The sequence below is a fragment of the Cyprinus carpio genome, chromosome A21 (assembly GCF_018340385.1).
Source record: "Cyprinus carpio isolate SPL01 chromosome A21, ASM1834038v1, whole genome shotgun sequence".
In the NCBI taxonomy this organism is placed as follows: Eukaryota; Metazoa; Chordata; class Actinopteri; order Cypriniformes; family Cyprinidae; genus Cyprinus; species Cyprinus carpio.
This window is the reverse complement of record NC_056592.1, coordinates 13,840,172-13,962,067: the sequence shown is the minus strand read 5'-3', so window position 1 is coordinate 13,962,067 and position 121,896 is coordinate 13,840,172. Positions and strand designations below refer to the sequence as shown.

Genomic DNA, 121,896 nt, shown 5'->3' with positions numbered 1-121,896 from the left:
CACACAAATGATACTAAACATAATATTATGTCATAGTTTGTTATTTTAAAGTTAATTGGAAATTTTAACTTATATTCTGTTTTATATGATTTCATCTCACAAATGTTGTTATTATTATGAAATGACAATATTAAGAAGAGCATATTTATTCATCAAAAGTTCGGAGATGAGATTTTGTGCTGTCTCTGGTCAAAAGAAAAAAATATGGTGGATGGGTCATCTTACCCCATACATTTGACTAATACACATGCAATATTTCTGACAGACATGTAACTCTCTATCTGAAAATCTCAGAGCTCCACTTGTTTCCTTGGTGCAGGGGATGCAGATTGGCCTGTTGAGACATACATGCTATGCCTTAATTCAAAACATTTTTAGTAGCATAAAACGATGCATGTCATGTTGAGGAGCTGTATTCCTCACCAAAGACCGATTCCCATAATTACAGATTCCTCCAACTGAATAAGAGCAATGTTAAATTCATAATATTCAGGTATTTCCAATTTATTTTTTGCTGCAACATCATAGCGAGGCCGAGGTATGTATTCTTTCATTTTTATTCCTAAGAAGACAAAAAGAAACACCACTGATGAGATTTATACCATTACATGTAAAAAAAAGGGGGGGGGGGCGTATTATAAATCACTTAAAATTACCTTTAATATCTGAACCCAAATCAACAGTTATTCTATCAGGTGTGTTCTCAAACCTGAAGCAGTGATCCGCTGTCAGGATAAAGCTTGAGGTGACTAATGACCCCATGCAATTTGAATTTTTTCCATTGTTGCTCTACAAAAACATCAGAGAAAGGACTAATTCAACAAGTTATAAGATAAAATGTTCAAAGAATGAGCATGATGATGCTAAGCTATTAATTTGTCCACTTTTTAACAAGAAATAAGACCAAGATAGAGATACCCACAGTCACACTGATTTTTGCCAACCAGCAGTATTGATGACATTTGTGGGATTCAGTGCCATTGTCATAATCTCTGTAAGTGTAAACTCCACATAATGCTACACTGGTGCCCTCATCTGTTCAGGCAAGGAGAACAGGAGAACTGCTTATTTCCCCTGTCAGTCCTCAAATCATTAATGTCCTCAGCATTCAGATCATCTCCCAACACAAACACATACAGTTCTGTACAAAATAAATAAATAAATAAAAGTGAGCTGTATTTGAATTTTTGCTTAGTCTTGAAGATCATGATTTTTCCTCACCAAGTTTTCCTCCATTTTATGCTCTATCTGCTCTATTTTCATACTCTCTAAAATCCTCTCATAGGTCTGGACGATATTAGTTCCTGATCGATCACCTTTACCTGTTTGTCACAAAAATATCACAATATTAAAATACGTATGTCTTTAAAGACAATGTCCATGCTTTTAAACATTTTACTCTCAGGCTGACCAACACCAAACAAATGCATTCCATTTTTGCTGTAAGAATGATCCTTAAATCTGATTTAAATAAGCTCCAAACAATACTTACTGTCATATTCATAATCTTCCAGTCTTATTTTTTATTTTTTTACCTCTTGAAGTCCCTCATGGAGACTATCCATGTAACGTCTGTGGCAAAAATTTAGGATCTCATAGTTTGGGGAGACCTCGTAATAACAATAGGTCAAATTTTCATCAGGAATATCACATTACATTAAGAGAAGTATAAAAACTTTTGTGTGTGTGTGTGTGTGAGATTCTAATTGGACACATAATTAATAGTGTAGTATTGGTGAGAAATAATTAGGCAGAAATATCAAAGAATAGCTACCTAAGGAATAGATAGCTAAAAGGGGTCAGTCAGTTGTAAGGGTGTGACAGCATTATCAACGTACTATTTATTTCATATACCTTTTCTATAAGTGTTTTAATTACACCTTTTGCCTTTTCAAAGTCCTCTTCTTCTATGCTGTCAGATGTAAAAAAAAAAAAAAGAAAGAAAGTGAAGTGACATGTGGCCAAGTATGGTGACCCATACTCGGAATTTGTGCTCTGCATTTAATCCATCCAAGTGCACAGACACAGTAGTGAACACACACAAACCATTAACACACACCCGGAGCAGTGGGCATCCATATTGTTGCGCCGCCCAGGAAGCTTTATATTGAGCATGTGGCATGTTCTTGTACAGCCAGCAGGAATCTCAAGATCAGGACAGAGATTAGCTGTTTGTAAAAAGGAATAGACAATGAAAAGGAATGAGAAATTATGAAAAGTGAATTGTGACTAAATCTTTACTTATTCTTCTAAAAGGGCTGAAGTACTTTATTTAATCTGTAGAGTAATCATGATCCAGGAAACTTTTTTGTTGCACTATACTAAAGATTATATAAGAGACTTTGACTATACAGCATAGAGAAAGTGAAAGTGACGTGTGGCCAAGTATGCTGTCCTATACTCAGAATTTGTGCTCTGCATTTAACAGATCCAAGTGCACACACACCCACCCACTGTGAACACACACCCGGAGCAGTGGGCAGCCATTTTTGCTGCAGCAGAGCAGTTGGAGGTCGGGTGCCTTCTCAAGGGTCTCAACTCGGTCATGGTATTGAGGGTGAAAGAGAGCACTGGTCATTCACTCCCCCGACCTAAAATCCCTGCTGGCACCAAGACTCGAACCCTTGGTTCTCTAACAATTTGGCCATGACTGCCCCACTTCTCACTTACAGTTTCTGTTGTGCCTCCGCTCCATTTCATATTCACCTGGCAAACACGAGTTCCCGAGCCATGGAAGTCACCATGACATTGGTAGTGGTTTGAGTCGTTCACAAAATGCTGCCTCTGATTTGGATACATCTCTTCATTTTCAAAACCATGAGGATCAGGACATGTGATTTCTGAGATAACGGATTTTTGCATGTGTGTGTGTGTGTGTGAGTAACCTTGAAATCTCAGATGGAAAATGTGTTGTGTTTTCAATTATGAATAAGTGTAAGATCATGTTTGTCTGATAAGGTTTTGCTTACTGTTGCACTCTGAGGGTTTTAATTTGGGCAATGGGTTCAACGGATTGTAACGGCTGGTTAATAGCCTTCTTAGGAATTTTGGGTTTTCATGAGCTGTATGCCAAAATCATCAGTATTAAAACAATAAAAGACCTGAAATATTTCAGTTGGTGTGCAATGAATCTAAAATATATGAAAGTTTAATTTTTATCATTACATTATGGAAAATAATGAACTTTTTCACAATATGCTAATTTTTTGAGAAGGACCTGTACTTGTTCTACAGATCTCTGTACTAGTGTTGTATACTACTGTTCCCTTTCAGTCGGTCACTCTCGACGCCACGTCGGTGACCGACTAAAATGGGATATCGCTTCTATAGACCAATCTACTTCGAGTGTAAACTAAACGAGCCAATGCACATTGGCATGCAATTATTGCATCCAGTTGCTGCTGATCATAGCGTGAGTATAATAAGGCAGCAGGTGCAATGCATACCAGCTTTTCGCTTCGGAGCCGAGCGTTAGTATCGTTCTGCTCAACTGTGTCTGTTGTGAACTATGAGTTCAGCACACTTTCGGAAGCTTCGTGTGTTGGCGAGACAGCGCTTCAGCGGTGGTCGTTCCAGCGTCGAGTGGATTGCACAGTTCAGGCTGCACTACCCCCTGTCGTGTTGCAAGCGGCCAATTCCCCTGTGCGCCTCAGCACTAAAAGAGCATTTCCTAAAAGAGCAAATTTCTCTAAAAGAGCTTCATGGGTGCGTCCTTGTAAAGACGACGGATCGTCCTTATAAGGATGCCGTTTCACCCGTGCGTTTCTGGGTGCCGTCGTTACCTGGCAACGGGTGATGGTCACGATCGCTGCCTCACGTGTCTGGGCAAACACGTTGAGGTAGCTTTCGTGGATGAGTCATGTTCCCTCTGCGGGAAGATGACCATCTCGGAGCTGCGAACCAGGCTCCGCTTCCTTCAAAAAAGGGGGCGGAGTTCCGTTGCCGCTACTGCGATCTGGGGCTCGTTCTGGCCGCCCACAGACGAGAACCACTTCCAGCAGTAGCATGGGCGGTTTGAGGATTACAGTGGTGGCAAACCCCACAGGGAACCAACCCTCTGGGGACCATCACTCCTCTTGCATCTCCGATCCAGAGGAGTAACCCACGGAACGCGCTGGGCCCTCTTCAAAGAGCGTACCAATGGTATCCAGTGGGCCTCCCCCCAACCAGATGTTGATCTCAGCATTGGAGGGAGAGCTGTCAGATGAAGATTCAGCTGCGCTGCTGCCCTCTGGGACGGTGGCAAAGCCTGAATTGGATCCAGAGATGACAGCTATGCTTTCCCGGGCCGCCAAGAGGGTAGGGCTCGAGTGGAAATCTCCACGGCGTCCCGAGCCCTCGAGGCAGGATGATTGGTTTCTCAAGGTGGTTCTCAGCGCCCCACCCTGGTGCCTTTCTTCCCGGAAGTGCATGACGAGCTCACCAGGTCGTGGATGGCACCTTTTACTGCCAGAAACCAGCTGGTGGGCTCCTCCTTCCCCTCCCACCCTCGATGGCGGTGCAGCAAAGGGGTATTCGGTGATTTTCCCAGTTGGAGCGGGCGGTAGCGATGTGTCCTAAGTCTGCCTCCTGCTGGCGGGGAGACCCGGTGCTTCCTTCCCGGGCCTATAGGGATTCGTCTGGTCTAACCGGTGGTGCCTATATGGCTTGCGGGGAAGCTGCTTCCGCCTTACACGCTGTGGCGTTACTGCAGTTGCACCAGGCCAAGGCACTGAAGGACCTGCACGAGGGTGGTCACGATCCAGAAGTTCTGAAAGAACTCAGAACCGCCACTGCGCTCCGAGCAACGAGGGTCACCGCCCGTTCTCTGGGTCGTGGGATGTCCACGCTTGTGGTCCAGGAGCGCCATCTCTGGCTGAGTCTGGTTGAAATGAGGGATGCCGACAAAGATCAGTTCCTTAATGTCCCTGTGTCCCAGACCAATCTCTTCGGCGACACGGCCGAGACCCTGGCCCAGCAGTTCTCGGCTGCATGGGAGCAGACTGAGGCGGTCCAACCTTCTGCCCGGCGGGCAGCTGCTGCCTCCACCCATTCGCCGGTTGCAGCGCCCCAGCCTGCTCGTCGTCGAGGGCGGCCCCCTGCGTCCACCCCGCTCCCACGCAGCATCCACAGCAGCCTCCAGCAAGTGGCGCCATAGAGCTGGGCGTAGGCAGGCCGCCCCACCCCGGGACGGGTGGCCCAGAGAGAGGTAGCCGCTTTCTGGGGATGGTGAAAGCACCTCTCCCTCCCCTGGAGGAGGACCGGGGGAGAATCTGGAAATCTTGAAGAGAAAGCGGTTTTCTCTGTCTCTGGGTCCCAGGAGGGCACGGAGAGTTGCAGACTGCCAAACTCCGGACCTCACTTATCCTCCTCCTTCGCCAGATGGCAGCAGCGGGCGGTTCGAGAGCGTCAACAAAGGCCCTACTCACGCACCTTCTGGCAACCCGTGGAACCAGGTGAGCCCTGCACCCCACACTCGCACCACACATAGGCCTGCTCACAAGCAGCCCGAGATGGGTCCCTGTGCTCCACCTCGCTGCCCCACTGCGGGTACGGCTGTGGTTCCGCTGGTCCCGCTTGTACGGTTTCTAAGCGCCTGGTCAGCGCTACCAAGCCCGTCTCGCTGGCTCCTGCGGACTATCAGCCTCGGCTCTGCGATTCAGTTCGCCCGGAGTCCCCCAAGTTCAGCGGTATCCGCTTCACTACAGTGAAAGCGTCCGATGCCCCTGTTCTGCGGGAAAAGATCACAGTCCTACTGGCGAAGGACACGATGGAGCGGGTCCCTCCAGCCGATATGAGGATGGGGTTTTACAGCCCTTACTTCATTGTACCCAAGAAAGGTGGTGGGTTACGACCGATCTTGGATCTGCGAGTTTTGAACCGGGCCCTTCATCGGCTACCGTTCAAGATGTTGACGCAGATACGCATCTTCGGGTGCGTCCGTCCCCGAGATTGGTTTGCAGCGATCGACCTGAAGGACGCGTACTTTCATGTGTCGATCCTTCCGCGCCACAGACCTTTTCTGCGGTTTGCGTTCGAAGGACGGGCATATCAGTACAAGGTCCTGCCCTTCTGGCTGTCCCTGCCTCCCCCGTGTCTTCACGAAAGTCGCGGAGGTGGCTCTTGTTCTCAGAGAGCAGGGTGTTCGCATTCTCAACTATCTAGATGATTGGCTGATACTAGCACAATCTCGGGATCAGTTGTGCAAGCACAGGGACCTGGTGCTCCGGCACCTCAGCCTGTTGGGCCTTCGGGTCAATTGGGAAAAGAGCAAACTCTCGCCAATGCAGAGGATCTCTTCTCTTGGTATGGAGTTGGATTCGGTCGAACAGACAGCACGCCTCACAGAGGAATGTGCTCGGTCGGTGCTAGCCTGCTTGAATACATTCAAGGGCAGGACAGCGGTCCCACTGAAACTTTTTCATAGGCTCCTTGGGGATATGGCGGCCGCAGCGGCACTTACTCATAGGCTCCTGTTACATATGAGGCGAGTACCGAGGTGGGCATGGAAGCGCGGCACTCACTGGGTCCAAACGCCAAAACACCCTGTGGTCAGATCTTGCATTTCTCAGGGCAGGGGTGCCCCTAGAGCAGATCTCCAGACATGCTGTGGTTTACACGAATGCCTCCACCACCGGCTGGGGGGCCACGTACAACGGGCATGCAGTCTCAGGGGTTTGGACAGGCCCGCAGCTGCAGTGGCGCATCAGTTGCCTAGAGTTGTTAGCAGTGCACCTTGTCTTGAACCGTCTCAGAGGTCACTTACCAGGCAAGCATGTGCTGGTCCGAACGGACAACACGGCGACCATTGCGTACACCAAGGTGGTCTGCGCTCCCGTCGCATGTCACAACTCGCCCGCCACCTCCTCCTTTGGAGTGGGAAGGTTCTGAGGTCATTTCGTGGCGTTCACATTCCGGGCCTGCTCAACCGTACAGCCGACGAGCTGTCTCGAGCAATGCTCCTGGGAGAATGGCGACTCCATCCCCTGATGGTCCAGCTGATTTGGAGACGCTTCGGAGCTGCTCAGGTAGACCTGTTTGCTTCTCCAGAGACCGCTCACAGGCACACAGCTGGCCGCGGGGCCCACGCAAGTATGTATATCCCCCAGTGATCCTTCTTGCACAGACACTGTGCAAAGTCCGGGAGGACGAGGAGCAAGTCTTGCTAGTGGCGCCGTATTGGCCCACTCGGACCTGGTTCCTCGAACAAGTGCTCCTCACGACAGCCCCTCCTTGGCTGATTCCTCTGAGGAAGGATCTACTGACTCAGAGACGGGGCACCATTTGGCACCCGCATCCAGACCTTTGGAAACTCCATGTCTGGTCCCTGGACGGGACGCGGAGGTTCTAGGTGACCTTCCCCAGGAGGTAGTGAACACCATCACTTCGGCAAGAGCACCGTCTACGAGACACGCTTACGCCTTGAAGTGGAACCTGTTCATCGAGTGGTGTTCTTCTACCCCCGAAGATGCCCGTGCTTTCCTTTCTGCAGCAAGGGCTGGAGCGAGGGCTGTCTCCCTCCACCCTCAAAGTCCAGGTTGCCGCTATTGCTGCGTACCATGACCGCGTGAATAGGAAGTCTTTAGGTAAGCATGACCTCGTCATTAGGTTCCTTAGAGGGGCCAGGTGGTTAAATCCTTCCCGGCCCCCCTCCATACCCTCTTGGGACCTGACTCTGGTGCTGAAATCACTACAGCAGGGCCCATTCGAGCCTTTGCATTCAGTCGAGCCAAAGTTTCTTTCATTGAAAAACTCTGCTCCTGCTTGCACATGGCCTCTATCAAAGGGGGTAGGGGACCTGCACGCATTTTCGGTTGACTCCCAAGTAATCCTGAGGCCCCGTCCCGGCTACGTGCCCAAGGTTCCCACTACACCATTCAAAGACCAAGTGGTGAACCTGCAAGCGCTGCCCCTGGAGGAGGCAGACCCAGCCCTAGCTTTGCTCTGTCCCGTCTGAGCAGTGAGATGCTACGTAGATAATAACACAAAGCGGACACAAAGCTTCAGGACCTCAGATCAGCTCTTTGTCTGTTACGGAGGCCGGCAGAAGGGGAATGCCATCTCTAAGCAGAGGATGGCCCACTGGATTGTGGATGCCATAGCCCTGGCTTATCAGGCACAGGGGGTGCGCTGCCCGTTCATGTTGCGAGCTCACTCAACTAGAAGTGTTGCATCCTCCTGGGCGCTGGCTCGTGGTGCCTCGCTGACAAATATTTGTAGAGCTGTGGGCTGGGCGACCCCTAACACGTTTGCTGGGTTCTATAGCCTTCGTGTAGAGCCGGTATCCTCCTGTGTTCTCACCTCAAATGGGTAGTGGCACCGAGAGGCCCCGGTTAGTGTCGGCTTGTTAAAACTGCTCCAGAGTGTCTGTACTATAGACACTGTTGAGATCCTCCATCACCCTAGGCAGCTGGACGCGGAGCGGAACATCCGGCGCCAGGCCTTCATGATGAATCCATGAGAACCATGGAAGGCTGGGTTCCATATTGAGACCCAAGCGGTACTCGTATGCGTATAGTCCACGGTATAGGCTTAGAGCCTGTGTTTCCCCGGCAGACTTCTGCCTTTCCAAGAGGGTTTGAATCACCTCAAATTTCTCCATATACACCCTAAACGGATGCTATATGTGTATTTGCTCCCAAGACCTCATTCGGGAAGGATGGGGGCCTCTGCAGCGTCCCTGTTCCAAGTGGAATGGGTACGTTTTCCCAGTGTTATCCAATTTCACCCAGTGAGGTAGTGCTTTAACAATGGTGAGTGGAACTACTTGTTCCGAGCCCCGGCCTACACCTAATAGGGGCGGCAGGCGGCTCGCACAGGGCACTGGAAGGGGCAGCACCCATGGCGCTTTGGTAGGGATCCCATTTTCGTCGGTGACCGACATGGCTTTTAGTTTGACCGACTGAAAGGGAACGTCTCGGTTACGTATGGTAACCCTCGTTCCCTGAAGGAGGGAACGGAGACGCCACGTCCCGTCGCCATGGTTGCTGTATCACCGCTGAGCCGCCGGGTCTCTGGCTCGGCTCCTCAGCGAAAACCTGGTATGCATTGCACCTGCTGCCTTTTTATACTTCACGCTGTGATCAGCACAGGCAACTGGATGCAATAATTGCATGCCAATGTGCATTGGCTTGTTTAGTTTACAGTCGAAGTAGATTGGTCCTATCGAAGCGATATCCCATTTTCGTCTGTCACTGACGTGGCATCTCCGTTCCCTCCTTCGGGGAACGAGGGTTACCATACGTAACCGAGACGTTTTAATAGCATTGATAACGTTTCTGACAGATAACATCAAGGTTTTTTTTTGGTTTGTTTTTTTGCGTTTGCCTTACCGTATGTTGCCTGTCAGCAATAACATGTCTGTGGGATCTTTTGATTACTATCAGTTTAAGTTCTGGCAGTGTTGACAGATATTGCTATGAAAACAAATAAAAATAAATGAATAAAAATATCTTTCCACCTATAGTCACTAATGGACAACAAACTCTGTTTAGTCTGTTCTTAAGAAGGCTACAACTTTTCAACATATTGTTTCAGAGATGCAAACAATTAAATATTGAAATTTACACTTCATTTGGATGGTTTCATGTTGTTAAAGTTAACTTTAAGAAAATAAATATGACTGTCTGTAAAAGGAAATTATTAAATTAGTTTTTAAATTATTATTTATTTCACATGGGTTTGAATCAGATTTCATCTGTAAGAATCCACCCGCCAGCCCAAAAAGCGGAATCCAGCGGCCTGGTCGAAGGTTTAATGCGTATTCGGTCTTTTACTTACGCTTCTGAATTTATCTATATTTAGTTAAAATTTTAGTCTAGCTCTGTGTTCAATCTGACTCCAATTTCACATGATCATTAAATTTAGGCAATGTTTCTAATTAAAACTGAGCCCCCTGCCCCCTGTCCCCTCATTGGTACTTAAGTATGATCTGCCCTGGACGCAGATTTGCGGAAATGTTAGACTACACAATTTACTTAAATTATTTCAGAAGAGATCAGAATAAATCATATAACAATTTATTATTTGTCAGGTAAAACTGTATCATGCCAATTACATAATGAAACAATGATTACATCAATGATTACATAATTAGAAGCCAATTTAGAAAGGATAGTGCAATTGTGAATCACATTGTAACCTTGTGGCAACCCAGTTCCTGAACATAGACACTGTAGCCATATGGGGAATGGCCAAGTGATCCACGCAGGAGACAAATAAATTTAACAGTCACACATGTAACAGTTATCCTAATTTAACCCTCTGGAGTCTAAGGGGATTTTTGGGGCCTGGAAAAGTTTTGTCATGCCCTGACATTTGTGCTTTTTTCAGTTTCTTATAAATATCTAAATGGCTAAAGTCTAATCTCACTGTAATCAGCACAAACTGGGCTATAATAATAATAATAATAATAATAATAATAATAATAATAATAATAATAATAATAATATGTGAGCAGCATGTATGTACATGATTGTATTTTTGAGAATAAAAAAAATTTATGCGTGGTTAGTGAAAAACTAAAAATGTTAAATCACTTGAATAAGGCAATAAAACACATACAGAACATTGGTTCCCAGGGCTTTTGAGAACTGGAGCTTGTAACCTAGAATTTTTTTTTTAAATGTGAAAATCATCTTGTTTACTCACTTACAGAAAACAAAATATTGATTTAAATTTTCTAAGACACTTTTTGTTGGTAAAAGTCATATGCGAGTAGGCGTCAACTATCATGAATTCACACCTGAGAAGACAAAGGCCTGCATAATGAGCTGCATAATGAGCCATTCAGTCAGCTGTGTCACTGAGTGGAATGAGTTACAAGAAAGAATGTGAGGAGAAAATAAATGTATATAATTTTATGTTTGTAGTTTATTTAGAATATATTTAATTATCCCACAACATAATTTAATATTCACTTGTGAGCGCAGTTAAACAGTTTATTAGGAACAATCAAAGCTGACTTTCAAACTGAATTTTTTGTATCATTACTCCAGACACAATCCTTCAGAAATCCTTTTAACAATCTTATTTTCTACAAAAAAAAAAACATTTATTGTTATTATTATCACTATTATTATTATTATTATTATTAATGTTGAAAAGAGCTGAGAACATTTTTTCAGGTTTTTTAGGGGGGATAAATTGAAAGAACAGCATTGTTTGTTACAGTTACATTTACATCAAGCTTTTGAATGGTATAGAAGTGTATATTGTCATTGAAACTTCATAATTTAGTCAGGAATTATAGTTTGGAAAAAGTCTTTGGAAAAAGTCTAAATAGTAAAATGTTTACACGTTATGTGAAAACTAGTACAAGTATATAAATAAATTAAAAAGAAACTTACTCATGTTTATGATCTCTGCTGAATAAAGTGCTTCATTTCATTCTTTTTTTCTGAGGAAATCCAAATCTCAAATCCTCAACCACATCACATCTTTTTGGGGTGAATTATGTCTTATTCCTCTCATCGCGAAGCAAACAGTAAAATAAAAAAAACTTGAACAGTCTCGCTACGTTGTCTTCTGTTGTGTGGGCGTATTCAGGCCGCATGCTTCAGTGAAACATTATCATCTCAAAAGGGCGTTCAGCGCGGGGGCGTGGTCACATTAGAAGATAATGAAGGGAGACGTGAAAAACGGACATCGCTTTGTTTTCATATGGATTACTTTATCACAGAATATTTGTTTAGTTTAAAAGTAGACATGTCAGGTTTTCTATAGATATCTCTCTCATGTCTCTGTGTTGAGTATTCACTGAGTTACAGTTCATTTTAATGACGCGTTTGTAAATGAAGATAAGCGCAGACAAAGGCTGCAGACAGCACTCCTTTTTGTTGTCTTTATTTTATAAGTGCACAAAGTTTTGTTGTTATTATATCTGTATACAAAAAAAGTAGACCCTTTACAGATTCGATTGATGTATTGCTTTTATCTGTATGATCAAAACTGAAAGTGTAATTTAAGTTCTTTTCGGGGTTATCAGGAGAAAATACCCCAAAACGCGTTAATCGACTTCAGAGGGTTAAGACAATGGTTTAAAATATCTAGCAAAGCACTCAGGTGTTTTAGAGAATAAACTTAACTAGCCAATGTGCACATGTAGTAGCAGAAACAACTATACAGTGTGCTCTATGGGCACAATTGCATTTGTTAATCATACCTGACAGTAAAGAGACACACAGTAGCGATAGCTCTGGTGCAGAGCTCCAGAGACTCTCACACACTGCATGGGGGCAGATTCCCAAAGTAATTTTTTGTCACTTCCCTTATATACTCAGGCCAGAAACAAAGAAATCTTCAAATCAGTTATAAAAGCATAAAGACCCTTTGGCTTGTTAGGTTCTCATGGCCCCAGGGTCACACCTGACTTGGTAGCATTCCCACAGACCCTAAAATGGAACATACCCCTTCCTCAGCAGGACATAATTCTACAAAAGCTTTCAATATTTCTCATAATACAGGTGACTACTGTGAAATTTAGATAATTTTACCAATCGCACAGAGACCTTTAAAATGATACCAAACATGGAGGGGAAAAAACATTTGCAAGATATAACATATGTGGCATACAGTATGTTTCCCTATTATATTAGCCTAGTTACAACTCTTTATTTGTATTAGTTAGACTCTCGATGCTTATATTCAGGTATATGAGTGTACCTCTGCTTTAAGATCTTCTAGATGTACTTGCCGCCACATCTGGAGGTTCTGCAGTGGATGCCGCCACCTCTGGAGGCACTAGAGTAGATTTGTGGACAGGAGAGGCCTCAGAAGCAGATTCATTGACAGGAGAGGCCTCAGGAGCAGACTCGAGGACAGGAGAGGCCTCAGGAGTGCAGTGTGCAGCCCACACGCTTGCCATCACAGGCAGTGCAGCAGACAGTGGGATGCCTGCCTGGCTTGAGTGTGTTGAGGCTGTGAGGCTTGAAAGTGTAGAGACCACTGGGATGCCAGCTGCTCTCACTGACTTTAGGGGTGGGTCCCTCACTCTGGCAATCAGTCCTGGCCCCAGCTCCGCATCTGTGGGAACTTGGGTGCTATAGCCCCCCCAAAAAAAATTCTTAGGGGAAACTTTGGTGACAGCCATGACATGGTGAGGCTCAGGGGACTAAGGCAACGACTTAGGCTCGGGGACTTAGGCGTGGTGGCCATCTTAGCTGGGGCTAATTTCTTCAATGGCGGCCATGTTGAGAAGAATCTCTTGTGTGACCAGCATGATGTGAGCAGGCTCTGGCTTGGCAGACATGATGTTAGCAGGCCCTGAGGTAGCAGACATGACGTTAGCAGACATGATGTTATCAGACTTTGACTAAGTAGATATGACATGAGTAAATTTCGACTTAACTGGCATGATGTGAGCAGGCTTTGGCGTAGCAGACATGGTGTGAGCAGGCTTTGGCGTAGCAGACATGATGAGTAGGCTGTGGCTGGGCAGGCATGACGTGAGCAGGCTTTGGGGAAGTGTCATGTTCCTCCTCCATGACACCCACAGTAAAAGCAGATCCACTCAACCATAAAGCAAAATCAATATACTGCTCAAGAGTCCAGTGAGGAGTATTGCGTGGCATTAAACTTGATATGTCCTTAATTAAACCAAAATGTCCACCCTATGATAAAGTCCACAAAAGTCCTCCATGTAATCCTCTATGCCCCGGTTTCCTAGGCGAAGACGAACAAGGTGATCTGTTGGGTTCATTTTGGTGGTTGTGTATTCTGTAATGAATTAGTCCACTGAAGGCGAGCATAGTGAAGAACCCATGTGCAGTTTATTTAAAGACGTGATCCAAAATACAAACATTATCCAAGACTAGAGACACAGACTTGACGAGGCATGAACAGACTTGACTATGTATGACAGGCTTGACGTGGACAGACTTGACAAGGCATAGACAGACTAGACTCACCACCAGCGGGTAACTACTTCAATACACGACAAAGAACAAAGGCAACGACATGGCTACTTATAGCAAAAAAAGAGGGTCACATGACATGAACAAACCAATGGGAAACAGGACACATGACCTGGACAACCAATCAGAACATGACACAATGAACAGAGGAACCAATAGCATGAAGACAAGAGGGCTCGGGAAGCATGACACTAACAAAATGAAACAATTACAAAATAAAAGACGTGAAAACATGAACATGAAACACAAATAAAATCTAAACCCCACATTACAGACACATAGGTCATGATGGCCTTCTCATCAGGTTTTGGAGTGTTCCCCATGCCTGATATAGAGACAAACATTCAACAAAGAAACCATTCTATTTTTACAATCTGAAACATGATATCACATTGGATTCTCCAACAGGTCATACCATCTGCTTCAAGCATTCCAGGGATGTAAAGATATTTCTTGCTACTTTAAAACCAGTGTTGAGGTTACCAACTATGGAATTTTTTTTGTGTCTTTATTATTCAATCAAACATTCTGTGTTTGAGAGTAAAACTAATTATTTTGTAATTCGTTTATGTAAATTACGTAATTAGGAATTGACAATGTTCAATTTAGCTTTTGCTTGTGTACCTCCTGAGGGTGATTGCAACATTGAATGATGTTGCATCTGGTCTAAGGTTTTGCCTTGTCTAAGGCTCCCTTTTTATCAGGGGTCGGATCCGCCATATTTCTGGAAGTTAGTTCATTAAAAGGCCAAAGCAATGGTGCTGATACAGAAATGGTAGCTGAAATTCTTGTCTTAAAGATAGTGGGCAATACACGTCTTGAGGGTGAGTGGGGCGCTCGAGTGGAAGCCTCCACCGCATCCCAAACCCTCAAGACTGGACGATTTGTTTCTCTGGGTGGCTTGTGGAAGTTCTCAGGGCCCCACCCCAGTGCCTTTCTTCCCAGAGGTGCGTGATGAGCTCACTGGCCAAACCCTCGGTAGCTATATGATGAGCTCACTGGGTGATGAGCTCACTGGGTCGTGAACGTGTGTTTGTGTGTACTGGTTGGACCTGACTGGCTGTGTTTAACCTACACACCATGCCATTGTTGCAGGTTCATAAGGCATTGGATTTTTGGGGGTTCATAGCACGGGGGTTGGCATTGAAGGGAAGTTATTAGGGTTGGTTTTGAAGGTAAGTTCTTTGTGTACCTTGTGAAGGTCACTGCGCTGTCTCTTGGCCATGCAATGTCTCTGGCTGTGTCTGGCCGACATTTGGGAGACCAATAAGATGCGGTTCTTAAATGCCCCTGTGTCCCAGACCGGCCTCTTCGGCAACACAGTGGAGAACTTTGCCCATCATTTCTCCACCGCACAGAAGCAGACCAAGGCCATCAAACACATCCTTCCCCAGCGTGCAGCTGCTGCCTCCACCCGGCTGCCAGAGGCAGCACTTCTCAGTCTGTTTGTCACCGAGGACAGCCTCCTGCCGCTGCCCCCGCTTCTGCACAGCAAATGCAGCAGCCTCCAGCAAATCAGTGCCATGGAGTCGGCCACAGGGCAGCTGCCCCACCCGTTCAGGCCCCCACCAAGCCTGGTGGCAAGCAGAAGAGCAAGAGGCCCTGAGAAGGGCGACCCAGAGATGGAAGATGATGCTCTTCGGGAGATGGTGAATGCACCACTCCCTCACTAAGAGGAGGGCCGGGCAGAGAATCTTTTTTTTCTCTTTTTTCTTTTTTTCATGCCCATGAAGAGGCCCACACAAAGAGCTGCTTCAATTGTCTGAACGACTTAGGAGTGCTCGACGTATACTCTGAGTGCCCAAACTGGGCACAGTAAGTTTGGACCCTGCTCACCATCTGCCACAGGGAGGGCCAGCAGGAAAATAACCTGGGTTCTGAATGGGGTTGAGAGCACCTTAGGTATGTAACTGCTGTGTGGTTGGAGAATGATTTTATAGTTGTTGGGCCCAAACTCTAGACAGGAAGTGCTGACGGACAGAGCTTGCAAGTCACTTACTCATTTAACCAAAGCTGGTTCCAAAAGCATAGTGGTTTTGAGCGTCATGACCCGTAAGCCAGCTGTTTGAAGTTGCTCAAAGGGAGGGCCCCTGAGGGCCCTTAGGACTAAAGACAAGTCCTACGTCGGCACAGTCCTAGGGCAAGGCAGGTTCAACCTCCGAGCACCCTTTAGGAACTTAACAACCAAGTAGTTTCTGCCGATTGTCCGAACAGCCACGAGAAAATGGTTTGCCACGATGGCTGCCACATAGACTTTGAGTGTGGATGGGATGTGCCCCTTATCCAACAGCTCTTAAAGAGAAAGGTTAGCACATGGGGCACGTCACATGAATTTGGTTCCTGGCTTCATGCTGAACACCAGTTACAGAAGACTGACCACTTGAGAGTGTAGAGATGTCTTGAGGATTGAGCTCTAGCCTCTAAAATGGTATTGGTGACTCTCGCGGGGAGCTGGCTAGACTCCCGTCGAGGGGGCAGACATGGAGGCTCCACAGCTCTGGCTGGGGATGCCAAATTTTGCCCTGCGTTTGCGAGAGAAGGTCTCTCCTCAGTGGTATCGGCCATGGGGCTGCTGACAGTGGCTGAATCATCTCCGGAAACTAAGTTTTGTTCCAGTGGTGTATAAAGTACCTGAAAGCTCACTACTCAAAAATACTCAAGTAAAAGTACAGATATCTTACTAGAAAATGATGCTGGTAGAAGTTGAAATAACCGTTTAGAATATTACTTTAGTAAAAATCTTAAAGTATGTGATATTTATTGTACTTAAGTGTGAAAAGTATTTTTTTAATCTTAAACATACTTAAGTATTGAAAGTAAAAGTGCAAGTAAACGCAAAATGGAAAAGAAGCAAATAAATATATATAAATAAATGTTCATACAGAGCTTGAGTAGCAAGATTGTGTTCAGTTTTAACTCTTTTTTCCATTTTGTATTTTTGGGTAAGAATAAGAAGAACTTCTTCCGGTACTTAGTGTTAAAAGCAAACATTTCTGGAATCTGCATCTGAAAGAGCATTTAGATGTATTTTCACAGTTTAATGTAGCTCAGAGGGGACATGGATGCATTTAACCTGCAGTTACAGATGGATAAATAATGTTTTGTTTTTAACATAAAATGTTGAATACTGTTATTTGAAATTATTTTAAAACATAAAAAAATTGTCGAAATGTGAAATTAAAACTGCCAGTAGGTGTCAGCAAGTGACTGTTAATGAGTGAGTCATTGTGAGTCAACTGATTCGTTCAAACGACTGATTCATTCAGGAACAAAGTATTTGACTGTGTTAATGAGTGAATCACTGAATAATTTATTCAAATGATTCGTTCAAAAAGCAGATTCATTCAATAAGTAAACACCGTCCATTGCTCAGAGATTCAAAACAGTGCTGTGATTTTTGTTTGGAACTGTTTTCATTGGCAAAATTGAGCAAAAAAAGCAATGTTATGTATAAAATGTAAATCACTTATCGCTAACTTTATTGAACTTGTATAAAATGATTATTATTATTAATTCGTTATCATGCTGAGATCTGCATAAAAACTGTATTCTTTGTGTGATATAGATCAAGCTAACTATATTAAATTATTTAAATATAAAAAACATACAAAAGCATTTTTGCCATCTACAATATAGAATGCCTTGAATTTTGAGTTTTAAATCAGGTGCATTTGGCGATATATTTGATTATGTCAGATCACACATCACATCACAACACTTACCATATTATAGCAGAAGATGTAATGTATATCAGAGACCCCAGACTCAACTTGAGTGGAAAATGAAATCACCCGCGGTTGTGCGCGTGCTTGTTTGCATATGAGCAAAGGTGTTTTTAGGAGTCTAACTTGAAGACACCAGACCACTGATTTGTCAAACCTGCTTTCCTGCAGGCCGTGTTCTTCTGACTTCTGACTTTTGTAGTAAGAATATGCTTCGGGGAAATATATTGGAGTAAAAGCATACATTTTAATTAGGAAATGTAGTGGAGTAAAAGTTGGCTGAAATATAAAAACTCAATTAAAGTACAGATATTCCCAAAAATACTTAAGTACTGTAACAAAGTATTATTACTTCATTACATTACACCACTGCTTGGTTCCTCTAGAGTGGGAACACTAGGAGGAGAGAACATTTAATTTTTCTGACTCGCCTGATAACTCAAAGGAGCAGAGCAATCAGAGGAAATGCATATAGACAGATGTTGGGCCAGAGCATCCTGCTGTGTTGAGAAATAGATTGGGCAGTGACAGTTGTCTTCGGAGGCGAGGAGGTCCACCTTTGCCTTGATGAAGACTGACCAAATCATCTGAACCAACTGGGGATGTAGTCTCCACTCTCCTAGGGCTACATTGTCCCTGGACAGCATGTCCACTCCTTGGTTCAGTTTGCTGGCACATGAACCGCTCTTAGTGAGAGGAGTTTGCTCCATGCCCAAAACAGGAGACGCAGAGTCATCCTGTAAAAGGGATATGTCCTGAGGCCACCTTGGCTATTGATATAGGCTACCACAGTCTTGTTGTCCGAATGGACCAGGACGTGGTGCCCCTTTAAGGCTGGTAAAAAGGTTTTTAGGGCCAGACAAACAGCCATCATTTAAAGGCAGTTGATTTATAGGTGTCGCTCGAGGATTGACCAGAAGCCGAATGCCGGATACCCTGACAGAATGTCGGCCCAGGCGCCAGGTGTGGGAAGGTACATGATACAAACACACACACAAATGATACTAAACATAATATTATGTCATAGATCACTATTTTCCAGAGACCTGGACCTTTTAACCTCCAAACTGTTTCAACTGACTAAATCTCACAAATGTTGATATTCAAATGAAATGATAAGATTAAGAAGAGCACAGTTATTCATCAAAAGTTCAGAGATGAGATTTTTTGCTGTCTATGGTCAAAAGAAAAAAATATGGTGGATGGGTCGTCTTACCCCATACATGTGACTAATATACATGCAATATTTCTGAAAGATATATCTGTTTCTAACTCACAATGTTTTCTGCATGTTCTTTCTATATCTGAAAGTCTCAGAGCTCCACTTGTTTCCTTGGTGCAGGGGATGCAGATTGGCCTGTAGAGACATACACACTATGCCTTAATTCAATACACTATTTTAACACTTTTTAGTAGCATAAAACGATGAACCTCATGTTGAAGAGCTGTGTTCCTCACCAAAGACCGATTCCCATAATTATAGGTTCCTCCAACTGAATAAGAGCCATGTTAAATTCATAATATTCAGGTATTTCCAATTTATTTTTTGCTGCAACATCATAGCAAGGATGAGGTATGTAATCTTTCATTTTTATTTCTAAGAAGGGAAAAGGAAACACCACTGATGAGATTTATACCATTACATGTAAAAAAAAAAAAAAAAAAAAAAAATTTGAACACACAATTTGAAATTTTTCCATTGTTGGCTCTGCAAAAACATCAGAGAAAGGATTTATAAAATTACATGTAAAAAAAAAAAAAAAAACCTAGCATGATGATGCTAAGCCATTAATTTGTCCACTTTTTTAAGAAGAAATAAGACTAAGATATAGAGATACACACAGTCACACTGATTTTTGCCAATCAGCAGTATTGATGACATTTATGGGATTCATTGCCATTGTCATAATCTCTGTAAGTGTAAACTCCACATAAGAGCTACACTGGGCTAATTCATCTGTTCAAGCAAAGAGACTAAAACTTATTTCCCCTGTCAGTCCCCAAATCATTAATGTCCACAGCATTCATATCGTCTCCCATCACAAATACATACAGTTCTGTACAAAAAATAAAAATAAAAAATGTAAGTGAGCTGTATTTGAATATTTGCTTAGTCTTGATTATCATGATTCTCCCTCACCAAGTTGTCCTCCTCCTCTAAAGAAGTATTTTGTTTACAAGATCTTTGATCTGGTCCACCCATGGTCTAGCATTTCCATCCATGTTGACCTAAAGAGTGAATAATAAAAGTGATAATTTTTTAACATCAAGTACAAAAAGCACTTGAACAAATTCAGCCCCTACTAACAAGTATAAATATTATAATTTTTTTATTTTTTTTTAATTGCAAATCAATATCAAAATAAAAACTAGTATCATCAATACCATAAGTGAGAATGATGATGATATGTTGGGTCTGCTGGAATTTCTTTTTATTCTCCATCTGCTCTATTTTCATACTCTCTAAAGTCCTCTCATAGGTCTGGACGATATTAGCTCCTGATCGATCACCTTTTGTCACAAAATATCAGGATATTAAAATATGTCTTTAAAGACCATGTCCATGTTTTTAAACATTTTACTCTCAGGCTGACCAACAACAACAACAAAAAAAAAAAAAAACGCATTTCAATTTTTGCTGTAAGAATGACCCTTAAATCTGATTTAAATAAGATCTAAACAACACTTACTCACATATTCATAATCCTCCAGTCTTTCTCTAACGGGTAATCTTGAAGACTATCCATGTAACGTCTGTTTACTCAAATTTAGGATCTCATAGTTTGGGGAGACCTCGTAATAACTGATCTGTCGGTAATGAACATCAGTCAAATTTCCATTAGGAATATGACACATTACATTAAGAGAAGCATAAAAAAATGTGTGTGAGAGATTCTAATGGGACACATAATAATAGTGTATTATTGGTGGGACATAATTAGGCAGAAATATCAAAGAATGGCTACCTAAGGAAAAGGGATCAGTCAGTTGTAAGGGTGTGACAGCATTATCAAAAAACTATATATTTCATGTACATTTTCTATAAGTGTTTTAATTACACCTTTTGTCTTTACAAAGTCCTCCTCTTCTATTCTGTTAGATGTAAAAAAAAAGAAAGGGGAGTGACACGTGGCCAAGTATGGTGACTCATACTTGGAATTTGTGCTCTGCATTTAACCCATCCAAGTGTACACACAAAGTAGTGAACACACACACACCATTAACACACCCGGAGCAGTGGGCAGCCATATTGCTGCGCCACTCGGGGAGCTTTATATTGAACATGTGGCCTGTTCTTGTACAGCCAGCAGGAATCCCAGGATCAGGACAGAGATCAGCTGTTTGTAAAAAGGAACAGACAATGAAAAGCAATTAGAAATTACGAAAAGTGAATTGTGACTAAATCTTTACTTATTCTTCTAAAAGTGCTAAAGTAGTTTATGTAATCTGTAGAGTAATCATGATCCAGGAAACTTTTTTTGCACTATACCAAAGACTATACAAGAAGTGACTATGGACATGGGCTAATCTGTCAAATAATCTTTGTCAAAGTAAAACTTGATTTTCTTCATGCATGGATTATTAAAATGATTGATCTAAAAATGATCTTAAAACTGATTCTGAGAAATTCTTTATTTTACCTGATAAATTTTTTTTTTTAAATTGGTGTTGAATGAGAATTTTGTGGCGTTGTGTGTTGAATTTGATTTGGTAGGGTGATGTGTGGAATTTGATTTGTGTTGCAATAATCTTTACCCCAAATTTCCATACAGTACTTCTACTTTAAATGTTTCTATTTTCTTGGAAAAATGGAAAAATAAGATTTAAAAGAGCATTTGAAATGTAATTCAGTATGCTGTAGGAGGATGAAGACTGAGGTAAAGGAATGGGGGAAAATGTAGAAAAATGAAAAGATAAAAGAAATTTGACTTAAGTTTGGACTAACTAAATTAACGAAGCAACATTGCATCAGGATCTCCACTGTTGCTAACACTTGTATTACACAAAAAAGTCAACATTTAATAAGAGAAAACTGTCATAATTTGACTTATTTTAAATAAATATTAATATGCATTATGCAGTGTTAATATTGTCTTTGGTGTAAATTATACAGTCCTTTTTGTTGCTGCAGAAATATTCTGTAGTATTTGATTCAGTTTTTTAAATTGTTGCATTGAGAAATAAACGGTGCACCACCAAAACCATGATGAAACCATTTGTTGCAACCATAAATGATTTGCGGAAAATTGTAGCATTTAACAAATAAATAAATAATAATTAAAAAAAATGCTGTTTCTGTTTCTAAATTTGTGACATTTATGAGTAAAAAAATTTGGGGAATTGTAATGAGTCAGGTACTTGTGTAACAGGTCTTGTTTTGTTCTTATTCTTCTCATACAAACCATTTCTATTTAATGTCATTCCATTTTATCTTCTATAATTATATTTCAGTGTAACAATCAGCTTGCTTACTGCTTAGAAACATACTTTACAGGAGCTGTGAACAAAGCAAGAAAATCAAGTTTCATCAAGACAATGTAAGTGCGCAGTTTCACACACAGTTTAAAGATATAGAAGTCATAGATGATGTTTTCAACACCCTCACATGTTTGCTCAGAAGAAAATTTCACAGAATGGCTTATGTACTTTGGGACATCCAGTCTAACAAGTGTGTTTGGAATTCATGTTAACTTGTGTATGGTTCTACAAGTGTCACATCCTAGCTTGACAATGGTTCTTGTCTGATCTTTTCATGACATTTTTCATATTCTCTCCATTATACTACAGCCCCATTTTCATGACATTTTTATTATTTTATGCTTTTTTATTTATGCTATTATCATTATGTTTAGTGATGTAATTTTGTTTTGAAATTGCAACAATATACAGTTAGGCTTTTATAACTTGCTATGCTCCAACATAGACATAACAAAAACATAACATTGAATGACTAAAAACATGAAAGGCCGTTGATAATAAAATGTTTAACATTTTTATTCTTTTTATCAAAGACCAGCTATTTGAATTACAGTTGAATTATATAATATATTGTATATATAGTATAACTATATATATATATATATATATATATATATATATATATAGTTGAAATCAGTGTTTTATAATACTGCACTCAAACAGTTTCAGTCTGCTAAAGCATTTGGCAAGAATGTAAGAGGGTTTCCTATACGGTCATTTTCTAGGTGTTCTTTAAGGAATGAGCGTATCCTCTTACTGAAAAGATTTGAATGGTAATCTCTGGAGTCTGCATCCGAGGTGGTGTTCTTTTTTTGATTGGATTTGTCCTTCACTCCCCAGCTTACGACACCAACCTATCAAAGATTTTACAGACATCAAAAAAGTTTCTAGTTCTCAGCTTCTCTCAAACGAGTCTTTAATTTAACTCTGTAATATGTAACACATTGTACATGAGATTTTACTGCCACATCATCAAAACTGTTTTCAAAAGGAAACAGAAATCTCACCTGAATCACTCGACCTTTTTTATTCACATAAGTGGCCCCACCTGAATCTCCTGTTACAGTATAACACGCAACACAAGAAAATATATAAGATTGTATAAATTAATGTTAGATCTCTAATGATTAAAATGTTATCAATAAATACAGTAGATTAGAACCAAATACAAGCTGCCATCTCGATGGCAAAAATCAAACATACCTTTGCAGGCAACATCATCTGTTTTTGGTTCATTACCACCACTGCACAGAAAATTGTCTGTAACTACTTCCCTGGCATTTTTCACGTTGAGTCCTTCTGCTTTTTTTGCGTCTTCAACACAAGCATCCCGCTAAAGAAAAAGTACACCAAGAAGTGTTTTTTTTTAATACATAGGAGATTCACATAATGTTTTCAGATGAATATTGCACTTATTTAATGTTGAATGTCAAAACAATAATTCAAGTGCTAACAAATGGTTGTGCAGAAATTCCAGACACTTTAAACGCCCCATGAAGTCAAAGGTAAAGTTTTGTTGCTCTATGCTGATTTATATGTTAATGTAATTCTAAATGTTGACAAAATTAAAGAATGCCTGAGTTCAAGAACATTTGACTTTATAACACTATAAAGGAGGTCTGAAATGAATAGACAGCTTCTGCATTAATAAATCAACATATATTAAGCTCTTCAAACAACACAGATTGGAAAGATTAGAAATATGAAAAATCATTACATATTTTCCAAGCTTGATCATGATGTTTTTTATGTATTTTGGACTATTATCAGTATCCATATCAGATGTGAAAGCAGCTTCCACAAGCTCGTTGTTCATTAGTATTTCCTCTGTAACAAATTCAAGGAGAAAAAAATTTGACATTTTATGTTTGGTAAGTTTCATTGCATGAAAGCAATCACATGTTTAAATTAATTTATGTTTCATATTTCTGATATGGTTCTTATATGTATACAGCATGTCTGACAGGGACCTTACCATGTTTTCTGCAAGTCCCTTCACTTTCTGAAAGTTTCAGAGCTCCATTGGTTTCTCTAGTGCATGGGATGCAGATTGGTCTGTAGAGAAATACACATGATGTTATTTAATTAGTTTAGCTTTTTTCTTCTTCTTCTTTTTTCATATTTTTCTTACTAAAGTAACATCACATGTTGAAGATCTGTGCTCCTCACCGTAAATTAAAACTCATCTCAACAGCTTTTTCCAGCTGTATAAGAGCTACATCAAATTCGTAATATTCCTGTATTCCAATATGCTGTTTTGCTTTGGGGTTATATTTAGGATGAAGTGTGTATTTTTTCACGTTTACAACTGCAGAAGGAAATGTAAACATCATTAATAAGATATACCCTGTAACATGTTTTTCTTCAGTCTGAAAATATGGACATATCATGACATACCCAGGCCTTTTTCCAGTTTAACTATTATCTTATCAGGTGTGTCTCCCTCTTTGAAACAGGTAGCCCCTGTCAAGATGTAACTTGAGGAAACTAATGAACCCATGCAATTGGAACCTTTTGATGTAGAAGGATGCTACATGAAGAGCAGAGAAGACCGATGTTCATATGGTTGGCATGGTTCAACTCTTTAGCCATAACATGCATGTTTCTTCTTGTGGGAGAAAATGTTTCCTTTAACTTCATTGAGTTCTATAATAAAGTGATAAAAATGTTATGCTCACTTGAATATTAATCTGTGCCAACCAGGGAAATGCACGGCGTTTATTTTCCAAGCCTTCCCACACAATCCCACACAATCCTACACTGGTGCTCTCGTCTGTGTAAGGAACCAGGTATAAAGAGTTAATAATAAAAACAGCAATTAACACTAAGTAAATTATAAAGAATTATTACAAGAGGTCAGGAACTGTGAAACTGATTCATCCAAACAATAGTGTTACTGCAAATATGAGCATGACAGTCATTTCTCTTTTGTGTTCCACAGAAAACACATGAATGTAATTAAATAATAATTAATTAAATAATTACAGAAATGTCACTTTTGGGTGAAGTACAGATACAGTACCAATCATGTCGTCAAACATCTTCTGCACCTCTGTCAAGTCTTTAAGCTTAAAGAAGTATTTTTCTTGGTCCCTCTGTGACACTAAGCCATTTATGTCTTCTTGATTCACGTCAACTCCAACTCCAAATACATAAAGATCTGGAAAGAGAGGACACATCCATATCAATATGAAATCAATGATAAAGACTTCTAAACAAATATGTGTATTTTCTGTTGTTCCTGATGATGCTGCTTGTTCATGAAACACACATTTATGAAAAAAATACTTTTAGTCAAAACATTTTTATTTATAAATATAATTATGATTAATAAATTTCATACTCACCAAGATTCCTCTCTCGCATTGGATCATTTTTGGTGACAAGATGTTTAATCGGGTTCACTTTTGTTTTGGTATGTTCCACTTTGTTTTTGTGAGTTCCCCCCATGTTTGCCTTAAATTACAGTGAATATTTGGCTTCAAGGTTGATCTCTTGTATTGTATAATTAAATTAATTTATTTGTTCTGATAAAGAACTTAAACTGATTAAGTGTAAAATAATTTGTAAGTATTTTATTTAAAAAATATGAAATTGTACATAACTACTGAAAAGTCAATACCATCAGTGAACAGTATGATGATTTGTTGGCTCTCACTGAAGGCCGTTGCATTGTTGAGCTCCTCTATTTTCATGCTCTGAAAAATGGTTGTATAGACTTTGGCAATATTGGTACCTGTGTGTTCACCTATATCTGTTTTTTCACACCAGAATATTACAGTTAGCAGAGAAACATTCTGATTGAAATAACTGACTAAATCCAAATTAAAATTATTTAAAATTACAACATGAATTGGATTTAAAAAAAAAATAAGATTTGCAAGATTTGTTTTATTTTAACTGTTATATTGGAGAGCAATGAATGAATGTATTTTCCTCAAGACTTAAAAGTACTCTTTTTGCATAATACATTATTCTGTCAAACTCTACAAAAATCTAATTATATCTATGTATACAATAAGACTCAAAAAGAAACATTAAAACAAAATACTTACGCTCATAATTAAAGTCATCCAGCTCTTTAAGAATATTCATTAGGTTTCTTGCATCTTCATTATTTTTGAAGTCCCTCATAGAGATTATCCGCGTAACATATGTGGCAAATATCAGGATCTCATAGTTTGGGGAGACCGGGTAATAACTAATCTTTTGGGGAAAGAGCATTGAGAATTCAAAGTTGGAAGCAACATCTGTCTGTTATCTGATCAAAATGCTGGATTTCAGTGCAGTTCATTTTTTCATAGTGTGAAACAGGATTTTCATTGAGACGCAGCCAGTATGCAGTAAATTGTGGGAGACTACGCCCTCCTGAAAAACACTAATGCTCAAATAGGAGGGTTCTAGATGTTACAAAGGTTAAAGAGGTTAAAAATCAAGTTCAGTCTTGAGAGCATCTCTGTGTATCACAATAGTAATTCTTCATTTTCAAATATAGGCATTTATTTTATTACAGAACCTTTTAGGAAAGGATGCATAACCTACATCAGTAGCCTAAAAACAATGCTTAAATAAGTGGTCTTACAACTTCACTACAGTAACATCTGAGGATTTGAAAATCAACATACCTTTTCTATAAGCATTTTAATGGTGGTTTTTGCATTTTCAAAATCCCTCTCATATATGCTGCCAGATGCATCAACAGCAATGTAAATATCAAGTTTTCCACCCTGGTTCATAGTTATTTTCTTCCCCTGCTGATCTAAAGAAAGAAGGAACACAGCATTCATGATTAAATGTGCTAATGTGATTTTGTCTCTTCTTATGAGCCTGGCAATTATTGATGAAAATTTTAAAAAGGTGTGTGTATGATTATGCTCTAAGTCACACAAAGGTACCTTCTTTTTCATACTGTTGAGAAACCGCTAGACTCGACTTAAGAGAACTGCTGAAAGCTTCTGATGCCTCCTTTGGAGTGTCATATGTGAAATCAGCTGTACAGTATTTACACAACAACATTATTCAGAAAAGCCACTTTTAGTTAGCTATATTTTATGGCCAAGAGCTCTTTTACAAAACACATGATTTTGAAATTTTGATGTAGCTATTTAAGACTCACCGTAACATTGTGGCTCTGTTCCTGACCACTGGCCTCCATCCAGACACACTCGCACTTTGGAACCAATCAAGGTCAATGGACTCTCACAGCGATACGTGACTTTGTCGCCTATGTTAAACATGTTCCCTGTTCGGCTGCTACCAGGGGGAACACCAGGATCAGGACAGTGATCAGCTGTGAGACAGTAATAAACAGACAAATAAAAATGTGAAGATCCATGGACCTACGTTTGAAAACTACATTTCAGTTTAAATCAGACTAGTTCATGGAAACTGCTGTGTGTTCACATATTTACAAAGTAATAGAGATTACTTACAGTCACATTCACAAACTGGTGTGCTTCCACTCCACTTTCCATTAGGCTTGCAAACACGGACCGCTGAGCCACGGAATGTACAATCAGAATGACATGAGTAGGTGGTTGTGTCATTTACATAGTACTTGTCTTTATATGGAATCACCTCTCCATTCTCGAAAACACAGGGTTTTTGTCTTTTTATGTATTGGATTATTGATTGTATAAATGAATGGAGTTGGGGAGTATAATAAAAAGAAATAAGCATTTATTCATGATATAATGACAAAAATAATGCCTTATTTCTTACTTTTGCACTCTGGGGTTTTTCTGGTTTTGGTCTTTGAGGTCCAGAGTCCATGCTGACAACGACGTGACTGAACTGGTGGGTAATATCCATTTGGACAGATGTATCTTAAAAGACTTCCATGTGAATAGCCTTTAGAAAGAACAAAGGTCCCTCCAGTAATGTTTAGATTCTCTTTGGGACATGAACTGTCTCGTTTGGACATGGAGGATGGAGCACCTGTAGTGGAAACAGACAGATTATTAGAGGAGGCCATAAAAAATATGACAGAAGTAACTTTTGTTGTTTATATTTCAGAATGCATTCTTAATAAGCAAAAAGACCTACCTGCAATAAGAGGACATATCATTGCAATAATCAACCATTTAAACTGCTGGTTACACTCCATGCTGTTTATTCCAAGTTGAGCTTAGATTAAGAAGCAAATACTGAAGTAAATAGACAGGGGGACATTTTTATAGTGAGGTCAGCAGGAGGATTTTATTTACATTCAGTGGTCAAAGTTCAACCTCAAGTCAAAATTTAAATGAATTTACTGGAAAATAATTACCATTAGCCAAAGACCATTATATATTTAATAATCATAAAAAGGGTAATTATGTTCATCTCCAGTTGTCATGGATTCTATTCGCATTTTTACATCAAAATACAGATGCAGAAAACCCAGATTTGTTAGGAGAATACTGAGGTTAAAGATCACAATAATTTGATCTTGGGTCCAGAGAGAAACTCAAACTCAAGGGGTCATTGGAGAACTATTTTTTTTACTATATAAGGACATTCATCCTACTTTGTTAAACTGTTTGCCTTATATTTATTGATATTTTCATAGTATTAAAGCACTGAAGGGCATGTTTGCTACAGGGGAAGGGAAAATACTAAAGCACTGTTGTCATGTAGGCCAGATTGAATGACAGACAAAATGATAATTTTCATTTTAGATTTATAATAAAAATATTAATACGTATCATGGTGCTTTGTGCAAAAGACATCCAGTACAAAGTAGACAATCTTTATGCAAATGATAAAAAAGTTTTTGTGAAACTTCAGCAGTACACACACAATACTGTGTAAAAATGTAGTTTTGTGGGTAAAATAGAATATATGGGGTATTAGGTTTCAATACAGAAACCTGGTCTTTCGAGGCATTTATAATATAAAAAACAACCTACTGTAACTGTCACAAATTATGTTAATTAGCTGCTTTTAGAAATGTGTGAAAAATAACAGCTTGTCTTTTCATAACTTCTTTTGCTTGTCATGATTCCTGAGTCATGTGATGTATGTTTCTGTCGCCGTTCACAGGTCTGTGTGTTCATTACTGTTTGTTTTGTCTGTGTCCTTGTCACATGTTGGCAGCGCTCGTTGCTGAGCTAATCAATCCAGTACACCTGAAGCTCATCAGGACGGCTATTTATGAGGAGTGTTTGCGCTTGTCTTTTGTTAGATTGTTTGGTGTGCTTACCTGCTGTTGTTCTGTTCCATCCAGTTAGCGCGCTGGCTCCCTGTGTTTGGTGTTGTTCCTGGTTGGTGTTTGGTGTTCTCTCTCTCTGGATTTCCCGGATGTGTGCATCAGCAGTCATCTCCCAGCTTGTTGCAGTCTCCTTGCTGCCAAGGTCTGCTCATCCATCTGAGACCCACAATTCTGACCATCCTGTCGATTTACTCTCTGCCTTTTGCAATAAACTGTTTACTGCATTTGCTACTGGATTCAGAATTTATTTCCTGGCATAACGATCTGACCAAGATGGATCCAGTGCTAGATGGAACAATGCTAGAATGGAAGAGCAGATCTTCGCCACCAGCCGTGCAGTCCAGGCCTTGGTAACGCAGGTGTCTGGGTTAACTGCCCAGCTGCAGCAGATGAAGACCGAGGCTGCAGCGTCTCCCACTGTGCCAGATCCACTGCCTGTTCCTTCCATTACAGAACATGCCGATTGTCATGTAGAGCCGCGTCTACCACCACCAGCCTCTTATTCCGGTGAGCCACATTTTTGTCAATCATTTTCGGGTAAGTGCTCTTTGTTTTTTGCTCTCCAGCCGTTAGCACTTCCCACGGAGCAATCTAAAGTGGCGTTGGTGATCATGCTCTTGTCTGATCGAGCGGGACTTTGGGGAATGGCAGTGTGGGAGAATAAGCATCCATGTTGCTCGTCAATTCAAGCGTTTTCTGAGAAACTCCAGAAAGTGTTCAACCGTGCAGTTGACGGTCGCGAAGCAGCTCGCGTGCTGGCAGATTTGAAACAAGGAACTCATTCTGTCACGGATTACTCCTTTGAGTTCTGAACGCTCGCTGCTGGATGCAAGTGGAATGAGGAGGCACAGTGTGATATGTTCTGGCATGGGTTGGCTAACCGTATTCAAAAGGAAATTTTCGCGCTGGATCTACCCACTGATTTGGATGGCTGAACTGAACTGGCTATCAGAGTGGATGCTCGTTTGCAACGTTGGGATCAACGTGTTCAGCAGAGCTTGGTTCCTGAGAGCAGCACTTGTTTTCCAGTTCCCTCCAATGTTACAGTCAGCCCCACTTTCGATCTGGAACTCATGCAGGTGGGCAGAACTCTGCTTTGGTTGTTTAATGAGAGCAGCACTTGTTTTCCAGTTCCCTCCAACTGGAACTCATGCAGGTGGGCAGAACTCTGCGGCGCCGTGGGTCACGTTGCTGCTAAATGCCCAGCAAAAGAAAGAGCCCGTCAGTAGTGTCGAGGTTACTGACGAGTGGTACCACTCTCCTCCCGGTAAGACTGCAATGGGCTACTTCTCATCACAATGGCTTTGCCTTGCTGGACTCAGGAGCTGATGGAAACTTCCTGGACATTACTCTTGCTCACAAACTTAAGGTTCCTGTTATCCCACTCACCCAGCCCATCTCGGTCAATGACCTTGGCGGACAAGCGTTATTATCTGTCACTCACTCTACCGGGCCGGTGAGTCTGACCACTTCAGGCTACCAGCTGGAAGAGGTACATTTTTTATTTATTGACTCTCCTCTTGCTCCTGTAGTTCTTGGACACCCTTGGCTTAAGCTTCACAATCCTCATATTAACTGGCAACAGGGCAGTGTGTTGTCTTGGAGTGAACATTGTCATGCTGTTTGTTTGGTCTCTGATTGTTTGTCTCTTTTTCTGTTACAGGATGAACCCATAGACCTGTCTAACGTGCCCACAGAGTATCTGGACCTGAAGGGAGTGTTCAGTAAGTCCGGAACAGCTTCTCTTCCTATCCTCCGCATCGTCCTTGTGACTGTGCCATAGACTTATTGCCAGGTACGTCTCCGCCTAAAGGCAGGTTCTATTCGCTTGCTGCTTCAGAAAGGGAGGCCATGGAGAATATATTTCTGATTCTCTGGTAGCCAAACTCATTCGCCCTTCTCCAGCAGGTGTGGGGTTCTTCGTTCGGTTGGTGATTCAGTGGAGAATATATTTCTGATTCTCGTAAATTGCTCGGGGCGAGTGGTGTTAGTCTTTCAGTGGGGTTCTTCGTTCTGGTTTCATCATTCAGAACGACAGTCAGACAGAGAGGGCCGATCAAGATTTGGAGTGGGTGTTGCGACGTTTGGTCTCTCAGAATCCATCCTCCTGGAGCCAGCAACTTTCATGGGTGGAGTACACCAGCTCATTACCAGTGTCATCTAATGGTCGATCTCCATTTGAGTGTCGTTTAGGTTACCAGACACCAATTTTTCCCAGTCTGGAATCCAAAGTCGCGGTTCCCTCTGTCCACGCTTTTGTCCAGATGTGCTGCCGCATCTGGTAGAAAGTCAGACAGTCTCTCCTTCAGGTGGGCATGTGCACTAAGGCTCAGGCAAATTGCCACCGGTTGAAGCCTCCCGTCTACATCGTTGGTCAAAAAGTGTGGCTTTCTTCCAAAAAATATTCCTCTCTGCTATGTTTGTAATAAGCTTGATCCCAAATTTATCGGCCTGTTCACGGTCACCAAAATTCTTAGTTCAGTGGCAGTCCACCTCAAACTTCCTCCAGCGTACGGAAGAATCCATTCTGTTTTTCATGTTTCCAAATTAAAACCCGTTTTTCATTCCCCTGTTAATCTGCCTGCTCCAGTTCTCCCACCGCCACGTCTCGTAGATGGGGAACCCATTTATTCGGTCAAACATACTCTAGACTCGAGATGGGGACGTGGATTCCAGTAATAGGTGGACTGGGAATGTTACGGTCCAGAGGAGAGAAGTTGGCTTCCCGCAAGGGACATACTGGATCATTCTCTTATCGACGGGTAGGTTCCTCTGATAGCGCCAGGAGGTGCCCTTGGGAGGAGGGGTACTGTCATGGTTCACAGGTCTGTGCGTTCATTCCTGTTTGTTTTGTCTGTGTCCTTGTCACATGTTGGCAGCTCTCGTTGCTGGGGCAACATTGAGCTAATCAATCCAGCACACCTGAAGCCCATCAGGATGGCTATTTATGTGGAGTGTTTGCTCTTTTCTGTTGTCAGATCATTTGGTGTGCTTACCTGCTGTTCTGTCCAGTTAGCTCTCTGGCTCCGTGTTTTGTGTTCCTGGTTGGTGTTTGGCGTTCTCTCTCTGGATTTCCCAGACGTGTGCATCAGTAGTCATCTCCCAGCCCGTGCAGGCCCCTAGCTGCCAAAATCTGCTCATCCATCTGAGACAAATGATTCTGACCATCCTGTCTATTTACTCTGCCTTTATGCAATAAACGGTTTACTGCATTTGCTACTGGATTCAGAATTTATTTCCTGACAGTTTCACTCCATTAATCTATGCGTCACAGCGAGCTACCATTTCAAGTAAGTGAATATTGACAATATCTTCGATATTAAGTTGAGCACCATTGTGCTTTTAAAAGTGTTGACTTTGTTAATATTATACTATGTCAAATGTGTCATACCCAGCAAAAGCAGTAATTTCAAATTTTTTTTTTTTTTTTTTTTTTTTTACAACGGATTTGAAAGTGAAGCATGTAAAAAGCTGAATGAGCTCAGACAGGAACCCACTGAGGAGGTCACTGTGCCACAGGTCTTCAAAAAGGTATAGTGACCATTTTGTTTATATAGGCACCATTAAGAAAAATTCACTGGATGTTTTTTAAAAGAATTAGTAGGTGCATAGCTAAAAAAAAAAAAACTATATAGATTTGGGTGATGGCTTTATGTGACATGCGTGTTTGCCGTCACACTGTCCGTTTTTATAGTAATTCCTATAAATACAAATGCAAATAAAATATATAAATACTGTAAATACATGGCTTTTTTGATTGTTTGGGTGGATTGTTTAGTTTGTATAGGTATTTCTTTATGCTTTTTGTTGTGCTTTTGTTTTATTTTACTTTTTATTTTTTTTTTTATTATTTTTTTTTCTTTTTTTTTTTTTTTTGTCTTCAATGTGATGGACTGGATTGGCAGAAGTCTCACTTCTCGTCTTCAGTGGGTGAGTTTCGTCAGAGCCTGTATCAACACAATGCAATTCCTAACTATGGAAGTTATTGCTGATCTTACATCTTTGTTCTTTTCCCAAACTCCCAGCCTTCAATGACAAGTCATTTATTCCCTTTTTTGTGGTATTATGGGTAGTTTTCATTCCTGCCCTCATGCTCTGCAACATTCAGCCCCGCGCCTATCTCCCAGTCCTTTTCAATCATGACATGGCTTATATCATCATCATGTCTTTGTTTGCCATGACGAGTGGATATTTTGCCTGCCTCTCCATGAGCTATGCTCCACAGTAAGTACTTTTAAAGACAACACAAATTATGAAGGTTATTTGTCTCTTTCTGGGTGCTGCTTTGTCTTTTGGCCTTAAAAAACAATTCTTTGGGAAAGATCCCACAAGTTGACACTTCTATTATCTCACTATTCCATTATCCCGTCATAGAAAAATGTATTATTGATTGATTATAGTCTGACTGATTTAAATGATATGAATGATGTAATTAAATTTATGAATCCTATATACTGTAACCTTTTACATACAAGTTCATGAAATCAGTAGGATTGGGTAATGGGCCTTATGTAAAAGTATTATATTGAACAGATGTGTGCATACGTGACCACTAGTGTAAGCTCATACAAGAAGCTACATGGTACAAGAACGTACGTGGTAAAGTCTGAGCATGCAGATGTTAGAACAGTTACTTCATGTTCTTTATCTCGTGGCGTGATGCTTTTCAGTAACTTGTGACCATATGATTGGTGAAGACCAGAGGCCCAGGGCATACAGTTATCTTTCAATGTTACTTTGGGGTATAAAATAATGTTAGTAGGGACCTCTCTTTATCTCCTTTGCATTCAGAGGGTAAAACTGTGTCTGAACTAGAGCATTTCTGCAGAAATGAAAAGCAAGATTTGGGTTATAAAACTTTTTTTTTTTTTTTTTTTTTTTTTTTTTCCTTCTTGTTTCAGATACAGGTCCTTCTCTAAAAAAATTAGCATATTGTGAAAAAAGTCATTATTTTCCATAAGTAATGATAAAAATTAAACTTTCATATATTTTAGATTCATTGCACACCAACTGAAATATTTCAGGTCTTTTATTGTTTTTAATACTGATGATTTTGGCGTACAGCTCATGAAAACCCAAAATTCCTATCTCAAAAAAATTAGCATATTTCATCCCGACCAATAAAAGAAAATGTTTTTAATACAAAAAAAGTCAACCTTCAAATAATTATGTTCAGTTATGCACTCAATACTTGGTCGGGAATCCTTTTGCAGAAATGACTGCTTTCAATGCGGCGTGGCATGGAGGCAATCAGTCTGTGGCACTGCTGAGGTGTTATGGAGGCCCAGGATGCTTGCGGCGTGGCATGGAGGCAATCAGCCTTGTTGGGTCTTGCGTCTCAACTTTCTCTTCACAATATCCCACAGATTCTCTATGGGGTTCAGGTCAGGAGAGTTGGCAGGCCAATTGAGCACAGTAATACCATGGTCAGTAAAACCATTTACCAGTGGTTTGGCACTGTGAGCAGGTGCCAGGTCGTGCTGAAAAACTAAATCTTCATCTCCATAAAGCTTTTCCGCAGATGGAAGCATGAAGTGCTCCAAAATCTCCTGATGGCTGGCTGCATTGACCCTGCCCTTGAATAAAACAGTGGACCAACACCAGCAGCTGACATGGCACCCCAGACCATCACTGACTGTGGGTACTTGACACTGGACTTAAGGCATTTTGGCATTTCCTTCTCCCCCGTCTTCCTCCCAGACTCTGGCACCTTGATTTTCGAATGGGACATGCAAAATTTGCTTTCATCCGAAAAAAAGTACTTTGGACCACTGAAAACACAAGTCCAGTGCTTCTTCTCTGTAGCCCATTTTCCTGCACACGCCTGTGCACGGTGGCTCTGGATGTTTCTACTCCAGACTCAGTCCACTGCTTCCGCAGGTCCCCCCCAAGGTCTGGGAATCGGTCCTTCTCCACAATCTTCCTCAGGGTCCGGTCACCTCTTCTCGTTGTGCAGCGTTTTTTGCCACACTTTTTCCTTCCCACAGACTCCCCACTGAGGTGCCTTGACTTACAGCACTCTGGGAACAGCCTATTCGTTCAGAAAATTTCTTTCTGTGTCTTACCCTCTCGCTTGATGGTGTCAATGATGGCCTTCTGGACAGCAGTCAGGTCGGCAGTCTTACCCATGATTGCGGTTTTGAGTAATGAACCAGGCTGGGAGTTTTTAAAAGCCTCAGGAATCTTTTGCAGGTGTTTAGAGTTAATTAGTTGATTCAGATGATTAGGTTAATAGCTCGTTTAGAGAACCTTTTCATGATATGCTAATTTTTTGAGACAGGAATTTTGGGGTTTTCATGAGCTGTATGGCCAAAATCATCAGTATTAAAAACAATAAAAGACCTGAAATATTTCAGTTGGGTGCAATGAATCTAAAATATATGAAAGTTTAATTTTTATCATCACATTATGGAAAATAATGAACTTTTATCAACATATGCTAATTTTTTGAGAAGGACCTGTATTGATCAATTTCAGAAATGTCCATTACAAAGCTCATCGGTCTGAAAAGCGAGGTGTGCTCTTATTGGCTAGCTATCCAGTGCGTAGTGATTGGCCAAATGCCTCAAGTATGTGACGGAAATGTTTTGCCCCTCACCATACTATGTCAAGTGTGTTCGGTCTGAAAAGCGAGGTAAAAAACATTACAAATGAGGCATTTGTGGCATCCAGTGGTGACATAATTAAAGGTTATAATGATTTATAGTATATTGTCTTTTTACATGTTGCGTTGCATTCGTTCCACGTATACATAAAATCATGTCTCCATTTGTGATCAGAGAAACAACAAACAAGCGCTACACTACACTGCTTAAAACTCGTGTTTGAATAATCAGTGGCAAATCCTTTACATGTGTAAACGTACTTACGGACTGAGTCAGAACAGCCAGCATTGTAGTCTCCATGGAAATCATGTATCCTGATGGAAACAAAAATAAACAAGAGAACAGAAAATGCAGGAAACACAAGTCCATAATGTGACATTAATATTGTCTTTGTTATTTTTATACAGTCCTTTTTGTTGCTGTTCCAGAAATAAACTGCAGTGTTTAATTCAGTTTTTTAAATTGTTGCATTGAGAAATAAACAGTGAACCACCAAAACCATGATGAAACCTTTGTTGCAACCATAAACAATATGCAGAAAATTGTAGCATTTACCAAATTAATTTACCAAAAAAAAAATAAAAATATGGTAACAGTGCTAATTTTGTAATGGGTAACAGGTACTTGTGTAACAGGTTTTATTTTGTTCTTATTCTTCTCACACAAACCCATTCTATTTAATGTCATTCCATTTTATCTTCTATAATTATATTTCACTGTAACAATCAGCTTGCTTACTGCTTAGAAACATACTTTACAGGAGCTGCGAACAAAGCAGAAAAATCGAGTTTCATCAAGACAATTTATGTGCGCAGTTTCACGTACTGTTTAAGGATGTTTATGTGTTGTGTTTTAAGTATTGTTTAATGTTTTCTTAGTTTGTGTTTTCAATTTATGTCTTATGTACTTTGGGAAATCCAGCCTATATATGTGTGTTTGGATTTAATTTTTGTTTGATTGTGGTTGTTTTTTGTTTGATGAATTAGCTCTCATTTTTCATGTATGATGTAATCTTCATATTCTCTCCATTATACTTCAGCCCTAAAACAGCAGGTTTAGTGACATACAGTTAGGCTTTTATAACTTGCTATTATCATTCTCAAGACCGATGGAAATAAGTTTTGAAATTGCAACAATAATGAAACGCCCCTGCCTGGCAGTGGTTGAATACACAGTACAGACTGTCCTGCTCCAACATAGACATAACAAAAACATAACATTGAATGAGTAAAACATGAAAGGCCGTTGATAATAAATGTTTAACAGCTTTATTATTTTTATCAAAGACCAGCTATTTGAATTAAAGTTGAATATATTCATCAGAAAATAAATCAGTGTTTTATAATACTGCAGTTTCAGTCTGCTAAAGCATTCACAAGAAGGTTGTCCTATGCGGTCATTTTCTAGGTGTTCTTTAAGGAATGAGCGTATCTCTTCACTGAAAAGATTTGAATGGTAATCTCTGGAGTCTGCATCCGAAATGAAGCTCCTTTTTTCCCTGCAGACATCCTTCACTCCCCAGCTTACGACACCAACCTATCAAAAATCAACAACTGAGATCAAATCCCCATCCAAAACAGCTTCTCCTCAAATCAGTCTTTAATTTCACCCTGTAATATGTAACACATTGTACATGAGATTTTACTGCCCACATCATCAAAACTGTTTTCAAAAGGAAACAGAAATCTCACCTGAATCACTCGACCTTTTTTATTCACATAAGTGGCCCCACCTGAATCACCTGTTACAGAATAACACGCAACACAAGAAAATATATAAGAATTGTATAAATCAATTTTAGATCTCTAATTAATAAAATGTTATCAGTAAATACAGTAGATTAGAACCATATACAAGCTGCCATCAAAAATCAATACATACCTTTGCAGGCAACATCATCTGTTTTTGGTTCATTACCACCACTGCACAGAAAATTGTCTGTAACTACTTCCCTGGCATTTTTCACGTTGATTCCTTTTGCTTTTTTTGCATCTTCAACACAAGCATCCCGCTAAAGAAAAAGTACACCAAGAAGTGTTTTTAGCTTTTTGATGACTGAAATATGTTTTTTTTTAATCCATAAGAGATTCACATAATGTTTTCAGATGAATATTGCACCTATTTAATGTTGAATACCAAAGCGATAATTCAAGTGTTAACAAATGGTTGTGCAGAAATTCATGACACTGTAAAAGGCCCAATGAAAAGGTAAGGTTTTGTTGCTTTTAGCTGATTTATATGTTAATGTAATTCTAAATGTTGACAAAATTTGAGAATGCCTGAATTCAAGAACATTTTACTTCATAACACTATAAAGGAGGTCTGAAATGGATAGAAAGCTTCTGCATTAATAAATCAACTTAAATTAAGCTCTTCAAACTACACAGATTGGAAAGATTAGAAATTAGAAAAATCATTATATATTTTCAAAGCTTGATCGTGATTTTTTTTATATTTCCATATATATATATATGGAAATATAAAAAAAATCACGATCAAGCTTTGAAAATATATAATGATTTTTCTAATTTCTAATCTTTCCAATGCTTTCACATCTGATATATATATATATATATATATATATATATATATATATATATATCCATATATATATATATCCATATATATCCATATCAGATTTGAAAGCAGCTTCCACAAGCTCATTGTTCAATAGTATTTCCTCTGTAACAAATGAAAGGAGAAAAAAGTATGACATTTTATCTTTGGGAAGTTTCATTGTATACAAGCAATAACATGTTTAATATAGTTTATGCTTCATAATTCTGATATGGTTCTGATATGTATACAGCATGTCTGACAGGGACCTTACCATTTTCCTGCAAGTCCCTTCACTTTCTGAAAGTTTCAGAGCTCCATTGGTTTCTCTAGTGCATGGGATGCAGATTGGTCTGAAGAGAAATACACATGATGTTATTTAATTAGTTATTTAATTTCTTCTTCTTCTTCTTTCATATTCTTACTAAAGTAACATCACATGTTGAAGATCTGTGCTCCTCACCGTAAATTAAAAGTCATCTCAACAGCTTTTTCCACATGTATAAGAGCTACATCAAATTCATAATATTCCTGTATTCCATTCCAATATGCTGTTTTGCTGTGGGGTTATATTTAGGATGAAGTGTGTATTATAAGAGCTACATCAAATTCATAATATTCCTGTATTCCATTCCAATATGCTGTTTTGCCCTGTCTCTTCACAGCGGTCTCATGGACAGTCAGGACATACCCAGGTTTGTGAGTAAATGAATTACTCCGTCTTTGAAGCAGTGAGCCGCTGTTTAGATGTAACTCAGAAAGGGATGTGTGGACCTTTTGAAGAAGGATGCTACAAAGAGCAGAGAAGATTGATGTCAGATTGTGGATTCAACTCTTTAGCCATTACATGTTGATTCTTCTTCTTGTGGGAGAAATTTTTTCTTTTAACTTTATTGAGTTCGATTTGGTAAACTGGCTCAAGAATTAATCTTGTCAACCAGGGAAAATTGCACTCGCATTGATTTTCAAGTTCCCACACAATCGGACTGGTGCTCTCGTCTGTGTAAGGAACCAGGTATAAAGAGTTAATAATAAAAACAGCAATTAACACTGAGTAAATTATAAAGAATTATTACAAGAGGTCAGGTAGTTTGTGAAACAGATTTTTCTGAACAATAGTGTTACTGCAAATTGAGCATGCTTCAAAAATTTCTCTTCTGTGTTCCACAGATGTCACATGGATGTACTTTAAACAATAATTTTTTATTAAATAATTACAGAAATGTCACTTTTGGGTGACAGTACAGATACCGTACCAGTCATGTCGTCAAACAGGAACTGCAAGCTCTCAGGTCTGAAGCTTAAAGAAATATTTTTCATGGTCCCTCTGTGACACTAAGGAAGCTTAAAGAAATATTTTTCTCCACTCCAAATACATAAAGAACGAAGAGAGGGCATCCATATCAATATGAAATCAATGATTAAGACTAACAGATTTATTTTATTTATTTTTAATTTTTATTTATTTAGTTATTTATTTATTTTTTTTTATTTATTTAGTTATTTATTTATTTTAGGAAATGTAGGACAAATATAAAATTGTAATGTTTTAGGAAATGTATAAAAATACAGATTAAGGACTGTCATACTCACCAAGTTCTTCTGTTCGCATTGGATACTTTTTGGTGACAAATGTTTGATCTGTTTCACTTACGTTTGGGATTCCCTCCCCCATGTTTGCCTGAACTATGAAATAAGATGAGATAAATTACCGTGAATATTTGTTTTCAAAACTACAAGTTAATTGTAATACAGTGTAGACTATTTTATTGAAAACTATTAATTTATTTGTTCCGATAAAGAACTGAAAATAAGATAGATTTTTTCACAGATACATATGTATAGCTACAGATTGGTGTAAATACTGAAAATCACTTTCCATTAGTGCAGTATGACGATGTGTTGGGACCACTGAAGGCCACGGCATTGTTGAATCAGAATGACACTCTCTGAAGGTGGTTGTAGTCTTTACATTGGTACTTGTGTTTTATATGGAATCACCTCTCCATTCTCGAATATTACAGTCAGCAGTAAATTGGGGATTTTTTTTTTTTTTTTTTACAGTGTAAAACTAAATTTCTCTGAACTTTTTGAAAATAAAATTGATATAAAAAAAAATGGTATTTTTTTTTTTTTTTTAAGGGCAAATAAAGCATTTTTACCATGTTTTATACTTTTTTTTTTTTCCATTCTGCATTTATCTTTTTTAACAATTTTATTATTTTTTTACATCAAAATTGCATCAATCGTTTTATATTAAAGTCATGTGCTGTTTTTTTTATTATTATTTTTTTTCTTGCACCTTCATTTTATGAAGCCCTATAGAGATTATCGGTGTATCTATTTATTTCATATTTTGTATGGGTAATTTTTTTATTTGTGAAAGAGTATTGAGAAATGTTGTTGTTGTTGTTGTTGTTGTTCTCTGTGGGTAATTGCAGAAACCCTAGTCAGAAACAGAATAGATTTGCTGATGCCTTGTGGAATGTGTTGTTGTTGTTGTTTGTTTTAGGTTTATTGTGATTTTTTTTATTTTTTTTGTGATGACTTGTGTTGTGTTGTTGGTTTGTTGTTTACTCATAGCTAGCCTTACGGAATGCCTTAATAGTAGCCTTTACACACAGCACCAAATGCAATCGGAGGATTTCGAGTCGCCATTTGACCACTCTACTGAGACAGCAAATTGTTTTTGCATTTTCAAAAAATATCAAGTTAAAAATGGAGAAAGGAGGTGTTGTTGAGGCCATATTCTTGGATTTAAAGAAGGCATTCGATACTGTCGATCATCAAATACTCATTTATAAATTAGTTAATTTAAATTTTTCCCCCAATGTGCTAGATGAATTCTTATCTTACAGGTAGAGTTCAGTGTGTTTGGTTGGGTAGTGAAACTCTACCCTTTATGTTCAATGAAACAGGTGTGCCTCAGGGATCCATCCTGGGGCCTCTGCTTTTCAGCTTATATATAAATGATTTACCCTCTGTAACAGTAGCAGTTTTTGGCACAGGCGAACCTGGCAGCATTTTTTCATCATACGGCACGAGCAGTTTAAAAAAAAAAAACAGAGCAATTCGAGGAGGTATAGAGCAATACTCTAATGGAATTAGTGGGCTAAAGTCAGTCACACCTCGATTTTGGTTTTTTCATCATACTTTTATATTTTCTTCCAAATAATGCACATTTCATTCATAATTTTATAAAAACAGGCCTATAGTTCCTGCACATTTATGTTTTCTGAATTGTGTGAAATGGCTAATAAAAATAGGTAATACAAAACAATTATGTGGTCACCAAGGTGAATTTATTCTTGACTTCTGGTCAAGAATAAATAAGAAGTCATGAGTGACAGCGTTTTGTTGATTTGTGGTCTGTTGTTAGTAGGGGGTCTTGAGTGAGGGCTTTGGTTCGGTTTGGAAAATCTGTTGATCGAAGGGGGTCTGGTGTGGTGTATATTTTACCGTAATTTATGTCCATGCTAAAACCAAAGAACTAGCAGCTTCTAAACTTAGTGCAATAATGATAAATGTAAATGGCTTTATGATTCACATCTGGTTCTTAATGTAAAGAAGACAGTTTGTATGTTTTTCACAAAGATGCACTCTGTAACTGACTGTGATCACAAGATTTATGTGTCTGGAGAGATCATTCAGGGCCCTCTGCTTTCAGCTCATATATAAAATATCTTTGGTATTTATCCTCAGATTCCACTTTATTTCTCATACGGCAAAAAAAAAAAAAAAAAAAAAAGTATTGCATTCAAATAACTAAAATATAATATTGTGCAAATTTTAGGGCAGAAAACACTCCTACAAACAGCACAAATCATATATAATACAGGATTATGATTATTCTTTTTCTTATTACAAACTGATTATAAAAATAGGTAATACAAAACAACTTGCTCTCAAGCTAAAGGACTTCTGGTCGTGAACAATGGGAAAGCCTATCGAAGGGGGTCTCTCCAGGGTGTATGCTGTACAATGTACAGGCAGATATAAAGTATTTATGTCCATTAAAAAAAAGAACAATACTTTACCTAAATTACTGCAGATATTTTAAATGAAATATGATTCACATCTGGTTGGGAAAATTTAACAAAAGACAGTTTGTATGTTTGTCTGATGTTTTAGATTGTAAATGTGATCACAAAAGCTCCAGATCATTCAGGTAGTCTCTCATGTCAAATATTTGGTATTATCGATTCCACTTTATCCTTAAAAACTATACCAAATCTACTCAGATATAATACTGTGCAGAAAATTTAGGTTTTCAGGTCCACTTCCTTTAGCCATTCATGCTTTTCTGTAAGAGCTTTTCAGTTGTGGAATACACCTCCAACTGAATTAAGAAACTGTACCATATATCATTCCTTTAGACTAAGACTTAAAACCTGGCTTTTAAAAAACAGACATGTGATCATTTTTTATTTATCTGCTTATTAACATGTTCCATGAGCTTTGGTCACTGTCAGGTGGCTAAATGTATGTTTTGGGTATGTTTTGATTATTTTATTAATGTTCTACTAATTTTCTGGTCTGGTATTTTTTTTATGTATGGTTAATTTTTTCCAGCATGCTTGCATATACCTATTGAAGGTTGTGTGTTGTCGCTTTGTGTGCTTGCATGGCTGATTGTGTGAAAATGTTGATTGTTGTTATAGTGTTAGTACGGTTGTCACGATGCTTTTTGTTTATTGTTCTTGATATTTTAAAGGGTTTTGAAACATCTTGCCAAAGGACTGCAGTTGAAAATTAGCTGACAGGCTAACACTGGCACAATTACAGAAATGTTGATTAATGAGTGTTGTCCTTATAAATAAATAAAGAATAAAGACTTATATGTGTAATGGCAAATGGTTGACTAGCTTTAGCTCTCTAGACAGATGAAATACATTCTAAGCACTTAATAGTGATGTTTTCATGAAGTTCAGATACACACACACACACACACACACACACACACACATACACCACACACATATATATATATATATATATATACATACATATATTTATATATATACATTATATATATATATGCTTAGATTAAACAACAAAATACACAAGATATGATATTTTTTAGGGTAATTTATTTTTGTTTATTTCTCTTATTAACAGTGCCATTGTGAAGAATGACATTGTGTTAGGTTTTGAACTCTTCAATCCCTACTGTCTTGTGAGACAACTTTTCACAACATAAGGGATGGACCACTAACAAGGTCAGACAGCAACTGATGGGTGTCACGGGATATCAACTGGTGACGTACAGGACTAAATCACTGCAGCAAAGCCGTCCATTACATCTGACATTGTTCTTTGAGTTAGATATTTAAGGGTTTTATGAATTTTGGGGAAGGGTGTAGGGGGTGTTGTGGGTGGTGTACGTGTCAGGTAGGGCTCTACAAGTCGCTCTCTCCATACAGGGCACTGGAGAAGGAGATATAATCAAGGGCGCCTGGGGGAGCATCACCACCAATGTACTTGGTCATGCGGCTGATACAGTATTCGGCTTGTTCTGGGGGCAGCTCCCTCCTCAGCTCTTCCACTGTAATGTACATCTGCAGAACACAGTAGAAAAAAATGAGTGCTTAGACAACAAGAGGCGTGTTTAGCAGATTCTCCAAAAACATACATAGGTTCTTTTAGTGGTTCTATTAGTTTGTAATTACCTTGTCAGAAGCCAGGATCTTAAAGGAGGCCATGACCTGTTCAGCAGTGTCTGTCTCGGCTGTCTCCCTGGTCATGAAGTCAATAAATGCCTGGAAGGTGACAACTCCTGTGTTGTTGGGGTCCACCAGAGTCATAATGCGTGCAAATTCAACTTCACCCTAAAAAAATTATGGAAAAGGAAAAGAGTTCATGTAAAAGAAAGTTGATTTTGTGTCCTTGTGTTTCTGGATTATTGTAAAAACAATAAGCAATCACCAGATCATAACCCATAGAAATCAGGCAAGCACGGAAGTCATCAGGATCCATCATGCCATTCCTCTTCTGCAAATACAAAAAAAGAATGTGCTTATTCTACAGTTTGGATAAAGTTGCATAACTTTGCTTATTTAAAGAAAGGAAATTAAACCAAAGACTATGTATGCTAACCCGGTCAAAGTGGTTGAAGGAGGCTCTGAACTCGTTGAGCTGCTCTTGGCTGATGCCCTTGGCGTCACGGGTCAGGATCTGGTTCTCAACCTCGTTGATCGTGCGGGCGATAGTGGTGAGGAGCTGCTCCCATCCAACACGCACGTGCTAAAACAGACAAAATTGGAAAATAGGAATCATGCCTTTATGGTGAGATTAAAGGGACTTGGAAGTTTAATTGCATAAGACACTTTACCTTACTGCCACTTGAAACTTCAAAGAGAAAATACATTTCAGAATGAATTGAAAATAGCTGGTTGTTAATACCTCCATAGTGTAGTTGGTGTGCTTGTTGTCAAAGATAAGACCCTCCTGGCTGAGCTGGTGGTCTCCTTCCAGTTTGTCAATATTGGATTTGTAATTAATGATGTTCTGTTCATATGTTTTCAGATTGCTCATCTGTTCTTCTAGAGAACCGGCAATATCAATTGACACGTGGCTGATCTCCTGTTGAACAAGAGGAAGATCATTTCAGTTTTATTTTTTTTAATTCTATGTGACATGTAGCTACTGTGAGTGGAGTTTGGTGAAACACCTCCATCTTGGTCTGAATCCAGGGTCCAATGATATTGGCCTGAGCACCAAACTGGCGTCTCAGCCTCTCGTTGGACTGCTGCCTGGCTACTTCCTCCTGCAACATCTGGTCACGCATTGGGACTAGTTGCTTCACCTGTTGTTAGGAAGGAAGCAACATTCCTCAGTGAAGAAGCTGAAAGGACTTCTCCTAGCTCAAAATTCTCAGTGCATTGAGCCATTGTTCTTGCTGATCAAGCTGAAATGGTAAAATAAAGATTGTAAAGTACTTACAGCTTCCCATTTGTTGCTAATATCCTGAGGAGAAAGGACAGTGTAGGGATTCTCGCCCACTACCTTGATCCCGTATGTCTGAGCTATCTTCAGGATCTCGTTATGAATGCCCATGATGGCCATGCGTTCCTTGTCAGCTTCTGGCAGGGTTGCCTTGAATTGATCATGGGCTGTGATCAAACTCTGAGGTTGACAAAAGCAGGAAAGAACAAAATAATGTTAAGACATGATGCGTAAGTAAACAATTGAGAGATGGTACAAAAAAAGGAGTCTATTACAGAAGAACAACACCAACGTCCTTCTCCCATAACAGACTGATAAGATACTAAAGCCGGTTTGCAAAGTCATTGAAGAAGATAAGCACTCCTTCAAGCATTCAGTGTTTGTCTTTCACCTGAATCTCCTCAATACTGTGCACAATGAACATGTCCTGCAGATCTTCCATAGCTCCATCCATCCAGTTGTTGAAGGGTGCTGCCCGCTTGGCGAACTCCAGGTACAACTGGTCAATTGTCTCCCAAAGCTTCTCCACACGCTATGGCAAAGAAAGACAAAGATTACAGCGAGCCCACATCCTTTATCTACTGTAAATTGTATATTTTATTCATACTCTTCTTCATTGGCTAAATGTGCAAAATAGTCTTAATGTTTCTGGAAGTGGAATTAGTTTGACAGCATTCTCAAATCAAGTGTTGATTTAGACAGTTGAGGAGGACAGCTGTATCTTAACAATTAAGATTTTATCATATACATGTACCTCCAGTGATTCTCTCCTTTTCTGGGTCAGGGTTCCCAGGTTGTCCCACTGGTCACAGATACCCTGGCATCGGGCATTGATTGTAGCAGCATCATAATAGTCCAGTTCACTAAAGAGCAGCACATCTTTATAATCACTATAATTACCTACTGTAAACACTATAAGAAAGTACTCTTCGTATTTCAAGTGAGCTGAGGTGTATCTGTCTTACTTGAGCTCCTGTGCAATGGCAGCAATCTGCTCCACTCTGTCCTGGTGAGCAGCCAGGTCACTCTCAAAGGCCTCGTGTTTCCTCATCAGAGCACGGATCTCCATTAGAGAGGCGGACTCGTAGTCTTTCTGAGACAGCAGCTCCTCCTTTCCTGTGTTGAGCAATACAAAACACAATGAGAAGGAATATGTCAGTTCTCAGAGTAGAGTGAAAATGGCTGACTGTAAGATCAGAGAGGTTGTGATTAATACCTGTGGTCCATGATTCGTGCAGGGTAGACTTCTGTTTAAACTTCTCTGCCAGGTGGTCCAGTCTCTCCAGACGACGGATTTCTGTGAGCAGCCACTCCTCGTAACCCTTCTCTACTTGCTCCAGACCCTTCCAGGCATTGGCAATGTCCTGTAGCGGGGGAGGACTTACTTTCAACTTTGTCTGTGGGATACTCAAAAGCCAAGGTAGTTTACCCTGTATACAAGCGTTAAGAGAAAAGGAGCATTACATACCGAAACCATTTTGCCTTCAGAGGGCATGAAGGCAGGCCTGTTGCTGAGCCTCAGCTTTGTCTGTAAGGTGTTAAAGTTGATCTCTAGCTGACACTTCTCCTGAACCTTGGGTGGCTTATGCACACGACGATAATCCCTGAAATCCTCTAGCTTCTGCTGCATGGCATGCATGGTCTGCTCGGCCACGCGGTTCTCCAGCCAGGGGATGGTCTTTCGGATCCACTCCAGAAGCTAAGGTGAAAACCACGGGGAAAACGAAGACTGATTCCTTCACAAATGAACAAAACGGCATTCATCTAATGGAGAATTTGAGTATTCTCACCTCGCTGGCCAGTTTCTCGTATTCTTCCATCAGCTTCTCATTTTCCTGGTTGACGGCCAGCACTTTGCAGATCCTGTTAGCTGCTGTCTCAGCCTGGAGGACAGTGTGACTGATTACAAAGGGGAAACAAGGTGGGCAATTACATTCTAAAAGGAGCAACTCTCCTTCCTATACAGATGTTAATCACCAGAAGAACTCCCTTACCTGCTCTGCACCAGCGAAAGCATGGTAGAAACATGACACATAGGTCATGATGGCCTTCTCATCGGGTTTCGGAGTGTTCACAATGTCTGATATAGAGATAAACATTAAGCAATTAATGAAACCATTTTATTTTAGGTTTTGTGGTGTTTGATATGTATTTTGATTATACAAAAATTATTCATTATATGAATCTATTTTTTTATTGTTGTAAATTTATTTCTCTGCTACCTCAAAAGCAGTGTTGAGGTTGCCAATAGGGTCATCCTGCAAGGGCAAACATAGCCCGGAAGACACTCAATGAAAAATTAGTAAATTAAGTTAAGAAACATTTTTCCACAGACACAATTGAAAGTTGCTAGAAATGACAGTCAACCATATACTACTCATCATGGAAACATTTTTCTCATAGTCATACACATAATCACCATGTTTGAATGTGACTCATGCTATTTTATACACTGCAGAACATTAGTAACATAATTAAACAAGCAAAAAATGAATTCAGGTCTAAGAACATTTAAGATAAATTAAATTAAAAACCTTTACAAAAAAGTACTGTGGCAGATGGTAAAAAATGGTGATTCTCATTTTCATGTACCATGGTATTTACATGGTACTCTAAAATACTTAAACAATTGCCATCATATTAAAACCATGGTATTGCCATAATATATGTTCAAAAAAAAAAAACATGGTATTCCCATAACCAATAAACAACTGGCTTTTTGTTAGTGAGGTGGCAATAACATCAGGTAAATAAAACAAACCAAATGAGACTTTTTCACACTTAACCACTAAAGAAATTAAATAAAGGTGTTACCTTTTTAATGTAAAATATTCTGCTCTTTTTTTCTAGAAGCAATAAAAAGTCCATTCACAGCCAGAGACAAAGTTAGTTACCAACAGTTCTATGATGACAGGTATAGTGTAAGGGAAAAGGTGAGTTTTTATATGACTTAGGAGATGAATGGACAGATAGCAAATGAACAAAAAGAAGGCAGAGATGCATTATGAGAAAGAATGCGATGGCACCTTGCGCAGTTTGGAGTAGTCGATGAGGTCAGGTCTGTGTCTGTGGATGAGGGCACAGAGAGCCAAGCCATCCTTCCAACTAAGACACAGACCACAAGCAAAGAAAGAACCACAAGAGAGAAAGAACAAGAAAAGAAATTTGGAAATGGTTAACAAAACGATGAGTGTTGTGCAGAGGCTCTATGGCAGAGTTTAGAAGCATGTGAAGCATGATGGGTAATGCAAAGGATGGGTTTTAAAGAGAGATAATGTACACATGTGCGCATTAAATTTCGGACAAGAGCCGTAAACGGTTAAACAGAATAAGAGATTGTGAAATTAAGCCAAGATGCTGTTCTCTCAACAGGAGTGAAGCAGAAATCACCTGATGTGGAAGTTGCACGTTGACATTCCTGTAGGGGGCAGTCTTCCTCTGACACCATCAGCAGGCCCTCCTTAGCAGAGGTCTCTGTGAGGAACAGGTCAGTAGATCATTTTCACTGACTACACAAAATATGATGTTGACTTGACCTTACCCTTTAATTTAAAGATATGCTCAATTGCCCTTATTCATGAAACTTTCATAAATATATTAGTAAACGTGCTTGTAAAATGGAACTTTAGATTCACAAATGCTCCATAAACCTCAGATTTGTTATTTAAAGGTGTGCACATTTGTAAATAGGGCACACTTGTATTCATATTCATAATTAGCATAATTACCACCCATGAATTACAACTAAATAGAATAACTGGTATAAAAATATTAAGCTTGCAAACAAATAGCCTTACTACTGGTGCTCAGAATAATAGTAATCTATAATAAAAAAGAAAACTATGTGGCTGTTTTCAATTATTTTATCAAAGACATTTTTAGTGATATTACATTTGACACCAAAGCTCCAAATCTTGTGTCAAAAAAACACAGTTCACGTTAAAGGACTGTATTGGAGCCAAAAGCATGTGATCTATGACATTCTAAAACAAAATTTGTCTGAGCACTACGTGATTGCTTCTGAATCCCAGGGCAATTTTCCTTATTATTATTTTATTTTATTTTATTTTTTAACCAATATCATTATTTTTATTTGAAGCCAAAATAACATTTGCCTATGAAATACAGGCATATAGGCTTAGTTAAAAGGACTGATTAAATTCATTTCAGTTTCATTTCATTTCATTCCTGTCAGTGTACTGTACCAAAATAAATTAATCTCTTTGAACATGTCTATTATTTCTTTAAAATAAAATTAAACAAAACAACTAAATGAACAAAAATCAATTGCAGAATGAAAAAAAAAAACCTTGCTTAATTTTGCTATCAATTTTTTTTTCGCATTTAACTACTTAATTTTTTTATTATATATTATTATGGTAACTATAGTGTTATATAGGCCTATGACTAAAATAAGAAAATGTTCTGATGTTTTAAGCACCATTTCTGTGTGGCTGGGAGCAGGTGTAAATTTACTAATACTAAGCCAAATACTAATAACTAAATATAAATGGCTTCTACAATGGCACTTGCTTTTCTTTGATGCTTCATCTTCGCCACTAGGTGTCAATAAAAGTTCATGTCAGCTTTCACACCAAACAGTGTGACGAACCAGAAATTAGTGGACCTTTAAACAAACACAACTCTGCAGAGGTGCTAATGTGTCAGATGTTTGGATTCGCTCACCCTCCACTGAAATGTCCTGGATTGCAAAGCGCAGGATGATGGTCCAGATCATACCGAGGGTCATTTTCACATTACCATCCACGATCTCTGCAAGTCAGAACAACCAGAAAAAAAAAAAAAGTTTCACTCACTTGACAGAAGAGTAGATTATGGAAAGTGACAGGAATAGAGAGGCTAAAGGTGCTGATATTAGAGAAACTGAAGCAGAAGAGGTTTGTTAAGCCTCACCTTCAGCACCAATGGAGACCAGTTTCACTCCTTTGCTGCTGATAAAATCCAGGGCCTTGTTTACGTTGGCGATCTTGTGGAAACGCATTTTGCCTTTGTCTGGTTTAGGGAGTCTCTCACCTGATATAACACACACAGACAAACAAAATCATACCATAAGGACATGTATAGAAATATTCCTTTGCTTCATGTGAGACTTTTAATGGGGGAAGTGTAGAATAATAATGGCCACATTATTTTGATACAGGACAATCTTACAAACTCCCATTAAAAATATATTTCTTTAAAGTCCATATACTGTTCCACAAAACTTAAGTTGGTGAATGCTAACACATGAACAGAACACTGATATGAGACGCTGAGCACAAGTCACATCGACAGATCCAGTGAGACGCTTACCTGAGATAACCTCCAGCAGCAGCATGAGTTTGAGTCCATTCCTGAAGTCTTCCTCAATGTTCTCAATCTGTGTCCCTGCCTTGCGCAGGTGAGAGTTGCACCAGGCAGTGAAGGTCTGAGGGGAAAAAATGGGATAAATTAAGTCGTCAAAACAGTCTGAACATCTTCAAGTTTTTTTATTTTGTTTTATTTTTGTTTTTGTTTGTGGAGGTGTGTGGTAATTTGGTAATACAGATGATGTAGTCCTTTTACATGAAATACTTTAATTATGTCAAATTTTATATTTGATACTAATTTTATATAAATCATTTTAATAATAAAATAAAATAAAAATACTGTAAGGGCATCTACCCCCAAATTTAAAGTATCCGAGTTTTTTTTTTTTTTTGAGTGTCATTTTTGTCTTGAGCAAAGGTTAATTTCTGTCCTTGATCTACACATAGTTTGATCTATAAGCAGCGTTGACTGTACATGCCTCAACGTAAGAGAGAAGGGGAAAGAGAGTGAGTGAGGTGACTGAAGAATGCCAAGGCCCAACGTAATTTGATGTAAGGCTGGAAGCGGAGAGCTTTTTGCAGCAGGTGGCCACCCTTCAAATCACCCCCCTCTGCCAAAGATCACCAAAATTAGCCTGTGCCCCATGGGAGGGGGAGGTGAAGATGGGGAGGAGGAGGAGTAGAAGGAGAGAAGGAAGCTATATTGGGGGGCTATGAGACACCAGCAGACAGCTGAAAGCACAGCATTCCTGGAACAGACGCTCAAAACACTACAGCTAGAAAAATATGCGATGTTCCACAACATTGGGCTGTTTATTTTATATAACATCCTCATAAAACATACAATTACAATCAAAAGTAATAAACTTCAATGGGTGTTATTTTAAATTGTAGACTGAATGACATAACATGGATTCAAGAAATGAAAAGGGCAGTTGTTTTAGTGGCCACCCAAGTATGTGCAACAGGAATATGAAACATTTTTTCTTGGACGTCCTTGAACTCTCTACATTGTGAATAGGGGAGCAACAGGTTGCTTGTACAGAAATAGCTTGCCATGTTGGTGATGCTTTCATTACTTTGTCACATGCTAATTGCTCTAGCATTGATGTATACACTCTTTAAGTCAGTTTAAATGTTTATACATATTTAGTTTGCCAGATCATATTTTTCATATATAAACTGAGGCAGTGAATACTAGTCAGATTTGATTAATGTATATTTCAAATGCTTAAAATCAGAGTATTAATTTAAAAAGGGAAAATAAAAAGACATCTATTAAGCAGTCTTGTACAACTTAAAGAACATATGAATTAAAAAAATTAAGTATTCTATTATTAAAAATAGCCTGAAAAAATATAAAGTGCACACTGTGTTGATTCCAACTGAATTGTGATCTGAGGTTCTGGTTCGAATGTCAGATATTGTATAGTGATGACTACAGCAGAGATGCTCTCTGTCACCAAGGATTCATTTTAGCCTTGCGATCCATTGGCACTCCAGTTACATCATCACTTCAACTATTCCTGTCATACATACATCTGTGCAAAAGCTTTGCATTGATGAGTCAGCTGAATGCAGTCCCGCTGCTATCATGACAGGGCTTTGTTTAAAGTGAAGACTTTACAATTCACACATCGACATATTTATATAACATTTATTATTATTTTTTAATCATATATTCAACATATCACTGTACATTTTTATAAATTAAAGGGCCACAGAGCACAAATCAGATTTAGTTTTAATATCTATTTATTATTTTAAAATTTAATATAATTTTATAAACAAAACTTATTCGCACATCTTGGTTCTGTCATAGACTATAAAAAAATTTCAAAGTTGTAAATATGTTAGAAGATACTATTTCAGTCCTTCTACTTCAAAATTTCATGTTTAATTCAATGTTACTTGCCGTTTCTTTGTATTTGTGAAATTTACTATCAATGTCTTTTCTCACACCATTGTGAGTAACTTTTTTCCTTTTTAAAAACACATTGACATACATATGCACAGAAAGAAAAAACAAACAAAAGCAACAGAGATTATTGCAAACATTTTACCCATTAAAGAATTTCCCCCAAGGGAAAATTCTGCTTTACAGTCTCGCTCTTGTTAGCTGTTCAAAACTGCTGCTAGATTATTTATGCTCTACAGATTACAGCAAAGCCACAGGGACATTCCACTGGATCATGCACCCTCTTTTACAGTAGCAGGAAGAAATTACTGAAGCTACTAATGGTTTTCTTAATAACACAACTGATTATTGACACCACCATAAAATTACAGGCCTTTAAATACTTTAAACCATCCATGCAAATTTAAATAAGATTTTACTGTAAATCTGTTGCATCTATATTCAGTATATTTTAGATGGCTGTGGATGTGTTTCAGTTCTATGGATGGATATCACACAATTTCACACTACTACCACAGAAACGACAAGCAACAAAATCCACTGTCCAAAGTCATTCTATGAACCAGCACATCTATAAAAGATAAAAGGTTGTGGCACATTCAGGTGAAAGGGCTGAACATAGGATTCTGGGTAACTTGATATTTAACATTTGAAGGCCTGCTATTTAAAGCTGCAAACTTAGGTAAACTATAACCTAGGCATTTGACTTGCATGCAATCATTTAGCTGCTAGTTCACCATTTAATAAATGAGCAGATACACAAAGCCATATAAGCTATTTAAATTCACCTTAGCACCTTTCTCCAACATTTTATCATTTTTCAGAATATAATAAGTAATATGGACTCAATAAAGACACATTCGCTCTTAAAAATAAAGGTTGTTTATGGGCATCTATGGTTTCATGAAGAACCTTTAACATCCATGGAACATTTCCATTACACAAAAGGTTCTTTAGATTTTTAATTTGTTTTTCACACCGAGATAAAAAAAAAAAAAATAAAGGTCTTTTTTTGATTGTTATTTTGTTTAGTGAAAAATAGCTCTTATATGGCATCACTGTGAAATCCCTTTAATGTAAAAAGAAAACCATTTGCTTGGGTATAAACAGGATTGACCAACAGAAACTTATGACCTTCAACCAATTATGTGTCCCACTTTCTTTTTGTTCTCATTTACATGGCCATGAAAGTCAAATCCAGCCTAAAATAAGTTTACCTGGCTGACCTGTCTCGTACAGTAAACTAGCAGCCCCCCAGCCCCCATGCTTTCATTAAGTAGTTTATAGAAGCTCCCCTAGAAGGACACCTCTTCTGGAATAGCAACTGCCATTCGATCGTACTCATGACTTTCTTCACCCTCCATTTCCACCCCTACGGCGTGTGCCTAAAGAATGTGCACACCTATCTGAATCCCTCAGGTTTTGCAATTAGAATGAAAAAATACATTAAAAGTTTTCCTCTGACTTGTGAGTCGCAGAGCTCTTAAAAAGGTGTAATTAGGTGACATACTATTCAGCACGCACACTATTATTTTTTTCATCTTATATAATAATAATAATAATAAAATGCAGGTAAGTGTCCAATATTTTATGAGAAAGCACGGATGCAGTCTCCATAAATCCCTCATACTGTAAATGCAGCTGATGAAGGTAACTAGATGAGGCCTGGACTACATTCAACATGGCTCAAACTGATGACTATACAGGCATGAAGAGCAGTAAAGGATCCCTTAGAGTTGTGGGGGTGTGACATAACAGAAATTTATAATAAAATTAAACAACAATATTCTGCATGTTTTGGAATCACTCGCTTCTCTTCTCAAAACTCAGTGGTCCACTTGGCTTCCCTTGCAGGATCTGTCACATTAGTTAACAGACATTAGAAAACAACTTAAGTAATACAATACTGTAGAGATGCAGTCTCTCCTTCTAATAAACTAGTCTCAGGATTGAACTAATAAATGGCATGCGACCAAGAAACCAAAGCACAAGGGTGTTAAGGAGTCAACAGTAATTCACTGAAGCAGCTAGTCTTAAAGTAATAACAAACCACAGTAATATTTAAATGCAAGGAAGGCTTTTTGAAGAGAATTATGCAGCATGATGCTTCTGCATGGACAGAACGCCTCACATTCAGGTGCAAAAACACTCTTTATTTTTAAATGAAAGGAGTGATTTTTGAAGAGAATTATGCAGCATGACATTTTTGTCAGTAATTGAAACAGCCACATAGGCTACCTTGCTTATCTTTTCACATTTTGACTAAAAAATTACAAAACATTTAACAATATGTACCATACAAAAACTTTTGTGTTTTATTCAGTGAGACATGTCATAAAAAATTACAAATATGTTTATGATATGGTAATTACATTTTTTTGTGTGTGAAATTAAAAGTTACATATAATTGTTTTTCTGAGAAGTGTTTTTTTATGTGTAACTGAAATACAACGTACATAAAAGGTGTATAGACAGTTTTTTTTGATGAGAATGAGAGTGGTTTTCTTTTTTTGATGAGAATGAGAGTGGTTTTCTCTGATTCTTTTGTGTATTGTCTAATATGTCTGGCCAAACTATGTATCGGAATTAAAAACTGATTCTTTTTGTTTAAAACATTAAAGGCATTAATGCATGTTTTTGTTGGGAGGAATTAAATTACAAAACAAAACAAAAAACTAACTATACAATTTAGTTTGACATCCTGTGTGGTTCATGACCAAAATTTTTGAAGGTTAAGCATTAGGGCATATTTTTTTACCCTATTTACGGAAAGTGCCAGTTTCTTAGACTTGGTCCTAGATGATCTACCGAACTGAAACTCTCAAAGCTATAATGTGTGTTTCAATCTAGCACTTAGAGCCCTCTGTGAGAAAGAAAAATGTCTGTGCCCTCAACAGGATGCAAATAAATCTGCAAGTTCATCATGTTAAATCCTTGCTTATTAATAAACACCTCTCACATGTACCATCAGTCATTTAAATAGAATCAACAGATGATGATGAACAAACTGCTTGGATTAATGTGTTGGGGGACAGGATGGGTCCCATATTTTTAGTTGAAGGGTCTATTTATGTGGCTTTGAATTTTTTTTAACCACTTCCGTCCATTCTGAATATACTGTGTACTGTAACATACTGTTGCCTCATCTGCTCAGCTGTTACTGTCACTTTGGTGAAGTTTTGCATAATGTAATTTAGGTTAATTTTGTATATTGTTGATACGTCCATTCTGAACACTGACTGCCTGCAGTTAATTAGTTGCAGTAATACTAACACTATAACATATAACCCATTAATGATTTTAATAAAAATATATTCCAACCAAATGGGTTATGTGTTGAAATTAAAGATAGATACAAAATTATTCAACCACGTTCGCTGCTTGAGTCTACGAGGTCGCAGCTGATTGGTCCGTGTTGCTGAGCGGTTTATGACGTGGAGACTAGACGCTTGAAAATGTCAAATTCTTGCAGATTTGACATCCTAATGCTGCTTTTCATTCCATAAGGTAGGCTTACTCAGCCATTTAAAACGAACAATTATATGTCATCTTTTTTTTCTGGCTGTAGGCTAATATTTAAAATCACTTTGCGTAAACCTTTATAAAGAAAAGCAAGTAGTAAGTACAAAAAACACTCGCGAGGTTTTACCTTCCGCTGCTGCTTCTCCCAGGCCGGGTCCAGTAACAGGTCGCGATCCCAGCTATCCTCTTGGGTCATGTATTCCTCAGTCGTAGTCATCGTGTAAGAACTATACTGCACTTGCGTTTCAATCGCTGTCATTTTTCTGTCTTCTGTGGGGTGTTTGGTATCCCCTCAACCTACACAACCTTATTATTTACCTCTTAATTCAACATACACGCCCCGTGCCGTACAGTCAAGAGTCTCGTGCGGGTTTGGAGAGAGAAGACAGACCCCTTCCTGCGTTAACTGCTCCCACCGGCGGATGAGCTGACAGCTGGTGCTCAAGCTCAACAAGTAACGCGACCCGATGTGAGTGACTGACTGCTGCAGTATTTGGGCACAACTTCGTTTCATAAAAGGATATGGGCGGGATTTAAGAACGGTACAAAATGATCAGCGTTAAGTTCAAGTATTGAGTTCATTCAGCATAATTAAAAAATAGGACCAGAAAGAGTTAAGCAACTTTTGTCTATGTAAGGTTTCCCTCACATGCAAAAACGGAGGTTCCTGTGTTTGTTAAAACATTTTTGATTATGCATTTAGGTTTGTATAAAATCAATTAAACATGAAAAAGAATGAGAAAAAAAACAAGACCACATAATATGATTTAAGCATCGTTTATTGAACTTCACAAGAAGAGAATACAAATATCATGGCACAAAGCCAGTTTGCAAATAAAAAACGTTAGGATTAAGATCCTTCTGGCTTTGACAATTACATAAACCACAATGAATGCTGCCCATTCAAACCTAGAAAATATATCAATGATACTCAAACATCCCTGAATCACTGAGTATTTCAGTTCTTGATGACCTACAATCATAGTTTATACACAACTAATGCTCTGCTGTCCAACTTTTCAAAAAGCACCTCTAAATTAGAGATGAAGCTTTAGGTCATTGGAAGGTTGTGAGAAAGACTGAAAATCAATATGGATGATTGTAAAGAGTGTTAAGTTCTAAAATTTGAATGAGATTTGAGGTTAAAGCCTTTTTGAAGATTAGAGGAATGAGTAAACTTGTGATTTTGAGAAATAATGTGAATTATAGACAGGAATGTGTTTTAAGTAATGTTTGGAGTGACTGAATAGGCTTACCTTTAACAAACACTCACTAAATGTTTTATCTGACAAATTCATAACACTGTCCCTAGGTTAAACTGAGAAAGATGTTACTTTTACTTATGAACATATTAAATCATGCTCAATTCTTACTCTGAGAGAACAGAGTAAAACATAATCCCTACAATAGTCAGAAGTCTAAATTTGGCAGGAAAACAGATGGACCCTTTTCTTAGAGTGAAATTTTTTCGGAGTGTTGTGGTGTGAGATTTTTTCTTTTGGGTCTGTGATTTTGTGAGTATGGATTAGTTTGAGTTGGATTTGAGTTGGGGTGGTTGTTTGCTGGACTAATTGGTTACTCACCTACTTTTGGTCATCTCTGCACCCTTCTCAAGTACTCAAAGCATAGTTGGAGTGCCTCATCTCGCCAACTGGAAGTGCTTCAAAAAGACTAAATGCCAGAGAACAAGCCAAGGCAAATGTCAGCCATTCTTCCCTCAAATTTTTTAAACAAATAAAAAAACACTTGGAAATTTATTTCCAGCTCATCTTGAAAGCATACTGCGAGAAAACATACCTCAAAGGCACTAAAACCTTTTATCATGAGAATCTGGTGCCAAAAGAGTCAGTATTATAAATATGAATAATGCAGTAAGTAGGTGTCTTCTGTCCATATACCAAACCATGAGCATTTTGGGAAGCTGAAAGAGGTTATTCTGGTACTCCAGGCTGTTAAAAAAAAAAAAAAAGCAATCCCCCCTCAGTAGGCACTGATCCAACCACACAGCAGAAAACAAGTGCCATTCCCATTGTGTTGAATGTATTGTCAGTATAAACTGATGTTGGCCTGATCTGAGCAGCTGAGCTAGAATGATGGGGAAGTGTATAATCGAGGTGCAGGCGTGGTTGGGGAAAATGGCTTTACCTTAGTGGGAAGCACGTCCGAGGTATTGTGGGGCGCTAATTCCTTCCCCCCGTCATGCTCAACTTGGCGTCCTGAGGCCCGGGAGCCATTATAGCTGTAGTTAGCGAAAAGGGAAAATGTGGCTGGAACAGCAGTAATAATAACAAGAAACATGAACTATTTATAATAATACAAAATAGATGAAATAATTTAATGTGTAGAATAATTTGTGTGGAGCTCTGGTGTGCTGCAAAAAGCTACACCGCCACCACTTTTCCATCTGCATTCTATCACACATCAAATTGAGAACATTAACACTACAGTGGATGTTTGCCTGTGAGGTTTAAGTAAAGAGATGAAGTCGAATGTAGAGTGTGGAAATTATGGGTTACATGTGCTAAGTGAGATTTGTGTGTGTACCCCACCATATTTCTTTGGAATGAAAGACTGAAGACTGCCTGAGGGGCATTCTAGGAAAAGAGGACATACATAACATGATTAAACAAACCATTCTCTTGATCATACCTTCCAATTTCAATCATAATGCACTTAAGGCTATTTGAAGGGAAGCTACCTAACTGTCATAACATCTACATCCCTTTTAAATTATTTTGCAGTTGATGTTAAATTTTGTGTAAATTTCATTCATTATGGACTGAAACATCTAGCACTAGATACATGGACTTTAACCTGGATGAATTATTCACACACTTTCAGTCTATAATGTCATAACATGAATGTTTAATTGAATTGCCTAAAATGCTCATGAACTGGGAAAACATTTTTTTCTCCTTAAGAACAAAAAATACAATTGTATGAAGCACTTCACTGTTTTTTCACTCCCCCATTCTTAGAACCAATTGCCTTAACTATATATATGTCAGGCCTGAACAGGTTTTACACTTCCCATCCCTAAATAATAAGTGTTTCCACCCCAAAGCCCCTGAAATCAATTCACATGACTCTAAGGATAAAGAGACTATGATAAATGTAAATGTGAACAAAAGAAATGGTCAGAGAAACATAATAGTATTTGCATGGGGCTACTTTCAGAAGAAACAAAAAGAACGTAAATCCTCATTCTCTTTTAAGGTCATTTGAGCGGTTTCCACCCATACTTATAAGTCAATACTCCCAAGTATCCGGTCCATGTAAGAGAGGGATGCAAAGCTAGAGATGGCAGTCGTTTGCACTTTAAATCCTGCAAAAACATGCATAATCACTACTGGCAGACTATAGAACCAGTTCTGTTTGCTAATAAGCAACAACGACACCTCAAACTCATTCAGAGTCAATAGAGGCATCCGAATGAAAAACATTTAGAGCAAATATGCTTCTCGACTGACAAACAAACTCGTCCCTTTTGCAATGAATCTATTATTGCCTTCTCTTTTCCAACAGATGATTTTAATATCAGTTTTAATGTTGTCGAACTGGGCAGGTGTATCCATCTGCTCTAGTGATGGAGTGGTTAGAGCATTTAAGTAGAGGTTTGTGGATTTGTTTGGTACTGATTCATCTTAATATGGCCAAATGCCTGCCCTTCCTTACTCAAATATGAATATACGAAAAAGGCCTGATGTGTATGTGATTGGGGTGCTCATGTGTAAGCTAATGGATCAGTTAACATTGTGTTCTCACTCTCTCACACACACAGACTTCACACAGGTCCTCTGTACATTCTAGCTAAACTACGCTGTCTTCCTAGTTGTTGTGAAATTTAACATCAGTCCAAGCCAATTACAATATGCTGACAACAATTTGGATTAGGATATTTGACTGAGGCTTGCTCCTTTCTTGAACCATGAATTTAATAAAGCTGTACCTGATCTGAAGTACTTGGTTTTACAAAAGTCTATACAAAAAAAAAAAAGTTTATTTTCACAAGGCACAGTCATTTGACTTCGGAGAATGTCTGACCCGACAAAGTCAAACAGTATTTTATCTATAAAAGTGACAGCCGATGTAGTTCTGAGCACTTCGGGGAGAAAAAAAAACAAAAAAAAAAAAAAAAAAAATTAACCGAGAGAAGCTCAGAATTAAAACTTTCATGGCCTTGTAAACGTCTACATTCTGTACATAATGAGATATTTAACATTTTGCGGGGGAAAGATAACTGCGAAACTACAATATCTGGGTTTGATGTAACAGTAATAATTCAATTTATCCCTTTCTTCTAGTTTCTTTTGTCATGTAGGACCAAAATTGACACACGCACACATTTTCACAACCAAACACGCGTGCACACACTCGTGAGGTGGTAAGGGCTATCGATATGGGGACTCAGATGTGTGTTGCTGAAGGTAATCAGGACGGCGTAGGACGGGCTCCTGGTGTGTTGAAGTTGGCTCATACACTCTTGGTGAAGCAGTTGTGCCAGGGGCGGACATCTGTTGTGCATCCATTGGACCTGGAGGCATCATGGGCATCGTAGGGGGTGGTGGCGGTGGATAGCTGTACTGGTACTGCTGATATTGCTGGTATTGCTGGTATTGTTGGTACTGTTGGTACTGATGGTACTGTTGGTAGTACTCTGCATAGCACCTGGTATGGAGAAAAGAGTTTAGATGTGCTTTGTAGTCAGTATAGTTAATGTTTTGCATATAATTTATTTTGGAGTATATTTTTTTTATTTGATTTTTTGGCAAAACAAAAAAGTGTGTGTGTGACCATGGACCACAAAACCAATCTTAAGTCGCATGGGTATATTCGTAGCAATAGCGTATACATTTTCTTTTATGCTTAAAATCGTTAGGATATAAAAAGTAAAGATCATGTACTATAAAGATACTGTAATATTGTATTGTCATAATATGCATTGCTAGGAATTTCATTTGGACAACTTTGAATGTAATTTACTCAATATTTTTATTTTTTTGCACCCTCAGATTCCAGATTTTCAAATTGTTGTATCTCGGCCAAATATTGTCCTATCCCAACAAAACCATACATCAATGGAAATTTAAAAAAAATTGACCCTTATGACTGGTTTTGTGATCCACGGTCACACTTTTGTGTTGTACTATAATATTTAAATATAATTAAAAAAACCTTTACCTTGCAATTGGGTCGCCATTTTTAACTGCAGGTAGTTCTGGACCACCAGGAGGTGTTGGGAGCAGGGCCCGTCGTTTGGGACGCGTCTGGGAGAACGGCTGGGGAACTGGATCAGGCAGTAATGGGGTCGAACGTCGTACTGGACTTCGGTCTCGGTCAGATTTGGTCACCGCCTGCTGTTCAGCCAGCACTTGTTGTCCCTGCTCAAAGTATCGGGCCCGAGCAGCTTCAAAGACGGCTTGTGGGTCATGTTGGTTGGATCCCATGGTCCCATAATCTGTGCTTGCAATGTTCACATAGGATTTACTGGCACTGTACAGAGAGGAATTTGCTCGGGTCAGACTCCGTGCCCCCGGCGGCGCTTCTCCTTCGGTGGGGTAGCCATCCGCAGCTTGGCTTGTCGACATGTTCAGCATCTGGTCTGCTACAGCACTGTAGACTTGACTCGCCAGGGCACCGTAGACCGCAGCACTGACAGGTTTGCCATCAACCCTGGAAGTGGTCAAGTCTTTCAGAGCTGCAAAGGTTGGGTCAGTGCTCGCAGTGTTGTAGAAAGAGTTGTGGACACTCTGCTGCACCTGAAGGGGAAGTCCGGCAGCAGCGGCGGCAGCTGCAGCCAAGACAGCAGCCTGACTCTGGTGGTGCTCCATTGAAGGCCTGTTGATCGGGCATTCTCCTGCAAAGTGGCCATGTGCACCGCAGCTGGCACACGGGACCTTGTTTGTGGTCTGCTGTACCTTTGAGAGCTCCACTGCAAGTGGACGCCCCATAAATGAGGTCCCATGAAGACCCTCAATGGCTTGTTCTGCATCCTCTTTACGCTCCATGTGCACAAAGGCGTAGCCTGTAAATGAGGAGGGCTTTGCTGCAAGAGAACACATCACTGTTATATAATGGCAAGAAATATGCACTGATACAAAGCAGGTGCATTATACACATACTTACTCTTTACTTTATCACAATCGAGAACTTTGCCGTAAGCTGAGAAGAGATCATATAGGTCTTCAACTGAACAGGAAGCGCACAGGTTCCCCACAAATACTTTGGTGGAATTGAGAGGCCTCCCTTTGGATTCCTCAACTACAAGGCTCCGGCCACGGTACTCTTGACCATTCAGATCACGGATGGCACGGTCAGCAGCCCCTTCTCCCTGCAGATGGACAAAGGCAAACTGCCTCAGTACAGTTATGTGCACCACTTCTCCATAAGGGGCAAAAAGTGCTATTAGGTCATCTTGTGTGGTTTCCAAATCCAGATTCCCAACAAAGAGCTTCACTGCGTTGATGTCGTCCATTGCACCTCAGAATACCTAGAAATAGGGAACAAGCCTTATTTCTTTCTTTTTGGCCGCAAGACCTAATTAGTTCTAAAAGCAAACGGGTCTGAAATTCAAGGAGGGCTTATCAAACATGTGTTGAATTGGTTGAGCTTAATAAGAAGCACTGAGACACCGCAATTCAAATTACGCGCGCCTCTTTTACAGACGGTTTCGGTGAATATAAGTGAGCTGGTCAAACAGAACAGCCACGTAGCTGCTTTTCCCTTTTTTTATGTAAACAAGTGTTAGAAACAGGCGTTTAAACGCTGCTCTCGCGTACGACACTGCGTTTTTAAAACGCGACGCTTAACGTTAAATTAAATACGTTAAACGCAAAAACGCGTTATGTGTGAATAGCCCCATAATACAATTCGTCGCGCCATCCGTACTGTAGATTAGGTGATAGACACATGAAAAAAGAAAGTCTCCGACCATTAATGTTATAGTTATTGTAGTTGTTTAAGTAACCAATTGCTAGCCCGCCAGTTGCAGGGACGCGCTGATAATCTGCGCTGCGTAGTCGTTTCTAGAAAGCGCTGATCTCACTGAGTTTTGCTAATGACAACTGGCGGTGATTTACACGCATACTGTTAGCCAGCTGACTTTGAACATCTTCCTCGAAACTTTCGCACCTGTCACCCCCATAAGACGCATTATTTGTGTCCATTTAAGCCTCGAAGGCACTAACATCGCATAATTAGCACATGCGTACTTTGCTAGCCACGCGCTATCTTGTTAGCAGCCATAAACAAGGAAATACAAAAAACGATCGCTGATCTCACTCACTGTTAAAATTATACCGGGAATGGGTAAAACAAATTACGAGCAAATGAACTAATTTGAAGCACTAAGGTTTCAAACAGACAAAAGCGTTTTGTCTACCCTCTTACCTAACGCGATGAAGAGACTTCATATCCGTTTCCCGAATGTTTGGTGGTGTTCTTCTGGTGTAGCCCATCCGTGTGAGTACAAATACTAGACAGAAGGATCCGGACGCAGTCATTGTTATAAAGTAACCTTATACTTTATAAGGAAAGTTCACAATTTCATAGGGAAGAATGTTGTTTTTAAAATAATATTTTTCGAAATATACACCCATAGAGACATAATAAGTAATGGAGTTGAGGATTCAGGTTTGAGTTGCAAAGTCATTAAACATAATATTTGAATATATTTTCGTGACTTTTGATAGAATATGAACATAATGTGAAATTACACGCGTACACAAAATTACATTTTTGAAAAAAAAAAAAGTATATATATATATATATATATATATATATATATATATATATATATATATATATATATATATCCTAATTATATTCGTGTATATTGTATGTCACAAGAACGCATGCGCATAACCAGGTATGAAGAAACTTGTCATGTATGAGAACTCTCGGCTGGAAAACACACACGTGTGGGAGACGAAACATGCATAGTGTGAATCACACTTTTATACAGACGCCTCTAGGCATCATTTCAAGCGCGTGGAAAGGGAAATAACAAGCAGAATTCCCCTTTAATTATATATCTCCTGAACTTTCCACATTTCCAGAAGTATTGCAGAGCATTTTTATGGATCTGACAATTTAGGAAAAGTCACGAAGTGTTGGTGTCGTTTGTTCTTATTGAATAACAGCGACTGATAAACAGAGGTAAGTGACTCTCCTTTTCTATAGCTTTTAAATAGTCATGTGTTTGGTCATGACTATGTCTTAGTGCCATGTGGCATTTACAGTACATTACAGTAAAATATTAACATTCCTCAAAGAGAGACTGAAGTTTGCGCTCAGTCACGAGGCGAGAGTAAGATGCAGATTTTTGGATTTTTATTTTTATGATGAAGATTGTGTTTAATGACTTTTGACAGATGCTACGTTATTGAACAAATAACAAGAGACGTGACAACTCGCATTGTCACGATTTATATCTATTGTACTCTCTCTCTCTCTAGACCTATATAAATTATACAGCTCCTGAAAAATTCTTGCTCAGACAACAATTTAAAAAACCTCAACCTGCATTACAAAACAGAGATAATAGCAGTTCCTTTCCAGTGCATACTTAGAGGCTTCTTTCTCACCAGTCTGGACTCGCTCAGCTCATGCTGAGACTCCAGTAAATGAGGCAGCAGTTATTTCAGAGCTCAGATGGACAGGACTGCAGTTTTCCATTTACCCCATATTCACCATTGGAATGGTCAACTTCTATGTTGTGTTCAGCAATTTGATCAGCCATGCTTGCTGTTTTTAAACGTGCAATATAAAACAAACTTGAAACTAAATAAGAATGTTCTTATTATCTCTTATAAAACAGTGAAACAATTTTATTTAAAATATTAATATTTGAAATACCTTTGTGAACCAAATCAAAAGTAGTGTGCCAATTCAGAAATCCATTTTGATGTTATGTGACAAAATATATTTATTTGAAATATCCCACATTTACATTTTTTATGAAAAGGCCCATTTTGTTCAGTTAGAGTAATAGAGAACCAAATAAATAAATAGGATTTAGATAGATTTCTCCTTTTTTATCATTTTTATTTATTATTGACCCATAAGCAGACTTAAAATTAAAATAATATGATAAACTATGTCTCGGGATTAAATGTGAATAAAGTTATAAATGTTTATAGGGAGTTCAGGGGTACTCATGATTTTTTTTTTTTTTTTGGGGTTTTCAAATGATCTCTTGAGAGGAAAGTTTTAATATAGCACTTTATTAATATAGTTTTTCATAGTACATATGTTCTTTATATTCCAAGTAACATCTAAATTATTATTATTATTTATTTTATTTTATTGCAAACATAATTCTCAGTTGAATCTAGTTAGGAGCATGAAGTTTTGGGAAAAGTAGCTGGCCTTTCCTAAATTTTAACAGTGGAGGCGTGTGTGTTCGTGGGTAGGGATGCTCAGTGGAATATGAAAGCCTCTGTTGCTATAGCAGCCATTGGCTCTTGCCAAAAAGTATTCCATACTGGCCCACACAGAGTCAACCTGCTACCCAACCTCACTCAACTAGTTACTTCAGTGGTAGCTTTAGAGACTAGAGTGTTCATTATATAAGAAACAATCATTCACTTTCACTTTTTTATTTTCAATATTATTATCTTTAACGGAATAGGACAGATTGTCATCATGATAAAACAGCTTTATTACACACTTCTTGAATTTAGTACTAGTTTCAGTTCCTCTTCACTTTCTGTAAAGTTTGGTATAAATGACGCTTCTGTTGTGTCGTCTTTAAGAACAATGCAAGTGTTTTTTGAATGGTCTGTGTGAATGCAGAACAAAAACAGTAGAGATGTGCTATTAGTCAGACTGTGACGCATGGTTCTCACATGGCCAGGAGAATCAGCGAGGGAGTTTCCCTTGGCCATTGAAGAGCAACGGTCAGAAGGAATAAGTAGGCACATGATTGTGTTGAAAATAGCAATTCTAGGAAAACAGTGACAAAACTTTAGAGAAAAACAGAGATGTGTACATGAATAATTTACTGTAAGACTCTCTGACATGAAGACATCCTCTTGAACTGGTCAGAACTTCCTTTTTTTGTCAAGTGCCAACACGAACATCTACAAAGAAGAGAAACAGAGATTCATTGTCAGAGGAGTTGAAATCTCGCTGTCATTCTGAAGATGCAGGGTGACCCTGTCTACGACTATCCTGACGCTCGGCCCGTGGGGGAGAAACGGACATGTGCACAGAGAGGATCCCTGAGGAGCATCAGTGTACTGGACCGGCTCTTGTTGACGCACCCTGTGTGGCTCCAGCTCTCCATTAACTCGGCTACAGCTCTTCATATCCTGCGGCGCGAGCCCCCCGGGGTGAGCAGCACGTCCGTTCCACCATCTGGTTTTGAAAACAGACAGTTACAGCAAACTTTTTAACAGTATTTTTGGAAACTTTTGTTACCTTGCAGACCTTCTTGGTGCGTAGGTCCAGTACATCGCAGAAAAAAATGTTGTGTGTTCGGCTGGCAGATGACAGCATGCCGTCCTTCTTCAAACAGGTCATCATCCGAGAAGAAGACTCAGGTGAGTTTTTACAGTGTATAGGAATATATTAAGCTTGATATCCTAAGTATAAACAAGCAATACGTCTTGAAGAAAAATGACAAAAAATTTACATATTTAAATTGCATGTAAAATACATAAAGATTAGTCGGAAAGTCAGTCATATTATTCTGCTTTTTGTTTTCAGTTGAATTTTTTTTGTCGACTCCAACTATTTCCCTTTTATCAACAGCCTTCTCTTTGGAAAGCTCTGCTATTAGTTTCCCAGACCTGTGCAGACTCATTGCCTTCTACTGTGTTAGTCGGTATGGATTAGTATTTACTATTTTGTATCTACAACAACAGCATGGCACTCCCCAAATATGACATTTCTATTCTATGTTTTGCATATATCTGTAGGGATGTTCTTCCTTTCACTCTGGAGCTGCCTGAAGCAATTGCTAAAGCTTCTTCACACAAACAGTTGGAGTCCATCTCTCATATGGGTGTGGGTAGGTACAAGATTCATAAGCTGTTGAATTGAATTGCATGTTTGAAAGAAGCCGTTCTGTAAGGCATGGTAGATCATTGCTTCTACTGTCTCTTTGTATTGTACAAAAAAGGCTTAATTGGCAAAAAAAGGGGGGTGGGGGGGGCAAAAGTTTGGGGCCAGTATGATTTTTTTTTTATGTGAAAGAAATTAATATTTTATTTAGCAAGGACACAATAAACTGATTAAAAATGACAGTAAAGACATTTGGTCACACTTTATTTTAAGATCCAATTCTCGCTATTAAAAAATATCATATCAACTATGAATTTTGCCTCGATAAACTCCTAATTTGCTGCTTGTAAATAGTTAGGAAGGTAGTTGTTAAGTTTATGTATTGGGAATGATTAGGGATGTAGAATATGTTCATATAGAATAAATGCTGTATAATACTTATCAACAGCCAATGTTAATAATAGGCATGCTAATAAGCAACTAGTTAATTGTGAGAAAGTGTTACCAGACATTTATGTTACATAATATACACAGACATAATGTTACGAAAGATTTCTATTTTAAATCAATGCTGTTCTTTTGAATATTCTGTTCATCAAAGATTAAAAAAATGTAATATGTTTATTGGTAATATTGTTCTTTCAACATTTTTTATTAAAAATGTTTCTCGAGCAGCAAATCAGCATATTAGAATGATTTCAGAAAGGTCATGTGACACTGAAGACTGGAGTAATGATGCTGAAAATTCAGCTTTGCCATCACAAGAATAAATTACGATTTAATTCAATTATATTCAAATAGAGCAGTTAATGACAGCTACAGTTAACACACTCACTCTCTCACACACACACACACACACACACAGATAATAAATGTATACAATTTATACAATTTACACTATAAAATTTAGTCAAAATCAATTAAATTTGCCAAAAATTTGTGTTCTGTGTGTGTGTGTGTGTGTGTGTGTGTGTTTTACACTTAATATTCACTTTAAATATTGAAGAGTAACCTAAAGTAAAATTGAGGAAGTGTAGTTTCCAGTATTGGCCAATATAATTCCAATAACTGATATAATAATTACAAAAAAAAAAATCTAAAATCAGCCAATAACATACACTCAGGTTATACTGTTATTTTAGAATTCGTAAATGTCAGCTAATATGTATCATAAAATATGTTTCTCCTGATCTCGATGCTCTTCTGTATTTAACAGAGTTCTGGAGTTCCCACTTAAATGTTCGGGGTCCTCGCAATGAACCTCTTGTCGCTGAGAAACTCTTGCCTCCAACTCCAAGCCCACAAGACTGCTCAACGCCCATCAACCCAAACCCCACCCCATTCCAGGAGCTTTGTCCAATCCAAACACGGAGTCCCTGCGAGCTAGATTACGGGGGAGGCAAAGGTTTATGTTTTGTCAACCCTCTTTTCCTACAAGACTACCCAGGTCGCAACACCATGCACCGGCGTCATAATTTCAAAACCAGCTTCAAGGTTCGTGTCTCCACTGAAAATTCCAGCTCCTTGTCACCCCCTGTCCTCCCACCACCTCCACCGCCATTACTGGCTAAAGCCAAATGCAAAGCCAGATTGAAAGCTGCAAAGCAGATGATCCCACCTATAGCAGTTCAGGCCAGTGAGGAAGCTATCAAAAACACTGTGGAGGAAGCCACAGACTACATGCAACCTTGTGATTCATCACAGAAGAAAGCCAAGGTCACTTCTACTCTTTCTCCCACCGCCGAAGAAGATGACTATCAGATGCCTAAAGCTCTTCAGAAGGTACGGGACCTTTTCAGAGTTGCATTTTTGTTTGATTTTTTAGTTTTTTTTATGTGTTTTTTTTTGCTGTTTTTAGGCCCAGCCAAAAATCCTGGAGCAGAAAGGACAGGAAGAAGATGAGGAGGAGGAAGATGACGAAGGACTTGTGCTGGAACAGCGACATGCTCCGTCTCTCAGTGAGCTGGACAGCAGCAGTTCCCTCAGCAGCCTCGATGAGGCTGAGGAGAGTCCCGAACGTCCTCCTCTTGTACGAGGCACTAGCAACCCCGTCATGCCACCTCCAAGGAAGTCCATGTCTGCCCTGCGCAAAATGAGTGCCGCCTTCATATCCTTTTTTGCCCCAGAGAAGCGAGTGGCGCGGATGGTGGAGGACCTGTCTTGTGACCGTCGCATGGCGTTTGGTGCTCTGGTTCAGGACTTCCTGAGGCAGCAGAGAGAGGCGCTGAAGCCACATTGCTTGACCTCTGCTGTACAGCTGCTGCAGGATTTGCGTCTCTTCATCAATCAGGCCAAAGCTTTCCTTCTGGAATGTGGAGAGCTGGAACCTCCGATAGAAACTGTTCTGACGGAGAATGAAAAAGGTATTTTAAGTCTGTGTGATTTTGTTTAATAATGTTGTCTGTATCATTTCACCAAGTTAAGTGTTGAAATGTTTCAATGTTTTCCTGTGTGCAGACCAAGCACTGGAGAAGGCCATGTTCCGCTGTGTGCTGAAGCCTCTGAAGCCTCAGATTGATGCGGCTCTTCGGACCCTGCACAAACAAGATGGATCCTTCCAAAGAATGATGGACAGCTTGCAAAGAGCCAATGGAGCCTCGCCACAGAAGCTATTTGGGGTTCAGGTGGGCGTTCCTGACGCCCAGGGCATTGAGAAAATTAAGCACAAGCTGACTCTAATGCAGCGGGCGTACTCACCCATTGACAAAGTGCTGCTGCTCTTGCAGATCTGCAAACTCATTTACAAAACCATGAAAAACAAATCAGGTAAGGAGTTCTGGAATAACATTGGTCAATTTTACATGAGTGAATTTATTCTCGCACATACACTACTATTCATAAGTCTGGGGTCGGTAAGATTTTTTAAAAACTTAAGAATTCTTTTATGCTCATGTGTCAAAAATACAGTAAAATATTGTGTAATATATTATTACCATTTAAAATGACCGTTTTAAAATGTAATTCACCCCTGTGAAATCAAAGCTGAATTCTAAGCAGTCATTACTCCAGTCTTCAGTGTCACATGATCCTTCTGAGATCATAATAATATGTTGTTTTGCTGCTAAAGAAGCATTTCATATCATCAATGTTGAAAAGAGTTGTGCTTCTTATTATTTTTGTGGAATCAGGGATGCGTTTTTCAAGATTTTTTAATTAAAAAAAAAAGTTCACAAGCATTTATTTGAAATAGAAATCTTTGTAACATCATACATGTCACTTTTGATCAATTTAACGCATCCTTGCAGAATAAAAGTATTAATAAAAAATAAATCTTTCTCATCCTTAACTTCTAAATGGTAGTATATATGTGTAGGTGTAACCAGTAGGGATGGACTATATACTGGTACCATATTGATAATGGCTGATTTAACATATTGGTCGATATTGAATTGTACATGCTCATTTCCCACATTTCTACATTTAGATTTCCTTAGCCATCATCTAATGTTTATCTATATTCTTAAAAACAGGGCAGGAATTTGGTGCAGATGACTTCCTGCCTGCTCTGTCCTATGTGATGGTGCTGTGCAACATGCCAGAGATCTCTCTGGAGGTGGAGTATATGATGGAGCTTTTGGAAAGCTCTTGGCTTACAGGAGAAGGTATGGACACAAACAGCTCCACGTACACTGCGTTCAGATTTAGTTATGAATTTTGAGTTACACCGCTAATCAATACTTGTGTATATATATATATATATATATATATATAATATAAGTTACACCGCTAATCAATACTTGTGTATATATATACCTAACTTTTATATTTTTTACATTTGGTAAACTTTGAGTGTGAGTGTTATCCTCTTACCCAAACTCAAGTTTTCATTCTGTAAAGCCTGTAATAATTGTTATTTATTATTAATTCTCTTGAAGGGGGTTACTATCTGACAAGTGTCTATGCCAGTCTGAGTCTGATTCAGAGTCAGCCAGAGGATGTGCCACCCAACTGCCTTACAAACCAGGCCAGAGAGTCTCTGAAAGAATGGAGTCGGCGTCGGAGCAACGAAACCATAAGTCATAAAGACAGTAATATGGATAAAGGTCTGATTCAGTTGTTGTACAATGGTTGAACAAAGAGTTGAATTGTGCAAGTATAGTCCAAAAAACAAGAGCTCTGTGTTGTTTCTATGCTACAGAGGTTTATAAAGGTGCTGTTTCAAGATGGCGACAGTAGCTTGGTAAAAACCCTAATGTGGAAGACTGCGTTCAACGGTGAGGCTATGACTCAGCTCTGTGCTGTGAAGTTTGGAGTGGACCGGCCGGAGGATTTCAGCCTGTACTGGAGGAGAGATGGGGTGTTAAAGCCTCTCCCGCATGACGCACAGATTCAAGACCTGCAGAGCATGGGCGTGAGTGGGGTTCCTCTTATTTACCAGGCGTCCAGTCAGGATGAAAGGTCCCAGAAGCTGAACAGAGGGAGTGCAGTGGATCTAACAGAGGCAGCTTCATAATATGGGAATTTTTCAGATGTCACACATATAGGGCAAAGCAATTCTGCATTTTATACAGCATGCCTGATTTGTCAAAGAAAGGCTGATGAAATAATAATAATAATATCCTCGTAATGGAGCTCAGAAACCATTTGAGGTGTTTTCCACTGAATCTATTTAATGTTGACTGTAAGATTAGATTACACCTCTAATACATAAAGGTTGTTTTTTTGGCATCCATGGAACCTTTCCATTACACAATATGTTCTTCATAGTAAAAATGTTCTTTAGTTTATCAACACACTAAGAAAAGGGTTGGTTTTTTTGGGGGGGGCCAAGAATTCTTCTATGGCATTGCTGCAAGCCCCCCTTTTGGAACTTTTATTTTAAAGTTTGTAGATTTTGTAAGATGCTAAATCAGCCTGTTTATTGTCCTATAATAATTACTGATTGTGTTTAGCTGGTGTTGTGTGATATTTCATTGGGCTAAATTATTAAGCATTTGCTTGTGTTATATTACGTTTAATATTCTTAGAGGTTGGTTATTAATGACTGGATTAATTTTTTTATAGTTTGGTTGTTTTTTATTGTGTTTATTACTCTAATTGGTTTTTTTGATTTGTTTTGATTTTTGATGTTTTTGTTTTTATAATGACAATATTTATATAAAAAAAGCATTGCACAAATGTTTTGGTATTTTGAAAGTAAAAGACAATAAAACACCTTCAGAAATAATTGGTTTTATTTGTTGGTGGGTGTTGTTTTTTTTCGATATACACTGTGAAAATATTTTTTGAGAAAACAATTTTTTTTTAAAAGTGTGGAGTTTTTATATTCTCGAGAACGAATGCTAAGATTTCTTCTATATAACACTGAATCAATAGCTGAACTTTAGTCTAGATATGCTCCAAAAGTGGCACAGAGTATGTTTCCATTTTAAAGTAAGTTGAGAAAGTGTGTTATGTGTTGTGATTACATAAGTCCCACCCTCACACAGAAAGTTCACTTTTGTCAGTGCTTCCACATGCCCGTGTGGGAAGTGTGGGCAGCGGTCTGAAGCAGGAACAGATATTTCTAATTAAAACTCTAATCAGTGTTGCCTTTGTTTAGAAGTGAATAGATAAAATAGAAAGAAGATCAGTGGGAAAGTTAAAATACTGGGTGTTACGTTTGTGTGTGCGGTTCTTCCTTCCTCCTACGTGTGAATGTTTTTGTAATCATTAGCAGTGCCTTCCTTGTGCACTCTTCAGCATTTTGTTCATTTCTGAAATTTGCTGTGGCTCAGTGTGGTCTAATTCTTGTCTGAGAGGATGTTTGTGTGTCGTCTCAGCACCAGCAGGACGAGTCCATGCAGGTCATTTCCCGCAGCTGGGCCTCTACCTCCTCGGCATCGTCTGGGAAGCGTTCGACGAAGGACTGGATGAGCCCTGCGGCACTGCCTTCATACTCAACCAGCTCCACAGCGTCATCTACAACACAAACAGCAGCACTTTATGAACTTCATGTGTATGTGTTTTTGTGTTTTATTTTTTTTTGTTATTATGTGAATGTGCTATTTTTTTTTTTGTTGGTTGATGTGGGAGGATAATGAAGAAGATTTTTTGTTGTTGTTGTTTTGGACAAACATCTTGCGAGCTTCCTTACGGAGCAGAACCGTCTCTCTGAGGCGCAGGAAATTGTGGGTGCCGTCAGCAGTCACGGCAGAATAGCCTTCATACAGAGCCCTTCCTCCCTCAACGTCAGCTGTGGACTTGTGCACCTTTAGAAAAAGAAAACCAGAATACAAACTCAGTTGTGACCCTGGAGCACAAAACCAGTCATAAGTTGCATGGGTGTATTTGTAGCAATAGCTAACAATATATTGTATGGATCAAAATTATCTATTTTTCTTTTATGCCAAAAATCATTAGGATATTAAGTAAAGATCATGTTCCATGAAGATATTTTGTAAATATCCTACCGTAAATATATCAAAACCTAATTTTTTGAATAGCAATATGCATTGCTAAGGATTAATTTGGACAACTTTAAAGTGATTTTCATTTGCACCTTCAAGATTCCAGGTTTTCACAGTTGTATATCGGCCAAATTTTGTCCTATCCAAACAAACCATACATCAATGGAAAGCTTATTTATTCATTTATGTATAAATCTCAATATAAATATAAATGATAGAAAAAAACGAAAACTTTCTCAATAAAAGGAATTAAAATGTAAATGGAAAATATAAAAACTAAATCAAAATATTACCTATACTACAATAACACTGATATAGTTATATAGTATATTATTTTAATAACAGGAGACTAGTGTATGTGGTGCGTTATTCAGTTGTGAGTTCCATTTGAACCTAGTAACAGTCTGTACCTGCAGTTTACAGAGGAACCTTTGGATGGCGCTCTTGCCCACTGTGTGTATCTTGCTGCGGTCGAGTGTTATGACAGCATCTGGCCGTCCATCTGCTCCCGTACACTCCTTCAGACCAACCAGCCCCTCTCCAGCCTCCAGCAGAACCCGCAAAATCACAAACCGGGCCTGCATGTGTGCCTACGACAGCGAGATAGCCAGGATAGTGTTAAGATTGGAAAACAATCAATGATTTCTGTGCATTCCCACATCTCACCTGTCTCCAGCTCTTGCTCTCTGACGTGTAGAACTCCAGCCCCAGCAGGCCGGCACGCACCATGTTCAGCCAGTTCACGTATACTACCTCCTCTGCATCCTCCCCTTCATGCCCGAAAATACTGCCGCACACACAGAATCCTCAGCATCCATATCTCAACAATTCTAGCTGAGTGAATTCATGCAGAAGTGACTAAACGTTCAGTGACTCACCTGAGCACCTGCTTGTTGAGACACAGGTAGAGACCTACACACTCAGCTCGACACTCTTCATAGGACGAGGCAATGGTGGAGAACTTGCTGTCCCATGTCTCGCTACCCTTGTACCAGCTCTTTCAGTTTTTTCGCTACCCTTGTACCAGCTCGAGATCTGAAATTCAAAATGACCATTTTGTGACTGTGATTCACGATGTACAGTTCATAAGCAGCATAAAGCACAGTGTAATAAAAAAAAACTGAGACATGAAAAGCACAGTGTAATCAAATAGGAAAAAAAACCAACAACAGAGTGTATTTAAGCAACTTCATAGCTCAAATAACACACCTGTCTGTACAGAGAGACTATTTAAGCAACTTCATAGCTCAAATAAAAAATCGATAGTTGAATTTTTTAAAATTTAAAATCCTGTTTCAAAATACAAAAATATAATTAAGTAATCAGAAATCATTTTAATATGCCAATTTGTACTGTCGGAAACATTTTATTTTCCATAAAAAGAAACTGTGATACATTTGTACTGTCGGTATTGATCAATATAATGCATTTTTTTTAAGGAATATATTTTTAAATTTCTTAGAGGAAAATGTTTTTAAGTCGCATTTATGCTTCAATACATGTTCAATGAGTTTACAGATGGCTTGACGCTGCAGTTAATGGGGTGCTAATTGCACCTCAAAAGAAGGACCCTTCCATTTGATGTACAGGTCCTATGGGAATAAGCCACAGAGGAAGAGTTAGCTAACACTCTGCGTGTGCATTTCAATTTGTTTGTTTTTTTTTAATTTGAATTTCAGAGGTCGTTAGTCTTTCTTTATTTTTCTTTTTGATAGATGTGTGTTTGCTTGTCTTTCTGTGTGGCATATGCAACTGCCAGCACATTGCCAAGGGACACGTTCTTGAAACCTTCTGTCTGTCTGATATCGTCATCTACAGAGATAAATGGTTTTAAAAATTAAACCTGACTGCATATGAAAAAAAAATTAAAAAGTTGGATGAGAGGGCTTACAGTTTGGAATGTTGATTCCTGCAGGGATGCCGCTGCCGGCGAAGGTGAGTACGTCCAGAGAGGTGAAGTCTGGCTTGAGGAAGATGTCCTTCTCAAAGGCTGGAGGCCAAGGCAGCTCTGGTAGTAAGACTTCAGCCGAGTTCACCAACTGAGCAAAGCGAGCACTCATGGCCTTGTTCACCACGGCAACAAAACCTGATGGATGAGATGATAAGTGTGGAGGAGAGAGAGAGAGAGAGAGAGAGACACTCCGGTCGTGATTGTGTATCAGTTGGTGTGTGTGGGTTGTTTTAAGAAATTTGTGTGTCATTTTGTATTTTACATTATGGTTTTGAAGGAGAGAGAGTTTTTTTTTTTTTTAAAATAGTGTTTTGTTGTTTGGAGTCTGCTTTTTGTTTTTTAAAAATACGTCTTATTTTTGTAAAAAAGTTGCATTTTTTTGTAATGGTTTTCTATTTTAATATATTCTAAAATGTCATTTATTCCTGTGGTTTTGATTTTGGGTCCCAGAAACCATTACTCCAGTCTTTCTTGTCACACAAAGTCAGAAAATCATTCTAATTGTTAAAAATATAGTAGTGGTTGCTGTGCTATTTATGTGGAATGTTTTTTTTTTTTAACATTATACACTTTTGTCATTGTAATGTAAAATTTAATATAAACATGTCATTGTTGAATAAAATTATTATATACAAAAAAAAGTTTTACTGATCCCAAACTTTTAACCAGTAGGGTTTTTTGCATATTGGGATTTCCACGTGAATTTGATTTGATGGACAAAGATTAGCAGTTAATAATAATAATGAATAATAAATAAATAAATAAAGGTCATGTCAAACTAATTAAGATTGTCTTTCAAGAAATTCATTTTTTTTATTATATTATTTTGATCATTTTGATTTTATATCTGCCCAAAAAAAATGTATTTTTTAATTAGAAATTAAAAATATAATAATTATAGACGAGGTGTTATAGAAGCCATTCTGCTGTAAGTATGTACCACATAATGCATTTTTAAATAAATCTGGGCAGAACAATGGGCGTCATTTTGTTGACCCAGAAATATTTGAGCTTACCTTCAAATTCACCCCTTGAGCCAAAGGGATCTCTGTAGCTCTCAATAAAACCAATGTAACTGTTGCAAATTGAAAAAAAGAGAACAACAAAAAGATGGTTTTAAAATAAAACGAAAGCAAGGTTTTAAATAGGCTTAGTTAATAGTTTGAAAGTAAAGTATAACTTATTATATTTTATCAATGGAAAGATGTGTTTAATATGGATGGTTTGTCTCTCCACAATAGGTCCTTTGTCTTTGATCCAGTAACGGGACCCTTCTTTATGGGCTTCCACTGAGCCACAGGCGAAACTGTGGATGTACTCCTCCAGCATCCTCTTCTGGTTGTCATTGGCTGCATAATCCTAAAACAAACAAACAAAAAAACTTTACTCATGCTTTTTGTATTTAATCCATCATCCTAAAATACTTTATTCTTTTGTTTTAATATGTTATGTTAATCATTTCACATCCAAAAGTACAATTTGTACATAAGAAAGGCATAATCGCCTCTCTTAACAGAGAACACAGAATCCTCAAATTCATGTTTGCCAAAACAAACTTCACTCTTTCCCTCAACAGCACAGTTGTCTGCAGATAAGGAAAAAATCAAATGAAGAATAATAGATTGAAATGAAAAGTAATTTATATCAAACTGGGTTTAAACTGCTCTGGATACTCACCCTTCTTGGCAGACGCCAAACGCACCTCATAGCACCGTTTCCCATCTACTTCAGTCTTGAACAGACGGGTGTTGTAGGCACTCAGGTTCTACAAGGATGATTATTATTGGTAAATCAGTATACTAGAAAGAGTTCTGAAGGGTTGTTTATTATTTGATAATGAGTTAGTTGGTTTAAGGGTAATAAAAATGGGTAAATTGGTGGTTGTGTTCCATACACTGGACAATGGTGACACCAGAACAGAAATATTCATCATTCCGTTAAGCTAAAAATACACATTCACATTAAAAAAATAATAATGTATTTTATTTTTATTTTATTAATAATAATTAATGGAAGCTCAAGTGTGTGACCTCCTGGGTTTACCATATTTGATGCTGTTGCATTTTTGCATTGCAATATATATTGTGCCATGATATATTTTTACACCCCTAGTTAATATTAAAAAATGATTGATAACAATTTATATGTGCGGATTCTGCTGTGGCAACCCCTAATGAGAGCAGCTGAAGCAGAGAGAGACAGACAATATTCTTTTTGTGTCATATACTCGTTGTATTTGTGTCAGTTTTTATAGATCTCCAGTTAAATACGGTTTTTATATTATATGTGTATTTTAAATTTGAGTTATGAAATTTCTGGGCAAACTCTGCGTCTTCTAAGCAGCAGTTCCCTGAGAAGTACGCCGAGATCCCCTAGGAGAAAGGCATTATTAGGTAAAACACCAAACCGAGACAGAGTTATCCGAAAGTCAGTGTGTATGCATTTTTTTAAATTTATTTTACCTTCTCACCCAGACCGAGCTGTTTCTGCTTGTCTTCTAGGGAGTAGAGGGGCTCACAGCAGCAGCCCCACAGTGTCTCCATGTCACCAGGGCTCTGTTTAAAGGCCAGACTCTCCCACACCAGAGCCTTGAACTTCTCCTGCATATTAAAACAGGCAGAATTATCGAATTTTAAGGAGAGTTTTTTTTGGGATATTGCATTGAATTTCTTGTGAATTATTTGACCTTTGGTAGGTTGGGGATGAATTTGGTGTCCCCGAATGACTTGTAGTTCCCCATGTTTGCATAAAGCCCAGCAGCATATACGAGGAAGGCCTGGAAACAGACATAACATTGTTACGACAGTGAACATAGAACTGATGTTGACTTTGGAGTTCGTAACATGTTGCTTCACCTGATACTCCTCTGCGCTCAGTCCAGCTGCGGTTGCCGCTGCCTCCAGCTGCTGTGGCGCCTGCAGGCGGAATATTTTTTGCAGCAGTACGTAGATGTTGGCTGACTCAGGAGAGGTCTGGATCAGCACGATCAGTCCACCGTACCAGGACGCCCGAGAGAGGTAGTGTGCATACATTTGCTCTTTGGGAGACAACAGCCTAAAAGCCACCCGGCAGTCCAGAGCAGAGATCCCGATGTCATTTGGGAGGTAATACTGAGAGTCCACCATTTCAGTCTTTAGGCAGCTTGATCCCTCTCCACTGAAAATACACACACACAAAAAAATCAGTCACTGATTAAATATCTTACTATGCAAAAGCACAAAACAACCTTGTTATTATTGGTGATTCACATCTGAACTCTACACACACAGCTAACACAAGCCAGTAGTTGAGTAGATACTTTTAAATATGTAAAAATGTAAACATACAAGGTCAAAAGTTTGGCTATAAGGCTGAAAGGTGAATCAGCACTGACAGAAAGAGAGTTTCTCTTTCACTTCTGGGACTTTACTGATCAGCTAATATTGTTAGCACACTTGATAGTGCAGGAAATCAGACAATGAAATCCCGAGCAAACATATGAGCGATAATTCACTATCCGATTATATTATCATATATAATAACGAACGTACGGTTTCTCTTTAAGCGATAACCAAGAGATTATTAACAACATGTTATACAACTTCTACCTGAATTGTGCGTTTAGTCCTGTCAAAATGAGCACACGCTTCCGAATCTACTTCCGTTACTCATTCAATTGAATGACCCGCCCCTCAGCCAATCAGACGCCGGAAAAGATAACTGACTGGCGTGAGAACCAATAGGAACAGCAGGTGAAAAGTTTGGGGGTAGTGGTAATTGAATGGGGTGAGTAGTTTTGTGAAGAGAATGTGTTTTTGTTTGGGGTGTTTTGTCAAAAGCAACTTTAGGAGGGTTTTTTTTAAGTGTGTGTAAAAATATTAACATATATATGTTTAATATAAAGAAAGAAAGCATCGATATAGATGATTTCTGGCATTAGTGGACTGGACTCTCAGCTAATGTTGTTGAAATGAACGTGTGTTGTTTATCAGTTAAGTACTTAAATGGAATTCATTTCCCAGCACTCCAAAATAAACTTTCTGTCAACAGGAAATTGTCTATCTGGATGGTCTGAACAGCATCTCGACCACCCAGGATCTTTATTCGTGGTGGATTTCTGACAGTCACACTGGCAGATGAGAATAGCTGGCCAAGCATACATTTAGGTGTGAAATAATTTAGGTGTGATATAATGAAGGTGAAATTGGAGTTTAAATGTATTGTTTTAATGATTTAGTATATTAAAAAATAAATCAATCAGTCATTTTATCTTTTAAACCTTGAAAACTACTTCACTACAATGCAGCAAGTAAATAATATTTAAATTTATTTTATGATAGTAGAAATTTTTACTAGTGGTTGATAATTATTACATTACTAGGAATCATTTTGAATTATTTTTTTATTGTTTTATATTAATAGTATTTTATCATAAAAACAGCATAATCCCCAAACATTAAAATCAGCTCAGTGTTTATTCCAGTCGTGGGAGACTGGCACACTGCTGAAGGGTGGGAACAGTAATCAATGTGGAGTCAGAGAATCAAGATGATCCAAGTGGCGCCAGATGAGAAGATAGTAAGCTCTTGTTCGGGGGTCTGAATGGGTCAAGCACCTTCTGAGGAACCATCATTGGCTGCATTATGCATTACACTGGCTTCAGCTTCTCTCTTTTCTTTGTTGGCTGATTCTTTGTGAGGCGTAATGCCAAATGCACAACTTTTACTAAAATGTAATCTAGTATTATTGTATTTCGATAGTAAAAAATATTTCTGTTTATTGAGATAATGTAGATGTCTTCAACATGAATATAAGCAGATTAAAGAGTGAAAAAAATATCGATTTAGATGGTGGTGTTGTGTAAAAAACAAAACAAATTATTTTGTAGACTTTACATACATATATATTTAATAAATAGTCTGACCAGTGTGTGTTATCTCAACTGACAAAGATGTGGTTTAGAGCAAGCCAATCACAGAAAGCAAATGTCAATAAATCACATAGATGCAACAGATCACTGAGGACGGCACATCATCTATTGCCTGTGTTCATTCTCTTTAAGAGGAGAAGGAGAATAGAACAATTCAGACACCGTTTTGCACAAATTATTCCTTTTAGTTTTTTACATTAGATTGGAATTTCTTTACAGATGACCGTGATTCCACTTTGGTTCCATGCCACCCAATATTTGCTTTGACCAAAAATGGATCTGTGTGTATCTGCATTTCAGAGATAACGTGAAGTGGGACCGACTTGAAAATGAAGATCTCCTCTGCAGTGATACCACCTACAGTATGTAATGTATCCTTTTAGATATGTTTGGGCATTGAACAATGGACTACTATTACAAGCCCAGACGCAAACATTCTTTTCAGCGATCCGTGTGGGGAATGGGTAACTTTAAGGTAATGTTTCAAGCATTTTGAGGCAACAGATTTGTTAGTTTTGTCATTTGATTTGGGTGTAAAAAGTACTTACTCTTTGCTTCAGCTGTTCTTTTATTTCTTAGTTTTTACTAGTTGTGTGTTGTGTTTTTTTTGTTGTTTGTATTTAGGTATGTTTTTAAGAATGTTAAGAGATTATTTCAGTTTTTTCTATATGTTTTAATATCTACTACAGTTATTTTTGTGCTTTGTTTGAATTTCTGGATTGTGTAATTGTGTTTTGGTCTGTAGCCAGTGCAACAACCTCTTGACACTATCTGTATTTGTATGATAGTGGCAATTATGTCTTTATCTTGATTTATTTTTATGTTGGTGTGTAGTAAAGACAATGTGATTTTTATTTATGATACTTTTCAAATTGCTGTAAATTCATGTAGAATGCACAATCTTTTTTAAACTGGTAGTAGTCTTCCTGGAATCACAAGTGGCGGTTATTTTTCAAAACCAAATGTTTATCTACAAGATCTGAGTTCTTAGAAAAGTGAAAGACCATCTTGTTTTGACAGATGTAAAAATATTGGTGATTAATGGCCAACTGTCACATGGAACATGAGGGGAGGGTCTAAAGGCCTCTACAGAGAAAGTGGTTATAAACATGAACATGCCCAGAGATACAGTTATCCAGTTATCTGTGAGTATGTCTGTTGCTCGTTTTTTGAACATGACCCCCTGGTAACATGCCTGACATGAGCACATGATCGATTTGAGTCATCTTACATTTTAAAATGACTTTAAAGCATTTGGAAACGGTTAGGGATCAGCTGAGTGAAGAGTGTCATGGAAAAGCTAGAAGAAAGCATATATTCATTGAGCAGAAGAAAAGGAGGTGAGTAAAAACTAAACCTAGTTAATGATAGTCACATGGAAATACAAAACAAATATAAATATTTGTACAAAACAAATAGTGAATAAACAAATATAAATATTTGTACAAAACAAATAGTGAATGTAGATATAAAAATTCATTCATTGCTGATTTTTTTGAAGCTGCATTTACAGTGATCATTAGAACTATGCTGCTGAATGCATTTGGGGACAAAACAAAATATATAAAATACTAAATTCATTTTAAATTTTAATTAGAAAAAAGCATAAAAATTTTAAACTGAAGAAAAATGGGTACATAAAATGCTTAATTAGAGGAAAAGCATAAAATGCTTAAACTGGGAAGGAAATGGGTATTTTAAAATAATTATATATAGTTACGGATTTTCTGGTTGAGTTAATGATCATTGAGCAAATCAGCCAGTTGCAAAAATGGACTATGCAAAAGTTATAAAGAGATTTTGACATATATTTTGCATAAATGGAATGTTAGAAAGTTATTTTGTGTTTTTTTTATAAATATTTGAATATAGTAGGTTAGACCATGACTTTATTGAATTTTAATAAATATTGTGAGTAGACACATTATGCATCCTGAGTCTGCTGTGTGGAAAGATATAGCAAATAACTGAATGAATAAGTCATTGTTTGAAATATCATTCATTGCTGATTCCATTGAAGCTGCATTTACAATGAATGATTTGAAATATTTTTTTTATTATAGTGAAGGTGTATTTTTAATGAATAACTTTTTTTGCTGGGTAGTGATGGTATTTTCTTAAGAAATAACCTGATTCATTTTTAACTAATTTGTCTGATTTTAATCGGTAGACGACAATGGTTTATGATTTTGGTAGGTAGGCGTTTTTGGTTAAAATTTATTGGAATAAATATTTTATTTTGAATTTTGTATATTGGTGTCCTTTTTTTAGTGTGTAAAATATTCAGATAATACTCAAACAGCAAAATGGGCATTTGAATGAAGTTACTATAAAGAAGGGAATGTGGAGAGTAATTTGCATTTTGCTAGATATTTGCTGAAAGTTAATTTTTCAGAATATTTTTTTAGTATTATTCTTATGTTTTCAGTACAATGGGCATTTGCAATAAAATAAAACGAATTGAATAAAATATAAAAATATTATATTTATCTAAAAACAAACAAACAAAAAGTTTTTCCTTTTTTTGTTTATTTTTTATTGTTGTTGAAAAAAAAGGAGATTTAAAAAAGTGAATGTAAAAAGCATTTAAATGCACGTGGGAATGTATTCTCAGAAGACATGACATTGTATCAGAAACTGCAGGCACCAAGGCTTGGTAGTGATAAGACAAAGTGACGCAGTCATGACGTCTCTTTTTCCATCAGTACTGGTGCTGCTCTCTGTCTTCAGGGTACATAGTGGCTTTAGAATGTTCTGTTCTCTGAATGACTCTAGTAGAGAGTCAGGCCAATGGCAGCATGCTCATACAACCAAAACAATGTCATTTAAAATGTTTGCATGCTTATGGTAAAAACTAAACCTAGTCCGTGAAACATTTAAATGCAAATGTTGTTATACAAAATGCACTAGATGCATTCTGAGTCTGCCATGCTGAAAGATATAGCAAAGAACTGATACAGCAAAACAACTTAATTTAAAATGTTTATGTTTTCTGGTTATTCAAATTCTCTAACTTTAAATACAGGGTCTGCACAGAATGGAGAAAAGCACATTCCCGGTTGGCGGCACGAAGCAGAAGGAGGAAAGAGAGTCAGCTGTTCAAGGAGTTAACTGCTCTTCTGCCTCTGGACCCGAGTATGGATGGCCAGCGTGACAAAGCGTCAGTCATACGTCTCACAGTCGCTTACCTGCACCTGAGGGATCTTATGAACACCTTAGACTCCTGTGCACTGTCCATGATGACACAGTCCTCTCCTCCTTCACCAGGTAGAAAGAAAAGGGGTTAAAAGTAGAAAAGGGGTTCAAAGAAAGCAAGTTTTCTAAAGGCCGTTGTGATTGTAGGAGTATCTCATGAGTCTCATGAGAGGGAGTTGCTAGATTCTGCCCTCGGAGGGTTTGTGGTTTTGTTGTCTTTGAATGGCAAGGTCATCTTCACCACTAAGGGCGTAACCACACACACTGGAATAAACCAGGTGATGACACTAAAACCAAGTCAATTGCATGTACTTGGAATCACTTTACTGGCAATTTTAGATAATCTCAGATGTTTCCCTTCCAGATGGATTTGATCGGAAGGAGTTTGTTTGAGTTCTTGCATCCATGTGATCAGATGGAGGTCAAAGACATTCTCACGAGACTGATCGGTGAGCACCTCTTGCTGAAAAGATTCGGAAGTTGCTTATTTTTGTGTATTTTTGTTTTCTGTTTTGAATTTTTGAGTATTCCGAGGACAGCAAGAATGTGAAGTGTTCCTCCGAATTAAAAGTGTGATGAACCAGAAGCTGACTCCTTGGAAAGTAAGAATCTATTGTTGTCTTTCCATTATTCACAAAAGAGCACACAATCGTCATTGTTTTCACATCTTTGCTTTCGCTGTCTGGATTATTCAGTGTACTGGAAAGAAAAAGTCATCTGCCACACCTGGATCCAGTTGTTTAGTTCTTCAGTGCAGGGTTCTGCCCATGCAGGAGGTCAGTGAACTGAATGCAGCGCTGAATACAAGTACGTTTATGAGCGTACACAGCCCAGACATGAAGTTCACCTACTGCCACTCAAGGTATGAGCTTATATATGCTGCTTACAAGTGCAAAAAGCTAAATGTTTTCACCCTCTTTGGGCCGTCTTTATATTTGAAGCTATTTTTTGGCTCAGGGTTGTGAAGTTGACTGGCTTTTGTGACACAGAGCTGTTGGGCCAGTCCGTGTACCAGTACTGTCACCCATCTGACTGCCAGAAAATCCGCAAGGCACACGTTTACTGTAAGAGGGATATCTTGTCATCTGTTTTCTTTTCTTAAGTAACGTGTTTTATTATGGCTTATGTGTTTAAAAAAAAAACCTATATGACCTTGTTATTTGAAAGATATTGCAAATCTTATGAAGTCAAACTTTTTTGTTTTTATTTTATGGTACAGTGCTTTCCAAGGGTCAGGTGTCGACTGGTAAATATCGGCTGCTGCACAGACATGGTGGCTATGTGTGGGCAGAGACAGACGCGTCATTGGTTTGCAACAGTCGTACTGGTGTGCCCGAGAGTGTCGTCTGCATCAATTACATTCTTAGGTTAGAAATTTAGCACTTGCAATGCCAAGGTCAAGGGCTCATTTTCAAGGAAGTTTTGAATTTTTTCAAATTTGTTCACTTTGTACCATTGTAGTGGAGTGGAGCAGCCCGATTTGACATATTTGCTGAAGCAGACTGAAAAACTTCTGAAACCACGTGACTCCCTTCTCACAGAATCCCAGCCTGCCGCTTTTCCACTGCCCACAGCCCAGCTAGACAAAACCAAATCAGATGAGCACAATAGTCCTTCAACAGCTTTAAACCAAAGAGGTAAAATTAACATGTGAAAATATGACAGGATATGATGTTTCAAATATTAAAACTATAATAATGTATTTTGTTTTTGCTCAGAAAGTGACATACAGGAAGTTCATGACTGTACAAAGATCACACATAACACAGAAGATTGCTGCAATTTCAATTGTGTGAGTTCCCTCTCAAAATTTACTGTGGTATCCGGTGTTAATGCCATAGTACTTTGATATATACCATGGGACTGAATTATTACTGTACTCATAGACCAAACATATTTATGCTGCTGTTCAAAAATTTGCTGTACTCATAGACCAAACATATTTACACTACTGTTCTTATTTGTTGGGTTGTAATATTGTAAAATATTATTTCAACGTAAAATAACTTTTCCTTTTTGAATACTTGTTTATAATTTTATATATAAAATGTCATTTATTTCTGTGATGGCGAAGCTGAATTTTCATCAGCTATTAATCCAGTCTTTAGTGTCACGATCCTTTCTAATATGCTGATTTAGTGCTCAAGATCCATTTATTATTATTACCGATTTTGAAAACAGTTGGTCAGTAACACGTATTCACCCATACATATTTATGAAAAACCTTCCTGTGTGCTGTGCTTTACTGTAGGATCTGTGCGAGTTAGACTTGGACAGTCTGGCTCCATACATTCCAATGCACGGAGAGGACTTCTTGCTAACTCCCGTTTTAGAGGAGACAGAGGACAGCACCGAACTAAATATGTGTAGATCATCATTCAATAGTCCACATCAAAAACTGGACCCTCAGTTGCAAAATTCAGAGGGAACAGTCTTTCTGCCTGAAAAGAGACTTACACATACCCAACGAAGTGTCAGTCGTTTTTTTCTAAAGAACAGGTGTGTCTAATAAGAAAGGTTATTTCCTATTTTACAGTAATGCTTCTTTATGCATTTTGCAAAACATTTAACAAACACTATGTTTATTTTGTTTTAGGAACAACGATACTGACCTGATATCAACACAGCAGTGGAATGAGAGCCTAGATCTCGTGAACAGAAATTCAAAGGTACTGTGCACATGTGCATACAAAATATCTTTATATTACAGTTATTTCTGCTCCTCCAATTTAATTTGCCTATTGTACTGTATATTGATTCTGCATAGACTTTATGGAACTATTTCCCAAACTGTACAAAATAAATCCAAAGTTCTGTCATGAAACTCTAGATGGCACAGTCCGATAGGTCTAACTCAATCTGACATAATGACATCTTTATTACATGGCACAGCTGATTGGTTCTTTTTGTATTATCAACCAATGAGCTTGCTGCTCAACATTCAAAGTAGCAGTTGCAGCGCGCTTTAGAAACCCTCCAACTTCCCCAGCTCCACCTGTATAGATCCTCTACGGGGTGATTTCCTGTATGCTGATGCATTGTGGTTTTTTTATTTTATGTTTTTTGAGCAGCAGTATTTCTTACATGCTCACAGTAGAATGTTGTGGATGTATTGGAAGTAGCAAATCTCTGTTCTTGCTCTGCTGCTGCAGCAGCAGCGTCAGCGTAGCAGATCTATGAGACCAAACACATTAACCTTGTCATATACTTTACCATGCCAAACTCTCAGAGAGTTGTCATGATAGAACTAGCAATACTGTGTCTAAAATGTCTAACTATATATATGATAAAATTCCATATTGACTTAAAAATTAAATATTCAAAGAGTATTTTATGTTGAACAAGCCCTGAAAATACATTGGAAATACAATAAGTTGGCATGAAGTAACTGGACTCATTTCTTCTTCCAGGTTTATAATTATAAGCAGCATAATTATCAGTTCTTCTCTGCTGAAAGTGAGACATATCACAGGAACGAGGATGCGCTGAAAGTTTTACAACATCCCAACAGAACACGCTGGAGTTTTGGTAAGAAATTGGTTCCAGACTATGTTTTCACAATTTGCATTCCTGGTTTTACATTTTCCGCATTTCCTCTAGATGGATCAACACCGAGGCCATATGGCGGAGACCCAGATACACTTGGAATAAAGTTCAGATCACTTCCAGAGAATCCTAAGCACCATCCTCAGAACAGAAGGCACCGTGCTGATGTAAAAGCGCTCCCTGAACCTTTGACTCTGCCTGTGTTGAGCGGTTGGGAGTGTGAGGTCAATGCACCTCTTGACCCAACATCATATTTGCTCCAAGGGAAAGAAATTATAGCTGTTCTGGACCAAGTGGCATCGAGAGTGCCTTGGTGCTGATAACCAAAACAAAATACAACACTAACAATGTGCATTTGAATAAAATTTCTCACTTACATACACTTGGTCATAATGCATCTTTATAATAACAATATTTTCCAGTTGTCATCAACCAACAAGAATTGTTTTATTGTAGTTTACTTAATAATGTGTTAATGAGGTAAAGTCTTTTTTTTAGATTTAATATTGGGCTGTGCACTCAAACCTCTGCTTTCTGAGGTTACAGTGTTAAGGCCTATTTACACCAATTTCGACGATCTATAGTCATAATTATTCTATGAGAACATGGATGTTCATAGCACAACTGTAACGATAATGATATAGAGAAACAATATCATTGGAATCACTTTCAGAACTTTTTTTTTTTTTAGAGCTGATAAACAATAAAAAATCAAAAGTCAGTAAAAAGCGTGAGCGTTTAAAGTAGCTGAGAACAAGACTGCACACACACTTACAATAAATAGAGCATTAGTGTCTACTGGTGTGATTACAATAAATAGAGCATTAGTGTCTACTGGTGTGAATGCTTATATTATAGTTGCATTTGCTCACATGGATGTGCTGTATTTCCACATATTCTAGAAACGTTGATGAATTAAGGATAGTTTGCACTCTCACAAATGTGTCTAAATTCACTATTTTTAATGTCTTTATTATGTTATGTGCATTTTTTTATAATAATATGACTGTCAGAGTGTGTTTGGCACTCTTTGTTGTTCCCTTCACAGATTGTTTCCATTTTATTAAATTGTATATTAATATACCTACTAATAGTGCATTGTAGTTTTAGACTTATTTAATAAAGTTTTGCACATTAAGAAATTAATTTTGTTCATCTGAATGGTGTGCACTCACATGCGATTAAGACTTTATTCGTAGTTTTCCATAAAAAGTGTTTTAATTATACATGGTGCACTTCACATCCCCTCAAATGTGTTTTGCCATGTTGAAATAACCGCTGTCTAAAACTCACTAGTATCAGAGTAAATTGTGTAAAACTCAGAAGAGATTCTGATCAATGTTAGATGGCAATGCAGCATGTAAAACCATAGTGATACTGGAACTTAAGTGAAAATCAGTAGAGCAAACGACAGCTAAAGAACTCCTGAATGTACCTAATGTCTAATACATCTTTTAAGCATATTCCTATTGTCTTGTGTAATCAGTACTAACATCTAGAAAACAAACACAAATGCTTGTAATAATACATAAATCAATAACATCAGACCAGCTTCATCGCAACAGTTTTTAATGAGAAAAAAAACACACACAAAGAATAAAGTGTTCTACAGAAGATTCTATGAATCAAGAAATAAAATCAAGGGGTGTGAATTTACACACAAAATAATAACGGTTGCGCTTGTTCATTCTTAAAAGATGGCTAAAATGTGTAGATTTTGTGTGAAAGGCCAGTTGTTTGGTTCCAGTATCCAGATTTATTTTGTAATGGTATTCCTGCGAAAAGAAGATAAGAAAGCAATTAACAAAGAGAATGTAGATCGAGCATAATAGCTGAAATGGAAATCATGAATAAATCCTTACGCATTCATGCTCTTCCCACTGCCACTCAGCACAATGTAAGGAGTTTTCTGGGACTTCTGCTTTTCCTGCAGAAGAGCAACGGTGCCCAGAGGAGTGTCACTGCTGCTCATCTTCTTCAGCAGCTGCAGGAAAACAAACAACGATTAAGACTTTATGATTTTAATGTGCCAGTTAATAGTGCTTCATGTTAAATATGCTTGGAAATAAAAAAAAACCATACCGCTTCTTCCTCAAGCTTTTTCATCCTCCGCTCAGTCTTCATCTTGCCAGAGCCCTTCCCATGGAAACGATGGGACAGCTGTCTGAAAGCCTGGAGGACGACAAATGAGGCTGAGCACTCATATACACATTTTAGGAGGAAGTAGTGATTTATTTAATGATGTGACTGGTTGAGAACCACATGCGCACGGACCTCTTTAGGGGTGAGCTTGCGACCAGACTCATCAACGTACTCGATCTTGATATCTGGCTTGTAGTTATCCTTTTCTTTGAAATCCTGAGTGAAGCCTCTGTATTCCTCCCTCCTGCTGTACTTGTCATCAATATTCCTGGGGTGGAAAGAAAAGGAAATGGGAACATCTTAGATTAAAAAAAAATAGGAAACAACCACTGGAGAAAGTTTTGCTACAGCTACTTACATCTTGTCTTCGATGGCGTAGTTATCGTTTGGCAGAGCTCCTTTTGGGGCTTTTACACGAGCCACCTTCAGCATCTGTGTGTCCAGCAGTCCTGAAAGAGTTAAGTTAATGTTTTTTTTATAAATTAGATATTATTGCTTATTCTATTCAGTTCAAAATCAGATTTGGTTGATGTCTCACCTTTGTTTTTGCACAGAAGTAGAGCGGCAGCGAGACCAGAGTTCACAATGGGCTCTTCATCCAGAATAGTAGTGGAGGCCGTTGAGAACTATAACAGAAAAACAGAAAAATCATGTTGACGTGACGGTTTCACAGTCCAGCTGAACTGCTGTCAGTGAGGAGAGCAGAAGACTCACATCTGCCTGGGTTTTCTCTTCATCCAGGTTGACGGTGCTCCAGCCCACGTTGTCATCCATATCAGAGTCTGAGTGTCCGCCTCCTTCTTTCTCATCATCCTTTTCAAAATCCTGTATGACCCAAACAAAACAGACACATTTAATATCCGCAAGTGAAACTATATATCTCGAGTGTAGTGCAGCAGCGAGACCTCAGTTCATCCAGAATAGTAGAGGAGGTCGTTGAGAACTATAACAGAATAGGGTTGGGATGCTGCATACCATAATATCTTCTTGGTCCTCTCGGTTTCCTGACAGTCCGTAGGTGGGGATGTCTCCAAGAGTGCGGCAAAATTCAGAGGTTGCATTAAAGACAATGTTGTTCTTTTTGTCTGGGTCGTTGTCATCATCTTCTGTCTTCACCAACTGATTAATGTGCTCAGCCACCTGAAAAACACCAATGCAAGGAAAGATACAAAAGAAACAGGTGAATAAACATTACTATTTGTAATTTAATAAAAATAAGTATTATTGAACATAGGATTAAAACATATTTAAAAAAAACCTTTTAAATATTTAAAGTAGCATTTGTTACATTTAACTTATTCCTATTTTACTTAATTTCCTACATTTCAAGGTCATTGCTTAGTCCTATTTGAACTCATCCTAACAGGAGTAGAAGAGCAGTTTTTTAAGCATATTTTATAAATGGACTGTATTCTTTTAGAAGCCATTTTACATGGCAGTCTATGGGACAGTCACAGGCCTCCTGGATTTCATCCAAAATATCTTAAATTGTGTTCCGAAGACGAATGTAGCTTTTACGGGTTTGGAACGACATGGGGGTAAAGTGATTAATGACAAAATTTTCATTTTGAGGTGGAGTATCCCTTTAAGCTAACTGAGACTTGTTATAGCGTTTGCATATCTTTGCTCTCTTGTTGATTTTGATTGCTTCCATTGTCTTCATTTGTAAGTCACTTTGGATAAAAGCGTCTGCTAAATGACTAAATGTAAAGGTATATGTACCTATGTGAAGGTATTAGTGTCAATTTTTCCAAATTGAGATTTTTACATCATCCGAAAGCTGAATAATTATGCTTTCCATTGATGTATGGTTTGTTATGATAGGACAATATTTAAAAAGCTGGAATTTGAGGGTACAAAAAAATTAATAATGAGAAAATTGCCTTTAAAGTTGTCCAAATGAAGTTCTTAGCAATGCATTTTACTAATTAAAAATTATGTTTTGATATATTTACGTTAGGAAATTTACATGGAACCTTATTCTTACTTAATATCCTAATGATTTTTTGCATAAAAGAGAAATCTATAATTTTGACCCATACAATGTATTTTTGGCTATTGCTACAAATATATCCCATCGACTTAAGACTGGTTTTGTGGTCCAGGGTCACAAAGTGTGTGTGTGTATGTATGTATGTATGTATAATACACACACACACACACAATATACAGTAATTCTGTAAGACTTTTTAATTCAACTCAATACATTTACAAAGCATACATTCATAGAGCAGAATATTTCAACTCAATACATTTCACACAATGTTGATGGCTAGAGGGTATATAATATATCATAGAGCAGAATATATATATATATATATATATATATATATATATTTCTGAAGAAGCACTTCAGGAATTGAAAGTCCTGACCTTTTCTCCTGAGTCTTTGAGCATCTGTTTTTGTCTGAGTTTCCTCTGTTTCTCAAGCTGTTTCTGGAGCTCCTGCTCAGCTTCATCCTCTTCCAATGCAGTAGGCTCTGGAGGGGTGAAGTCCTCTGAGATAGACAAGGAGAAAGAGTGTGGGTGCAGAGAATAGTGATGCAATTCATTTGAATTTCAAAGGAAGAGCAGATGCCATTAGAAAAATAAATAAATAAAAAACAGGTCTTAACTTCAGACATGAAACAGTTCTCTCTTACCGTCATCACTAATCTCCATGTCGGCCATTCTAATGTCATCTGACTGCTGGAGGACATCACTGGCCTTGCTGCTGGTTTCCTTAGCAACATCTCCATGCTCCGCCCGCTCCTCCTCATCTGCTTGCTTTCTACCTCGACCTCGAGACCTGAGTGCCAGAACAGGTTTTGGGTTGAAGTAACTGCTGTTGCTGGAGTATTCAACAGCAAATGTGTGAAGGCTTTACCTGGAGCCGAAATCTGTGCTTCGAATTTCATCCACCAAGAGGTCATGAGCCTTGAGTATTTTCTCCTTCTTCCTGATTTTCCTGACTTTGCATTTGGTCTTCTTAAAGCCCACCTAGTGTCCCGCATGTTAAAAAAATTTACGTTAGTCAAGAATGAAATCAAATTCGAAACCCAGTGCACTTAAACAGATTGTTCTCACCATCTCATGTGGCGTGTAGTATTCGTTGGCGAGGGTGAGAGCAGGCATGTCCAGAGACTGGGCCTGACTGCGCAGGTTCTCTCTGATGGCCTGCAGCTCCCGCTCTCTCTCACCCCCCACAAAACCTCCAGCACTGAGCCTGAAACTCTTCTTCTTCTCCCCCTCGATCTCCTCATCGTACTTTGACAGCACAGACTTTGGCTTGAACTGGAAAGAATTCAAAGAATGTATGCAAGGTGTATGAAGGTATAGAAGAGCGGTATTTTTAATTGGTTTTTTTAATTTGTTAGTGGTGTTTTTGGGTGTTTGAGGTTTAAATGTTTGGCTTGAACTGGTGGAATTACAGATGCAGTCTTACAACGACCATGTCATCCACACTCTCGTCTTCTTCATAAGGTTTATAATCTGGCTTCTTCTTCTTTAGCTCCACGTTTTTCTCTGCTTTCTCTTTGTCCACCAGACCCACATTCACCAGCACGTCCTCCTCCTCCTCCAGAACGCCTGTGAAAATCACCCACACAGGGAAACTTTGAGCACGCCCACGAGAGTGTGTGTAGGTGGTGTCAACAGTACATTTATCCACATTCAGCGTGATCATGTTAGCTCACCTTTGTCTTCTATAGTCAAGATAACTGTTTCCCCCTCTCTGAAAGACTCCATCTTGTGTTGGACCTTGAGCCCTTTGAGATCACCTGAGCTATATGCGTCCTGGTCAGTAAAAACAGATCAATCAAATAAACATATACACAGACATGCAGTCCTATGATAATAGGTAATACATTACCAAGAAACACATACATCTAAAAAACAATTGACATAATGAAAGCTATTTTCTCTCACTATTTTTAATCAGTTTTTCTGAAGAAAAATGTTAATTTAGTAACATGATTATGTGAGTTTTTTTATTTAGTTTTTTTTAGTATTTTTTTATTGTTTTTTTAAAAATTATTTAAAAAGGGAGAAATAGAAAAACAGTCTATGAAAAAAACGGATTTTGTGTATTTGGTTAACAACTTAAAAAAAAAAAAAGCTAAAACAGCTTAAACCTGAGATATTTCTTATTTTAGTAAGTCTCATTTTAAAATTGTGTTTTTAATGGGTTTTTAAAAGTCATGTACATTAATAAAATCTTAAGTCAAGGAAATTTTTATAATGCATACAATTTTGTAGTTATGCCAACCTCTAAAATATATTATTGGTTAGAAATTGCTAATTTTGAGTAAAACATTTATTCATTTATTAAAATGTATGGAACTTAAATTTAATTATCTATAACTATTTGTTATTATGTAGAATTTTTAGATATTTTTAGTTATTTTATTATTTTTTTTTTTTTATTTATTGTAACTTTGTTGTTCTTTGTGTAAATTATATGTATATGAGTAATTTGTAACTTTGGCATTACAGCAGAATTAATATTTTTGTTTTGGAGTGAATATTGTCTTGGGGTGGGGGGAGTATTATGACTGGGGAACAGCAAGAAAGCATCAGTAAGTTCACACACCCTTCTTTCCTGTGCAAACTCCTGCTCGACCAGATTGCTCACACCAAACTCTTCATCCATCTCCTCTAGGAGCTTGGCCTGTTGAGAAAGGAATTACACAGAAAACAAAATAAAAAGACTAATAGATGCCGAAAGGAATTGCACAGAAAACAAAATAAAAAGACTAATAGATGCCAAGCCAAACATAAAGCTAGTCATTTGGTTGTCTCTACAACAGTCTATCCTCTTTATCCTCACCCTCTTCTCTGCCATCTCCTTCTCTTTGGCTAGTTTGCGACTCCTCTCCACCCAGGCAGCTGTGTCGTCCAGCCATGGTTCTTCATCTCCAAGCACCTTCACCTTCCTGAAAACACAAATAAGGTATGTAGGTGACATTAATAAGATTTTGTTTGACTAACATATAATTACAATAGTAGACGTTTTGTTTTGTGATCTTTTGCAGAAGGCAAAAACTGCCTACCCCAGTTTCTGATTACAAAAGATGTATTTATGTTTGTAGACGTTTTGTTTTTTTATTTTTATCTTATGCGTTTTGTTTTGTGTTCTTTTGCAGGTTTCTGATTGTGCATACGCTTGTTTTTGATTGAGGAGAGTTTTGTTTTTGAGAGCAGCCAACATATAATTAATTTAGAAAAATTAGCTCTTAAAAAAATGTTAACGATTGCAAGGATCCATACAAAAATATTTTCCCACACATACAGATTTTTTTTATCTCTTATTATCCAAAATTGCTGCATTTATTTGATCAAATACTCTAAAATATAGTACAATAAAGCAGGAATTTAGTAAACAACCGTACACATGCTTATTTAATAAATGTTTCATTTCCTATTGAGGTTTGTATGTATGCTTTATTTCTTAAGATGAACTGTTTTATTCCAAGGCATTGTTATGGCCAAAGCCTTAACTATGCAACGATTTGATTTCAGAAACAGTATTCTAGATATATCTGATTTTGATTTTAAACCTGTAGGAAACCTCCTTATTAATCTCAAAGTTAAAAAGAAGTGTAAAGTCAATTTTTTTCCACTGTGCTTTAATATTAAATCATTTAACCTTTTCAAGTGAAAATGATTTTGAAAGACAGTAATTTGTTGAGTCTACTGTAAAGTTAACAGCTGCCCACTGTAAATGTTTTAAAATAACTGTCACAATTGAAATTTACCCTTGCTGATGTAATCAGTTACATTTTTTTATAAAGTACAGGTGAAAAGTTACACTACGTATTACTATTTTTAATGTTTTTGAACTACATTTTCTATAGAGCTAACTTATAATCTGTAATCTATTTGATCAAAAATAGTATACATTTTAAACCCTTTATATTGTGTATATTGTAATTATTTTTTTTTTTTTTTATTTTTTTGTTATTTTCATATCCATGTTTATTTTTACATAATTGTTTTTTGTTATTTTATTATTTTTTATCCTACTGTAAGAAATCTTTCTATATCGTCCTATGTGAGTAATTTTGTTTTTAGGGGATTTGTATATAATATTGTTTGGATTGTGTTTGAATTTCATAATGTGGTTTTTGTGACTGATATGAGTAACTCTTCATCCATTTCCTCTAGGAGCTTACTGTTGAGAAAAAAAGTACACAGAAAAAAAAAAAAAAAGAAGCTGCTGTTTTTAAAATATGGCCTGTTGAGAAAGGAATTACACAGAAAACAAAATAAAAAGACTGCTAAAGGCCAAGCGAAACATAAAGCCAGTCATTTAGTTGTTCCTCTCCACCCAGGCAGCCGTGTCGTCCAGCCATGGTTCCTCATCTCCAAGTGCCTTCACCTTCCTAAAAGAAGGCAGACAGGCTGATATTAGTAAGATTTAGTGTTTGGTTCAGTTTGACTAACATGGAACTGTAATAGTAGAAGTTCTGTTATCTTTTGCAGGTGGCTAAAACGTCCTACCCCAGTTTCTTATTGAGCAGACGCTTCTCTTTGAGAGCAGCCAGTTTCTCTCTCATCTCAGCTTGTTGTTTGATGTGGACAGGATTGATGGCCTCGGCCAGGAGGGGCTCCTCCTTAGTTCCAGCCTCTGAAATATCATTGGACAGGATTGATGGTCTCGGCCAGGAGGGGCTCCTCCTTTGTTTTTTTTAAGCAATTAAACATGTACAATAACAATCAAATCTTTGCGGTCAGTATGATCATTTTAATGTCTTTGAAAGACGTCTCTTGTGCTTATAAGGCTGCATTTATTTGATCAAAAACACATTAAAAACAGTGGAATATTATTGCAGTTTCAAATAATTGCTTTAAATTTTTATATATTTTAAAATGTAATTTATTCTTATGACACAAAACTGAATTTTCAGCAGCCATTACTCCAGTCTTCAGTGGCACGTGATCCTTCAGAAGTACTGAAGAAAACTTTTGAACGGTAGTGTTATGTATTATATATTGTTTTTTATTTTTTTTTATGAATTCTTACTTTTGTTTGTTTGTTTGTGATTATGGGGTTTCAAACCTAGCTTGGCCCTCAGTTTACTGCAAAAAATAAAAATAAAATAACGTTTAGTGTATATATGTTTATTTTTAAATGTATTGCATTTGCATTTTGGTTAAAAAAAATTATTTTTTTATGTATCATACTTGGTCTCCTCAATGCTGAGTGAAGCATCACCACTGGCAGATTTGGGACCTGGCTCTGCAAAACAGGATATTGACAAACATGAGCACCATCCAACTCAAAGTCTTCTATCAAAGCCATAGAGATTCCTTCCAGTGGGACAATGAGATGTATGGCTACCCTGGTGAACATTAGTCAGAAATGAGAATAAGATAAAGGCTGTGTCTCAAACCTCAATCAGCTGCCTACCTAGACGGTTTAAGTCATGCTGTCTAGATATGCAGGTTTTGGATTATTTGATTAATTTGCTGCAGTATTAGTTTTTTTTGTTTTAAAGTATCGTATGTAGATTGATTGGTTGTATTTCATTGAGGTTTTTTAAAATTTTTTAATATTTTTTCAACTTTTTAAGTATATGTTGATAACAGTGGCGCAGAACAGTGAGTTCTAGTTTGTGGACAGGATGACTGACCGCTGTTGTCCTCGAAAGCGAGATCAGGCTTCTCCTTTTTGACTCGCGGCTCCGCATTGCTCCTCTCTGCTTTACCGCTCCTGTCCTTCTCTGCTCCCCGGCTGCCCCTCTCTCTGGAGCGGGATCTCTTTCTCTTCTCTCGCTCGCGGTCCTTCTCCTTGTCTCGATCCTTGTGACGGTGTTTCTTGTGCTCACGGTGCCGGTCCTCTGGATCCCGGTCTTTCTCCTTCTCTTTGTGTTTCTTTGATGAACCCATATCGGGTCTGTTTGCGGTCTAAATGTGCTATATGTGTCTTAGTGCTACCTGACTTATATTTGTTTTATTGTTATATGGAGAACCGGTAAATATTTACGTAATATCAACAGTACAAGTCTGTTTGCGGTCTAAATGTGCTATATGTGTCTTAGTGCGTTATTATGACATTATTTTGTATTTATTTGATCAGAAAAAAAATTTAAATACTAAACAATCACAACTATCACTGCTGCAACAAGACAACCGTATGATCATTCCAGTGCTGCACTGATAACTTCCGGGTTAAATGGAGTTGCAGCGCCACCTACTAATTTGGAGGTCGTTAATCTCTATGCAGTTTTGATAAAACTCATTTATAATGTATAACAATGCTGTCAAGAAGCGTTTTTTTGTAACACTATGTTGTAATAAATGTTGTAATAAATAACTGGCTTTTATATTCCATGATGTTAAATGTTTTGGTTTGCAAAATTAATAACTGGCGTTTATATTGTCATTGTAAAATATTATAAATATTAGATGCACGAACGTGAAGAGAGAAACATTTACAGTTCAGTTTAGACATTTTTGTATAGCACTTTTCTCTTCACAATTATTATTCTTAAATCGCAATAAATAACTCTACAGAAAATAGTACCTCACACTCCTAGTGAGCAAGTTGAAGTGAGAAGAAACTCCATAGAAAGATACAAAACAAAAATACAGCCCTTTTCTAAAATCTACATATGTTCCAAAGGAGATATGAAAACTAAAAAACTTGTTACCATTTTTTTTTTTTTTAACATTTGTTTTACAAGGTTGCTAAGGGCTGCACCATAATTCCGAGGCTATGCAGAGTAGGCCTAGTACAATTAAACTTGAAATTCAAACAAATGATATAAACACTGTAAGTGTAGTAATTATTATATATTAAGATATAAACAACCTTATAATTGTTTGCTTTGGAGAAATTAAAAACACCAGCAGTTGAAGTAATATTGATTAACAGATTTAATTGCAAAATCTGACTGTACATAACATAATTAAGAAAATACAAGCTTCATTTGGCATGAATATTACTAACATAAATTTTGAACATAAACAGTGAAATAAGTGAAAATATAAGTGAAACTATTCCCATTATTAATATTGAACACACTAACAAGAGATGCAAATGAAAATATAAAAATAAGTGAAACAAACGTAAAGCTCTGAGTTCATAAAATGGATGAAACAGATGAATGAACATCTAAATAATAAGTCATGTAAATCAACTGTATGATAAATGATTAAATAAATCATCCATTGTTCATTATTGTCATTCATTATTTCCCATTACAATGTTTTGTTGTTGTAATTCAGATTATGCCACTAACAACACCAGGCTATAATTAGACCCACAAGGCCTAAACCAGATGACAGTGTCTGTGGGGTTTTCAGGCATCCAGATCATTTTCCTGAGAAGCACATTACAAGAAGTTCTTTTTAATCTTGATATATTGTTTAATGCTGTTTTCTTGTATGGTTTTTTTTCAATAAGTTTTTAAAATTAGACATATTTTTAAGCGAACAGAGCAGAAAACGCATAAAAATAACAGTCCAAGTTCTACAAACTCTCTGAAACGCTTCAGATAGAATAGTAAAGCTCTTGTTTTTGAACCAGTAGCATAGATTTTTTTAATACAATGCTGAATTATGTTGATGAACATTTTTTGATTCACTCCATTAATGACATGACTCCTGGTGTTTGGGCTACAAACTTCTAAATCCTTTAAAATAATAACAACAACATGAGACTCTACAATTGTCCTCTAGATATTCTTTCACATGCTTATTCCCATAGAACAAGAACCATTCTACCGAGAACCCCATCTTACGAGGTCAGCCATGTTGTATGCTAATTGTAGCTGGTCTACTGTCTTGCCATTCCAATTTGATCTCACAGCTCTGAGCACAGCCCAACATCACAGAAAATTAGGGCCTTGTATGCAAATAAACATGACCAACTGGCATGAAAATACCTTGTGGTGAATATGAAAATAACTTTGAAGTCCCCGTGGCATCATTTACCTTCATTTGAATTCATGAACAAGTGTACACTAGCATTCCTGAGGAGGAACCTGTAGCTCCTTCCACAGGGTTAACATTTCTTTCGGGGTGCGTTTATGGACTAGGAGAACATTATGATATGCACACGACTTCTCCCGCAGGTCTTCTGGAAGGTCAAAGGTAAGGAAACCGGGATGATGAGTGGGGGACACCCCGAGCCTGTGAAGGCACATTCCTAAGTAAACATCGTCAATAGGAAACAAGCTGACCCAATGAGAGACCTCCCGCAGACGTAAAGCCAAAGCACCAGTGTAAACCACCCCTCCACCTCCTGCGTAGGCCGGATATGTTCCTTTATAGAAGCTTTCGGGTATGTAATATTTAGTATCAGGTTGCCGATTGGGCCAGGCATTGGCAATAACGTCCCCCACAACAAAATTGTCCCGTTCTTTTGTTTTATTTCCATGCGTCTTTTGTACTTCAGCATGGTTTAAGTAGTCCAGTAGAGCCTTAGTCCTAACAAACACATCATCATCTCCCTTGAAAATGAAGTGGACATGAGAACAGTGCTTTGAAAGCCAGTTCCAGAAAAGGACATCCTTCAGGGTGAGGTTGAAGAAAGTGTCTTTGAAGTCCCACAGGAGGATGTCACTATGGGTGCTGCTCTCCAGCTTCAATAAGGCGCTTAGGTCTGGATGAGGCCCTGTCTCTGTGTCCTGCCTCGCAAGCAAGAAGACAGTGCGTACTAACCATCTTCTTCCTCCACTGTCCCCTTGGATCCAGCCGCTCCTTCCCCATGTCTCTCGGATGGCCTGCCTGTTCTCGAAGTTCCCGACTTGCGATTTGATTGCCATCAGAAGGAACGGTGTTGTAGACTCCTGCCCAGCACACAGGTTGGGTTGGTCCACAAGGATAGCATAATGCCTGCAGTGCATGGACAGGACAAAATCTTTCATTTGATCAGGAAGGGTGTTAAAGTCATGCAGGTGAGACGCCCAAGCCGCGTCTTGTTTACAGGCACCAGTTTTACCCGTGTCTTGCAGATGTATTGCATCAAGGCTTGGATCTTTGGACCTTGTGCCATTACCTCTCAATATGGGGTTGTGCTCTCTATCCCAAATGTGTTGAAGGCGGTTCCACAGTGCCCCGTCCTCTAGTCTGAGGTTCCAGAAGGGCCGAACTGGATGGGATGCAAGAGGTCCCGAGTTTGCAGAGGCTCCGGTGGCAATGAAATGGAGGGGCAGCTGTGGTAGAGGAGGGGAGTAGGAGATGGCTACAAAAATGGACACCATGATGTACACCAACAAGTGACTTACGATCACACAAGGCAAGAGACACAGACATAGGAGCTTTCCATTGCATCTGGAGCGTGCCATGGACTGGAAGAGAATGAAAGACATTGAGAGGAACAATATATTATGAAGCTGTGTAAATGGATGTTTGATACATTCCATCAAATTTCTGTGAATTACAGATGAGTTCAGTGAGTGGTCAGAAATCTCAGAAAGCCAAGCTGTTTTTTTTCCGAGGGAAATACTAGGGCTTCTGCCACTAGAAGGAAGTCTCTGAAGAATTCCGTCTCCATGGTTTTGCCTCGTGAGACTTGTTATGTGCAACTGACTGGGCAACGTCCACAGCATCTTACCACCCATGATATTTACATCATGTACTTTAAGACCACATTTACTCTTCACATGGAAGTGCCTTGTTTACAGCACTGATCATTTATTTTCCCTCGAGCAACCAAATCACACTAATCTGGGATGGAAAAAATATTAGCTCATTTTTGTTTTCCCCAACAGGAAAAATATTTCTAGAGAGAAAACGGTTTCCTGCAACATTTCAGGATTTCATAGTATTTCATAATTTTTTTTCAAACAGTGCCTGATAAATGTATTTAATAATTAAATGCACAAATAATAAGAAAAAATTAACTACATTTTAAAAATGCCAAATATCTAAAAACATCTTCAGCTTTTTAGATGAATTGACATAAAACACACTCTGAAATATCTTACTTACTAATAATATATCTTAGAAATTTGTCTGTAATACCGTAGAGAAATCATTCACAATACCTTAAAACGAGATGTTCAGTTGCTCTGATGGTTTTTGCGAAGCCTGACACTTATCTAGAATTTTCTCCCCACGCAGTCCCCATTCTTTCTTCACAAGTCCCCAGAGGTCCCCAGTGTTTTTTCATGCTGATTTTGGTGTTTTCCAAGAATGAGCAAATATTAAATTGACCTTTTCTTGTACAAACATTATGTCCTGGTTCTGTCAGTAAATTGTTGAAATTAAACCATAAAGCAGGGTTGCCTCTCAACCTCTTCACAGGTGCAGGTACTAAATAAGAACATTTGCATGCCACAGGTGATTTGAGGAGGCACATAAACCACACCTACCTATATTATATGTAAAGCTTTTTGCATAATCCTTGTTTTATACCCACAGGTCTTCTGATATTTGTATACAGTGCAGATTGACATATTATGTCAATTTCAACAGCACTATACTGAGCTCACAAAGTGTTCATTTGTTTGTCAGTAATGCTTCCCTTACATCTAAAGAATAAGTGTTGCTGGGCAACATTTGATGACTCCAGAGAGAGTTAGATGAAACGTGCCTCAAAACACAGAGAATGAATGCTTCTATAAAAAGTTATCAGTAGATAACAATGATTAAGCTATTTCTGCAATGCAAAGAACATGTAATTATGTAAAATATATAATTACTCAAAACTTGATTAAAGAGGTCATATATAGTTGCTAAAAAAGAACATTATTTTGTTTATTTGGTGTAATGAAATGTGTTTATGCAGTTTAAGTTTCAAAAAACACATTATTTTCCATATAATGTACATTATTGTTTCTCCTCTATGCCCTGATTTTCTGAAACTCGTAGTTTTTTACAAAGCTCATCGTTCTGAAAAGCGAGGTGTGCTCTGAGTTGCCAGCTATCCAGTGCTTTGTGATTGGCCGAATGCCTCAAGCATGTGATGGAAATGTTACGCCCCTTAACATACTGTGATGCCGTGTCCCAGTGGACAAGACAAAACCAATAAAACCCATTAAAAATGAGGCATAATGACTTATACTGATCATAATGACTTATAGTGTCTTTTTATGCATTGCGTTGCATCGCGCCGCATAAAAATAAAACCATGTCTGCATTTGTGATCTGAGAAATGACAAACAACAAGCGCTACTCTACACTGCTCAAACTTGCATTTGAATCATCAGTGGTAAATTCTTTAAATATGAAAACATATTTACAGGCTGTGAGTAAGAACAGCCGGTATTGTAGGCTACTCTCCCAGGTTCAGGAAACAGTCCTCCGTAAAATGCATTGCACACACACAAATATATGGTTTGAACTGTTCTGGAACAGTGTTGTAGATACAACTTAACCACTGATTTCTAGTTGTGTCCACTTTTGGAAGACCAAACAAAGTAGTTTCACGTTCACAACAAAACACACAACGTCTCCACGACATGCGAAATACTACAGCAAGAATCAAAGTTACGCCTTCTTTCTTTGCATGAACATTTGGGCGGTGTTATGCAAATGTTCCCACACAGTGACATAGACATGTGGGGGCGTGTTAGAACGAGGTGTTTTAGGAGGGCGTGAACTTTTAAATGGAATATCTCTTTGGGTTTGAGTCTTTAGTCTTTGCAACTTTAGGGATCTTATCTATTCACGAACAGCTTGTAACACTCCAAAGAGAAAGAAAAACTTGAAATCGCATCATATGACCCCTTTCTGATATTTGTTGTTGGTCTTATTATCATCATGGCTGTGATTCGGAAATAACCACATGGTGAAGGGTAATCACAGTCATGCTGTTATTCAGAATAACACCACGAATGATGTGGTGGCACGGGTGTTTCTTGCTTCTGGGGCACAATTAAGCTTCCAATTAAAAAAGAGTTTCCATAGTTTGATACACCTTTTTTTTATACTGTTATGCAACTGGCCATTGCCTCATTCACAAGTTAATAAGCAATTGTAGACATATGCAAATCATCCTGTGGTCTTTTTATTTTCTGCCTGATTTGTATCATTACTATTTTGATATGTGAAATAACTGCAAATGATTCAGTAAAATGACTGTATGGCAAGAAACATACAACAGTGTTAGGGAAAGTTACTTTTAAAAGTAATGCATTACAATATTGTGTTACTCCCTAAAAAAAGTAATTAATAACTAATTGCATGACTTAGTTACTTTACTTATGCATTACCTTTTCCTATCTGGCCTGGGCTGCCCTTGTTTGTTTTTAATATAAAAATTTATATTTTTGGCCAATTTAAAAGCCCTTTCACACATAAGAAGTGAAATGAATACGCCCCAGGCTGGGTGTTTTTTTCCCTGTTTTTATTCATTCTGAGGAATAATGAATCTGTTTAGTCTAGAACTAGAACTAGAACTATTTAGTCTAAAACAACAGCATACCTTCATGTTTACACAGCGTATGTTAACACAATTTCTCTGCACTAAATTTCTCTCAACATGGGGACAGGAAAGCTGTCAATCAATAAATGACTGTACCTATGACAACTGGCATTTCTAATTGAAAAAGTAACTCAGATATTTTTATGTAATTTTAAAAATGAATGCATTACTTTAGTTTCTTGAAAAAAGTAATCTGATTAAGTAACACGTTACTTGTAATACCTAAAATCGGACATACGTGCATTCGGCTTTTGGCTGTTAGCAATGCAAGATTTTGCATGTTGTTGCATTTTGAAATGTGTTGTTACGCAATTCCAATATCCGCACTATTGGAATGCCATTCAGCCAATCAAATTCAAAAACTGCAGAAAGCCTTTATCCATTTCTAATTAGAATAAAGAACTTCCAGTAAATTCAAATGCACTTATCACATAACAGTCATGCCCTCGAGACCATGCAGGCAGCAGAATTGAGTCATCAAGTTTCACCAATATTACGGAGGGATTTTGGGGACATGGATCAGGAGCGTTGCCTTGTGCATTTTTATGCTGGCCTCTCACACGTGCACATGATTCCACACACACTCTAAAAGCCTTTGCCCCAGTTTCTCTACTCATCCCTCTCAGGCACTCTACCATTTTAGCTTTGTTCTATCATTCTGACTTAACTCTGAAGTGGCCTGGAAGTAAGCGGTCACAGGAGGAATCCTTCCTCCAACTTTTCTCACTGACACTGAGGAGATTAGACCTAACGGAAACCGAGACTGGAGAGAGCTGCACCTAGGTTTCTCTTTTATATGATAGGTGTCCTGTATTAGACCATTCTGACTATTGATCCAAGCCCTCAGGGAGCTAAATCACAGCGCAGTCGCACAACACAGCAGCTAACGTTATGTAACTGGTGGGCTGCCCTGCTAATTTGTCAATGGTAATCTGACAGCTCATTGACTATACTGTAACAACCAATAATTTCCAAACCAACATTCCTGGTTCTGAATGAACTGGTCCTGGTTTGGGTGGGCTTATGAGTGCTAGACTGTTCTAGATAGGCTACCAATATGCGTTTTGTATCACAGGCCATATGAAAACACTACACCATTGTCAATTTGTAAAAAAAAATTTATTTCAACAAATCATTTTAGCTTTGCGAGAACATCATATTGATGAACAATTCTATTACAAGCCCATTTTTTTTTTTAGAGGTACTTTATTCTCATAGTCATTACCGGCAAGGATCAGCCTAACACTTTTAATCGTTTTTTGCTTCACAACAGTATCATATTATATTAAAGTTTTGTTTTGGAAAGGGGATGGATGAAGATCATTTGTTTGTGATTGATAAACCAAAGTACGCACAAGTATATGGTCAAACCAACACAGGCTGCCGTGTCCGTCTTCTCTCTGAAGCAGCGTGGGCACTGAATTCTCACGGGGTAGAAAGGCTGAGTCAGTAGGAAGTGGAGAGAAGACTGCAAGGTCAGTTTGGAGTAGAACATGCATTCAAAGTACATCAAAAAGTACAACTCTTGAGGGATAGCTATAAACCTCTATCCAAAGAGTCACTGATAAAATTGCCATGATCAAACAAAACAAATCATGAAACATATGAAAATATAACATCTTCAATGAGCAATTTAGCAGTTTAGTGGGTAAGAAAATCAGCAGGTCAAGTGTAAAGTTACAGTAACAGAGTATGACAACAACATATTGCCTGGGGAACGAGATAAAACACTGATAACTGAGCAGTTCAAAAATGTTCTTTCCTGGAGGGCAATTCTTTTTTGTCAATATTAAGATGCCAACCTTCATTTCAGTATTTGGCACAAAAATTAGATAATAACAATAATAACAATAATAATAATAATAATAAAAAGAACAAGCATTACATACATGAATAAAGTCACAGAAAGAATCAATTCACAAATTTACAAACAAATTCTACACAAAACTTTACATTTAGTTCATTTCTATGTGCAAACCATATACTGTATATAAGATTATTCAACACAGGAAATACAGGTCATATATAGTATCCAGTTTCAGTGCTTTGCACACATTTTATAAACAAATTCAGCTTTCATACAATGAGATACTCAGGATGTGGACAGCCAACAGCGATTCACCAGGTCTGTGATGTCCAGCGCTATTCATTCAGTGTTGCCAGGTGTTTCTGGTAGGCCTACGCAATATTTTTTTCTACAGTGAAAGGTATGATTGAATGTGCAAAGAGGTCAATTTTCCCCCAATGTCTGGAAGAGCAAATCCAGGGTAAAGAAGGCATACAGCAGTGGCTCATGGCATTGACAGATGCAAGCTTACAGAGAAGCTTGAGCTGTGCCAATGGACATTTAACAGGCCTGAGGTTGGGTTTCTTGATCAAATGTTAGGAAATTTTTACCCACATTTCTCTTATGTCTCAACATGTAGAGCACACAGAAAACACAAAGACTGACTTCTCAGATCCACACACTTTGGTGCAACAAACAGATATATAACAGAGCAAAACAAAACTTCCAAGTGCTTCCATTTCTTTCCGTTGATAGGTGCTACATTGACTTGGAAGACGGTTATTGTACCAAAAGGCATCCCAGGCATTTATTTTCTCGTAAAACACACTTTACACATTTTCTCATGCAGTGCTACTTTGTGGGAATTGGCGGTTTTGATGATGTGGTTTTTGATGGATTGGTAGATGTTGGTTTGAAGGAAATTGTGGTTGAAAGGTTTTTTTTTAAAGTTTTAAAAATACATATTGTTAGTCTAAATGCTATTCAGCAGCGTCCATGTTTACCAGGGTTGTGTGGCATTCATAACAGAACTGAGAATGCCCTTTAAATTCCAATTCAATTCCTGAATTTGAATTGAGGTAGCAAAAAGGAGAATTGTGATTCTAATTTAAATTTAAGGAATTAGTATTGAAATTATTGTGTACGGTATTGTGTGGGATGTTTCATGGATTCTAGACACGAGGGCATGCAAGTGTGTGTTGAATTTCTTTGAATTCCTCATCATGTCATTTCAGTTCAATATGCTGTGGCATGTGGTCAATTCAAATCAAATTCAAACTCATGAACTAAAAGGAGGCCGATTCTTGAATTCCAAATTTTGCCCAATCCTGCTTTTTAAGATTAAGATTTGTCTGATTTCTCGGCACTCTGTCACCTCACTGAGACCTATTTATTAGTTGTTGCTTACCTAATCGTTTCCTCTGGGCATAATCAAACTACAGTGTGAGACAAAAACACTGTCGACAGAGAGAGACAGAAAGAAACAGTCAGCGTGTCACTGTATGACAAATACAAGCAGCAGCTGACACTAAAATAACACAGCAATGGCACTGAACTGGTCATCCATATAGCAGTCATCTTAGATAAATCAGACAGATGTTAAAACTTGGCGGCATTTCTAAGGTCTTGTACCTATAAGAAAACGCCTTCACATGTCTTTACTGTAGGGGGTTTTTGAACAGAAATGCAAAATAGCATACTTTGTCATGCGCTGCTGGGCAGAGCACATTAATGGAGACACAGCAGTGGTGTGTGAAGGCCCAATGGCTTAGTGAGGCAGATAAGAGCTCAGAGACAGCAGACAAACTCCTCGCTTGTCAAGACTGATGAGAGGCGGCTTCAAGGACCAAGGCTGAGAACTTGACAATATGCAGGAAGAAGAATGTTTCACAGTGAACTGAGTGAACCAAGTCTTTTTCACAGAATGTATTCCTATAATAATGCATAGTCTCTTAGAGGACATAGAGAAAGAAAAGGAAGGTAGGAAAATGAAGGAAGAATTTAAATGGAGGAAGGGAATCTGGTTTCCTTTATGGTACCTAATACAAAACCAGATTGTTTGCCTACAGTCCTGAGAGCACTAAATCTGATCATGGTCAAATTAGGCAGGCTGTTTAAAAATAGGGCAGGCATTAAAGCTGATAAGGGTGTTCGTTTTTCTTATGCAATGAACTAAATATGACAGAAAAGCAAATGATGGAAAACACTTCATGTTTTAGCTACACCTGCACACTATCACCTTGGAACTTTCATGCTGATTTTGCATAAACTATAAATATCTACTTGTCACCTTTGTGTGCAATTTTGAATCGCAAATTCAACTCATATTAAAGAGTGTGATTCATGTTGATGATTTGGCCCAATCTGCTCCAGACACAGTAATTTCGCACAGCAATAAACAGTGTACATATTCCTTATTAAAGATGTAAAATTCAATTCCACAAGATATTTCTCCTCAATATCATCACCATCTGCAGCACAAAAACAAACACAGAAAACAAAACATACAGAAAGCACTTTTTTTTTCATTTTAAGCCATTGAACTGCCTGCCCAAAGTAAAATAAATAGCGAGTTGAATAAAAAATATAGAAAATAAGATAGCTATTTTAAAGTATATATTTTACATTTTTTATTTTAGATTTTTACTTTTAGTTGTTTTTTTCTTTATACAGTTTTTTATATGTTTTATATCATAAACAAGAAATAAAAAAGAAATATATGATTTTTGGATTAGATCTGCCATTAGAATGGCTGGTTCTAAAAAAAAAACATCTATTAGAGAAACAGTGTCCAAGTGAAAATAACTTAAATCAGTTCCACTTCCAAATCAACACTATTGCACACCTCCCACACAAAGACACTAAGATAAAGAATGCAAGATGTAAGATCAAGTAACAAAAATAGCAGTATAGAAAAAATTTCAAAGGCAAAATGAATCTTCATGTCAGTGGAGAAATTTATAAATATTTGGCAGCTAACGCAAAGTAACCCAAAAAGTGCCTTCAAATGATCTCTCAAATCAAAAATAATCTGTTTAGAAAAGTTCTTTGCACAGTGGAAAAGGAGTTTGATGTTTGCTACAGCTCTTGGGTCTTGAATGTGATGCATGTCACAGTTCTGAGTCTCAACACATCGGATCTTTTTCTGTGCTTGACAGGCAGAGTGTTCTTTGATTGCATTTGTTTCCTCTCAAATACTTTTATACAGCGTTTGTATTTAACCAAGTTTGATAATAGTAATATAGGAATAATTTAAGTGAATTGAGTTATTATTTTGAGTTAAAACTTGGTACATAATTAAGAGAGTATCAGGGTGGGTAGCACAAACATTCATTTGCCAACTGTCAAATAAGTGCTATTTATATGAAACAGAAAGCGTGGAGATACTTCAATTAAAATATACCAAGACTAATTTTTTTTGTACTGCGTTCATCTTCTAGTTATTTCTGTCATCTCTCTTCAAATCCTCAAATGTTTGTTATCGTTAAACGGCTTTATTCTTACCCTTGTTTTTTTATCCATCCATTTCTGTCCATCAATTCCCTCTTCTATTTATCTCCTTCTCCCCTCTCGTTTTCTCACAATCTTCTTTCTTGCGCCACCCTTTTAAACTTGTGTTTCCAGGCCACTCAGTTTGGGGGTGAGGATGCGAGGTGTTACCCCAGAGTTGAGGTCTCTCTCAAACTCTAGCAGCTGGCCCATGAAGTTGAGGTTTGGGGAGACTATTGGCCGCCGGCTTCGCACATACTTATAGGCATCAGTCATGGTCATGAGGGTGTGCTTCATCAGGTAAGCAATGACTATAGTAGCTGAGCGGGACACACCTGCTTGGCAGTGCACAAGAACGCCCCGTCCACACTGGTGAGCTTCCTCTGAAACAAAAAAAGGTGTGGCACACATTATAAATTGGTCACATGCCTACAGTTCTAACAAAAAAAGTTGTGGGAAAATTTATAGAATTGTCATGTGAAGAAGATGATTTTAAATACCCCATAAAAATCAAAACTAGACATTTTTGGCTTTTAGTCAATGTCTAGTAGCTGTAAAGCTAAAAATAATTATTTCTAGAAACACAAACCAAAAATTATGATGACTCATCCTGAACTACGCAAACTGTTGTCCAATCAAATGCTCTCTGGTATGAAAATGTCCTGCTGCTATAATTAGCTGTTAGCTGTTTAAAAAAGAAAGGGACAAACTCTTCACATTTTCTGCTTCAATGAGAAACAAGTTTTCACAGGACAGGGAACTGCACTTGTTAAGAAATGACATGGGGTGTAAATGTTTAAACTACAAATTTGTTTTGGTCTGTTGTCTCTTGTTTATAATATAAAAGAGTTGTTTTTGTTTCTTTCGGATGTTCTGATTGATGTTTTCAGTATATTGTAGCCTTTTGTAATGCACCAAGCCTTTGTCCAGGTGGTAGAGGGGAAGATGGGTTGTGACATTGACCACAAAACCAATGTTGAGTCGAAGCAGTAGATCCAAATCCTGTGCATCTCTCTCGTTGCCAAGGAAAAGGAAAGGGAGGATGGGGCTAATTACGGCATTCTCCACATCTGGGGTCATGACACTCTCCTCAGATAGTGATGCTGGGAGAGATGAGGAAAGGGGGAGGGAAAGGTGTACTGGCAAAAAAAAAAAAAAAAAAAAAAAAAAGATTACTTTTGTTTTCTTATGTTTAAATACTTCACTCTATGTGAGCATCTAAGAGAGGTATGCTGGTATAGGACTCTTTTCAGTCAATTAAAATTGAAACGGGTTAAAATCTTGTCAGAGTATGATGTCATTAAGGCCTTATGTAAGAATTTCAAATAATTATAAATAATTTTAGTCCCATCACTCTCCCCCCACTGAATGGTAACAAAACTTAACGAGTTTCAGTAAGAAATAAAACAGAGGATAAAGCAGTCTGAGTTTTAAGAAATAGAATTAAAGGTATAAAGTGTTTAAGGAGAAAAACTTATATCACTAGGGCATCATGGGTAATGTAACTCTGGCAATCTTCTGAAGCTAGGCTAATGAGGATTATGCACCCCACAGATTAACTGAACTATCATTTTAATTTGAATAGTACCAGTGCAGAAAGGCATACAGCCTAATGGAACATGAGAAAATGAAATCAAGGTCAGTACATTCAAGTGGGACTGGAAATGTGGAGAGATTATGTATGATTATCATTCTGAATTGTCAATCAAAAACAAGACATTATAAAAATGTCACTCAACTTGCTGTGTACTTGCACATAAGCATGTTTACCTCGTCCATTTTCCTCATCTTGTTCTCTGTTGAGTGAGTTGAGGACCAAGTGGAGCGACTGTGTAGAGGGTAAGGTGTGTCCAACCTCCCTCTCTCGCTGTTTGGGTTTGGGCTTATTAAGCGTGCTAGGAGCAGAGGTGGGGGTGAGAATGAAGCAGGGGAATCTGGAGATGGAGAGTGGAGGGATGGGGATTGTGGAAGCACTTCGTCATCAAACCCATTGCCATCCCCTATGCAAGCATCTGCTCCTTTGTTCCAAAGCCGCTTGAGGGAATCTCTACCCTGGTCTCCACTATTCCCTGATCCAATAAAGTCCAAAACTGCCATCTTGCCTTGCTGGAGCCTCCGTCGTCCTGCCTGATCTGTCAGCTGGGTACGAGTGAACTCCATAAGGTTCTGGCAGTCCAGGATTACAGGATTGCCACCATTGCCGCTTTTTTGGTTGTGGCCTATGCAGGTTCTCCCTGAGCCCATTCCAGTACCTGTATTGTGATGGATAGGTTGGGTTTTAGAGCGAGTCATCTTTTTTGCTAGCTCCTCTGGCCAGATTGTGCGTACACTGTAATCGTCATCATCAGGCTGGTATCCTCCCATGGTATGTGCACCAATATTACGCCCCATGTTGGGAGGATTCCCTCTGTGTGGGTTAAAGGTCACTACAATGGGGTCACTACTGCAGTAACTGCATGTGGAGCTGCCAGTTTGGCTTGCTTTGGGATTGCACCCACTGACACAACTCTGGAGTGCTCGAAGAGGTGCAGATGAGGACAGTGGAGTACAGGGTAAACAACCCCCAACCAGTTTCTTACGGAAAGCAGCAGGGCTCTCAAAAGCTCCAGCTTCTCCAGAACAGGATGCACAACCCAAAGGTCTGAGCAGCCCTGTACGACAGTCCGAGACAGTGCTGTTGGAAGAGGAGGTGTTGGTGGTGGAAGCAGTTGACAGACACCCTCCTAAAGTCTTCAGTCCCATGGTTCCGCCACCTCTGTTGGCAGCACTTGTTCCTTGGGTGTGAGAAAATGAAGAGGATGGGCTTGTACTATGACCGTGGCAGCCAGCAGAGTGACCTCTACCTCTTCTACAACGCACCAGCCTCCAACAGCCACAGGGGTGGGAAAAGTCAATTGTACATGTGTGGTCAGGACTGGGGAAGCCTCCTTGGGAGGAAGTAGGGGAGAGGGGCAATGTGTGAAGAATTTGGGGCCGATGTTCTCTAGTGCGTGAGGGACGGGGTTGACTGATGTGCTGGTAGGAGGAAGGGGCTTGGGAAGGGAGCGAGGGTGGTACAGCAGGGTAGTGAGGGTTTAGGATGGCAGCATGGGGTAATGGGGCTGAACTGTGGTGACGGGATAGGCTGTGGGCATGGGGCAGTTGGTGGCCGGGTCCCAGTTTGGAGTTTTCTTTGTTTCCTACAGATGATACGTCCCTATCACTGTGCAATGGGGGGCTGGCAGTTGGAGAGCAAGACTTTGATGACAAATCTCTCTCTCTTGTTGGCTTGGATTTTGACTGCTGTCTCTGCGCTGGTACAAATTCCAAGATCCCTCCAGGAGAGACTGTGAGTTGGTTCGGATGATGGCTACTGTGCTGAGTCCGGTTTAGACTCTGATTATGGTTCTGGTGCTTCTCCACTGATTCGGAAGACTTTCCTTTGCATTTCCTTTCACCTTGCCCTGGATCCAATTGCAGTGACACCCGTTTAGTTCTGTTACTTTTGATGCTTCCACTTCGGGTAAGACTACTGCTGCGGCTTTTGTCTATGTAAGATCCTCCTCTTCCACCTTTGTCCAAAGACACTTTAATGTCAATGGTATGTGTGTGCTTGTGAGGTCTGGGACCTAAAGTTACTGTCCCATTGCTGTGACAATGGCTAGGATTGTTGCTGCTGCCCTCAAAGGGAGCACCTGGTTCTCCTTTATCTCTCTGAACATGGGATGATTGCCTGTGCTTGCATTCCAGAGACAGGTAGTTGGAACCTGGATGGGAACGGGGTGGAGGAGGCTCGTTGTGAGTGGCTGGGTGGTGTGAGGAAGACTGTGATGTGGTTGGTGGGGAGGCCACGCGTAAGGCCAAACTTTTTGGGCGCTGAATAACCACTATGCGCTCGTCAAGAGGGAGTGGAGGCATCTGGGGCTGAGCAAAGCTGTGTGGTTAGGATGCAAAAAGAAAAAGACTAATTAATATCACAGTGTTCATTCATTATGGTACGTGTGTAATTTTTGAAATATGCACATAGAAGACACAGTATTGCACATACAGTTAATATTAGTCACAGCACACAGAATTAATTAAATAATTGTTTTTGGTTAGTTAAGGAAGGAAGTCAGTTTTTTTGTTATTTAAAAACTTTAGTTTTAATTAAACAATTTTGATTAGTTAACAGCACAAGGGTCACAGATGCCACAGACTTGTCAGTAGGAGAAATCCTAAAATAACAGAAAATATTTCTGACCCAGTACCCTTGTTAACAAATTCCAGGGGTTAACATTTATAGAAAATAAAAATAAAATAATCCTTACAAGCATGCAAGCAAACTGTTTAAAGAACTATTTAAATTAGATGGGAACTTTGAAGTGATGTCATAATCTGATGATACTCTGCATGCTGTATTCTTGGTTATCACAACTGTCCTGCAATATATCATCCTAGTCTTCTTGACGGTTTATAAAAGTCATTGTTTTGCTGAAGATTATTAAGACACGCATCTACAGTGTTTATTTTGAAAACATCTGTTATAGTCAAACATGTAATGAAATGTAAATGGAATAATGTTATCATTCTTCTAATAATAGAGCTATAATCTGATGGCTGCACTAATCACCCATTCAACGGGGCAGAGAAGATCAGCTCATTATTCTAAATAATGACAGTTTGAAACGTTCGTATTAGACATGATGAAATGTCAATGAAAAGACCATGAGAAGGTTAAAGGAATAGATCAGTTAAAAATTAACATCTAGCCATTATTCATTTATGAAATGTCAAATATCATTCTATGGGAAGTTTGAAGGTTTAGGTGAGTTATTATTTAAGTATTTTCAGAGGTGTTACAGTAAATCGAGACTGGATAATGACTTGGAATATGTACAAGTTATATTGACCACTTTTATAATGCTTCTGCATCCTTTATAACACTTAACAGCTTCAGTCCCTCATCATTGTCACTGCATAGAAAAAAACATTGAATACAGGCTTTAGTTGTTCTGTTTGTGCTCCACAGAAGAAAGCAAGTCATTTGGGTTTGGAATGAAAAGCGAATGAGTAAATAATGACAGAATTTTCATTTATATTCCTTTAAGAATAAAGTACAGAATGGTGAAAACAGAAAAAAGAATCAAGAGAAGGATGAAAAATGTGTGTGTGAATGTGTAAAAGAGAATATAAAGCAGCTCAGAGAGAACAGTTACAGGATGTGACATGGCTGGATCATCCATTGACCTCGTGGAGGAGGGGGGCATGCACAACAGCACTTCAGACATACACCCCAACACAACACACCCCCACCACCCACCCACCCAAACAAAATGAAATGGCTGGATAATGAATTGACCTAGTGGAGGGGCAGCACACCATGCTCTTATTTCCACGTGCATGGTTTTGGTATCCTCATCCTCTTTGCTTTTTTCAGTCTTGCCTTTTGTAGCCTGTGGTAGTGAAGGGGGGTGGGTGGTTACATTGACCCAGATTTGTCATATTGCAAGTCAACATCACTCCAATCACTTTAACTCACACACTAGACAGTAAACACCTTATCAGCAGTATTTCACACAGAAACCACGTGTGCAATGGTTTTTTTTGCAATGAATCACGTACAGCAGTGGACCAGCAGCACACGCTTGGGCATCAGCATGTGCTTGTGTCAGAGATGTACAGCATCAGCACTGATGAGCTCAGGTACCAGCTGAGCACAAAAACAACTACGAACAATGATCAGGTTTCAGTGATATCACCAAAAAGAACAGTGTGTTGTTGTGTAAATACAGTAGTGTTGCAGCAAAATGGTAACTGAACCATGAAAACAAACATGCACTGTATCTGATACATCACTGAAAGACAGAAAAAAAAAAAGAAGGAATGATGGATGATAATGGTGGTGGTTGATTTTGTCTTTGTCTTTATATTTTTGTAATCGACAGGGATGTAACACACTGAGAAAGTAATTTTTTCATGTTAGATATTTTTTATATTTATCATTATGAGCTATATTAAGGTGAATTAAAGCACAGAGTCTTTAATACTCAAAGAAGAAATGTTACTAACCATCAAGTCATATTGAATATTCATCAGCTGGTCATTTACCAATAACCTACAAAATACTGTGACAAAAAAGTGTCAGTGCAAGAATTATTGTAACTAATTAAATGTCACTTGAATTGATCAACCAGAATAAATGCTCCCCCAATCAATGCGTAATAAGAATTATTCTTGTAAATTTTTTACATTTTTTCATTTTTTGTGCTTAACCTAATTGCTATTTATGAGCTAATTCTTCGCCATTTCGTGACGTCATAACGAACAAAGTGAATGCCAGATAGCCAACACAAGCATTTAAAGATTTATTTACCTAACATATTCACGTAATAATTACGTGTAATAAGCATCTATATTTAATGCATAGGCAGACGTACATCTTTTGTTTAAAAAATGTTTTAAATTCAAGTCAACAGTCTGCGACAGACACATGGGCCTGCTCAACTCTATGCCTAATGAAATGGCTGCATTGTTTTAAACCATTATAAAAATTGTGGGAAGGTTAACAGGATAGGAAGGTGAAATCCACTGGAATGATTTCGCGCATCGTCACACGTCATTACGTTCATTGCCCCTGAATTTCCAGTTTCTCTCACTGGAAAGCGGAATCACTGAACTAATTGGGAGCCTTTGTTTCTGACGTTTCTATAACTGTGCAAGCAAAAATGCGCTTAATGCGACGTCTGAGCAAACGCTTACAGAGTTGTTTCACCAAAGAAATATATATATATATATATATATATATATATATATATATATATATATATATATATATATATATATATATTAAAAGCACAATTATTATCCAGGCCTAAACTAGTCACTGAAAACGAAAACAAGAACGTCCGCCACAAATTTGCCACTGTATTGACTTTCACTTGTTAGGCCACGCTGGTGCTGTCACGCAATTTCGGATGCGCTTTCACTGTAGTCCAGTGTCTCTTCGCCATTAGAGGTCAGTTTTACTACCATTTCAGTGTGAATGCTAAAAGAAATTATGCTTGTTATATTTCAAAAGCATTTGCATGACAATTCAAACGCTTTGCGTAGATTTCTGATGGGTATCTTTATAGACAAGATCTAAAACGTGAACTAGGGAAGATTTTTATTATCATACATTTTTAATATGAATAATAGCTGCAGTATAACTCGCACTTTGCACTCATTGGGAGACATTTTGTTGAAACAAAATATTAAGTAGCCATTAAGTAGGCTACCCTTTATTGCTGGAAACACACAGATACATGATTGTATATTATGAAGGCCTCAAAAATAAAAAGAGGAGGAAAAAATGACTTACGTTATAAGCTGTACGTCCGCTGTATCGTCATGTTTTGTGGTAAATGAGATCCTTGTGTTTCTCCGCGAGACTATTCCGATCCAGTGCGCGAGACATTTACATAGCTGCAGTTATCTATGGTCTGTTTTAATGTGCGGGTTACACTTTAAAAATCCAGTGATGTCCATCAGTATATGACATTCACGCAGTTTTTCCTCATACTGTTCAAAGCGTTTGCCCTCACAAGTGTACACAATTAACACAATAACAATGTGTACGCCAGCGCAATGCAAAGTGAGCTTCTGTGTACTGTGCGTGTGCATGAGACAGCGCTCTTGAGGGGCGGGGTTTCGATGCAGGTGACATCATTCTAGACCAATGTTTTTTGGGTTTACATGTGGGATCTTTATGTGTGTGGCATGATGTGAGAGTTATTGGACCTCGACATTCTTCAGCATATACAGGTGCATCTCAATAAATTATAAAAATTAATAAAAGTTCATTTATTTCATTAATTCAAGTCAAATTGTGAAACTCATGTATTAAATAAATTCAATGCACAAAGACTGAAGTAGGCCTAGTTTAAGTCTTTGGTTCTTTTAATTGTGATGATTTTGGCTCACATTTAACAAAAACCCACCAAATCACAACAAATTAGAATATGGTGACATGCCAATTAGCTAATAAATTAAAAACACCTGCAAAGGTTTCCTGAGCCTTCAAAATGGTCTCTCAGTTTGGTTCACTAGGCTACACAATCATGGGGAAGACTGCTGATCTGACAGTTGTCCAGAAGACAATCATTGACACCCTTCACAAGGAGGGTAAGCCACAAACATTCATTGCCAAATAAGCTGGCTGTTCACAGAGTGCTGTATCCAAGCATGTTAACAGAAAGTTGAGCGGAAGGAAAAAGTGTGGAAGAAAAAGATGCACAACCAGCCGAGAGAACCGCAGCCTTAAGAGGATTGTCAAGCAAAATCGATTCAAGAATTTGAGTGAACTTCACAAGGAATGGACTGAGGCTGGGGTCAAGACATCAAGAGCCACCACACACAGACATGTCAAGGAATGTGGCTACAGTTGTCATATTCCTCTTGTTAAGCCACTCCTGAACAATAGACAACATCAGAGGTGTCTTACCTGGGCTAAGGAGAAGAAGATCTGGACTGTTGCCCAGTGGTCCAAAGTCCTCTTTTCAGATGAGAGCAAGTTTTGTATTTCATTTGGAAACCATGGTCCTAGAGTCTGGAGGAAGGGTGGAGAAGCTCATAGCCCAAGTTGCTTGAAGTCCAGTGTTAAGTTTCCACAGTCTGTGATGATTTGCAGTGCAATATTATCTGCTGGTGTTGGTCCATTGTGTTTTTGAAAACCAAAGTCACTGCACCGGTTTACCAAAAAATTTTGGAGCACTTTGTGCTTCCTTCTGCTGACCAGCTTTTTGAAGATGCTGATTTCATTTTCCAGCAGGATTTGGCACCTGCCCACACTGCCCACATTTTTGTTTTTTTTATAGGTCTCATGAAGTATTCTAATTTGTTGAGAATTGGTGGGTTATTGTTAAATGTGAGCCAAAATCATCACAATTAAAAGAACCAAAGACTTAAACTACTTCAGTCTGTGTGCATTTAATTTATTTAATAGCCTACACGAGTTTCACAATTTGAGTTAAATTACTGAAATGAACTTTTTCATGACATTCTAATTTGAGATGCACCTGTAGAAGATATGTTCTGGAAGGGAAAAAGAAAGATAGAAAAAAAATGGTAAACTGACAAAAAGGGCATTTCTTTTGCTTCAAACCTTATTTTATTGTATTCTAACAAACACCTAGAGATGGCAGCAAAGTATTCATTCCTTCATTCACAGTCCAATGAAAGGGCATGGTCAGAAACTGAGAAATGTGCCATAGAGATGAGCAAAAACAACAACAAAAAGAAACAAAATATAATATTTTTAATAATACACAAAAAAAGAAACAAAATGTATGATTTTTAATAATATACAAGAAAAAAAGAAAAGAGATGCATAGGAAAAAATATGTAAGGTATATATGAATAGCTTTCAATTCCAGTCAGTCAGTCTTTTGAAAACCATCAATCTGCAGACAATGCAGGTAACAGCATCTGCAGTCACCTTTAGTAAACAGTCTGACAGCCTGCTAAATGATCATATAACATTTTCAGACTGTTTATCTGGCTTGCACATAGTGTGATTTCATTGCCTTCCTTTGGAGCTTTACTATGCAATTTGTTTGCAATTGTTTTTAAAGGGATAGTCCATCCAAAAATTACAATTCTGTCATTTACTCACACGTGTTGTTCCAAACCTGTATGACTTTCTTTCTTCTATGGAACATAAAAAAAGCTGTTTTGAATAATGTTGGAAGTCAATGGCTACTGTCAGCTGTCCCACATTCTTCAGAATGTCATCTTCTGTGCTCAGCAGAAGAAATTCATACAGGTTTGGAACAACTTCACCTGCTATAGTTGGTTTCCTGAAGTGTTATCTTTTTGGTAATGAAAAGTCTTAGTTTCTGTTTTAGTGAAATTTGTTTAGGGCATTCAGTTCACTTTTTTCTGATATGGAAATTCCCACATCCTTCTCTGTGTATCAGATCAGAATGATCTGGAATTTGGCATTAATCCCAAAGAGGTCTTTTTTCATACATCCCTGTAAAGATGCAGTCATTTCAATGTTTACATTTTACTGCCTCATATGACAGGAGTAGGATTTTATGCTGACAGGTATACTGCAGGTATAATATATTCACAATTGTATTTGTATTATGTTTGTGTTTAATTTTTTATTTGGTATTTGTGTTTAATTTATTATTTGAGTTTTCATCCCATGTATAATAAAACTGACTGGTGTCTTCGTCTTATGTGAGCTACATAATTTTTAACAGATTTTTAAAAAAGCACTGTTCGTTTTATTTATACGCAAAACATTTTAATGAGGAAATTAGGAAAATTTACTGAATGCACATAAGTCTTGATATAATTATGTGAATTCTTAAAGTACAAATTTATATTTCGCAGTTTACACACAAACACACACACACATACATTGGGTTTCCTCGTTTTATGGGGACATTTCATAGAAGTAATGGCTTTTATACTGTACAAACTGTATTTTCTATCCCCTTACCCTAACCCTACCCCTCACAGAAAACTTTCTGCATTTTAAGATTTTCAAAACACTTTATTCTGTATGATGCTTTCCTCATGGAGACCAAGGTGTGAATGAAAGACTTTTATTTTAAAGCTCTATGTGAGAGAGGCAAAGGAAGTCGATCCACAGACTGGTTTCGTATTTTTTTTGTAAGAGAATTTTATTTTAGTGCTGTATCTGTTGCGGTACCAGTCGTGACCGCCCGACTGTACGGCTTTTCACGGTTCACAGATGTAATTCGTCGCGTACCACCGACTGGAACCGACCAATTTATAGCCATTAACATCCGGGCTACGGTTAGGACGTATTCTTACAATCAAACTGTTAAAAATATCAGCGACTTTTTCGAAGCCACTCGGCCAGCTAATGTGCGTTAGCAGGTTGGATGTGATTTTCAGAGGCTCAGAGAGCCAGTGTACGAGCTTCTCAGCGATGATTTTGTGCTCGGAACGTTAGTTTGTCACCTCGAGACGACATCGGGTGTTTGGTTTGGTTTTGAAACGGGCATGTTGACACCTGTATGACGGATCATTACTCGGAGTAACGCTTATCTGAGCGCTGCTTAGTTGGCTAACTGGAAGGAGCAGCTCGATAACTTGCTGTTAAGTTTTGTGTGTGTGTGTGTGTGTGTGTGTGTGTGTGTGTGTGCGCTGAGCGGGACTTTCATGTGTCTTTGCTCAGGCTTGAGAAGAAGAAAAGTGGACTTAACTTTTGACATTACAGATGCACAATAGTATTCAGCCGAACGTTGATAGTTACGGCTAAATTAGGGACCCTTTTGCCACCCGGCCTAATAAAACTTGGGAGTCCTCGGACTCGATTTTGCACATTTGTGCTGGGAACAGTTTTGTGATTTTTTTTTTTTCATCAGCTGACGGGTTCAGATTAAGCTGTCTCTTATTTAATGCTTAAAAAAAATCACCACTTTAACGGTAGGAAATCACATAGGAAGTCGGCATTCAATGTTGACATCCGCCGATAGGGTTCGTCGAAATTTTTCAACAAAATTCAAGTTCCTGCCGAGACTAGTAAACAAACTATGACTTAATGACGGGACTTTTTTTTAAGATATTATGTGTTGTTTTTTGGGGTCTCACAGAGATCAGGGGGGTGTTTTTTAGTTGTTGTTCTTAGGATTCTTATCGTGGTGTTGCGATGTCACTTCTGATTGATTTGTGAGAGCTGTGAACACGTTACGTTTCAGAAAATAAACCGTGAAATCCAACCTCAGAAGATGTCGACCAGGACACCACTGTTACCCATGATTGACCACTCCACTGGCCAGGTGAGTCCAATCCATCTGTTTCCCAAAAATAGGAATATCACCCACCCATGTATTGGTTAAGTTTGGTTTGGTTTACACCTTAATTTGTATAGCAAGCTTTGTTTTCCTAAATGGTCAGATCATGGCTTGGTTAGCTACAAGTAAATACAGCTTATGATTCTCTAGTTTACTTGTCAGCACAAAACCTCTTTGGCTGCTTTTTTGTTCACAGCAAAAACGCTATAGTAAAAGTATTGCAGTACAAACAGGAAACAACGCAACAGTCTTAACTAATAGTTTGCCACTAAAAGAAAAGACGTGTGTTTTCAACAATGCTCGTTTTGAAATGTCATGAGTTTATTCCAGATATTACTTGATTTCTTTAGTTAGTGTCTGAGATGATGTATCTCTCCAGTTTACTTTCTGTATGCTTGCTGAAAGTTCAGCGGTTGGGGAGATTCAACACAGATGTGCATGCCTTGTTCTGCTTTTTAAGTCAAGTCAGTTTTATTTGTAGCACTTTTTGCAATACGCATTGTTTATAGTTTTTTTTTTTTGTACTTTTTGCAATACGCATTGTTTACCGAAATAAATATGTAGCCGGGATTTTCTATACAGGTATGTATTGGTTTAGCTGAATGCATTGTATGTATGCAAATAACCTTGGATATATGTAGATTTTTATATATATATATATTATAATATATATATATATATAATACGCATTGTTTACCGCTGATATATATATATATATATCTATGTAAGATTTTGTGGTTATATTTTGCGTGTAAACTTAAATGCTCTTAGTAGTTGTTGGTTGGCGTTTAGGCTATAATTACTAAGTCAGACATTTGTGGATGAAGTTGGGTTGTGTGTATTGTTACTTATGTTTTTAGTTGTTGGTGGTTTGAGTTTTATAACTACTCTTGATTGTGAAGATATAAATAATCAGTGTGCGGTTTAATTGATGCTGTGCATTAGAGGATTTTCATCATGCATTACACTTGAGATGCAAGTGGCCTGTTTTGATCTGAGGTCAGATCTTGAGATCATTTGTTTGGCCTAAATCCTAATAGTTCTCTCTAAAATTAATCACGGTGGGTAGCTTGTTTCTGAGGTCAGTTTTAACCAAAAAGACTGATCCTCTTTCAGTGACTCACTGGCAGAATTGTACCAACAGTAAGCAGCTTGCAGCTGAAATCTCTTGAGACTGATTTGGAGTCCGTTGGAGTGTATGGTTTGTTTATA

The 121,896-nt window shown here is 38.3% G+C and overlaps 11 protein-coding genes and 5 long non-coding RNA genes across 18 annotated transcripts in view; 4 read left to right on the top strand and 12 right to left on the bottom strand.

The window, feature by feature from the left end:
* Positions 1-259: 259 nt before the first annotated feature.
* On the bottom strand, positions 260-1,102 carry LOC109104260. The gene is made up of 4 exons (XR_006153029.1): positions 923-1,102; positions 657-789; positions 424-562; positions 260-334 (listed from the first exon to the last, which is right to left on the bottom strand). It is a non-coding gene; the product is annotated as an uncharacterized LOC109104260 (long non-coding RNA).
* An 18,492-nt stretch (positions 1,103-19,594) lies between these two features.
* LOC109052460 lies at positions 19,595-21,249 on the bottom strand. Of its 3 annotated transcripts, none has more exons than XR_002011534.2 (5): positions 20,833-21,249; positions 20,305-20,422; positions 20,000-20,125; positions 19,755-19,843; positions 19,595-19,671 (listed from the first exon to the last, which is right to left on the bottom strand). It is a non-coding gene; the product is annotated as an uncharacterized LOC109052460 (long non-coding RNA). The 3 variants fall into 3 exon arrangements; XR_002011535.2 differs by having other exon boundaries at positions 20,309-20,422; XR_006153028.1 differs by having other exon boundaries at positions 20,309-20,422; positions 20,844-21,249.
* A 1,476-nt stretch (positions 21,250-22,725) lies between these two features.
* Positions 22,726-28,213, bottom strand: LOC109052426 (complement factor B-like). Its single transcript, XM_042710955.1, has 18 exons — positions 28,139-28,213; positions 27,815-28,030; positions 27,526-27,711; positions 27,210-27,383; positions 26,989-27,084; positions 26,719-26,852; positions 26,149-26,299; positions 25,702-25,847; positions 25,441-25,549; positions 25,116-25,253; positions 24,772-24,866; positions 24,491-24,623; positions 24,263-24,401; positions 24,069-24,148; positions 23,811-23,920; positions 23,297-23,426; positions 23,101-23,150; positions 22,726-22,947 (listed from the first exon to the last, which is right to left on the bottom strand). Exons 1-18 carry the CDS (start codon positions 28,197-28,199, stop codon positions 22,759-22,761), a joined length of 2,337 nt encoding a protein of 778 aa, XP_042566889.1. The 5' UTR covers positions 28,200-28,213; the 3' UTR covers positions 22,726-22,758.
* A 3,729-nt stretch (positions 28,214-31,942) lies between these two features.
* slc29a2 (solute carrier family 29 member 2) lies at positions 31,943-34,122 on the top strand. Its single transcript, XM_042711477.1, is given in 7 exon segments — positions 31,943-32,073; positions 32,741-32,816; positions 32,921-32,940; positions 32,942-33,028; positions 33,134-33,215; positions 33,311-33,335; positions 33,338-34,122. Coding segments are annotated over 7 exon segments (597 nt in total). The 3' UTR covers positions 33,514-34,122.
* A 3,265-nt stretch (positions 34,123-37,387) lies between these two features.
* On the bottom strand, positions 37,388-37,907 carry LOC109052434. Its single transcript, XR_006153027.1, has 3 exons — positions 37,772-37,907; positions 37,582-37,631; positions 37,388-37,426 (listed from the first exon to the last, which is right to left on the bottom strand). It is a non-coding gene; the product is annotated as an uncharacterized LOC109052434 (long non-coding RNA).
* An 821-nt stretch (positions 37,908-38,728) lies between these two features.
* Positions 38,729-39,039, bottom strand: LOC109052432. Its single transcript, XR_002011525.2, has 2 exons — positions 38,910-39,039; positions 38,729-38,799 (listed from the first exon to the last, which is right to left on the bottom strand). It is a non-coding gene; the product is annotated as an uncharacterized LOC109052432 (long non-coding RNA).
* A 4,565-nt stretch (positions 39,040-43,604) lies between these two features.
* actn3a (actinin alpha 3a) lies at positions 43,605-56,611 on the bottom strand. The gene is given in 23 exon segments (XM_042710951.1): positions 43,605-44,004; positions 44,116-44,274; positions 44,372-44,437; positions 44,543-44,689; positions 44,849-45,028; positions 45,117-45,251; positions 45,389-45,571; positions 45,783-45,923; positions 46,146-46,254; positions 46,357-46,507; positions 46,608-46,755; positions 46,860-47,090; positions 47,182-47,274; positions 47,386-47,505; positions 47,602-47,649; positions 48,418-48,496; positions 48,782-48,796; positions 48,798-48,839; positions 48,841-48,865; positions 50,078-50,164; positions 50,306-50,425; positions 50,705-50,819; positions 56,268-56,611. Coding segments are annotated over 23 exon segments (2,685 nt in total). The 5' UTR covers positions 56,400-56,611; the 3' UTR covers positions 43,605-43,845.
* Positions 56,612-58,028: 1,417 nt separating this feature from the next.
* Positions 58,029-59,100, bottom strand: LOC109059161. The gene is made up of 2 exons (XR_002012544.2): positions 58,286-59,100; positions 58,029-58,089 (listed from the first exon to the last, which is right to left on the bottom strand). It is a non-coding gene; the product is annotated as an uncharacterized LOC109059161 (long non-coding RNA).
* Positions 59,101-59,274: 174 nt separating this feature from the next.
* rbm14a (RNA binding motif protein 14a) lies at positions 59,275-63,645 on the bottom strand. Its single transcript, XM_042710950.1, has 5 exons — positions 63,530-63,645; positions 62,267-62,630; positions 61,665-62,186; positions 61,322-61,598; positions 59,275-60,808 (listed from the first exon to the last, which is right to left on the bottom strand). Exons 2-5 carry the CDS (start codon positions 62,613-62,615, stop codon positions 60,532-60,534), a joined length of 1,425 nt encoding a protein of 474 aa, XP_042566884.1. The 5' UTR covers positions 62,616-62,630; positions 63,530-63,645; the 3' UTR covers positions 59,275-60,531.
* Positions 63,646-64,011: 366 nt separating this feature from the next.
* Positions 64,012-72,136, top strand: rin1a (Ras and Rab interactor 1a). The gene is made up of 11 exons (XM_042710949.1): positions 64,012-64,297; positions 66,286-66,474; positions 66,570-66,684; positions 66,896-66,968; positions 67,063-67,154; positions 68,364-68,929; positions 69,006-69,510; positions 69,605-69,913; positions 70,618-70,749; positions 71,023-71,175; positions 71,260-72,136. The coding sequence occupies exons 2-11, from the start codon at positions 66,286-66,288 to the stop codon at positions 71,598-71,600; spliced, it is 2,475 nt and encodes an 824-aa protein (XP_042566883.1). The 5' UTR covers positions 64,012-64,297; the 3' UTR covers positions 71,601-72,136.
* A 260-nt stretch (positions 72,137-72,396) lies between these two features.
* On the bottom strand, positions 72,397-79,153 carry dpp3 (dipeptidyl-peptidase 3). Its single transcript, XM_042710948.1, is given in 18 exon segments — positions 72,397-73,062; positions 73,190-73,338; positions 73,947-74,126; positions 74,203-74,323; positions 74,415-74,535; positions 74,538-74,598; positions 75,036-75,130; positions 75,238-75,348; positions 75,428-75,622; positions 76,504-76,564; positions 76,718-76,846; positions 76,912-77,072; positions 77,165-77,254; positions 77,787-77,859; positions 77,950-78,087; positions 78,174-78,263; positions 78,343-78,643; positions 79,075-79,153. Coding segments are annotated over 17 exon segments (2,202 nt in total). The 5' UTR covers positions 78,613-78,643; positions 79,075-79,153; the 3' UTR covers positions 72,397-72,905.
* Positions 79,154-80,731: 1,578 nt separating this feature from the next.
* hif1al2 (hypoxia inducible factor 1 subunit alpha, like 2) lies at positions 80,732-87,519 on the top strand. Its single transcript, XM_019073832.2, has 15 exons — positions 80,732-80,871; positions 81,417-81,736; positions 83,422-83,663; positions 83,739-83,869; positions 83,956-84,040; positions 84,117-84,193; positions 84,278-84,453; positions 84,549-84,655; positions 84,811-84,958; positions 85,053-85,228; positions 85,310-85,383; positions 85,843-86,090; positions 86,188-86,260; positions 87,002-87,119; positions 87,192-87,519. Exons 2-15 carry the CDS (start codon positions 81,636-81,638, stop codon positions 87,455-87,457), a joined length of 2,022 nt encoding a protein of 673 aa, XP_018929377.2. The 5' UTR covers positions 80,732-80,871; positions 81,417-81,635; the 3' UTR covers positions 87,458-87,519.
* A 1,170-nt stretch (positions 87,520-88,689) lies between these two features.
* Positions 88,690-97,196, bottom strand: sart1 (spliceosome associated factor 1, recruiter of U4/U6.U5 tri-snRNP). Its single transcript, XM_042710947.1, has 20 exons — positions 96,893-97,196; positions 96,444-96,498; positions 96,283-96,338; positions 95,760-95,886; positions 94,087-94,192; positions 93,850-93,927; positions 92,954-93,053; positions 92,704-92,846; positions 92,346-92,552; positions 92,146-92,258; positions 91,922-92,067; positions 91,653-91,777; positions 90,255-90,419; positions 89,994-90,104; positions 89,818-89,905; positions 89,638-89,728; positions 89,412-89,547; positions 89,220-89,309; positions 89,000-89,121; positions 88,690-88,912 (listed from the first exon to the last, which is right to left on the bottom strand). Exons 1-20 carry the CDS (start codon positions 97,146-97,148, stop codon positions 88,894-88,896), a joined length of 2,334 nt encoding a protein of 777 aa, XP_042566881.1. The 5' UTR covers positions 97,149-97,196; the 3' UTR covers positions 88,690-88,893.
* Positions 97,197-98,700: 1,504 nt separating this feature from the next.
* On the bottom strand, positions 98,701-101,922 carry LOC109056641 (N-acetyllactosaminide beta-1,3-N-acetylglucosaminyltransferase 2). The gene is made up of 2 exons (XM_019073833.2): positions 101,255-101,922; positions 98,701-100,555 (listed from the first exon to the last, which is right to left on the bottom strand). Exon 2 carries the CDS (start codon positions 100,550-100,552, stop codon positions 99,227-99,229), a length of 1,326 nt encoding a protein of 441 aa, XP_018929378.2. The 5' UTR covers positions 100,553-100,555; positions 101,255-101,922; the 3' UTR covers positions 98,701-99,226.
* A 6,184-nt stretch (positions 101,923-108,106) lies between these two features.
* On the bottom strand, positions 108,107-116,537 carry si:dkey-175m17.7. Its single transcript, XM_042711476.1, has 4 exons — positions 116,232-116,537; positions 110,650-112,823; positions 109,753-110,049; positions 108,107-109,308 (listed from the first exon to the last, which is right to left on the bottom strand). The coding sequence occupies exons 2-4, from the start codon at positions 112,805-112,807 to the stop codon at positions 109,028-109,030; spliced, it is 2,736 nt and encodes a 911-aa protein (XP_042567410.1). The 5' UTR covers positions 112,808-112,823; positions 116,232-116,537; the 3' UTR covers positions 108,107-109,027.
* A 3,989-nt stretch (positions 116,538-120,526) lies between these two features.
* Positions 120,527-121,896, top strand: part of mark2a (MAP/microtubule affinity-regulating kinase 2a) — a 36,442-nt gene continuing 35,072 nt past the window's right edge. Inside the window, 1 exon segment of the mRNA XM_042710946.1 lies at positions 120,527-120,669. Coding sequence (XP_042566880.1) covers positions 120,619-120,669 — 51 coding nt within the window. The 5' untranslated portion in view covers positions 120,527-120,618.

What these genes read in the sequence shown, in the direction of transcription:
- hif1al2 (XM_019073832.2), top strand. Translation starts at nt 81,636, where the DNA reads ATGACTTTAAAGCATTTGGAAACGGTTAGGGATCAGCTGAGTGAAGAG. An exon ending in GTCCTCTCCTCCTTCACCAG is followed by an intron (nt 83,664 to 83,738) that starts GTAGAAAGAAAA and finishes TTGTGATTGTAG; the next exon opens with GAGTATCTCATGAGTCTCAT. An exon ending in AACAGCTTTAAACCAAAGAG is followed by an intron (nt 85,229 to 85,309) that starts GTAAAATTAACA and finishes GTTTTTGCTCAG; the next exon opens with AAAGTGACATACAGGAAGTT.
- rbm14a (XM_042710950.1), bottom strand. Translation starts at nt 62,615, where the DNA reads ATGGACGACATCAACGCAGTGAAGCTCTTTGTTGGGAATCTGGATTTG. An exon ending in CGATTGTGATAAAGTAAAGA is followed by an intron (nt 62,187 to 62,266) that starts GTAAGTATGTGT and finishes GTTCTCTTGCAG; the next exon opens with CAAAGCCCTCCTCATTTACA. An exon ending in AATGGCGACCCAATTGCAAG is followed by an intron (nt 60,809 to 61,321) that starts GTAAAGGTTTTT and finishes TCTCCATACCAG; the next exon opens with GTGCTATGCAGAGTACTACC.
- sart1 (XM_042710947.1), bottom strand. Translation starts at nt 97,148, where the DNA reads ATGGGTTCATCAAAGAAACACAAAGAGAAGGAGAAAGACCGGGATCCA. An exon ending in AGTTTGCACAGGAAAGAAGG is followed by an intron (nt 93,054 to 93,849) that starts GTGTGTGAACTT and finishes TTTACTGACCAG; the next exon opens with GACGCATATAGCTCAGGTGA. An exon ending in ACTTCTGTGCAAAAACAAAG is followed by an intron (nt 89,729 to 89,817) that starts GTGAGACATCAA and finishes TAACTCTTTCAG; the next exon opens with GACTGCTGGACACACAGATG.
- LOC109052426 (XM_042710955.1), bottom strand. Translation starts at nt 28,199, where the DNA reads ATGGAGTGTAACCAGCAGTTTAAATGGTTGATTATTGCAATGATATGT. An exon ending in GATATGTCCTCTTATTGCAG is followed by an intron (nt 28,031 to 28,138) that starts GTAGGTCTTTTT and finishes TTTCCACTACAG; the next exon opens with GTGCTCCATCCTCCATGTCC. An exon ending in AAAAAGGTCGAGTGATTCAG is followed by an intron (nt 22,948 to 23,100) that starts GTGAGATTTCTG and finishes AATCTTTGATAG; the next exon opens with GTTGGTGTCGTAAGCTGGGG.
- LOC109056641 (XM_019073833.2), bottom strand. Translation starts at nt 100,552, where the DNA reads ATGGCACGCTCCAGATGCAATGGAAAGCTCCTATGTCTGTGTCTCTTG.
- rin1a (XM_042710949.1), top strand. Translation starts at nt 66,286, where the DNA reads ATGCAGGGTGACCCTGTCTACGACTATCCTGACGCTCGGCCCGTGGGG. An exon ending in TGCGGCGCGAGCCCCCCGGG is followed by an intron (nt 66,475 to 66,569) that starts GTGAGCAGCACG and finishes GTTACCTTGCAG; the next exon opens with ACCTTCTTGGTGCGTAGGTC. An exon ending in TCTGACGGAGAATGAAAAAG is followed by an intron (nt 69,511 to 69,604) that starts GTATTTTAAGTC and finishes TCCTGTGTGCAG; the next exon opens with ACCAAGCACTGGAGAAGGCC.
- si:dkey-175m17.7 (XM_042711476.1), bottom strand. Translation starts at nt 112,807, where the DNA reads ATGCCTCCACTCCCTCTTGACGAGCGCATAGTGGTTATTCAGCGCCCA. An exon ending in TATGTGCAAGTACACAGCAA is followed by an intron (nt 110,050 to 110,649) that starts GTTGAGTGACAT and finishes TTTTTTTGCCAG; the next exon opens with TACACCTTTCCCTCCCCCTT. An exon ending in GAAACAAAAACAACTCTTTT is followed by an intron (nt 109,309 to 109,752) that starts ATATTATAAACA and finishes TGTGTGCCACAC; the next exon opens with CTTTTTTTGTTTCAGAGGAA.